This window comes from Stegostoma tigrinum, chromosome 9 (assembly GCF_030684315.1).
Source record: "Stegostoma tigrinum isolate sSteTig4 chromosome 9, sSteTig4.hap1, whole genome shotgun sequence".
NCBI lineage: Eukaryota > Metazoa > Chordata > Chondrichthyes > Orectolobiformes > Stegostomatidae > Stegostoma > Stegostoma tigrinum.
The window spans coordinates 4,935,411-5,079,589 of record NC_081362.1 but is presented as its reverse complement, the minus strand read 5'-3'; the positions used below and the strand labels follow the sequence as shown (position 1 = coordinate 5,079,589).

Sequence of the window (144,179 nt, the reverse complement as noted above, 5' to 3'; positions counted from 1 at the left end):
TGCGCACAGATTGTAATTGGAAAATATAAATGTTTAGCCCTCTAAGTAACGCAAAACACATGCCTGTTTCACCAAAGACAAAAGATTTCTGCTTCAGCAGTTAGAAAAGAAGAACACTTCCTGGCCATTGGTGGGCAATCTTGATGGAATAGGAAGTTGCAAAGTCTGTTCTTGCACATGCAATCAAGTCACCAGTCATGTGTGGTTTTCTCAGGGGTATTGGCTGACACAGCTTGCTCAGGAGTAAAAAGTTCTTAAGCTACTTTCCGTCATTCTTCCAGCAGAACAATCTTCTTTATTGAATCAAACATAAGCTAAGTAAGCTTATTTCATTCGAGGTTTCCTCAGCTGAAAAATCCAAAGACAAACTCAAAGCTGGGCACGCTGTTCCAAACAGAACAGCTGTGAAACCCAGTTGTAAAACAGTCAGGTGTTTTCCCTGAAGAGAATTCAAGTGACGAACTTGGTTGTGGTTTCAAAAAAAAGTTCCAATGTGGCTTTTCAGTGATCTTTTTAAAAATATATAAATCTATCTCCACAATCCTTCAAACTCAAGACAACAACATGATTAAATATGAGGCATCGGTCAACAACAGTTATTATTGTTATGTACAAAGCACTACAGGCTTTTTTTACACAGCAATCTCCCATAACCAGCAAAACAAAATGTCAAGAAAATCGGTTTTTGTAAAGTTGATTAAGAGATAAATATTGGCCAGTGGAGCAAGGAGAGTTGTCCAGTCATGGGCAGTTACAAACTGCAATTTTAGCAGGATACAGTGGCCACAGATTTCAAGATGCTTTTACTGTATTGAAGGCATTATTTATCAATGAGTTGTTGCTGTTCACATGCTGTCCTCAACAACAGAGGGTTCCAACTGGAGCCTGGAGCTGAATACAGAGTAACTGGGGAGAAACTGTCTTGCATTCACAGGAAGGTCATTAACTGCAGGACACAGGCCCGAGCTCATTGGTACAAGAGCCAGTTCGGAGACTTTTGTACAATGTAAATTATTATGATCTAGAATGTGATGTCTGAAAGGGTAGAGCAAGCAAATTCAATAGTAGTTCATGAAGGGAACCAGATAAATATGTGAAGGAGGGCAATTTGCAGAATTATGGGGAAAGAGTGGAGCAGTGGGACAAATGAGTATTTCTTTTAGTCGTCAGCATGAATTGAATTGGATTCACTTTATTGTCGTACGTACTCACATGAAATGTTTACCAGTCGCCACTTATATTGCTATCTTAGGTGCAAAGGTACGTAGGTACAGCTTCTTGAATACAAATTCTTTGGGAAAAAGGAAGAAAGATAAAGAAAAAGTCCTGCCTTACAGAGCTTCAAAAGCACAAAATAAAACTTTAAAAAATGAGAAATTCAGAAATAACAGTCTTTCCACAATCATATTAAAAAACATTCTTTTGCCAATTAACTTGGGCCTGTGTCTCTGGTCACTGACCCTCCAGTGAGTACAAGACAATTACTCCCTAGTGACTGTGTGATGAGCTGCTGCCTGCTGTTGAAACCCTTTGTTGTTGAAGGCATTAGGAGGCTGAATGGCCTCCCGCTGTACTATAACATTCCATCTGCTACTTTGTCATTTGCTGCTGGCTGAGGTACGGATGTCTCCCTTCTTTCCATTTCACTGCCGAGTTGGAAGAAGTCGAGAGTTTTTATTTATTTGTGGGATGTGGATTTCGTTGGCTGGTTAGCATTTATTGCCCGCCCCTAATTGCCCTTCAGAAGTTGGTGGTGATCTGCCTGCTGGAACCGCTGCAGTCCACCTGCTGTGGGTTTACTCGCAATGCCATTAGTGAGGGAATTCCTGGATTTTGACCCAACATCAGTGAAGGAAGGGCAATATATTTCCAAGTCAGGATGTTGAGTGGCTTGGAGGGGAGCTTGAAGGTGCTGGTGTTCCCACGCGTCCTTCTAGATGATAAATACATGAGGGAGAGAGGAATAGATGGACTTTTTGATGGGGAGGTGGATGGAAGGTTGCTTGTCTGGAGAATAAACACTGGCAAGAACCTGGTGGGATGTGTAACCAGTTACTATTCTGTAAAGACTTTGCTCTATTGATTCAGGAATCTGCAAGAGGACATGGTAGGTGTGATAATTGCAGCTGTGTATCACCATGAATAAGTGAATCTGGGACTGCAGTGCAGAGGGGCACCATGAATGACTCGGAATATTCAATCTGCTCTGTGACATACTTCCTTCCAGTCTTGATTCAAAATAAATACCATTTTTTTGAAAGGTACTTTCCTCCTCCACCTCAGTTTCTGTATTCAAAGCTCATTCAGTCCTTTCAGTAGTGAGTTTTCTAATAATTACCAAGCATAATAAATACTGACTCTGTGACATCCCAAATTAATCTCACTCAAATAAAAATCCAGTTTTGATTCTTCCAGTGATTTCCCACTGAGGCTTCGACGTGGGAGGAGAGTGGGTGAACAAAAGGCTCACTTTTTTTTCATTCAAATTGTTTCTCAATCTCAATTTAGCAGACTCTGGGGCAGTCAAAGCTCAGAATTGGCACAGCCTAATGAGATGGACTGAATATGAATCAGGTCCGAGTCTGAAGTATTAGAATATTCTAAAAAATCAACTCATTTTAGACACAGGATGCCATGCACAAGAATCGATGGAAACTCATTTCCAATCTTCCACAAATCATCGAAGTTGCAACAATGATTTCACACAACCTAAAACCTTCACTAAAACGATTGGCATATTGGACATAGCTGTGGCAGTATTGATGATGTGTGAAAACCAATTTCCCTAATACTACGTTGGATTTAATGTGTTATATCATTTTAAAGCTCTTTTTTTCTGAATAACACTTAATTTAAGTCAGTAAATCTGGTAGAATTCACAATTTCAATCTGTTTCCTTGGTTGGAATGACTTGGAATAAATTGATTTGATCTCAATGAAAACCATCATGAACATTTAAAACACAGAAACAGTGCAAATGCTGGAGAAACTCAGCAGGTCTGGCAGCATCAATGGAGAGAGAGAAACAGAGTTAACATTTCAAGTCCAATGAACCTTCCTCAGAACACATCGGTAACATTTGTTTGTTTTTTTTCAAAACGCGATTATTGTATTTCTTTTGTGAATTCTCAAGGTAAATAAATTGCTAGTCGCCAAGGTATTTTCTTTCAGTATTAGATTTTGATTTTGTTCAGGTTGTTCCCTCAAAATGGCTCTCAATGCTTTAAAAATTCAGCACCTTGACATTGAGGGGAAGTTTGAAACTGAAATGAAGTAAACAGTTGAAAACCAATGGCAAGCGTAACCAGCCTTCCCTTGGGCGAAAAAAAAACTACCTCTGTCAGAACAAATAACTGCAGAGATGCTGGAATTGGAACTGAGAACAACATATGCTGGAGATCACAACAGGTCAGGCAGCATCCATGGAGAGAGAGAGAGAGCGAACGTTTCGAAATGTTAGTTTTCTGTGTCTCCAATAATGCTGTCTGACCCGTTATGATCTTCCGCATTTGTTTTCACTAACATTTGTCCTTGGGTTGCTACTGGATCCCTGAGCTTCTGATGGTGTGCTGCACCAGTAATAGCTATGACCTCTGTTATGTGATCTCCAACTAGTATCACCGGTAGGTGGTTGAGATCTCCTATCCCTGGATCCTCAGTTGGCACTAAGATCTTCATTGTAAGAAGTAATGGTGATATCCTGCTGTCTATGTAAGTAGCACACAAGGGACCAAGCTATAGAGGGACAGGCTTGGGGAGGAGGGGCTGAATAGTCTCCTTTGTCCTTATGGTTCAGTTAGGAACTTGACAAGAATCCTGGCAAACCTTTAGCTAAATGGGGGGAAAAATATTTACCAGAGAACAAATCTCATAACAAAATAATTTGTGGATGGAACAGCCTGTTTATTATTAATGAACAAAGCAGGAAGCTAAGTTATCTGGTAAACTGGAGGACATTATTCAAACAACAGAAAATAAGGAAATAGGTTGTGAGCTTGTAAATGGTGATTCATTGACACCGTGCAGACAGAGGAAAGTTCTCCCGGTGATAGACCACACCTAATGCTGCTAGGTGCATGACAAAGGTACGGTCCACATCAAAGGATATTATTAAACTGGAGAGGGTTCAGAAAAGATTTACCAGGATGTTGCCAGAACTGGGCAGGGGGTTGTGAGGTATGAAAAATTGACTGGAAAGGCTGGGACGTTTTTCACTGGAGCATAGGAGGTTGGACGGTGACCTTATAGAGATTTATAAGATCATGAGGGGTATAGATTAGGTGAATGACAAAGGGCATTTCCCTAGGGTGGGGGTGTTCAAAACCAGGGAGCATATTTTTAAGGTGAGAGAGGAAAGATTTAAAAAGGAATTTAGGGGCAGTGTTTTTACGCAGAGTGGTTCATGCGTGGCATGAACTTCCAGAGGAAGTGATGGATGCAGGTACAGTTACAGTGTTTAAAAGACATTTGGATAAGTACATGAATAGGAAAGGTTTGCAAGCAGGTGGGACTAGTTTAGTTTGGGCACATGTTCGGTGTGAACTATTTGGACCAAAGGGTCTGTTTCCATGCTGAAAGACTCTTCTGATGTTCAGAAATGCAACTCTGCAGTTCCTGGTCTTGAAATATTTTGCTGTTCATCCTCCTGGTGCACTGAAGCAACCTGCCAAGTAAATCTGTAGTAAAGAAACAGGCTATCCTGCCTGGCTGATCCATCTATGGTTATGTTCCACACAATCCCCATGCCATTGGCCTCCATCAACATCTCTTTCCATTCCTTGTGTCTTGATGTAGCTTCCCCAGAAATGGTTTTCTCCAATGTATTGTAGCTACAAAAACAATGAACCAAGAGTCTTTGAAGCAATGGAAGAGTGAACACATTGAAAAGTAATTACCACTGTATCCAATCACATAGAAACAGACCATCTGGCCCCTCAGAAACCATAGACTCCTGTACATCTCCAGCAGAGTGGATATGTTGCTGGACTCAGAATCCAGGGTGACAGACTAATGCTCCGGGATCAAATCCCACCGTGGCAGCTGGGTAAGTTTAAATTCAATTAATTAACAAATCTAAAATAAACTGCCAGTGACAGTGATGGGCACCAGACAACCTGATTGTTGTCAAAACTCATTAATTTGATTTGCATCTTTCAGAGAAAGGAAATCTGCTGCTGTATCCTTGTCTGACCTACATGTGACTCCAGACCCACATCATTGTAGATGGAAGGAGGGGACTACATGCTCTGAGATAATTGGAACTGCAGATGCTGGAGAATCCTAGATAACAAGGTGTTGAGCTGGATGAACACAGCAGGACAAGCAGCATCAGAGGAGCAGGAAAGCTCAGAAATCTCTAAGTGAGTCGCTTAGCCTGAGGGCAATTAAGGTTGCCTTTCTGAAAAAGGGTCCATCCCCGCAATGTCAGCTTTCCTGCTCCTCTGATGCTGCCTGGCCTGCTGTGTTCTCCAGACTCCAGCATCGGCAGTTCCTACTATCTCTGGGCAATGATTGCTGTTCTCGGCTACAACAACCACAGCTCACGAAAGATTAAAGAAAGACCCTTCTGCAGAGTGCCATGGTACAAGTTTGTTGCTGTTTTTAACAAATATTAACATGGCAATAACCTACTATTAACTTGATGCAAACTGACATTGAGCCACATTTCTATACTGCGCTGCCACGAAATACTACTTGCAACCCAGGGCATTGAGGTGTCAGTATACTAAAGATCCTGGGCTGCCCTTCTCTGTTGAGCTGGCCTGAGAAAAATGCAGCTACATTGCTGCTTTGTGGTTGCCACGTCGTTAATCTAAAGACTTAAGTCTTTACTCACATCGCACTGTTAAATTACTCCATCCTCACACTGCACTTCACTGAGAATTTATCTTCCACCTTCTGCAAAATCTTTCAAAAGACCAATCAGCCAGCAAAGACAGCCATCAGCAACTCATTATAAAAGTGTGCATGACCTCTGTGACCTTCTAAGGAGCCCTGAAATTAATCAGTCCTCACTGCCCTTGGTCATCACTCACACCTGAAACCCTGTATTGACTGAAACCTGTAACAGTGGAAGTGATCTGTTATATCCCGTGTTGTTAAATTGACTATCAACTTATAGTCTAATAGAAGTGATTCTGCTTTTTTTCACATGAAGCTATGTGCACCGCATCTCAAAATGCACTGTACTGTCCTGTTGGTTACAGCATCCTGATTTCCATGAGCACTCACCTGGTGATCGAGTTTAAGGTCTGATGGAACACTTGTCTTTCATTGGGCTTGGAAAAGAAATTTCTTCTGTTCACTGACCTTCCCAGTTGCCCATTTACTTGACCGAGTTGGCATTTACCAATTTGACACAAAAGGAAAGCTGGCATTTGCAACCCCAAAAAGGGCATCTCCAAGTCTATTTCAGCCAATGGTTCAAAGGGTGTGTCCAAATCATCTGACCAGGGAGATCCAGAACAAGGGGGTTCCAGCCTTAAACTTAAGAGATAAGCCATGTAGGAGCCCAACCAAAAAGAATGTTTTGAAAAAAATAGGTATTGGAAATCTGGGCCTCTGCTGTTTAGGACAAAACAGCAATATTGTACCAATGAGGCATGAACGGTGTACATCAACCCTACTGCCACTTTTAATGAACTCATGGCACTGGCCACACTGTCGTCATCAGAACCTGTGGCATGCTATCAGGCATGGAGAAAGGAACAGGAGTAGGCCATTCAGCCACTCAAGCATGTTCAACCATTCAATGGGATCGTGGCTGATCTGTGTCCTAACTCCATACAGGAGATAGCAAGAATTGCAGATGCTGGAGTCACTGACAGCATAGGGTGGAGCTGGAGGAACACAGCAGGCCAGGCAGCGTAAGAGGAGCAAGAAAGTGGATGTTTTGAATCTGGACCCTTCTTCAGAAATGGGGGAGGAGGACGGGAGCTCTGAATTAAATAGAGAGAGGAGGGGTGGGGCTGGGGAAGGTACGTGGGTTGGTGATAGGTGAGTATGGGGAGGCAGTGGTGGGGATTGGTCAGTGAGATGGGAGGAACAGGTGAGAGAGATGATGGACAGGTTGTGTCAGGTCAAGGAGGCAGGGATGAGAGGGAGAGTTGGTCATAGGATGATGCCAGGGGTGGGAGATTTTAAAGCTGGTGAATTCCATGTTTAGGCCATCAGGCTGCAGGCTCCTGAGGTGAGTATGAGGTGCTGTGTGTCCAGTTTCCAAGTGGCATCATTGTGACACTGGTGGAGGCCCAGGATGGACATGTCACCCGGGGAGGGGGAGTTGAAATGGTTCATGACTGGAAGGTGTTGTTTGTTGTGAGCAGAGCGCAGGTGTTCTACAAAGCAGTCTCCAAGCCTCTGCTTGATCTCACCAACATAGAGGAGGCCACATCGGGAGCAGCGGATGCAATAGACCACGTTGACAGATGTGCAGGTGAACCTCTGTCTGATGTGAAAGGTTTGCTTTGAGCCTAATGTGGGTGGGGAGGGGGGGGAGGTGTAGGGGCAGGTGTAGCACTTCCTGTGGTTGCAGGGAGAAGTGCCAGGGTGTTGGGGATATTGGGGAGTGTGGAGCAGACAAGGGAGTTTCAGAGAGAGTGGTCCCTATGAAAGGCAGGTAGGGATGGGGACGGAGGTATATCTTTGGTTGTGGGTCAGATTATAGGTGGAGGAAGTGGCGGAGAATCAAATGTCAGGTACTGAGGTTCGTGGGGTGATACGTGAGGATGAGGGGGATTCTGTCATTATTTTTGTTGGAGGAAGGGGATGTGAGGGCACATGTGCAGGAAACGCAAGAGATGTGGTTTAGAGCACTTTCAACCACTGAAGAGGGGGTGCTGTTGTGGTCCTTGAAATAAGAGGACATCTGGGATGTTCAGGAGTGCAAAGCCCCATCTTGGGAGCAGACACAGTGAAGGTGGAGGAATTGGGAGTAGGGGATTGCATTCTTGCAGGAAGGTGGGTGAGAGGAGGTGTGGTGTAGGTAGCTGTGGGAGTTGGTGGGCTTGAAATAGATGTCAGTTTTGAAGTGGTCACCAGAGATGGAGACAGAGAGGTCAAGGAAGGAGAAGGAGGTATCAGAGATGATCCAGGTGAATTTGAGGTTGGGGTGAAAGGTGTTAGTAAAATTAATGAACTGTTCAAGCTCCTCATGGGAGCATAAGACAGTTCTGATACAGTCACTGATGTAGTAGAGGAAGAGGTGGGGTATAGTGCCAGTGTAGGAAGTGGGAGGAGTTGAAGAAGTTGTTAAGGGTGAGGACAAGTTCGGTTAAGTGGATGAGGACATTGGTCGAAGGAGACTGATTGGGCCTGTGGGAGAGGAAGAAGCAGAGGATTTTTAGGCCGTCTGCATGGGGAATGCAAGTGTACAGGGATAGGATGTCCACAGTGAAGATGAGGTGTTGGGGTCAGGGAATTGGAAGTCTTGGAGGTGGAGGGTGTGGGTGGTGTTGCGCATGTAGATGGGGAGTTCCTGGACCCAGGAGGAGAAAACAGAGTCAAGGTAAGCGGAATTAATTTCAAAGGGGCAGGAACAAGCAGAGACAATGGGCTGGCCGGGACAGTCAGGTTTGTGGATTTTGAGAAGGAGATAAAAACAGGCAGTGCGGGGTTGAGGAACATTGAGGTATGAGGCTGTGGGTGGGAGGTCACTTGAGATGATGAGGCTATGAATGGCCCGAGAGATGATGTTTTGATGGTCGGGGTGGGGTCATGATCGAGGGGGCAGTAGGAGCAGGTGTCAGGGAGTTGGTGCTGGCCCTTGGTGATGTAAACGTCAGTGTGCCATACTACTACTGCGCCTCCCTTACCTGCAGGTTTGATAGGGAGGTTAGGGTTGGAGCAGAGGGAATGGAGGGCTGCATGTTCCACCGGGGAGAGGTTGAGAGGGTAGACAGGCTCTGGGCCTAATGCAACCAGGACTCCCAGGCTCCGGGCCTAACGCAACCAGGAGACCCCAGCTCCAGGCCTAATGCAACCAGGACTCCCAGGCTCCGGGCCTAATGCAACTAGGACTCCCAGGCTCCGGGCCTAATGCAACCAGGAGATCCAGATTACCTCCACTTCACCAAAAGACTCCGCTCTGGCTGCTTCCATCCATGATGTTACCCTCATCTTCTACCACCGATAGGAAGAAGATAAAGAAGAAGACAGAAGGGGTGAGGGAAGAAGGGAAGAAGCAGCTGCCTGGAGTAGATGGGCCCAGAATCCCGAACATTGCCATCTGGGGCATTAGGTAAACTTAAGGAGCAGACTAATGAATTTTTAATGAGTAGTTGGTTGAAGGAGAGTAGGCAGGAAAGTGATGAGTCCAAGATGAGATGGGATCAGCTGTGATTGTATTAAATGGCAGAGTAGGCTCGAGGGGCAAATGGCCTACTCCTGCTCCTAGCTCTTATGCTTTGTGTGTGTCCTTGCACATGGAAAATGGTCAGTGCGTAAAATCTTAGAGTGAGATGAACCTCTGAGGTGCATCTCCTCTCGCAGACTCAATTTCACGTGTAAGTAGGTTTTGTGCCAAAATGATAATAACAGAGACAACAAAGTCCCTCAAAGAAATGTAACTGTTACATCTGGCAGCATCTGTGGAGAAATCTGAGGAAGGGTCACTGGACCCAAAACATTAACTCTGATTTCTCTCCACAGAAGCTGCCAGACCCGCTGAACTTTTCCAGCAACTTCTGATTTCGTTTCTGATTTATGGTATTTGCACTTCTTTAGGTTTTTAACAGTTAGTTATATCTGTTGGGTGTGAATGTTCAACTTGACAGATGTCTTCCAAACAGGAAGAACTCTGTTAAACAGTTCCGCAACGATCCCGCTGCAGCTCTAGCAGTTAGTCAGTCTCAGGCGAGTCCCAAAGATTTAGAATTTGACTAGTCATACACTGAAATCTTGTGTAACTTGTGCATGGAGTTTTGGAAGCTCAAACAATGCTGCACCAGTATTAAATTTTGTTGAGGTAATTCTATCTCAGATTTGGAGCTTAATTTTAGTCTGATGTTTAAAGTGGCTTGCTTTGATTGAGTCCATTAAAAGTGACTTCAGCTTTCGCAGTTACACACACGGTGTGTGTGTGTGTGTGTGTGTGTGTGTGTAATTGGCATCTTTAGTGCTCATTTTGGTTGCATAGTACATAATTGGATTTTGAACATCAGAAAAATCTGACAGATTCGGTTACCCAAGCCACTTAAAGCCCTCAAGCTTGCCTAATTTATGAGGAGTTATTCCAAGCACAGTAGAAAATTTATCAGTGGATGGAATTCTGATTTGATTGTCTGACATACTGCTAAACAGGGACTCAGGCTGCACAGATTGGTTTATCACAGTCCCACGAGGCTTATTTAATCATTCAACCCAGCTTTGAAAAGTAAACATGAAAAGCGAGGACTGCCTAAAAGAAATAAGAACTCGTCCATCAGACTGCATTCCAGTCAATGATTCAATGAAATATTTTAGGAGCAAATTGCAAATCACTTGGATTTTTAAAAGTCATTCCATCTGAAAAATGAAGGGTGAGGGTTTGGGCTTACAAATCTGTGGCTCATTATAGAAAAAGGATAAGGCCATTCAGCCCGTCGAGACTTCAATGCAATCACAGCCGACTTTTATTCTAACTCCATTTATCCATCTTGGCTGGGGTGGTGCAGTGGTAATGTCCCTACCTCTAAGCCACAAGGCCCCACCGGCTCCAGAGGTGTGCAATAACATCTCTGAACAGAAAATATTTTCACCTTTTAAGAAGGTAGGTCACTGAATTAGGCCATTCAGCCCAACTGGTTAAGCCTATGTTTATGACCTGGCCCACCTTCATCTAACCCAAGAAACACATCCCTTATTCATTATCCTACGTCTGCTGCCTCTTGGGTGGCCTCCACACCTGTGCCCTGGGTCACACAGCGTGGAGAAAGGCTCTTTGGTCCATCATGTCTGTGCTGGTCATCAAGGATCCATCTATTCTAATTCCATTTCCCAGCACTTGGCACGTAGCCTTATATGCTGTGATGGTTTAAGTGTCCATCTGAATTTTTCCTCTATGTGTTGAGGGTTCCTGCCTCTACCACCCTTTCAGGCAGTGGGTCCTCATGATTTAACCATTTTTGTGTCCAGCAGAATTTGCTGTATAGAAATATTTTTGAAGTGCACAGGTGTGGATATTGCATGAGGACAGGATCATGTTCCATTATTATATTTTTGCTGGGTGATGAGAAATATAGATTATGTTTGATTTATTGAGGGGACTGCTAGTTCTTGTGAAAGTTTATCTCAAGGTGATTCAACTTTTTCATGAACTGTGGTGCCTGAAAGAAAGGCCATTGTAGGTCAGATCTGCTATGTTCTTTTTGTATATTTTGCATCAGATTAATTAGAATGGTGACGGGTGAAGGATCTTGCAAAAAATAAGGGAACTGATTTTTTTTTGTAACCTGCTATTTCTTATATCTTAAAATTTAATAAGCCCCTTTCATAGAATTCCTTACAACCCACTTAGGTTTGAACCTAAAATAACAGAACCATGCTAAAGTTGTGTTTTGGGAACAATTGCCATTTCATTTATAAAGACTTGATTTGATTTATTGTTGTCACATGGACCTAACACAAGTTTTGTTTTGCGCGCAGTGCAGGCAGATGGGATATATAGATCATAAGGTGTTTAAACAGAGTGGGGTGTACAAAGTTATGCCTGCACAGAGGTGCAAAAAAAAGGTCAACATTAGATTTGAAATTAGAGAGGTCCATTCAGTAGTCTAATAACAGCAGGGAAGAAGCTGTTCTTGAACCTATTGGTACATGTTTATTTTATTTTCAATTTATTCACAGCATGTGGGTGCAGCTGGCTGGACTAGCATTTATTGTCCATCCCCAGTTGCCCTTGAGAAAGTGGTGGTGAGCTACCTTCTTGAACCACTTCAGTCCAAGTGCTATAAGCAGACCCATTGTGCTTCTCATAATAACATAATTCCTGCAGAAAGTAGCACTGCAGACTCAGACCACAAACTCTGCTCCCCGTGTGCTCTCTGTTAAGGAATGATTTTGCACCTATTGTCTCGGCTTGCCTGATTTTAGTCTACACCACATCTACCTGACTGAATATGTAAACTTGCAGTATTTTGGTTGTGTTTTGGGCAGAACTGAAGATTAAGAAATAGATTGAGTCCTCACGTGTCTCGCTGCACTGTTGTCTTGAATCCTACATAACCTGAAAAACTTAGCACAAAGTAAATTGCGATATTTCTGCAATTAGTTATTTGGTCAGACAGTACTTGCAGACTGTTGAAAAAAGACAAGACCTTTAGTCTAGTGCAAGATGTAAAGCTTTGACAAAATGTGCTTTTATTTTACAGTGACACTCTTCTATAATTGTTCATGAGTTCGAACACAAGTAGGAAATTAAGAATTTGAAAGCATGACTCGCTTCCTATTGTGTTCCATTAGATTTCCCTGAGGGAAGATAAATGCAACAGCTCACAGCAACTAAAGCAGCACTTCTGAGTTCTGAGGAAGGGAGTGGTAGCTTTGGCAAACAGTAAGTGGAGAGATTGTTGCTAGCAATGCTAATTTTTAAACATTCAATTGAAAGCAGCAGAAACCATTACTTCAGCATCAAAGATCTTTATTGAGGTTTATAAAATCTTGAGAAGCATGTTTAGGGTGAATTGTCAAGGTCTTTTCCCTACAGGAGGGGAGTCCAAAACTAGATGGCATAGATTTAAGGCTCGAGGGGAAAGATTTAAAAGGGACCTATGGGGCAACTTTTTCCACACAGAGTGGTGCATATATGGAATGAGGTGCCAGAGGAAGTGATGGAGGAGGGCATAGCTACAACATTGAAAAGGCATCTGGATGGGTACATGAAGAGGAAGGTTTTAGAGGGATATGGGTGAAATGCTGGCAAATGGGACTAGATTTATTTAGGATTACTGGTCAGTCCAGACAAGGTGGACCAAAGAGTCTGTTTCTCTGCTTTATAACCTGCTCAGACATATACAGTTAGCAAAACAGGATATACAGGAAGCGGCAGGTCTTATGGCATTGGTGGGCAGAGAAGGTGAGTTAACCTTTCCAGACTATTACATTCTAACCAAACTGGGAAATGTTGCGTCTAGAAAGGGAATTGGAGAGAACAAAATTGAGAGCTCGTGGTGAGGTTGAATAGGGGAATGACTAAATGACCGAAGGGCTCATGACAAAACGCAACTAGTTTGGCAATGGGACAAATAAAGTTGGGCATTGGGATGTTTAAATTGAAAGAGGGGAACCATCACTTATGAACATGTCTGAAGATATGGAAGCAGAGTTTGTGGTCTGAAATTGTAGATTCCATTATTGGGCCCAAAAGGTTGTAAAGTCTTCTCACCTTCAGAATGACAATAGCTTCCACCCAACCTTCGCCTTCTCCACACCACAGAAACACAGAAAATAGGAGTAGGCTATTCAGTCCTTTGAGCCTGGTCCACCATTCAGTACGATCACTGCTTATCATCCAAATCAGTCCCCTGTTGCTGCTTTCTTCTCCATACTCTTTGAATCTTCTGAGGAGTTAGATTGATTCCTTTAGCACAAAGAACTGTGTGTTTTGGCCTCAACCACTTTCTGTGGCAATGGATTCTACACACTCATCACTGTCTGGGTGAAGAAATTTCTCCTCTTGATGCATCATCTTTATTGCCCTCACTAGCTCAGAACTGAGCAATATACAGGACTTGGGTGTGACCAGAATCCTAGGGTAGTTCTTGAGGAATTTTTCTCACATTAGAACCTGTTGACATTTTAAGTGGGATGTTTTGTTCATTGCTTAAGAGGTGATGGTATACTCCTACAGTGTCGTAATCATTTACTGAAATTTCCAAACCCAAGAAAGGCATTTCTGGTTCAGGAACTGATACATAATCATAATGAATTTATTCAGTTTGACTAAGGAGTCATTCACAAAGAGGTGGGAGATCTCCGACATGTTGTACAATCCATTTACAGCAATTGCATTTGTAAGATACGAGACCTTTAGCAAATCATACTTTTCAGAACAGTTATAGACTTCTTACAAAAATGAGTGATCTAGAATATGGCCATGGTTATTGTGAGATGGTGGTAATATCTCTACCCCTTGGTCAGAATGTCTTGGCTCAAGTCCCAAGTGCCCCAGATCATGGAACTTAATTTGTTTAAATGTGAGGTATTGCATTTTGGTAAAACAAACAAGAACAAGACTCATACAATTAATGATAGGGCCCCGGCTAGTGTTGTAGAATGGAGAGAGCTAGGGGTTCAGGTAATGACTCTAGAAGTATATTATAATATGTCAGAGTAAATTGGCTAAGACAACTAGAATAAGACCATACCAGCAGAGAAATCATAATAAAGTGTTCTGTTTGTTCAGGCTTTTAGGTTAGCCTTCCTAATCGTCTTTAGGGGCTGGTGCTGCCCGTTCCTTTTTATCCCCATGAGTGTCCTGTGAGAGTAAGAAAGTTACCATCAGCATGAAGTAAACTAAAAGTGAGCTCAAGCTAAAGTGGCAGAAATGGGGAGTGGTTCACACTGTCTTAATATCGACAGGACAGATCCCTGAGGTATTTTCTAAACAACCTTGTCAGAAATATTGTGGCGTATCACTGAGGCAGGTTGGACGTGAATCTGGGTCACCTGGTCCAGAGGTAGGGGCACTACCATTGTACCACAAGCAGAGGTAAGATACCTAACACTTCATCTGGAGTTTGAGATGTTGTCATTGTATGTGGCTATCAATAGCTTGCAATATCACAACTATCTCCTTGTGCTCCTGGGTTCAATTGTCAAAGGCTATGTACTTTTCCTGCCTATTTGACTAACGTATCATGTCTGTACTTTTCTGCCTATGATGCTGCTGTGACTTTAGGCAGCATATTTTGTCCTGGTTTCAGACAGAAATTCAACGAGGGGTACCAAACAGTGTCTGGTAATGTAAACAGCTTGTGAAAGCTTGGTTTTATTTTCATAAAGTTGAATATTACAAGCAGCCTGGATGGGTGTGGCCAGTTCTCACAGACCAAGATTTCTAGTTTTTTTTTTAAAAAAAGGGCTTTTAGATTCAGAAGAAGCTGCAGCAGCCTGGAAGGAGTAGAAGCTATTTTATTTCACCTGCAGAAGTTACAGCTAGAAGCTGGGGTTTCCCTTCCTTTGGGGGGGGGGGGGGGGGGGGGGCGCTGCATTTGAGAAAATATGGCATCTGATTTTGTCTTTTTGCCCAGGTATGTTTATGGGATGTTACTGTATTGGAACAGTTACTACTTAGTAGTAAAATAATTCATTATTCTGTTAAGTTTTCCAAAAGAGTTACAATACTCCAAATTCCTCTTTCTTTTGTTGTATTTTAACATGTGGTGTTTGAATAAATTGTGTTTTGCTTAACAATTGAATTGTATTTGGAACACAGTACGTTGCATTTACCTTTGAAATAAGAAAAAAAAGTTTGGATCTAAGCTACCTTCTTCAAATAATTTGAGCAGGTCTCGTCTGATATGGTCCATAACACAGCGTAATAAACTGTACTATCAAATACTCGACTGACTGGGTTTGGCATCAAAGGTCCCTGAAAACCATAACAATACACATTGTTATTGTCAATGGTTATTGCATTATGGTGATAATTTCAAATAAAATCAGAACTGCAGATGCTGTAAATCAGAAACAAAAACAGAAGTTGGAAGCAGCTCCAGGGAAGTGGGTTTGAGGGGTTGAGGTTGCAAAATGGCGGAGTGGGGATCGAGCCCTACATCTCTCTGATCTGCGTATCCCATGAATCTCCGGCAACCCTTCCTCAGAACCAGGCCCGAGTGAGCTCTGATTTTTCTTCTCGGATGTTGCCAGACCTGCTGAGCTTTTCCACCATCCTCTGTTTTTGTTCCTGATTTGTAGCATTTGCAGGAAGCAGATGAAAACCAAAGGAACTAAGTGCTTGGAATAGTGCAAGTGTAGAAATTATAGCATTGTAAAAGGCTGTGTAGAAAGCAACAGATAATTAGCAGAAATTCTATCAAGGGGTTCAAATTTATTTGGACAGTACCCAGACATGCATGCCTACCTTTTTCTGCCTATAACGATTTCTAGGTAGATTATCAGTTGCCCAGGCTGTATGGTGTACACGCCTTGTGGTCAACAAGTCCTTCATGGGTAGGAGAAAACATGCTTAAAACCAGGCCAAAAACAAAAATGGCTGGAAAAGTTCAGCAGGTCTGGCAGGATCCAAGGAGAGAAAATCAGAGTTAATGTGGTCAAGTGACCCTTCTACAGTACTCGATACATTAATTGATTTCCCTCCATAGACACTGCCAGGCCTGCTGAGCAATTTCTGTTTTTGATTCTGATTTCCAGCATCCACAGTTAATTCCGTTTTTACTTAAACCTGGACCAATACCCACTGTAATACAAGACCTCTGTAAGGTTCAAACAATTGTCTTAAATTGCACACGTGAAGCTATTTCATTAAACTGTTTCAGAGTACGTGGTAGTCAGTCATTCAAGAGCAAAATACTGTGGATGGTGGAACAGAGTACTAAAGAAGCTCTGCAGGTCTGGCAGCAACTATGGAGAGAAAATACAGTTAAATGTTTTGAATCAACATGTCTCTTCTTTAGAACTGCTAAATTCCAGCTCTGAAGTCACACTGGCCCTGAAATGTTAACTCAAGTTTATCACACAAAAGGGTGGCAAGGGTTCAAATGCATTGCCAGAGGAGATGGTTGGAAGCAAACACAATAGTAGTATTGGAGATGCACCTGGATGAACACGTGAATAGGAAGGTAACAGAGGGGTACTGATCCTGTAAGACAATTTTAATGTGGAACGGCAAAACATATTGGCACAAGCTTAGATTATTTCTGTGCTGCTTTGTTCTTTGCTCTAACTATCTCTCTAGTCACAGATGCTGCCAGACCTGCAGAGTCCTCCCAGCAATTTCTGTTTTTATTTGTGTCAGTAACGCATTCGCTCACATAACAGACACTGGTTAGTAGGAAGTAAACAAGCAAGTAAGAAAAATTAAATTACTGCATTTCACCTTTTAATCCTTTGGTGCAAACATTCTCACAATGGTTATCATTTCAAAAAGCGCTGGAGCCCAATGGGGAACAGTCTATTGAGATTTACAGCTTTTATCATAAGGAGCGAAAAATCTCATGAGAGAGTCTGTGCATTAAAGTAGATCACTTACACTTTAATTTTCATTTCAACTCTTCAAAGTAATTTCTTTGCATTGGAAGAAATTATAAGCAATTAATACATTATAAGAAATATTTTCAATTCTTCCTGACATTTTCTTGCTTTCATTGTATTGCCAATTAATCGTCAAGCCCTATTTTGAGACTGACCACGTACCCATTCATGTTGAACAGGTGACCCCTATCAATGATACTTTAAACATTTGATGATAAAGTAAAAACAAGCATGCTCAGGGATCTGCTCAGCCCAAATTTCCCTTCAACCAATCTCGTGAATTTTTGTTTCTACAACCAACACCAGATCCAAGCTTCCTTTGGATGATGAATTATAAACACGTTAAACTCCTGCTGACAACCTTTCAGCAAACAAAAGGCCTGCACTTGTAATAACGCCAACAATTCTGAATTTACTAGGGTTGGTGGAGTTGTGGATAGTGACGAAGGATGCTGTAGGTTGCAGAGAGACATAGATAAACTGCAGAGCTGGGCTGAGAGGTGGCAAATGGAGTTTAATGCAGACAAGTGTGAGGTGATGCACTTTGGTAGGAGTAACCGGAAGGCAAAGTACAGGGCTAATGATAAGATTCTTAGCAGTGTAGATGAGCAGAGAGATCTCGGTGTCCATGTACACAGATCCTTGAAAGTTGCCACCCAGGTTGACAGGGCTGTTAAGGCGGCGTACAGTGTTTTAGCTTTTTATTAATAGAGGGATCAAGTTCCGGAACCAAGAGGTTATGGTGAAGCTGTACAAAACTCTGGTGCGGCCGCACTTGGAGTATTGTGTACAGCTCTGGTCGCCGCATTATAAGAAGGATGTGGAAGCTTTCAAAAGGGTGCAGAGGAGATTTACTAGGATGTTGCCTGGTATGGAGGGAAGGTCTTACGAGGAAAGGCTGAGGGACTTGAGGCTGTTTTCATTAGAGAGAAGAAGGTTGAGAGGTGACTTAATTGAAACATATAAAATAATCAGAGGGTTAGATACGGTGGATAGGGAGAGCCTTTTTTCTAGGATGGTGACGGCAAGCATGAGGGGGAATAGCTTTAAATTGAGGGGTGAAAGATATAGGACAGATGTCAGAGGTAGTTTCTTTACTCAGAGAGTAGTAAGGGAATGGAAGGCTTTGCCTGCAATGGTAGTAGATTCGCCAACTTTAGGTACATTTAAGTCGTCATTGGACAAGCAGATGGACGTGCATGGAATAGTGTAGGTTAGATGGGCTTGAGATCGGTATGACAGGTCGGCACAACATCGAGGGCCGAAGGGCCTGTACTCTGCTGTAATGTTCTATGTTCTATAGGATGTGCACCATTGAAATTTCTTTAGCTGGCTTTGGAATGAATATGTCTTAACATCGTCATTAAGGGAATTGAGAAATCGAGTCATACGAACGGTTTTCAATGAAAATCATTAAAGCTACCAAAAAAGAACTGAGAACATGTAACCTGCAGCCGTAATGTACAGCTTGCCTTAATGTTTTGGACCGAGGACAAAAACATGTTGCTACAGTTTGCATTGATTTTATGCTGATCGGATTTTCCTGGGAAGGAACCAAGGGATCGGTTAAAGTGTGTTTGCTTTAATGCAAGGAGTATCAGGAATAAAAGTGATGAACTTAGAGCATGGATCAGTACCTGGTGCTATGATGTTGTGGCCATAACAGAGACATGGGTTTCTCATGGGCAGGAATGGTTGCTGGATCTTCCAGGGTTTAGAACATTTAAAAAGAATAGGGAGCGGGGAAAAAAGAGGGGGTGTAGCACTACTAATCAGAGAGGGTATCACAGCTACAGAAGCTTCCTTTGTCGAGGAAGATCTGCCTACTGAGTCAGTATGGGTGGAAATTAGGAACAGCAAAGGAGTAGTCACCTCGTTAGGGGTTTACTACAGACCCCCCAATAGCAGCAGGGAGATTGAAGAAATCATAGGTCGACAGATTTTGGAAAAGTGTGGACGCAGTAGGGTTGTTGTAATGGGTGACTTTAACTTTCCTAATATTGATTGGAACCTCCTTCGAGCAGAAGATTTGAATGGAGCTGTTTTTGTAAGGTGTGTGCAGGAGGGTTTCCTAACGCAGTACGTTGACAGGCCGACGAGGGGAGAGGCCATTCTAGACTTGGTGCTCGGAAACGAGCCGGGGCAGGTATCAGATCTTGTGGTGGGAGAGCATTTTGGTGATAGTGACCATAACTGCCTCACATTCTACATAGCTATGGAGAAGGAGAGGATTAGGCAAAATGGGAGGATATTTAGTTGGGGAAGAGGAAACTATGATGCGATTAGACATGAGTTAGGAAGCATGGACTGGGAGCAGTTGTTCCATGGTAAGGGAACTATAGACATGTGGAGACGGTTTAAGGAACAGTTGTTGGGAGTGATGAGTAAATATGTCCCTCTGAGACAGGCAAGAAGGGGTAAGATTAAGGAACCTTGGATGACGAGAGCGGTGGAGCTTCTAGTGAAAAGGAAGAAGGTAGCTTACATAAGGTGGAGGAAGCTAGGGTCAAGTTCAGCTAGAGAGGATTACATGCAGGCAAGGAAGGAGCTCAAAAATGGTCTGAGGAGAGCCAGGAGGGGGCACGAGAAAGGCTTGGCAGAAGGAATCCGGGAAAACACAAAGGCATTTTACACTTACGTGAGGAATAAGAGAATGATCAAAGAAAGAGTAGGGCCGATCAGGGATAGCATAGGGAACTTGTGTGTGGAGCCTGAGGAGGTAGGGGAAGCCCTAAATGAGTTTTTTGCTTCTGTCTTTATGAAAGAAACGAACTTTGTAGTGAATGAAACCTTTGAAGAGCAGGTGTGCATGCTGGAATGGATAGATAGACGAAGCTGATGTGCTGAAAATTTTGTCAAACATTAAGATTGACAAGTCGCCAGGCCCGAATCAGATTTGTCCTCGGCTGCTTTGGGAAGCGAGAAATGCAATTGCTTCACCACTTGCGAAGATCTTTGCATCCTCGCTCTCCACTGGAGTCGTACCTGAGGACTGGAGAGAGGCAAATGTAATTCCTCTCTTCAAGAAAGGAAATAGGGAAATCCCCAGCAATTATAGACCGGTAAGTCTCACGTCTGTCGTCTGCAAGGTGTTAGAAAGGATTCTGAGGGATAAGATTTATGACCATCTGGAAGAGCATGGCTTGATCAAATACAGTCAACACGGCTTTGTGAGGGGTAGGTCATGCCTTACAAACCTTATCGAGTTTTTTGAGGACGTGACTAGAAAAGTTGATGAGGGTCGAGCTGTGGATGTGGTGTATATGGACTTCAGTAAGGCATTTGATAAGGTTCCCCATGGTAGGCTCATTCAGAAGGTCAGGAGGAATGGGATACAGGGGAACTTAGCTGCTTGGATACAGAATTGGCTGGCCAACAGAAGACAGCGAGTGGTAGTAGAAGGAAAATATTCTGCCTGGAAGTCAGTGGTGAGTGGAGTTCCACAGGGCTCTGTCCTTGGGCCTCTACTGTTTGTAATTTTTATTAATGACTTGGACGAGGGGATTGAAGGATGGGTCAGCAAGTTTGCAGATGACACAAAGGTCGGAGGTGTCGTTGACAGTGTAGAGGGCTGTTGTAGGCTGCAGCGGGACATTGACAGGATGCAGAGATGGGCTGAGAGGTGGCAGATGGAGTTCAACCTGGATAAATGCAAGGTGATGCATTTTGGAAGGTCGAATTTGAAAGCTGAGTACAGGATTAAGGATAGGATTCTTGGCAGCGTGGAGGAACAGAGGGATCTTGGTGTGCAGATACATAGATCCCTTAAAATGGCCACCCAAGTGGACAGGGTTGTTAAGAAAGCATATGGTGATTTGGCTTTCATTAACAGGGGGATTGAGTTTAAGAGTCGTGAGATCTTGTTGCAGCTCTATAAAACTTTGGTTAGACCGCACTTGGAATACTGCGTCCAGTTCTGGGCGCCCTATTATAGGAAAGATGTGGATGCTTTGGAGAGGGTTCAGAGGAGGTTTACCAGGATGCTGCCTGGACTGGAGGGCTTATCTTATGAAGAGAGGTTGACTGAGCTCGGTCTCTTTTCGTTGGAGAAAAGGAGGAGGAGAGGGGACCTAATTGAGGTATACAAGATAATGAGAGGCATAGATAGAGTTGATAGCCAGAGACTATTTCCCAGGGCAGAAATGGCTAGCACGAGGGGTCATAGTTTTAAGCTGGTTGGTGGAAAGTATAGAGGGGATGTCAGAGGCAGGTTCTTTACGCAGAGAGTTGAGAGAGCATGGAATGCGTTGCCAGCAGCAGTTGTGGAAGCAAGGTCATTGGGGTCATTTAAGAGACTGCTGGACATGTATATGGTCACAGAAATTTGAGGGTGCATACATGAGGATCAATGGTCGGCACAACATTGTGGGCTGAAGGGCCTGTTCTGTGCTGTACTGTTCTATGTTCTAACTACTTCTGCAGCTGGAGCATTGAAATGTGCAAGTTCCACACCTGCCCTACACATCCAGATTTATTCGAATACACTGTTTCAGCATTGATTCACTCTTACCTGTCAATCAGAAAGCTGCAGGCTCAACTGCCACTCCAGGAAGTTGAATGCATGACCTAGGTTTACACTTCAGGGTAGTGCTGAGGCAGTGCTGCATTGTCAGAGGTGCTCCATTTCAAGTGAGAAGATTAAATGGAGGTTCAATTAACTCTCTCAGATGGACATAAAACATCCCAGTACCATATTAGAAGAGGATGAGAGTTGCTTTCAGGAGGATCCAATGACAATTTTCTCAACCAATAATCACCAGGGCTACATTGTCTGGTCATTTAGCCTCATTGCTGTTTGTTGGGTATTGTTGTCTGCCACATTTACAGCAATTCAAAAGAACTTTTATCTGTGAAGCACTTTGACAGTCAAGGTTGTGAAAAGTATGATACAAATGCAAGATGGCTTTGCTTTGATGCTGATCAGAGATAATGAAGCAGGGTCTAGGCCCGAAGCATCGGCTTTTGTGCTCCTGAGATGCTGCTTGGCCTGCTGTGTTCGTCCAGCTTCGCGCTTTGTTGTCTTTGCTTTAATGCTGGTTTAGTTGCAAGTTGACTATTTTCTTATTCATTCACACAGACTTTGTTGGGCATTGCTAATGTCACTGAAAAGATTCCTGAAATGTTGCAATCATGTTTAAGGTACTCCTACAGTAATAGCAATTTAATGACTTCCAGGAATTGGACCCAATGATTTTAAAGTCATGTCGGCATATACTTTGGACAGGAACTTGGAGGCAGTCATTTTCCCTCATGACTGCTGCACATGTTCTTCTAGGTGGAAAAGCTCTCAAGTTTGGAAGGTGCTGCCAAAGAAAAGACTTGGCAACTTGCTACCAATCATCTCAGACAGCATCCACTGCAGCAATGTTGTAATCAGGTAGAAAGTCAATGCACAAGGTGGTCAGAGCACAGCAGTCAAGTGGTCCTTTAGCTCTCCAATGAATATCTCAAATGTTGGTTCGACTTTTGAAAGGCATAACAATTTAAGAATTAAAAAAATGTTCTTCCAACCTGCATCTGAGGTAACATTCTGTATTGCTGTCCTCAATGCACAAACTATCATTCCCACGTTCCATGTAATAACTTGCAGGAACTATAGTTTAATATATTAACGAACAAGTTCCCACTGGAGATGGCTAGTTTTTATACTCAAGATCATTATCAAATTGGGAAGTAATTGGAAGCAATGAGGCAAGATGACAAAACATCTGTGGGAAAAACATTTATTCCCACAAGTTCTCACACAGCTTCAAAGGTGTGAGAAGAGGGGGTAAACTTGTTTGGTGCCCTTGGTAGGTGAGTTATTTGATACATTTGGGGCTGACACCAACAATCTGTGCAGCAATACTTCTATTGATCCCCTGTAAATCTTATTTTCAAACATCTGAAATGTTGTTCCTTCATAAATGAAGCTTTTAGTTTTATGCAAAGAAGGTGCAGAATGGCAGCAGCTGTTCAGCTTAACTTTTTATTTGAGGTCAGTGAGTTTACAAATTGCAGTTTTAAACACTAAAAAACAACACACGGAAAGTGCTTTCACCGCAGTTATAAATTATAAATGGTTATACTATTAGGTGCAGAACAGGCTGAGATTTGCATTATTTATGCTTATATACACAGGTTACAAATAAATCATCTCGATAATATAGGACACTCAAATTCCCCACAGTCATTAAAAAAATACTTTTAAAAACTTTACTCTTATTTCCATGTACAATATTTATATTGTTTTCTTCTTTCTGTTCAGTCTACTTGGTAGCCAAGTACAAATATTAGAACCAGCCCACTATCAGGAACATAACTGGTTTAATAAACTTTGATTGTCACCAACTATACTATAAATGTAAAATTTGTAAACCAGAAGCTGTTTAGTGTAGCTCGCTTCATATATGAAAGTTACTGAGAAGTAGTAGTGACCATTATTCATTAATCCAGGTTTATACAAACTAAGTAATCTATACAACGGAAATCACAAATCCCATTACAGTAAACATTCTGCATCCATAACCTGGTAAGAAGGAGTACTATAACAATTCTAGATTGCAGACAGCTAGTAGAAACAATCAGTTTACCTGAAAAAATGAAGGAAGACGACTTTTCCTATTTAACACAATAGTGTAAAAAGCCTTTGGTGCGGCTAGGATTTACTTTTATTGCACGTTACACAGATCAAATTTCAAAGTTTTAAAAAGTCCATCTTGGACTAATGTTATCCAAGTTTTCCCCACACAAAAGGAGCTGCATTTCCAAGCCGGAAGTAAGGTGAAATTGTGCTTTGGTAGATGGTAATGTGTTGAGTAATTACAATGCGTCTTTCTAACCATCCAGTCACCATGTACCAACTTTGGCTCTCTCCCATGCTCCTTACTAAGCAGCGATTAGTGATATTCCACAGAATAACTCATGTGTGGAAATTTTAATGAATTGAGATGATGACCTGTAATTCTTTGATTAATTAAAGCTCATAATGGGAAGCAATTATTTTTGGAACAAATAAAAAAAATGAAAAGTTAACATACACATCTATTCAGCTTTCAGCAGTGAAAATAAAAATCTAAATGGCACACTGAAGAGAAAGATTACATGTAGCAACTTTTTTTGTATATTATAGGCTACAGAAATGAAAGTGTAACTAAATGATGTAAAACTTTGGTATCCTGCCTCCAATGTGTCTACATTAGGAAAGTATCAATTGTGGTAGTGCTTTTGCTACATAAGCGTCACCAGCATCGTTTCAGAATTTAAGTGATATGAAAAATTAAAAACTATTTCCAAGTTAGTATTTTTGGAAGTTCAGTAACATCTATGAATAATCATTTAACTGGAAACTTTGACAATCACTGCTTCATTTAACCAACAGCTATCTCACCAAATACATGACAATATTAATTGAACAAAGATACAAAGAATGCATGAGGATGCTTGTAATAACAACACATGTGCCCAACAGAACTTCATTCTACAATGAACGGGTGATTTGACACCAATTCCTAATGTTGCATTGTAATACAAAACATAAATGTATAAGATGAGAATCTGTTATTAAAAAATGGTGTAATGTAAACCTCTATCTCTGGTCTTAGCTCACTTTTGCTCATTTTGCATATGGAGTCAGCTCAGATTTTTTATGACCTCTCATGCTAACACCAAATCACAGCTCATCCCGAAGGGCGAGTGGAGTGTTACATCACTACAAAGGTCAGCATTCTTAGCACGTGTCAAAGGTTGAGCACAAAGCATCTCGCAACATTTCACACTGGAGGCACAACATCAATGCAAGTTCTTGACTGCAGTAAGTAATTTAAATACTGAAAGTAGAAACAAGCCAAAAATTCTGACCTCTTGCTCCCTGACGTGCTGTCCAATTTTGCTTTCTCATGACTTGGAAACAGATTACAAGTCAATCATTTTGCTATGCTGCTGACACAATTCTACTTAATTTCTGCATGAATTACAGAGCTCTCCTTCAAGTTTTGCAAAATTCGAGCCTTTTCACAAGCAAAAATACAATAAAATTTGGCAAGGACATGAAATGTGTGCATTTGTACCTACAAAGTTTTTAGTTGAAGACCTAGCTTTTACAATGAATGACTATCTCATTGCTAAGCTAGCTATTAAATCAGTAGGGGTGTATTTTTTGTTAAAATAATACCACTTTGTGTATAGCTGAAATGCACAGCAACTTTTACATTTTGTTTACTATTACTTTGCATCAGGTGGTGATGCAGAATGAGATACTGTATCAGACAGCTTGTTATATGCAATGTCTGAGATCCTGTTTCAGAGATGTTGTGACATGCCTCCGGAGAAGGTGGGACTTAAACCTGGGCCTCCTGGCTCAGGAGGTAGGGACCCTGCCAATATCTTCTTTCATTTTCCACAGTCAGAAGTCACGGACACCAGATTATAATGCAACAGGTTTATCTGAAATCACAAGCTTTAAAAGCACTGTACTTTTGTCGTCTGACAAAGGAGCGGTGCTCCAAAAGCTTGTAATTTCAAATAACGCTGTTGGGCTATAGCCTGGTGTCATCTGACTTCTGACTGTTCCCCCAGTCCGTCACCTCCTCATCATTATCTACAGTGGAACAGGCATAAAGGTACTGAGCATAACGGGCAGCCTATTCAATTCCACCTATTCTCTGCCACAGTCCAGTACAAAGTTCCCACACTCCACTTTTTATGTTGCCCATTGTCAGCTCCAAATCTCATTGTAAATTTCAGAAGACCAAGTGATTTTAAGGAAGACATCCTTATGGAAGTGCAACAATTATCTTTAAATGAGCATCAATTAAAATATGCTGGAAACCCTCAGATGTTTGTTTACAGGTGAATAAAAAACATTATGTGTGGCATCGACTCAAAATATTCCTATATGATTTCCGAAAACATTGGATACATTTTCTAGCAGTGATCTGCCGTAGCTATAACTTCTGTATACAGACAGCCAATTTCTTTGCCTGTTAGGTGACCATTGCGGTCCACATAGACAGCCTCAAATTGATGAGAATTGCTACCTTTGTTCAACTTAAACTTTGTAGTTTTTAGTGAGTATTGGCCACTGTAAGCAGCATTGTGATAAACAGACTAGGTTAAATAATTATACACTATTAGGCTCTCTAAGTAGTCAGGGCTACTGTACAGTGGTTATACTGTACATGTGCAGCATTACTGTGCTTATTAAACACTTCCACTAAATCAATACGGCGATTCTCGAATAGGCCTATAATCTATTAAAATATTCCAACAGCACCTCCATGTTCAAGATAAATTAAAAATGTAAAGGTCAACACTAATCATTTTTTTGGTAAGAGTACTCTTTAAGTGAGCTGACGACCAGAGCAAGTATTTGGTTAATGGTTCATGTTGGAATAGCTTTGGTGATGTCTATGAAAAAGGACACATAATCAGTGGGGATGCATGTTTTGTTAAAACAATGCCACCGTGTGCGTCAGTGATATGAACTGGGTTTTATTTTAAAAACAGGTTCTACTTTCGTTTAATAGTCTGCAAAATTAGAAAAGCCGGGGAGGGGTGGAGATGATCCAGAATCATGTTTGAGATCCTGTTTCATTGTCTTCAATTGATTAGATGCTGAACATAAGAGGCAGCCAATTCAATGCCATCTGTTCTCTGCCATAGCCATTTTAACCATAGCTACGAATCCAGATAAACAACTTGGCGTGCACCAAGCAGCACTGCAATTATCAGTCATTCCTATTGGCTTAGTGAAATGTAAGCTTTTACTTCTAAGAATTGGAGAATTTTATTCAATGGACTATAAAAGAAAATTATTTTTAAATGCTAAGAGCTTATTCATTGTACTTAAATAACATCCATATAGCAAATGATGGTACTTTACAATGTAAACACAAGATACCTTTCATAAGGAAACTGCTGGACAGGAGATGATTTGCTTCTTTGCTTATAAAATCCAGTCTGGTGTTGAGAAGGCACAGCTTTTGGTCCTGATATTTTTAAAAAGGGGTAAAATCTTTCAGATATCTTACACAACTACCCAGTACCATGACTGCTGAAGTCAAAAACCCCTTTTTTGAAGAAGGGTGTAAACTCACACAGACTGTGCTTTGACAGTGTAAAGTCTTTGCTGTGTGGGTTTATTGGTGAAGTTGGACATTTTAGCATCAACGTGAGGAAGTTCCTGAGGTATCTCTAAAAGAGAAACAGAGTAAACAGATTGTGAGTTATTTTGTAGATTCAGAGAGTTTTCATCAAGTCAACAGAAACAAGTAGTTTCCTCTGAGGAGGGTCAATAACCAAAAGGCTAACTGGCAAAGAAATCAGGGATCTGATGAGGAGTAACTTGTTTATGCAGTAAGTAGTAAGCAGCATCTGGAAAGGGGGTGAGAGATATGGTGAACAGATTCAGTAACAACGTTCAAAACTTAATTGGATATATATCCTGAAGGGCAACATTTATAGGCTCACTATGAAAGAGAGGAGTTGGAACAATTAAATTCCAAATAGTTGGCAAAGGTGATATTGATCTGAATGTCTGGGCTGTGTTATATTGTGGGTTCACTAAATGGATCATTTCCAACTTAGTGACACAGGAACAAGAAGTGACCATTTAATACCTTTAGCTTGTTCTGCCATTTTTCAACTAGATCATGGTAAATCTGAGATTTAACTTCATATTCTCCCATATCCATAGATAGCAATACTCGAATTTTTGTTGACTAAAAGCTGATAAAGAGACAGACTGTTGATGCTTTTTGCCTTACGCTCATCAGGACAAACAAAAGAAAGTAAAATTTTGAACGGAACAAAGACTATGCTGCAAGAGAATAAGTGGTGTTAATTGGTTGACAAGTCTACTCTGACTGGTCAAGACATTGCTAAGGAGAATGCACCAGGCAACTACTGTTCCCTCATGCTTTGGTTCAATTCAAAAAAGGCACACAATACCTGAACATGTTCCTTTTTCCTGCAGAAGAAGGGTTCCAAAGTCTGAATAAGTAGCTTCTAGCAAATGAGAGTCAGATTGCAAACCAGGCTGATAATCTTAAATTGGTTGTTAATGTAAAACCGAAGACTGTTCAGTAAACCTTGTCAAATCTTTGAAATCATAACTAAAATGTTAGATATTATGCTCTGAGCTTTACAAGCTCAGAGTGTTTGGATATAGTCAGTACACCACTACTACAAACAGCTAAACCAATGTGTTATTTGTAATGATCCACCAGACAGTGGGACATATAGCCGATGCACTTATCACCACACTGGCACAGAAATTCACACACTATATTACTTCGTTATGTGGTAGACAGAATTTTTCTGGACTTGAAGGCAGCATCCTGTTACCAGAAATACCACTAGATGTTACTGGAGAGTGATAGTTTGAAATTACTAGCTTCATGTGATGCTCAAATGTTTTGAGATGCCAGACTCCTCTTCTAGGTTGAAATTTGAGGTACACTTTGCACTTTTTGAAATCTGAAAGTGTCAGCCTCAGTCTCATTTGTAAATGGGTGCATTACAAAACAGCTGCGAACTAAAGGGTTCTGAAGCTGTACTAGACTCAAAACATTAACTGTTTCTCCCTCCACAGATGCTGCCAGACTGAGTTTTTCCAGCATTTTCTGTTTTTATTTTAGATTTCCCACATCTACAGTATTTTGCTTTTGTACAAGTGGTCATCTAATCAGCATTGCCATCATGTTAAAAGATGACATTGCCCAAAACATCAGTTTTCCTGCTCCTCTGATGCTGCTTGGCCTGCTGTGTTCATCCAGCTCTACAACTTGTTTTCTCAGATTCTCCAGCATCGGCAGTTCCTACTATCTCTGGTACTGCATTTTTTGTTCACTGCTGAATAGGGTAATATTAACTAAAAAGAAAAAGTTGTTTTGCATTACATTTGAATTAAACCTAAACAATACCTCCAAGTGGGATCGTCTCTCAGCAATCACTCTTTCATCCCGGTTACCAAACAGCTTTTTGGGAGGGAATTCTAGACCGCCAATCTGGAAAATGTAAGGAACAATGTCAGCATCATTTGCCAAAAGTTAAGAAAACATTGAACCTCTTACTAAGGCAACAATTGCAGACATCTGGTGCAGGGTACATCATTCCCATCCTATCATTCGGGGTGCATGTGCATTTTTTTTTGCAGATAGTTTTGGTCGCTGAGCCCAGGCTCATCCACTCCCTTTGGTTTTCTTCCTCCTTTGCCTCCCTTCTTTTTACTTTTGCATTCCTCTTTGCTTTATTTGAAGCCTCCAGTGCAGCAATGCCAGGATGAGCTGGACACAGCAAGACCCCTGGTGGCCCCAGCCTGGGTTCTCTCAGCGAGTAAGGAATAGGTCACAGGCTGACTCTCCAGCCCAGACTCTCAGTCCAGGCAAAGGCTCCAGGTCTGCAGCTAGGTCTGGGCACCCAAAGGATGAGAAAGGCAGTCTTGGCCTAGCTTGGTGATCTCCTGGTGTAGCTGTCTTGGTCTAGCATGGCGGTATTCTTCAGAGGAGACTTCCATCCTGGTATTCTGCAGCCCCGTGTCATGGTCTCATCCTGGCTGCATCTTCAGGGTATTCCATCATTCCTTAAATCAGCTTTCCCTGAGCCCAGGAGCCGTTAACCAAACTGTGATGAACTTTGTCTTAATTATTACTTCTTTATTATTAGTATGACTTCTGTTATTGGTGTAGGCTCTGTGGTGGGCCACCTTACAAAACATTTCACTGTATTTTTAGTGTAAAAGTACATGACACATTTCCATTCTATTTTACTCTGAAGGCAATACATAAGCTGCACACAGGCCAAAAAAATGACTGAAAATGTTTGATTTTATGAACTGTACTTCAGTAAATGCTTGACTGGATCGGACAGCGTTTCCAATAAAGGTGAATAAGAACAAACCTTAGGACTTTTCAAATCACAGACCACATAATCAAAATAAGTGACAATAGAATCCACTGAAAAATGGAGAAACTCAAACTTAGTTAATGGCTAAATACTACTGTAACAAACTATTTAGCTAATACTGTCTTCTTTTTGTACTTTAAAACTACAGAATGAGGTTTTATGCTCACACTCCCCATATTTATAATCCTTACAGCAAACAGATTTGCTGTTAGCTTCCAATGGATTTTCACATTTGCCAGCTTTACCAAGTAGTAACTTTGAATGACTACATCAAGGCGCTATCCTTAGTTATCAGAGAACTTCGCAAACACACTACTGGCAATGAATAAAATCTGTTACAATCATTCTTCCTCTTTGATGGGAACTACACAGAGATGATTCCTCCAGAATTTTTAGATAGTAACATACCGTGCAGCTTCAACTAGTGACACACCTTCGTGCATCTAGCTGTGGTAGCTCACAAAGCTAAGCAGCAGCTTCCATCTCTGGACTACATAGAACTGCAGTCCGTCTAAGGCAGTAGTTTGTCACTAAGCCTGTAACCGTAATCAAACATGACTGCTTCTGCACTCTTTTCCCGTGGCAGCACTGAATATATTCGATTTGCATCCAGATGAAAAAGCTATTAGCTATCTACACTTCAACATTCTTTCATTTTAGAAGTACATTGACAATTTACAGCATAACTACTTTCAGTGTGAGATTTCCAATAGTTTTCTGAACTTTAGGAGACTCAGGAACTGACCATCCACTGTGAATTTAAGAATAATCAGTTCTAAAGGACAGTGACTGAACCCAGTCTGCTTTCTCTCCACAGATGCTACTCGACTTGCTGAGTTTCCCCAGCAATTTCTGTTTTTGCTGTAAGGCTTGTAAATCTGTGGAGTGTGTGAGCATAAAACCTCATTCTGTAGTTTTAAAGTACAAAAAGAAGACAGTATTAGCTAAATAATTTGTTACAGTAATATTCAGCCATTAACTAAGTTTGAGTTTCTCCATTTTTCAGTGGATTCTATTGTCACTTATTTTGACTATGTGGTCTGTGATTTGAAAAGTCCTAAGGTTTGTTCTTATTCACCTTTATTGGAAACGCTGTCCGATCCAGTCAAGCATTTACTAAAGTACAGTTTATAAAATCAAACATTTTCAGTCATTTTTTGGCCTGTGTGCAGCTTATGTAGTGCCTTCAGAGTAAAATAGAATGGAAATGTGTCATGTACTTTTACACTAAAAATACAGTGAAATGTTTTGTAAGGTGGCCCACCACAGAGCCTACACCAATAACAGAAGTCATACTAATAATAAAGAAGTAATAATTAAGACAAAGTTCATTACAGTTTGGTTAACAGCTCCCGGGCTCAGGGAAAGCTGATTTAAGGAATGATGGAATACCCTGAAGAGGCAGCCAGGATGAGACCATGACACGGGGCTGCAGAATATCAGGCTGGAAGTCTCCACTGAAGAATACTGCCAATCTGAAGACAAAGACTGCCATGCTAGACCAAGACAGTTACACCAGGAGATCACCAAGCTAGGCCAGGACCGCCTTTCTCATCCTTCGGGTGCCCAGACCTTTCTGTTTTTGCTTCAGATCTTTGCCATGTGCACTTGTTTGTTTTATTTCAGCAAACTTGGGATATGCTGCCATTGTGACTAAACAGAAACATATTACACCACTGCCTTGGTAACACAATGCAGGCATCCATTCAATGTTCACCAAGCTGGGCCCATTGTCAAGCAAATTTCAAGCACTCATGTGATCTCTTTCCTTTTAACTTAAGATGAAAGGCAGCTTGAAAACAGATTTTAAGATTAACAAAGTCACAGCCCATTTTGATTCCCCAAGTGAGGCCACACGCTCAAGAAAATGCAATAGCCTAATTAATAGCCTAGACTTCAGCTTAATCAATCCAGGTGCACAAAGGCCACTAAGGAGATAACAGTAAAATCAAGGAAGGACATCTGTCCTCCCTGAAGGGACCTGGAACAATGAGGAAGGTTGTTTGCTCAATTTGGTTTGTAACACTGGATTGATGAGGGCAAGGAAAAGGGATGAAAAGTACAGATCCCATCAATGGGGAAAAATCCTGGGGTACACTCAAAGCTTCGTATATACTTTGATAACATCCTTTGTGGACAAATCAGACAAAAATTACAAAATATAACTGAGGTTACTGAAACATGATTAAGTGTTCTGCCCACATTTACTGCAAGCACTTGTGGTGGTCATACTTGGCACATTACTTAAGTTTCACACTGCCAGGCTCATAGCTTTAGTGACTGAACACTTATTTTATCCTTGTGAGGAAATGAAGCCCACAGAGTAAACAATATTGTGGGGATGCTTTAGCTGGATTAGGAAATCAATGCAGAGAATCCTCCAGAGACAAGGACTGAGAGATACAAGGAAAAACAATTAAGAAAGAAATACACTACATTGTTTTTCCACTGTGGTGGTCTGTGCCAAAGACATTTTAGTCATTATTGTTTGCAGTGTTCATAATGGCCAGATTCTTCCCAAAGGGACGAGAAAGAAAAGAAAGCAATCAGCAGAGCTATGCTGATCCACTCAGTCACCACAATAGAATATGATGTGTTTGGCCCACGGTTCATAAAGAATGATACATTGCAATTGACAAGTTGTCTACAGCTGTTGTAAACACCCACATCACTTGGTCAGAGTAATTCCATAAAAGAATGACTAAATAGATGCACATGTTGCTGGCATTGTACATCAAAGAATGATGATAGATTCTCCTGTCTCTTCAGTGAATGACTGTTCAGTAAAAAAAAAGGGGAGGAAAAACAAGACTTTACAGTCTAAATTTTTTGTTGTCTCTTGTAATGGCATTAGGCCAACTCTCAACTGCTCAAACGATTGTAAATATTGCAAAAGATGTCAACGTTGGGAAGGCCAGCGCTTTGCACATTGCTCGTTTGTCCTGAAGAGCATGGACTCTTCCGTTTGAGTGTCAAATTCACTGATGGCACAGCCTTTACCAGTTGAGTCTGCCCAAGGTTGTTTGTTCCCCTGACGTACTGGGGCCCAGCATGCAACCTCAGACTACCTTTTAGGTCGTCTTTCTACCCAAGTTTGGGATGTCCCGCAGTTTGGGTTTCTGTGCTCAGCTGGCCGGAGGGTACTGCCTTTAGTGTTCAAGCGTCCTTCTTAACAACCACATGACTGGCCCAGTAAAGCCAAGCTCCGAGTAAAGGCATGCCCTTAATGCCAGGTATGTAACACTGCATGAATGAAGGCAGAGAGAGATCCCATGGTCAATCAAACCAGACCTCTATTAACAATGGGCAGGTCAACATGGCCAAAGACTTCACTTTTACCACACCCCCAAAACATTCAGCATTCCATATACCTTTCACTCAGGGCTTTGCAATTTGTTTAAATTTATAAAATAGCTATCATTATAGGCCAACTGCATTATTTCTCAATGTATCTCATTTTCTGACTGGCATGTTGATTGTACGTTTCCTACAGAATTATTCTTTAAACATGATACAGCATACTTAGAGTAATGTCTGAGCTGGACTGACAACCTGTTATTCACATTTGCAGATTACTATCCTTGCTTTGTTCTAGATGGTAACAGAAATTTAGCAGTGAAATGCTGGAGTGCATTTTTCTGAACTATTAGCAGAACTCCTGTGGTGATGACATGAATACTTTGGAGACCACAGCACAGATGTGATGTTGCAATTCTTTTAAGGCCATTATTGTAGCAGTCACTGTGGTAATCCACGCAATTGCAGATGCTTGCCAACTGATATCAATTAGAAGTAAGTTTGCCATTCATTTTAAGTTACTGCTCATAAGAATCCAGGGTAAAACATCTACAAGTTTCTTCCACCTTAAGATATGTTCTTGTAAATATGAAAAAAAAATGCAATATTTGTGACATGACACCCAGGGCTGGATTCAAAGCAGCCCATCACAGCAGGAGACATGGCAACTAAGGCCACTTAATAGCAGGAGAGGCTGCGTAGCTATTTTCTAATCAACCTGCTCAAAGATGTTATCTGGAGCAGGGGACTTGAACCAGAGACTCCTGGTTCAAAGGCACAGATCCTACACTGTGTCACAAGCTCTCAGAGAGGTCATATATCAGTCTGCCTCTAAGGAGTCCCTGTGGGAAAATCGTCCATTCACCATGGGATGTTATTAACAAGCTAACTGACAGCAACGATCCACAGCCCTACGGAACTCAGTGACAGCTCAGAAATGAAGTGCGGCTTTTTCATGTCTCCTCTGTTCAGCGAGCCTGATCATGCATATCTGAACCCTGTTTTGAGGTGGGAAGGGTTTGCTGTTTCAAATGCATTTAAAGTTGGATTGCAGGCCTCAGCATTTTGGTGACAAGGTGGCCAGTGAAAGCCACTCCTTTGCCCAGACCTCTGACTCTCATCTCATGTTCACTCATCCAAGTCCCAGGATCCATGACACCACCAATCTCAGTTTAGCTGTCAATGTCTAACCGACCAGGAGCTCTGTGGCTGGGAGTAGAAGGACTTGCATCCCTGGTCAGTGAGTCCAGAACTAGAAGACAGTGTTCCAGATGAACAGACTAGGCATTTAAGACCAAGATGAAGAGGGTGGTGTTACTCTACCCCAAGGAGGCAGAAGTTCAGTCATTGAGCATGGTCAAGACATGGCAATACAATTCTTGATATTAATGAAAAAAGGGATTTGCAGAAAGCATGGAAAAGTTGTAAATCAGGTAGATGATCAGCCTTTATCTGAATGAAATAATGATGAAACAGGCTTGTGCTGAAGGGCCTATTGTCATTTTCAAGTATCTCCACTTGTAGGGGAGCACTTGATCAATCACATGAGGCTAAAGATTTCCAGAATTGTATTTTCCAACAGTCAGAAATTTTGCAGTCAAAGCAAATTAGTGAAGGAAGGACAGAACCCTCACCCCAGCACTGAATCACATTGCAGGCGATAACTATTTGATAAGGGAAACCATGAAGCAAGTGGTGTCTACAAGTTACTGCATTGAAGCAGTTCAGTTGATATCAATGCTGTGGGAAGCCTTGATTGTGCATCACCTCCTGACTGCTGCAAGAAGAAATATAAAAGCTAGCAAAGTCTTGGAATGGGAAAAGAAACCCTTCACTACTTTGAAATCATGTGACAGAAGAAAGGGGAAGGAAAAGAATTGGAATCTGCTTCAGAAATTTTGTGGATTCCGATGAAATTTCCGTACAGAACGCTCATGTGATCTTGCTTGGCAAGGTGAAAAAGAATGAACTCAGGCAAATTGATGTGCAGATGCAGCAATTAGAGGAAACAACACTTCAAAGAAGCATAGAAAATTGCTTTTGACAGTTCAAATACACTTTTTTCTGAAAAGCAACCAAGTTAGCATTGTCATTAAATAAAATGTAGTTTAGATGATTAGATTAAATAGTGTAGGTTAGATGGGCTTGAGATCGGTATGACAGGTCGGCACAACATCGAGGGCCGAAGGGCCTGTACTGTGCTGTAATGTTCCATGTTCTAAAGTTTGAAAAACATTTGTTTGAACTGAAAATCAAATGATGATCAAGAGTTGCTGCTGCATAACTTGGTTGAATCTGTTGACAAATTACACACGTGAAACAGAATTCTGAATTTGAATTGTGGTTTTTTTTGGTAAACATTGCAAGACAAACCTCAATATTGTTGCTGCCACTTCATATAGAGTCATACAGCACAGAGACAGATCTTTGGTTCAATTCATTTGTGCCAACTAGACATTCCAATCTGATCTTATTTCATGTGCCAGCATTTGGCCCATCTATTCCTATATCCATCTAGATGCCTTTTAAATGTAATTGTACCCATCTCCACCACATCTTCTGGCAGCTTGTTCCATAGACACACCCCAATCTGCGGGAGAAAATTACCTCTCAGACCCTTTAAAAATTTTTCTTCTCTCACCTTAAACCTATTCCCTCTAGTTTTGGGCACCGTCCATCCCCCCCAATGAAAAAGACCATAGCTATTCACCCTATCCATGCCCCTCATGATTTTATAAGCTTCAATAAAGTCATTCCTCAGTCTCCAACACTGGAGCAGAAAATAGCCCCAGCTTATTCAGCCTTTCCCTATAATTCAAACCCTCCAGTGCTGGCAATATCCTCAAATTTATTCTGCACCCTTTCAAGTTAAACATCTTTTCTGTAGAAGGACGACCAAAATTATATTCAGTATTCTAAGAGTAGCCTCATCAACGTTCCATACAGCTACAACACAACATTCCAACTCCAAGACTCAATGCACTGACCAATGAAGGCAAGTGTAACAGAAACCTTCGCCACCCTGTCTAGCTGCGACTCCACTTTCAAGGAACTATGAACCTGCATTCCAGGTCTCTGTCTGGCAATATTCCCCTGGGCCCTACCATTAGTCATAAGAGTTCTACCAAAATATAATACCTCACATTTTCCAAAATTAAATTTCAACCACCACTCCTCGGCCCATTGGCCCTTCTGATCAATGTCTCATACTCTAAATAAATAGTCCTCACTGTCCACTAAACCCCAATTTTGGTATCAAACTTACTAATCATATTGCCTACATCCACATTCAAACAATTTATACTAATGATGAAAAGCAGTGGACCCAAAATGGATCCTTGTATACAATCACAGACTACATTTTGCTTGATAGAAATAAAATCTAGAAAAGGGAACATTGTCAGTAACATTTTCACGTATGGGAAGCGTTTCCAAAGGTTAACTGAAGATTGTTCTGAAGAGGGCAGCACGGTGGCTCGGTGGTTAGCACCACTGCCTCACAGCGCCAGGAGCCTGGGTTTGATCCCACCCTTGGGCGACTGCCTGTGCGGAGTGGCCATGCTAAATTGCTCAGTGATCTGGGATGTGTTAATTAGAGGGATGGGACGCTCTGAGGGTCGCTGTGGACTTGGGCCAAAGAGCCTGGATTCTTGATGATCGATGACATTTTTGTAACTAATATTTTAATAGGAGCCTTTGATAAATTGATAATGCTCAGCTATTTAGTAATTCATGCAAAGTTCTCAGAATGTCTCACAGAAGAAACACACAGATTTTAATTGCATTTTCTGGCTTTGAGAGCAGAGGCAAAACAAAAAGGATGTCAATATTAAGTTACCTTATGTTAATGCCCTGGGTAAAACCTCAATGCAAGCATTTTGTGTTTTCTATCTTTCAAATACAAAATTAAGCCAGTAGGTAGAAAGTATGTACGATATAGAATATTCTCCCCATTTGAATCAAGAAGCAAAATAAACAGTGTACTCAAATATACTAAGAACAAGCAACCCAGTGAAATTATTCCCAATTTATCTAATATCCTGGTCTTTATTTCAAACAGATGCTTCCTCTACCTCCTCCACCACAACCCAGTCTATATAGGAAAGTTTACTTTTAAATTGAAAGAATTAAACACTTGCACATTTCTAATAAAAATATTCCTCCAATTTATTTAGAATTAATGCATCACCCTTCCATAAGGACATATCTATTTTTTAATGTTATCATGCCTTAGTTTCATTTTATAAATATTATCATTTAAGGTTTCGGTTTGCCCTGAAGTCATTTCAAAGCATACATGGACATTTCATCTGAATCTTCAATTTTAAAGAATGTTTTTAAGATGAAAGATTGGAAATGGAGGTTGAGAGAAGTTTGCATATGAAGCAGTTACCTAAACTCCCCTATTTGTGGTAATCCATTTAAATCCGGTCAGCTGAAATCAATTTTGTAAAGAAATATTTCAAAGCAAATGCAGTGTGTAACATATCACAATTCATTATCAGCAAACCAATCAGCAAAGAGGTTTATTCTAACTGAACATGAAAGGAACTCCCCGAAAAGCACCTTTTCTTACTGAATGCAAATATGAGCTTCTTTGATTTAGACTGTAAGCACATGCAAAGCACAGCCATCATGTGAAGTACATGTACACAATGCCAAGAATCTGTTGTGAACAACTTCTTTCATGGGATATGGTTGCCAATTGCAAAGGCCAGCATTTGTTGTCCATCCATAATAGCGGTTTAACTGAGTGGCTTGCATGGTCTTTTTGGAGAGGGTAGTTAATAGCCTGGAGTCTCACGTGCGGCAGGCCTGGCAAGGATGGTAGATTTCCTTCGCTAAAAACGATACCTACGAACCAGATGGGTTTTTACAACCACTGATGATTGTTTCACGGTCACCATTAGGTGAGACTAGCTTTACATTCCAAACTCTTAAGTCATTTCTAACTTCACCATCTGCCACAGTGAGATTGGAACACATGCCCCCAGACCATTTTTCTGATATTCTGGAATACTGGTTCAGCAACATTACCATTATGCCAAAAATGCTGGTCAGATTACATTCATTCCAGATACATCAACTCTGGGTGACTTGGAATCACAGGTGTCACAGAACAAAAGGCAAAGGGAGTGGTGACGTACGTAGGGAAGAGATGTCACAATATTAACTCTGGCCACAGATAGTGACAGACCAGAGGTCCTTCTTGCTGTTTTGGCACCAGTTGCTTCAACTCAGCAAATGGGATGCATCTCCTACTACTTAACTACTTCCTCCTTATTGCCTTAACGGTGAGTTGCCTCTAAGTGCAGTGAAGATGTTGGTTGTAGGCTAAGCTTCACTGTTGTCAGAAAATAGGTACTTTCCACAGTTTGCATGGAAGACTCCAAACACACACCGAGCATGTTTATTGCATTTAGGGTTACGGCAGCCAGTACAGAATTGGTGTGGAAGGTTCAGGCCAATAACTGGAGGACCTAGTTCCCTAACACAAGAATGACATCAGTTGTGAATCATAAGTCACAAGACTTGTATTGATCAATACCATTCCTCTTTTATACTCACAAACTTAAGACAGCTTGGTCAAAAAACACTGCTGCAGAACCTGTATTTCCAATTCATAATCCTGTTCTGCGAGATGTTTACTTTGTTAAAACAGGCAATATCAAGTGTGATAAATTCCCTGTGAGCAAAAATTACGAGCAGTATTAGTCATTCTCTGCTCAAGGTGAAGAAGATTTAAACTCACTCTGTTGGTGGAGGAACCTTATCAAAAGGAAGAAAATGCCAGGTTCAATGTCAGGGAAGTGTCATCAGAGGAAATATCACATTTGGACATTTGTGGAGGAAACAGAAAACAGGCTCCTCAGTGCGTGCAGGCAGAGTCAGCCAATGCTTTGATTCCCAGTTGGTATCCATAATAGTATACGCAAGAGGGAAGTGGGGGGTGGTGTATGTGAAACAGAGGGAGGCGGACATGGGGAGAGAGAGAGACAGCAAGACAGAGAAAAATCAGGATCAACTGAAACAGTCGCATGGTTGGACAGCTCAATATTATTTTTAAATAACAGTAGCAGCCACTTGGCAAAACACCACCAATAAACCCTGGAAGCGTACCAGCAAAGAGGAAGAAATAATCAAGAAAAAGAAAGTGGCCTTGATTTTAAATAAAATTGAAACGAAAACAAAACAAAAAAATTAATTCAACAAAACACAAATGTACTGAATCTTTGCAGAACACCTCCGCTCAGTTCGCAACAAACAACTGCACCTCCCAGTCGCAAACCATTTCCACTCCCCCTCCCATTCTCTAGATGACATGTCCATCATGGGCCTCCTGCACTGCCACAATGATGCCATCCGAAGGTTGCAGGAACAGCAACTCATATTCCGCCTGGGAACCCTGCAGCCTAACGGTATCAATGTGGACTTCACCAGTTTCAAAATCTCCCCTTCCCCTACTGCATCCCTAAACCAGCCCAGTTCATCCCCTCCCCCCACTGCACCACACAACCAGCCCAGCTCTCCCCCCCCCACCCACTGCATCCCAAAACCAGTCCAACCTGTCTCTGCCTCCCTAACCGGTTCTTCCTCTCACCCATCCCTTCCTCCCACCCCAAGCCGCACCCCCATCTACCTACTAACCTCATCCCACCTCCTCGACCTGTCCGTCTTCCCTGGACTGACCTATCCCCTCCCTACCTCCCCACCTATACTCTCTCCACCTATCTTCTTTACTCTCCATCTTCGGTCCGCCTCCCCCTCTCTCCCTATTTATTCCAGTTCCCTCTCCCCATCCCCCTCTCTGATGAAGGGTCCAGGCCCGAAACGTCAGCTTTTGTGCTCCTGAGATGCTGCTTGGCCTGCTGTGTTCATCCAGCCTCACATTTTATTATCTTGTTTTCTTGTGCTTTGTTTCAATTGTCAGAGAAGATGAACTCTGAAGATCTGGATGAAAAATTTAAATTTATACTTGAATACAGGGAGATTGTTCAGTATGCTCACAGATGACATGAAAGGAAGCGATGCACTTGAGCAGGACAACCAAGGCAAAGGAATACATGATGAACAGAATGGCCCAGGGAAATACCAAGGATCAGAGTGACCTTGGTAAACATGTCCATCAGTCCTTTAGTTGGCAGGAAAGATAAAGTGGTCAAGTCATCATATGAGATACTTGCCTTTATCAGCCAAGGCACAGAGTTTAAGAGGTTATGAAGGAACTGAAAAAAAGTTGGTTAGACCACATCGAGGATTGGTACAGTTGTGCAATGCACCTTATAGGAATGATGTGATCGCACTGGAGACAGTGCAGGGGAGATTTACCAGGGCTGGAGAGTTTCAGTTATAAAGAGAGATTGGATCGACTGAGGTTATGTTCCTTGGAGAAAGAGAAGACCAATGGATGGGGCAGGGTGGGGGGTGCTCATGATTGAGATATATAAAGTTGAGGGGGGAGAAAAGCATAGACAGGAAGAAACGTTTCCTCTATGTAGAGAGCATAGATGTAAAACAAGTGGAGGTGGTTTAAAGTGGGATGACGAAAAATGTCTTGCTATGTGGAACTTACTACCTGTAAAAAGGATGGTAGAGGCAGAAGCCCTAAATATTTCTTATATGTTATGAGATGTACATTTGCAATGGCAAGGCATACAAGGCTACACAGGTGAAGTGCCCAATCAAAAAGCAGAATATTTCAGATGCTGTAAATCTGAAACAAAAGAAAGCACTGGAAAGGAATCAGGAGGTCTGGCAGCATCCATGGAGAGACAAATACAGATAATGTTTCAGGTCTGTGATCTTTCATCAAAGATGCATGCAAGGCATAGGCAGAACAGAACAAAATGAATGTCCATAAGTGGAAGACCTTAGAGAATGTGCAACAGAAAAATGAGATTCCCGGGACCCAGGGCAATGGAGAGGAGGCAAAACAAAAAAAGAACAAAAAGATGCACCTAGAGTAGATGCTGATGTCCAGATTTTTTAAAGCCATCAGCCAAGTCATGTAAACAGTAATGGAACTGCAGCAAAAGGATTTTCTTACTGATTTAAGCACACGCAGTCCCCAGGTCGGAAATGGGTTCTGTTCTAGAGTCCACTTGCAAGTCAATTTGTATGCAAGTCAGAACACAATGCAGAGCAATGTAAAGAAGCCGTGCACAAGTACAGGAAACATTTGGATGTCAGGTCTTTAAAATTACAACCTGCATGAGATCACATTTGCAAGTATGAGTGTTCCTGAGTCAGACGTTTATAAATTGGAGATCCCTTGTGGTTTAAAAAAGTCACCAAATATAATTGTTTATTTATAAATCATAAAACATTTTCAGAAAACTGCCAGGAGATATTAGAATAAACAAGATTCTGATGGTGCTTGACAGGGTAGATGCTGAGTGGATGTTTCCCTTCATGGGGGCAGTCTACAACCAGGGGGCACATTTTAAGAATGAAGAGGTCCTCATTTAACACTGAGACAGGGTGAAATTTCTTCTCTCAAAGGGTCATTAAATCTTTAGAATTAACAGCATTATGGAGAACAGGTAGTAAACTGGAGTTTAGGTCACAATCCCATCAGTCATCTTATTCGGGCAGCAACATGGCACAGTGGTTCACATTGCTGCCTCTCAGCACTGGGGACCCAGGTTCGATTTTCGCCTCAGGTGTCTGTGCAAACTACACACAGACATTCTCCCCGTGTCTGCGTGGGTTTCTTCGGGTGCTCTGGTTTCCTCCCACAGTCCAAAGATGTGCAGGTTAGGTGGACTGGCCATGATAAATTGCCCATAATGTTCAGGGATGAGTAGCTTAGGTGGGTTATGGGGGATGGGTCTGGGTGGGATGCACCGAGGTTCAGTGTGGACTTGTTAGGCCAAAGGGCCTGTTTCCACACTGTAAGGATTCTATTGAGCATAAGATTTTGCAACAGGAGTCAGCCATTCATCCCTTTGAACTTGCCCTGCCAATCAATAAAATAGTAGATGATAACCTTTGATTTCCTCATCGATCACAAATATATTCTACAGCCTAGAATAAATGCAAAAATACAACTTCCTTAATCTATAGTTTTCTTTTCTAAAAGTAACCACCTACTAGACAGGAAAAAAAAGTTTCATTTCAGTCTTTAAAGGGGATCTCCTATTCTTAAATGTGGCCTAGTTATGATTTCCCCCACAATAGGAGCATTGGCCCATATCCACTCTGTTTCCTCCTCAGGTTCTTATACATTTCAAGGAGATTGCCTTTCATTCTTCTAAAACTTCAGTGGGTATTGGCCTAAACCATTCAGCCTTTCTTCACAAGGTAAGTCCTTTATCCCAAGAATGAGGAAAGTGAGCTTTGTCTGAAATGCTTCTAATGCAATTATGTCCTTTACAAAAAAGGACCTGGAACCTTTTCATTGGAGAAAAGGAGGAGGAGAGGGGACCTAACTGAGGTTTACAAGATAATGAGAGGCATAGATAGAGTTGATAGCCAGAGACTATTTCCCAGGGCAGAAATGGCTGACACGAGGGGTCATAGTTTTAAGCTGGTTGGAGGAAAGTATAGAGGGGATGTCAGAGGCGGGTTCTTTACGCAGAGAGTTGTGAGAGCACGGAATGCGGTGCCAGCAGCAGTTGTGGAAGCAAGGTCATTGGGTTCATTTAAGAGACTGCTGGACATGCATATGGTCACAGAAATTTGAGGGTGCTTACATGAGGATCAATGGTTGGCACAACATCGTGGGCTGAAGGGCCTGTTCTGTGCTGTACTGTTCTATGTTCTATGTACCGTACAAAATACTCCAGATGCAATCTCACCAAGGCCTAATAAAGGTGCAGTGAAGATCTCCTCCTTTTAGGTTTAATTTCCCTTGCAAAAACAACCTTCCATTTATCTGAATTACTTGAGAGATGGGAGATGGTGATGTAGATGTAGTGGTAATCTCAGTGAACCTGGATCCAGAAGCGCAGATTAATGGATTACAGATGGTGCAATTTGAATCATAACATTAGTGAATCATTTGGGTTTTCACAATGAGAGATAACAAGATGTAGAGCTGGATGAACACAACAGGCCAAGCAGCATCGTAGGAGCAGGAAGGCTGACGTTTTGGGCCTAGACCCTTCTAATGCCCTTTAGCGAAGGAATTCTGCTATCCTTACCTAGTCCAGACCACTGTGACTCCAGGATCATAGGAACATGTGACCAACTCTCAATTGTCCCTCCCCCAAAAAGAAAAACCACCAGAATGTTTCCTGTCTAATCTGTTTTCACTCTTTGCTGGTCTCTTCCCCTTGTTATCCAATAATCACCACTACCTCCAAGAATCTAGCTGCTTTCTGAGGCACTAATCTGGTTTCTTGTCCATCAGCAATTTGAATTCTCTCCAATTAAATTCCTTTCTTCCTACATAGTTTTAACTCTCTTTCCTGACCAATGTCCTATAAATGTCCCTTTATCCAACACTAACAACTGACAAGCCATTACCATTGCTATATACTGTACTGTCAACATCCTGAGGTTACCACTGACCATAAACTGAGCTGGACGAGCCATTCAAAGAACAAAACTGTAAAAACATGCCAGAGACCTGGGATTTTGCAACAAATAACTGACAGTCTGACCCCTATAAAGTCCAAGTAAGGAGTGTGATGGAATACTCTCCACTTATCTGGATGAGTGCACCCTAACACCAAAGAAGCTCATCACCATCCAGGGCAAAGCAGCCTGCTTGTTTGGCGTAACAAAGTGTGCAGCTGGATGAACACAGCAGGCCAAGCAGCATCTTAGGAGCACAAAAGCTGACGTTTTGGGCCTAGATCCTTCATCAGAAAAGGGTGGATGGGGAGAGGGTTCTGAAATAAATAGGGAGACAGGGGGAGGCGGATCAAAGATAGACAAAAGGAGAAGATAGGGGGAGAGGAGACAGACAAGTTAAAGGGGTGGGGATGGAGCCTGTAGAGGTGAGTGTAGGTGGGGAGGTAGGGAGGGGATAGGTCAGTCCGGGGTGGACAGACAGGTCAAGGGAGCAGGATGAGGTTAGTAGGTAGGAAATGGAGGTGCGGCTTGAGGTGGGAGGAGGGGATAGGTGAGAGGAAAAACAGGTTAGGGAGGTGGAGACGAGCTTGGGTGGTTTTGGGATGCAATGGGGGGTGAGGGGAGATTTTGAAGCTTGTGAAATTCACATAGGAACCTGGCAGCCCAATGGTATGAAAGCGGAATATGAGTTGTTGTTCCTGCAACCTTCGGACAGCATTGTTGTGGCACTGCAGGAGGGCCAGGACGGACATGTCGCCTAAGGAATGTAAGGGGGAGTTGAAATGGTTTGTGACTGGGAGGAGCAGTTGTTATTGCTTGTCTGGCATCAATGTTCACCGCCTCCACGAGTAATGCACATTGACAGTTTGCACCATCGCCAAGATGTACCACAACAACTCACCAAGGCTAAGCCTAGGTGGCCAAGGGCAGCAAATATATGGGAACGTCTGCAAGTTCCCAACTAAGTCACACAACACCCTGACTTGAATGACATTACTATTCCTTAACAGCACAGGGTGAAAATCCTGAAACTCCATCCCTACCTGCATTATAGGTGTACCTCTACTACAAGGAATATAGCAGTTCAAGAACACTCTTCTTTTCCCAAACTACAGCACAAAAAATGCAATTCTCCCACCCCTGAAGAATTCACATCAAATTCTAAATGAACACTTCTTTCCACAGATACTGTCAGACCTAAAGTTCTCCACCTACCAATGCCACCCCCACTCCTCAAAACAGGCTATTCAGCCCAACAAGTCCACACTGATTCTGCAAAAAGCATCACACCCAGATTCACCCTGTACCCTATCCTTGTCATCCTGCATTTCCCACAGCTAATCTACCTAACTTACACATTCCGGGACACTTTGGGCAATTTAGCATGACCAATCCAATCAACATGCACATCTTTGGACTGTGGGAGGAAACCAGTGCACCAGGAAACTCTCACAGACACAGGGAAAGTGTTCAAACTCTACACAGACAGTAGACAGAGGGTGGAATCAAACCCAGTCCCTGGCACTGTAAGGTAACAGTGCTAACCACTGAGCTACTGTGCTGCCCATTTCTCTAGCATTTTGTTTCTCTTTCAGATTGCTAGAACCTACAGTATTTTGCTTTTATTATAGCCTAAAAGACATCTCACTACCACCACCCTCTAAAGGGCATAGGGGATGGGCAATAAATGCTGGCCCAGCTTGAGATGTCCACACCCAATGAATTAAAAGAAAAACCCTGCTGTATCATTCTTTTTCATGCTACCAGTCTCTAAAACTGCACCCACTGTACCTCTTCCTTTTACTCTCCATCTTCAGTACCACTTCAGCCAACTGTTTTCCACACCTTAATGACTTGATTTGGGAAGTGAACACCTTCACTGTTCATAGAAGTTGATATATTGAGGAGCTGAACAGCCTTTCTCTGTGGTGTAATGCAAGAACATTTCTCAGATGGATAAAAGTGGCGTTTTCCATCTTTTTGTAAATAAACAATGCACAAACTTTATAGCCTATTCTTCAATTCTGTTTTTGCCAAAGGGCCTTTCTCTCAAAGAAGAAATGATAGTGATGCAAGACGTTCTTGATGATTCCAATATCTGGCCTAACATCTTGAACTGCCATTTGAAAATAAATACCTTCAGGCTCTCCTGATAAACTGCCACTAAACTTCAGGTCAGAATGCGCTCTGAGCTGGAGCAAACAGTCTATATAAGGGAATAAAAATGTATGCTTAAAACATTATATGTCATGTCAGTTTGCTACTCATTTTAAGCTCCTGGGAAGATATATTGAGCAAGATTGCGAATAATGCAACTGATCACAAGACCTGATGGATTAAAAACTCCTTTCAAAATGGAATTCCATTAAAGTTAAAAGTTGGTGATCAGTATATGACCTCAGATAAAAAGTTCTTCACTTCGAGGCACAACTAATATTTCCTGGCCAGAATATGGATGATTGTCTAGGCAGTGCACATTCACACACTGCTCGAAGTGACAGGGACTGATTTTGCATGCTCAAAATTCGTATGTTACTATTTTGCACTCATCGCATTTTCCTGAAGAAATCTCCCTGCCTGTAATCACAATGTTTATAGACTTTTTAAAAGAGACGCTTAGCCTATTTGCTTTAATGTGCATTTAAACAGGGCTGTGTAACTGAGTAAATCAACTTTGCTGTAAAATAGTCTACAAGTCTCACATCACCTCCATCTCATTAAGTGGCGCACCATTATCAGTGGCCACTCTGCATTTTCAAAATCATGGTTGTGAAACAGATTCAAACTATGACCACAGATGTTTTCCCACAAATATGTAAGGAATCATCTTGGGAGACTGTTCTCCCCCCCCCCCCCCCCCCCCCCCCCGCCCCCAACCCCCCACATTTTATTGACTCTAATACATTGTCCAATGTTTTATACCTCAGCAGCATTACAAGGTCCCAAAAAACATTAAACGCAAGTTTGTGCAAAATGGCATATTTTCCCAGAATAAGTGAAGACTGCATTTCTCAGAAATATGATTTATCCCATAATTAACTGCACCCCCACAATAATTAGCATTAACAGTTGTTTTGAGATGGTCAGTGGCTGAGAACATATCTTTAGGACACCATTTGTCCAATACAAAATTAGGATTTTAATGATGCTGGACAAGTAACCCAGAACTCTGGGTTAATTTTGAAGGAATTGGTGGGATTTGAACCATGACAGATATTGAAATTTGATTTCAATGAAAAGTCTGAAACTTAAAGAAAAGCTAATCCAATGACAACCAAACAACTGCAGTTATTTTTAAAAAAAATCTGGTTCACTAATGTCCTTCAGGGAAAGAAATCTGCTGCCCTGACCTGGTCTGTCCTACATGTGAGTTCAGAACCACAGCAACAAGGGTGACTTTTCGAAACGGGCAATAAATGCTGACCTAGCCAGCAGTATGTGGTTTTGAAGAATGGTCACTGGACCAAAAACATTAACTCTGCTTTCTCTCCACAGATGCTGCCAGACCTACTGAGTTTTTCCAACAATTTCCAATTTTGGATTTCAAGAATTTTTTTTGTCCAGTGAATATAATCCTGACCAATCCAGTCTCTGCTCGTATCAGTCTTGCCATCCAAAAATCAGTCTGGTAAACTTTTATTGCACTCCCTACATAGTCAGAACATCTTTCCTCAGATGGGGAGACTAAAACTTCACTCAAAATTCCAGGTATGGTCTTGCCAAGGCCCTGTGCACTTGCAGCAAGACAACCCTGTTCCAGCACTCAAACCCTCTGAAGACCAACATACCATTTGTCTTCTTCTGTATTTGCATGCTTACTATCAGTGACTAGTGTAAAAAGATGCCCAGGTCTCATTGTACTTTCCACTTTCCCACTATCACCATTCAGACAATAATCTGCCTTCTTGTTTTTGATACCAAAGTGGATAACCTAATTTTTCTTCATTATACTTCATCTGCCCACTCACTCAATTTGTCCAAATTGTAGTGAAGCATCTATGTATCCTCCTCACAGTTCACCCTCTAACCCAGCTTTGTGTCACCTGCAAGAAATTGCATTTAGTTCCCGCACTGAAATCATTAATATACTTCATGAATAATTGGGGACTGAGCACTGATCTCTGCAGTACCCCATAAGTCATGGGTTGCCACTCAGAAAATGACCCATTTATTCCTACTGTTTCCTGGCTGCCAGCCTGCTCTCTATCCACGTCAGCACACTATCTCTAATCCAATTTTACATGCTAATTTCATGTTCACTGAACACCAGTGAGAACAACTCCTCATTTAATAAATTTATTTAGTTTTAAACTGCAAGTTTTTGAACATGAATATGAACATGAATTGCCATATAAAATGATAACTGACCTTCACCTTATGCAAATAATGGGAATGGACGTCTAAACATATTAAGATAGGAACAGGTGTAGGCCCATCAGCCAGTCATGACTGATCTGTGGCCTAACTCCATACTCCTGCCTTTGGCTCATATCCTTTAGTACCTTAGACTGCTTCACAAAAAAATTCTCTGTTTTAAAATTACCAACTGATCCAGCATATACGGCTGTTTGTGGAAGACAGCTTCAAATATCTAGTGTAGGAGTGCTTCCCAAAATCTCTCCCGAGCGGTCTGGTCCCAATTCTCAGATTATCTCTCTCTTAGTTCCCCAATTCCCAGTTATTATTTTTACAGCCTTTGATCAGATCATCCCTTAACTTACTAAATTCTAGAGAAAATAGGCCTAATTTGTATAATCTCTCTGTGTAACTTAACCATTAAAGTTCAGGTATTATTCTTGTAAACCTATGTTATACTCCTTCTATTGGAGAGAGATTTTAAAAAGTGGAGTCCAAATGCTGTAGTCAGCAGCATAAATTGATCTTTAGTCAGAGCTCCTTACTGTACAACCTGGAAGAGGTCACTGGAGACAGACTCTGAGACATTCCCCCTATCCCAATGAAGTGCAGGATATTTATACATTCTGTGTGGCAATGATAATACGCAACATCGGCACTTGCTACCACCACTCTGCCTCTATCTACTTACACACTTCACTATAATACGCCATTTGGTTCTTGGTGTTTATACCATTCATTCTTCAATCTCCCCCTGCTTGAGGGGGGATGGAGCTTGTCCCTACCTACAACCATTTGCTAAAAATTTCTCAATGTTAGCTTGTTAGTTGCACTTATAATTGCAGCATACCTACATGTATATTATGTCATGGCAATTACTTAAAACGCCTTTGATTGTGGCGAGATTAGACTTTGCCTTCTACACTTTACTAAACAACAAGTTTTCTCTTCCCACTATGATTTCTTTGAGGTACTTCATTGTCTTATCTGGTTTCCATGAACACGAAGTCTATGATTCAGACTGTGAAAACTGCAGTCTCAAAAAATAATTCTCTGCATCCAAAGGTAACTTCAATATCCTCTAAGGCCAATACACCCTTCCTAAGTGTAGCGTATAGATCTGTTCACAATCCTCCAAGTGGGGTCCAACAAGGGTTTTGTATAACTGCAATATAATTTCATCACCATGCACTCCACTCCTATAGATCTAAAGACCAGCATTCTATTACTTTTCTTGATTATTTCCTCCATCTGTTTGTGATATTTTAAGGATCTTTGCACCTGAACAACAACCTCCCCCTCCCAAGTCTCTCTGGACATCCACTGTGTTTAACTTCACACCATCTAAAAGTATACATCAATCAGAAACATCAACAAGGCAAATTTCCCTAAACTCAAACCAGAATACAATTCATTTCAACACTTTATCGACAAATATTTAGTGAAACATTGCCAAAAAATATAGATCAGTTATGTCTCCAGATTAAACAATTAAAATGTCATTAAAATCATCCTGGTCACATCAGACATTGGCTTACAAAGCTTATACTGCATGAAGCAACACCACTCTGCTCTCCTTTTATATTCCAGTCAAACTCCTGTGCCACCACAAATTAAAATCAAAGAATATGGGTACTCTCGTCTATACACGACATTCTATTGCTGATTTTCTTGGGATTTTCCCTTTGACAGTTTCCCTCCAACTTCATCTGTTGTTTCTTTTCTCGCTGTATCTTTCCATCCTGTTTAATGGATAATTACCGAATCAACACATTCCATTGGTTGTAAAACAGAGTGATCTCCTGAGGCCCTGAAAAGGCTGTGCATATATACAAGTCTTCTCTTCAAATGCACCAACTTCACAAAGATGACTGGATAGTTTAGGCACAAATTGCTACTTAAACAGAACAAAGCAAATTATCCAGCAGCTTGGGGTCATTCATGATTCATTGTATATTGTTGGACATTTTCACATTGCAATTGCTGTTAAATTTACCATTTTGTCATCAGGGGAATTTGTTCCACATATATAGAAAAATTTCCATTGAGTTATTTTTGGTCATGTATTTAAACATGAGTTGTTTCCACACTCATATTTAGTTACAATGGAGCAACTTGCATCGCTGTATGAAGTTCCTTTTTTGTTTCGTTGCTCATCAACACTAGGGAAAGGAATTTATTCTGTCAGACTCACAGGCCTAAATATTTGTAAAGACAAGCAGCCAATTTGGTAAAGACAGGCAGCCCCTTGTTTGTAATAAAAAAATCCAGATATCCTTTGCTAAACATGAAAGGCACTATTTTTGCAAAGTGCGGGGCTACTGTGCACATACATGGCTCACAGAGGCAATAGCACATGATATTTTAGGCTGATCTAAATGGAACTTCAAAAACATTATGTGTGCAGGCCTGGTAGGAGGTTTAAAACTGCCCTAGTTCTTTAAACAGGCAGGATACCCTTTCAAATATGGTCACAGGACACCATTAAGAAAGATCAGATGTCCTCTGGAATTGTTAAAAGTAGACATGAATGCAAAAATTCATTGGAACAGTCAACAGGACATGTCAAGGCATTTAAACTTTCTGCCCTCTAAATAGTGAAAAGCTTGCCTGCAAGGTTTAAAACGAAAATAGTGGTTGCTATTTCACTGACTACTGACACAGACTGGTGAGTTATTACAGGACTAGAGTTGAATGATGGACTTCACAACCTTTCACCACAGTTTGGTATGTGTCAGCTCACATTTTGATCGACAACCCTAAGAGGTCATAAACTCTAAAGAACATAGAACAGTACAGGCCCTTCGGCCCACAACATTGTGCTGACCTATTATCGTAGCTCTCTCAACCTTTCCTCTGCCCTCCAGTCCAGGCAGTATCCTGATAAATCTTCTCTGCCCCCTCTCTGAAGCTTCCACATCCTTCCTGTAATGAGGCAACCAGAACAGAACACAATATTCCAAGTGTGGTTTAACCAGGGTTTTATAAAGTTACCGCATAACCTCGCGGCTCAAATTCATTTCCCCTGCCAATGAAAGCCAACACACCATACACCCGCTTAACAACCCTATCAACTTGGTTGGCAACTTTGAGGGATCTATGGTCGTGGACCCCAAGATCCCTCCCTAAAGCTGAACTATAATTTATTTTAGAAACATTGAAATTCAGAGGAAGTTAAATGTAGTGCATGCATTGTTAATCACTGGGTTTTCTTTTATTAAATTAGGAATTTGTCAACAGACATTTAAACCTATTTCATCTTCACAAGAATCTTGAGGTCGGCTCCTTGGTGGATACTGGAACAGTGGATGTAAGGACAAAGAAGAGTGTATGGGAGAATGGGTAGACAAAAGTTAGTACAGGGGCTAAAAAAAGGTCCCAACGATGGGTGGAGGGTCTTAGGTTGGTATTGAATATAATAGCTGCCAAGGGAACGTGTGGGAAGCCTGAGGTGACAGATTGGCATGATGGAGCATGTGACATTAAGAGGAAGTAAGAAGTGAGGGTTGGATAAAGTGCAGAGTGCCAAAGTAGATGTTTCATTAGCCCGTCTCCCCACTTGTTCCAAGGGGCTTTCTTCCAGATCAGCTTTTCAGAGTCTTCATTTGTGACTGGGCTCTGTGCTCCCAACTTTGAGCAAAAAAAAAACAGGCTTCAGAAAAGTATATCCAAATTGAGTTCAAAGCCTCTATCATACATCTGAAATGTGCTCAGAACTTCAGAATAGTGCACAACTGCATCTGACTGGCAAAATTTTCATTTTTTTGCATCAATCCCACTTTGGCTTCTGCCTACAAGTACCACATAGCAAAATGCCAATTATCAGAAACTGCAATGAGAAACCAAATAAAACTTACTTCAAGCAACAACAGCTAATAATAATAAAAATGTCAAAGGCACCAAATCCTCCTATTCTAGAAACACTATGATAGAAAGACTGAGAACATGTTAACCGGAAGAAAACTCATACATATTCTACTTATGTTCTGCATGTGACATCATGGAAACTTAAAATATTGAGATAATAAATCTTCACAGAAACAATGAATTACATTTATAACATTGTGAAGTGCCTGCAGAGATGGAGGTTTACATGCAAGTCTTGAATAGTCATATTTTGCCTGAAACATAAGAAAACAAACAAGCTAACATGACATTTGATCCAATGCTGGAGTACTTGAATTATTAAAACAAAATATAATTAAAATCAGTTATTGGATTTTTATGTATTCCATTAAAAATATCAGTGATAGGGATCTGAAAACAAACACCAGCAGTTTTAAATTGCTTCTATTGCTGTCATTCCATGGCTAGGAGATGCAAGGTTTAATAATAATGCTGGAGATTAGTAGACTCAAAGGCCATACGCACAAGCTGTCATGTGTGTAACCGTCAAGGACAAAGCCTCAATGTCCTGCAAATCAGCTGGGTGCCAGCTGGAACAACCACACCTGCAGGCAAACTGTAGCACAGGGACAGCACTTCACTCAACTATTATGCTTACAGTTCCTTGATGTCTCTCAGGCAGTTCTGAGGTACGTTGATCAGATCTGATACATACCTTGCAGTTTCAGAATTATACAGCACAGACAGCATTCTTTCAGCCTACTGTGTTTGCACCAGTTTTTTTTCCAAAGAGGAATCTTTGAAATAAGGGCCCCAATTCTCCACTCTTCTGCATATCGATTTTTTCTTCTTAAGAGCATTTATCCAATTTTCCATTCAGGGCTACCACTGCATCATTCCAGTGAACAGTCATCACTCACCTGAAATGTTAACTCTACTTCTCTCACCACATGCCATGGCGCCAGACCTGAGTATTTCTAGTATAAAATAAAACAGAACCACAGGTGCTGTGCTCTAACAGCAGCGGTTTAATGGTCTCGAAACATGAATATTTCCAGCATTTGGCTTATTTTTCAGAATTCACATATCTGCAACCTTTTGCTTTTATATAGGCATCTCGTCCCTCCTTATTGAAAAGCACAGTGTCCACCCTGTCCTCACTTTGTTAAGCAGTACATCCATGTCCATTGGCACCAAATGTGGGTTGGGACCGGTGGTCCATTAACACTTGCCCACAGATTGTTACCCACCCAAGGCTGCATTTGAATTTGCATTTGCCCAGACATTTTTCTGCCTTCTTTTCTTCCTGTTAATAAACCTGAAAAAGAAATGCTTGCCCCGTTTGTCACCACTTACCATGTTCACTCATCCCTCTCATTTTGAGCTGAACAGAATTTGTGCATTCGAATGGCTGCCAATTGTACACCAAATCTGTGTACGGAATATAATAATTCAAACAAGCTGACCCTGCAAAGTGCACAGAGGATCGCCTAAGCATTCATTGCAAACACTTCATTTGTTTTGCAAAATTGGATTTTTTTAAAAAAAGATCAAAGAGCATACCCTCAACATTATAAAATAATGCCAATTCAATCAATTAATTAATGAACACAACGCAGTGGGTTAATTAGTGCTGACCGCCTGAATCCCACACAAAACCCATATGGATCACACTTCTCATCTGAGGAATGTTAACACAATAAAAGGAGTAATTTAAATACAAAAAAGGCAGAGACAACGGTTGCAAATAACTAACAATATGGAGCTGTAGGAATTGTAGTTGTAAGGCCACCAGCAAATTTTGCAAGTAGATGATGAAACACATGGGAAATCAATTTAGGCGTAAAGTCATTCAGGTATTGAAATGTTTACTGAAAAAATGGTATATCACTATTGAATCAGGGTAGGATATTAGAAAATAAAAACAAGCACTGCGGATGCTGAAGATAAACAAAACAGAAAAAGGTGCTGGAGAAACTCAGCAGGGCTGGCAGCATCTGTGGAGAGAGAAACAGTTAACGTTTCGGGTACGGTGGCCCTTCACCAGAACAGATATTAGAAATTCTACTAAATATATCGCAACTGGCATTTAATGGATGAGGTTATAAAGTATTGTCTAATATTGTACAAATATTGCACAAAGGTGAGATTTCATTTTGTTCCTTACTTTTCTGCCAAACCAGCATACTTGTGATGCATAATGAATCACCCAAAACAAACTAACTTTTTGTTAAATTCATATTTTCAACTATGATTTTGGGATAGGTCTGAATAGGAACATAGGAACAGGATTAGGCCATCGAGCCTGCTCAGCCATTTAATATGAACTAGCACTTTAATGCCTTTTACCCAGGCTAGCCCTATAATTGTTTATGCCATTGACCGTCCAAAATTTAATCAACCTCTACTTTGAGTATATTTAAAGTCCAAGCTTCCACAGTCATCAGGGGTAGGAAATTCCACTGACTCTCATTCCTCCTTACCCCACCACCGCAAACAAATTTCTCCTTTCCTGAATAGAGTCCCTTTATTTTTAGATTGCACTCCCTGGTTCAAGGCTCCCCAATCAAGTGAAACACCTTAGTTGACTCTATCCTGTTTATATATTTTGTAGTGTTCAAAAGAGACTGCCTCTCATTCTTCGAAGCTCTGGAGAAAACAGGCCCAAATTGCCCATTCTCTTTCCCCATAGTTCTGGGATAGCAGGACTGTCCTAAGCCTGGTTAAACTTCACTGCATTCCCTCAACAGCAACAATAACTGTTGATGTAAGGAGACCAAAACTGTACAGTGCTCAGTGTGTACTCTAACCAAACTTCAATAAAATTGAGGTTAGACTTCTCTACAGCCACACTCAAATTTTCTGGAAGGTTAACATTACATTCATCTTCCAACTGGCAAGCACACACTTGTATGTTAGCCTGCAGTAACTTATTGGCAAGGTCATCCAAACTCCTTTGCACATCTACATTTTACAACTCAACATTTAAGAAATACTCTGCCCTTCTGTTTCTTCTACCAAAGTGGATATTCTCATTTTTCCACATTATATTCTACCTGCCATTTTCTTGCCCACCTACTAAGCATGTCAAAATCCTCTTGAATACATTTTTACATCTTCCTCACAACACAATCTTGCTGAGATTTGAATTATCTACAAATTTTGAACTATTAAACTTGATCCCCACATCCAAATCATTGATATATAAACAGCTGGGGCCCAGTCCAGATCCTGGTGGGACCCTGCAAGTCTCAGCCTGCCAATGTGAGAATAGCCCGTTTATTTCTCCTATTTTCAGGGTGCAAGGTAGTCCACAATTCATATGGAACAGGTCACCACCATCAATGAAAATCACTAGAACTACTGCATTATGACACAGCTGGCTGCTTTCTTTCTTTCTTGGAATGCATTTTTCTTCAATTGTATCATCCTGAATGCTACAAAACTAATACAATGCCAAAAGTAACACGTCAGCATGGTGTAACAGATGTGCTCTTTCTTTTTGCAGCTTGAATACAATGTTGGGAGAGAACAGCAGGAGCTGTAATTTGGAACTGACATTTCTGGCCCTGACCTGGAATCACCTAATCCTAACTGTGGCTTCCATTGCCAAGAAATAATATCAGTCACGAACTTTGGTAAAACACTTTACAGCCAAGTTGCGTTTGGAGTGGTAAAGGTTACCATAGGGCCGAGGTGCTAAGTGGTGATCAGGAGCATTTAGTGACAGTCGAAAGAGTAACATTGTTGACAACTGTTATCAGCCTTTTACGGCAATGGACAGTGAAATACAGCATAGCCTGATACTTCAGGAAAAGCAGCTAGTATTGGTTAATACCGAAATTTTCTGAACCGGAATTCATTTAATCTGATACAATGAAGGCTCAAAAAAGCTGCTCACCACCATCTTCAAGGACAATTAAGGACTGGAAATAAATACTGGCCAGCCAGCAATGCCCACATTCCACATGTGAATATATTTTAAAAATCTGGTAAACACCGTATTAATCTGAATATGCCTTTGTTCCTCTCTCCACTTTCCTTAGTGCATTATATAAGTGTCTTTATTAACTTACCTTGTTACATGAAAGCAAGCTAATTGAATTAATATCCAAACAACCTGAATGAAAACAGGTACTATTGCAAATTCAGAAAAGTTAAGAAATAGAAATGAATTTCCTTGGGAGTGATCTTGCTCGGTCACTGCAAGTTACCCCGTCCAGCCATGAACTTCATAGTCAACACGATAAAGAACTAATTTGTTACGGTGAACTTGGCATCTGCATAAACTCATACATATGCAGGTTCATCAACTTACAATGAGGTTTTCTGTGCTGCATACAAGGTTTGAAAAGCAAACCTCACTTCAAGATACCCAGTTTTAAGTAAGTTGGGCTTAATGCAGTGTTGAGAAATGGAGGTGGTATTTGGGTTTACAGATTTGCTCTTAATTGTCTACAATAGTCTTTATGACTTTACATTAACATAGTTTCACAGGGGCTTATGGTGGTGGGGGAGGGGGGGGGGGAGAATGTGCTGACAGGAAGAAAGGAAGAGGGAAACCTCACAGCCTCTTTTAGGAAAATATATATGGATGAGTACACAACATTCAAGGCTATGACCAGATGCTGTACAGTGGAAATACAGTGTACATAGGTCAGCTCAAACTCATTGGGCAGAAGGGCCTCTTCTATGCTGTGTAGCTCTATTCAGAGGCTTCACTCATCGGCGTATCTGTGGAATTCTCCACCTCAGAAGCTTGTGGCAGTGAAGAAATTCCGTTTCATCTCAGCTGAAATGGTCAGCCACATAGCTCAAAACCAGGACTCCTTGTTCATTTTTTTTGATATAGTAAATTCTCTTGCTGTTACACAATTATTTGCTTGCTTTGCAATCTGCATGATCAAGTTTGAACTGTATCTGTATCTACAGTTGCTTCTTAATACCATGTTGCCAGCTTTGAGGGGGATTGACAGAAACGCAGCATACACTATCATACATTGATGTGCAAAGACATGAAGAGCTGAACAATCACTTTCAATAGTGTGTCATCCTATGATTCCACTAAGAGGACTTTGGCTTCAACTATAAACAGGTAGTAAGCACTTTGACTAGATTTTGAGGCTATAGTCAGGGCTACCTATAAATAAAAAACATTTTTGCCAAAAGTCAGGGCTAAGTCTTACGTGATACCAACCTTTACTGGAGTACATGTGGTGAGTATTTACTATTTTACAACAATGGTAATAGTACATTTCAAGCACAGAACAAATGCAGCAAGGTTTAACCTTGCTGCATTTTGAATGAAAAAGCTCATGCGAAGCAACAGCAAATGACACTAAATTAAGCAGTAACAACAAATCCTTAAAAGTACTACACTCTACCTATTATGATAATTATGTCAAATAATTCGGGAGCATCATGAGATTTAAGATTAGACACTGGAGCCAAAGTTGTTAACGTGACCTAGAAGACATTCTTCTCTGATACGAAGCAGAATCAATGACAGAAATCCTAACAAATAGCCACATTAGAGCCATTTTCAACACTTCTGCAAAAGCAGGTCCAGTTTAATTCATATAAAACTGAATATTGCAACTTCTAAAACATGAGTAGCCATGAAGAGAATGAAATGACGCCAGCAGTTTACTGAAAAACTGTGCTATTCCAAATATGAAGAAAAGTACAGGTCTCGAAATGGTCTTCCTCAAAAAGGCAGTGGAAGCAGTGTCCTGGAAGATTTTTAAGGCAGAGGTCGAAAGGTCGTTGAAAGCAGAACATTGACGGTCAAAGGGCTAAAATGATAAGCAATATAGTAAGAGGCATAACAATAAATGTTATGATTCCAGCTGATGTTCTTATTGGATGTGTCAAATCCCAGTCTGAAATTTGGAATTGATAAATAGAAAAATGATCTAATGAGGTGCTCTTTCATAGAAACTCAGCAGTAAACTAAATTTGGCTTTAACAATAAAACAAAATTACTGTGTAGAAGTAGTGATAAGAAAGAATAAACCAAGTTATTTACATAGCAATTTGAAGGATGCTGGAGACACATTAGTTCATCTATCCCAACAGCATCCCATTACAGTACTCAAATACCAAACAGCATTCCCTTCATTGTCACATCTCTAGACTTATTTCACGTGCTGCGCTCATTTTCTGATCTTGAGAATTTAATGGTCTCTTGCTGGAATGTTCACACAACTGAGCTTAGACTTTCTCAGCTTCCTATAAAACCTTCAGTATTCTGAATGACCAAATGACCAAATCATTTTTGGTCTGGAACTTTCAAAAACAAAATCTTTACACCGAGGCAAAATATTTTCTCAGTCTTCTGAACTAACATCTACCAGAACCTTTCCATAAGCTGTGTGCCTTTCTTCCCAAAGAAAGAAAACCCCCTGATCCTTCTAACTGAAAGCAAGCTAATACTTACACTGTTCACTCAAAATGCTTGCAATATAAGCAAATTCCAATCACTACTCCAGGAAATGTCTCCCCAAACTGGTTTTTAAACAAAAAAGCCAGTCTCCAGAAATTCTGACAATGAAACCTGCCCATACACAAAAGATCAAAACCACATGCAACTAGTTCAAAATGCAAACTCCAAAATAAATTTAGGATATATAAATACCATACACCTTACACCACAATATTAATGATATTTAAGATTACTGAGAATCTGGGAACAGCTGAAGTGGTGGGGTAGGCGGGGGGACAGCGGTTAGTGAAGTAGGCTTGAAAGGAAACATGTGGGAAAATAGTGCAGAATCCAGCAGCTTAATAAGAATACTCTAAACATTGCCTTCTAGTGACAGCTCAGCTCAACTTCAGGAACAGGCAATTTATCTATCCCACATATTTCCATGACGGGAGATGCTGATTGACATGACAGTTTCCCTTATTTTCTGTTTCAGATTTGCAAAGTTTGTAGTCTTACAATAACTTCAGCAAAACTAACTTCTACTGGAAAAACACAGAATGTATACCCAGGTTCTATCAGTTTCCCATCCAACCCTAGTCTATCTGCAAACATCACATTTTCCAGCAATGGAAGGGCTTCACAAAATAACTGAAAAGTGGACTTCATATTCAGCCAAAAGACTGAAATCTGGCACAAACTGATCAAAATTGCAAAAGCAGGTGAGGCCTTGGCTTCACTACTGTTTAACTGCTGAAGTGTGAAGCACATGTCTCATTGTCAAGTCTGGACTTATTACCAAATTTTATAAAAATAGTTTACCTCTGGGTATTTTGCCTTCATTGTTTTGTGCAGTTCTCTGAAACGGCTGTATCGTCGAAATACTGTCCAAGTGTCCTCCAGGATGGTTACCTAAGAGGAAGCAATGTTATTTATTCTTGCAGAATAGCAAATTTAACGTCACTTAGCTGATTGCACAGTTGGGAGTAGTAATAAAAAAAGTTCCATTTTCACATAAGTTGCAATCTGAACACTGAAAAGCTTGTTTTATACAGCCTCAAATTTATTTGGCCTTCCCATATTTATACATTTTCCCCATGTGGAATGCATTGTATGAATAACAGTGCAAAAGACAAAATAAATTAACTTTCGAAATTGGCCAAAGTCCAAGCACAATTTTACTCTTCTCCATCCAACTAAAAATATTGATTTTCTGGGATTTGGTTCCATTATTGCTGGCTGCTCTCCAGTTTTTCAATAAAGTGGCTGCTCTGCATGTGCAAAACATAATGTGCCAGAAAACTATTCAAAACGCAGAGAATTACAATTAAGACCATTTCCATTTCTGCTTTAGAGTTGGTTCTCAACTCTTTGCTCAGGTATAAAGATTGAGTTACAGATTAGTCAGTTTTAGTTAAAGTTTGCACTTTCCATAAACGGACAAAGTTCCTTCCCTATTAACTTTGAAAGGAGAGGTGGATCCACAACACTAGTTTCAGGCTCTCGTGGCAGGTAGAAAGCTATTGACAAAAATGCTGGAGAAATTCAGGTATAGCAGCATTTACGGAGACAGAAAAAGTAGGACTCTTCTTTAGAACTGTGTTTCAGACGCACAATCGCTGCAATATTTTGCTTTTATTGGAAAAGCTACATCTCCTGTTCAACATGTTATTTATTTCCAGATGTCAGAAGAGACCGATTACGAGGAGCTAATACTGAGGCTGACATGTTTTACCCTCTCTAGTCCAGAGCACTGAAATAGGCCTCAATAGTTGGCCAAAGTCAGGTCAAGCCACTCCTCAATATCAAAACTACAGCCTTTTGGTTTTTACAACTCATTTCATATTGTGCACTCATCCAGGAAAGAATTGGGAATTATGTTTTATCTTTTAAATAATAAACCACTTCTCAGCAGAATACTAAAGTGTATTTCACTGATTCCAAGTAAGCACTGCAAGAAAGATACACCAATTGTAATGGTCAAAACATGAAACTGCAGTGCACTTATTTGCACAAGAGGTAGAATTATGCAACTACCTGATTTACTATGTACCAAGTCTGGTACATCATTTGAACCAGCACACTCTTCATTTAGATTCTTAAAATTTCAGCAATGAAAAGAGGTGGAGACAGAAAATAACGAGACTTAAAGACAGACATACCATTAGCTGACAGTTTTTACTGTGCAGTACTGAAAGAACCAGGAAGAGCAATTTGAAAAGGTCAGTCAAGACAAAAAAGTGAAGAAATCTGTCTATTTTCTCAATTGTTTAAAAAAATAACTAGGAACTGAACAGGAGTAAAAATTTGGAATTTCGGGCATACAAGTCATCTAAAAAGGTACTGAATAAGCTCTTTAAGTACTTATAAAGGTTATGAGAATGTTGATCTTTATCTCAAGGAAGTTGAAATAATGAAGAGAAAATGAAACTTCAATCGTGCGGAGCTAATAGTCAGAGCTTACCAAAAGGAGGACCATCAGAAGTGACCAGGGACTACTACATAAACTGATATGGTTTGTTAATGCCTTCCAGGTGAGGAAACTTGCTCTTACATGGTCTCACTTGTACGCAGCTCCAGTCCCATTCGAACAATGTTGGCTCTTAACTGCCCTCTCAGATGCCTGAACAAGCTACAAAATTGTATCTCAACAGATAGAATCCACATTGTGACTCAAGGAGGAGCCTTCCAGCTACTGGCAGGAGAGCCACATAGCAAGGCAAATCCAAGGAAAATGTGTAGAGAGAGCAGCAGCAACCTCTATCATGGCCTTTGACCATATCAATCAGGAAGGATTATGGAACATCTTCCTCAAATTTGACTGTCCATTTAAAGTGATCTCCCATCTGCCACATGAGAGCATGCAAACCTTCACCCAAGCCAACGGATCCACTAACGTCCCAATATGTGCACAAACTATGATCAAGCAAGCTATAACATCTCTTTGGCAGTCCTTCACCCCATACTGATAGAACCTCCCCCTGAAGAGGAGCTTCTCTGCGGGTCGGGTGAGAAACTGCTCAAATTGCATAACCTGCTCAGAACCAAGACTGGCCCAACCTCAACAGGTGAGCTGCTATATGGAAATAACATTGGTGTGTGCGCACGCTAAGAGGCCAAGCTCCAAACTGTGCATTCAGGGAATGGACTGTAGGTTCATAAGTGTCATCTACAAGCCTGCTCCTGCTGTGTCAAATGCCCCTACCCCCAACCCTAACTATCATGATTTATGACAAACTGATAGACGCTACTGATCAATTCCCATATCTTGGGAGCCTCCTCTCAGTCTGTGCAGGCAAAAGCAACAAAAACTTACATCACCTCAATGTAACATAGCCTTTAGCAGTTTGAAGAAAAGACAACATTTGATGAGAAAGACCTTAAAACTCAACACTAAGCACATGGACCACAGGGCAGCAGCATTATCAACCCTCCTGTATGTGTCACATGGAAAATGTACAGTTGCCACAAAATCCTGAAAATCCACTGGCAGCATAGGCGCTCCAAAATCAGAGTCATTGAAACACTGGTTAAGGTCAAACATGTGCACTAGATGATCACATGTCTGACAAAAGATTTCCAAAAATAAGCTCTGTACTCCAAGATCTGCCAATGGCAAGTAGCACCTGGAAGGCAAAGAAAACTTTTCAAGGACATCCTCAAAGCCTCACTGAAAAATGCAATATCCCCATCAACATGTGGGATTGAGCCCACAAAAAAACACTTTCCAATTTGGAGAATGCGCATCTAAAAACAAATCAACCATTTTTAATGTCTCCAATTGGCTCACCTGTCAGTTAAACAATAGAAGGAGCATGCAAAAACCTGAGCACCCCATTCAGCTGCTTCAGGAATCACCACCTGCAGCAGGGCTTGTGAATTCAGTAATGGACTGTTTAGTCACCCAAGGGCCTATAACACTGGAGTGGAACTAAGTCATCAGCGATCACAAGGGACTGCTCAAGCAAAAGAAAATGTATCATCTCCCAATATACGGAGGAATAAAAGCACACAATTTTGGACAGACCCAAATACAGAAGTATCAAGCAATTTCAACACTTATCTAGTGAAGTGAGCCGAAAATCTATTAACGACTTTTTAAAGGGTCAGTCTATTCCCATCTTCTCAGGACAAGAGATGGGTAAAAAACTGCAGCTTCAACAGTGACATCAATAGAAGAAACAGAATTGGAAGCAAGCTTACTTCTGTTCTTAATTCTGAGCACAGGTCTACACATGTCAACTATTTCAGATTAGTATTACACAGAAGTGAACAATTAATCATCTTTCATAAGGTTTTCTCAGTCTGAGTAAATCAGCTGATCTACTAGTTTCAAAATTGAGTATTGCTCAAAAAAAGTACAAAGTATGTACATGTTCTAGCCACAAAGAGCATGATCCTTTGTATTAATATGTAGCTTCAAGTACATGAAGGTGTTCCACACTGCAAGCCTGACTGACCATCCTAAATTGGTTGTCAGTACGAAGTCCCATTCTTTGCTCAGAAAAGAACGTGCACACAAACTGCACCTGATCCAGTTCAGCAAAATATGTGAACACTGTTCAGTAGTTTGTTTCTCAAGGCAATACCCAGACCACAGTCAGCCTGCATGGTTTAGAGTTTAAACAAATCTTGGCAGTTAACTGTCAATCGCCACTAATGGGTACATTCTCCATTGCAATGCTGCTAACACAATCCACCTGTCAAACAGTCATCACTTGCCTGTCATGTAGGACAAGTGTTCATTTTCCCTTTGAATTGGTATTTTTGCAAATTGCCCCAATGAGTGCAAGACAAAGGAGCTTCAAATGTTCTTTACTGATATGTTGGCGGCAATGCACCATCTCCACAGAACAATAATATATTTACATCATAGTTTTGGAAGCAAAAATATACTTGTATTTAACCACTCTCCTGATCGACCTACTGATTAAGTTATCCTTAACTTTTCCTGTGATCTATCCCTGTTGAATTAGGACTGAGTTATGCAGAAGCTGTAACACATTTCCATGATAAGCACTCCTAAAATCATCCTCTCGTGAGGTGCATGACTGTTTTGCTCTCTACTTTCCTTTCTTGCAGCCATCACTTCTAATCAAGCCTGGAACCCCTCAAACCCTTTGCTGAAAGTCTCTGCACTTTCAGTTCGAGGAGACAGATGAAAATGTCAGATGTTGGAGACTGTGTCACTACCTTGAAGTGTGACAGTGGCAGTGGTATTTTATGCCTACCATCAAAGGCTCTCTATGAACATAAAATCACCTTCAGAGTACTTTTAATGTTAATCACATTCATCATAAATCACAGGTTAATAACGACCAAACATCAGAATAGATACTCTGATATTCAAAAAGACTTGCCAAACTTATGGTAAAACTGAATAATCGGTGTGTGTTCATAAAAGTACAATTGCTGTTCGAAAATTAATTTTCACTCTTGGCGATTTTAGACACTTTAGAAATGAAAAACATGTAATTGCCATATTTACATTAGAAGCAAGGTTTAAAAACACTCACCTTCACTTCGTACTCATAGTGTTCATCTTTTCCTTGTCCACGCAAGACATAACGGGGAATACTAATTTTAATAGGATCCTTTAGATTCTCTGGATCAGCCTCCAACATTCTAGAAAACAAGCGCTACCAAAGCAAGAGAAATTTTATGTCAGTAAGAAAATAATGAACTAATGCTACAAACATGGCAGTTAAGAAATACTAAGCATCAAAATAAATAATACAGGGCTGAGCATTAAAACAGGAGGAATGGCACAATTCAGTAATATGTAAGATGACCACCTTGACAAAGAAATATTAAGTTCTTGTTATAACAAAAGTACTTACAAAAATTTGACTGCAATTTATAAGTGCAAGGATAACTCAAGATTCACACACATACAATGCAGAAACCGACCTTTGGGTCCAACTAATCCATGCCACCAAATATTCTAAATTAGTCCAATCCCATTTGCCAACATTTGACTCATATCCCTCTAAACCCTACCTATTCACGTATCCATCCAGACGCCTTTTAAATGTTGTAATTGTACCTACATCGATAACTTTCTTTGGCAGCTTGATCCGTGCATGCACCATGCGTGAAGATGTTGCCCCTTTAGGTCTCTTTTGTATTGTTTCCCTTTTAACTTAAACCTATGCTGTCTAGTTTTGGACTGCTCTATTCTGGGGAAAAGGCCTTGCCTACTCACCCTATCCAAGCCCCTCAGGTTTTTATAAGCCTCTATAAAAGTCACCCTTCAGCCTTTGACACTCCAGGGAAAATAGCTCCAGCTTATTCAACCCCTCCCTATTGCTCAAATCCGCCAACCCTGGCAACATCCTTGCAAATCTTTTCACGCCCTCTCAAGTTTAGCAACTTTCCTGTAGCAGGGAGATCAGAATTGAACACTGTATTCCAAACTAAAAGCATTCTTTTTGTATATAATTCCTGATTCTAAATTTCTTGGAAAACAGAGCACAACAGTGAAGTAGTTTGAAAATAGCAGCATTCTCTTAAAACGTTCAAGTTTAACCATAACTGACAAACTAGTACACAAAGTAACAGCTGCCAACAGAACTGATGTATGGCATAAGTAATTTATTTTAAACTCTTTTTAATTTAAGAGCTACAGCAAAGTTCTGTCCCTTGGTTCTCAGTGATTGATTGCATTTTCAAATGCCAGTGGCTGTAGGCAGCCTAATTGCACTAGTGCACAGCACTCGAGCTAGAAAACATTAACAAACATCTAGAGATCCTTAAAAAGTTCCTCATTTCAGTCGGTAAATCTAAATTAAGAACAAAGCAAAACAGATAATGAGGGGGTGCGAGAAGGGAAACAAGTGTGGATCACACAAGTCAGGAACTGGTAAATGTTATATTTTAAGTTTGAATAACTTATTCCAAACCACTTCTTGTGAATACCAACTTCCGAAAGTGTTCTCCTCACCCTTTGTGGCTCTCTTATATCAATATGCACCTGCTTGGTTCAAAAAAAAATTTCTTGTCTAACATCTCTGCCTTTCAACATTTAATGACTTTACTAGCAACTCTGCTGTTTGCTTATATAATGTGGTTGCAGAAGATTTTTAAACATTTTTAATGCTAGTTCGCTGTTACCCTTGAAGCCTTCCTAATTTTCCTTTATGAAATTATTCTTATACATTCTTTACATTTGCTTTGATTTTTGCTCATTATCTGCACTAGCGTTGTTCCGTTTCAAGTTTGGCCCAATTTCCTATTTACCCATAGTACCTGGCTTTGACCCTTTTCCTATTTTAAGGGAAGTTGTGCCCATGAATATTTTACTGGCAATCCAAGATGCTCAAGTTTTTGTTTGATTTACGAGTTCAACCACTCTGGATCTGAGAAAGAAAAACCAGGCTGCTTGTTTTTAAATTTTGAGAGACTAGAAGCCATGCAGAAGTAGAGACTTGGGTGCCCACACAAGGAACTGAAAGCTAGTGTACAGATGCAAAACTAACCAAAAGTAATAATGGAATATCAGCCATTAAATCAATGAGAGTTTGAATTCATAACGGAAATAAACTTTCCGTTATCTAGAACCTTGTTCAGATCTCATCTGGAATGGAGCACTACATTCAGTTTTCAGAAAGATGAGACTAGGGCACGGTTTCTATTTGTTTGAATTTGGAAAATCTGATAGTTGTGTCTGAACTGATAAAGAAATTCAATGCGCATTTGCAAATAAATAATGTCTTCTTGTGAGGCAATTAAAAACAATTGTGCATAATCCAAAAAGCAGGCATTTCAAAAGCATTCTTTCCACAAAGACAGTTCAACAATTCATTTTTTCCAAGTCCTGTGGAGTGCAACTTTCAAATTGAAAGTAAGGTGATTTCTGGTCAATGAGGATATTAAAAATGATGGCTGAACTACATTAAGGCACATAATTTGTATGATTTAAACTTAGCAGAACAGGCTCACAAGGCAAAATAGTTGTCTCCCAATCCTAGGATTTCCTCGAATTAAAAACATTAAATTTGTCTGGAAATAGCTGTGGGTTTCTGTTGCAGAGAGGGAGCACTTATTAAATGCTTGATATTAATTCTCAGCGGAGAGCAAGACAAAACAGAATGCGAGCAGGTCATGGATTTGTTTTCAGTTGGCATTGTATGCCAGCACTGCTCATGCGTCTTTCCTTCCAAGATGGGCCTTCAACCTGCCGTAGTGGAAGGACTCCAGAAATATTTGTACAGTGAAAACATCAAAGCCGGCAATGATCTTTAGGAAACAGTGCTCATCTTTGCACATTCGTTCATGGAAACTAAAGGCACTCACTCGTTACTGGAAATCTCAAATCTAATATCTAACTTTGATGAAAAAAGTTACTGTCACAATGGCACAGGACTGGCTGACTGACATGATAAATACAAAGGTAGGCTGTGCAAAAAAGAAATATTGATCTGTGCACTGGAAATTTGGATTCAGGGTTAGTTTTGCTGCAAAATCCTCACAAAACTCAGTTCCCTCATTAACAATGACATTTCTGCATACCTGCATTGATTGAAGACGCATTTTAATTCACTGACCAGCCTGATAGATTCAGGCTGCCAATCGCAGCACACTCAAGTCATCAGTCCCACCAATTTAACTAAGGTCTTGGCACCTAAAGATATATGCTCATTAGTTTGACATTCAAACGATGAGCAAGATCTAACAGAGGACCATTATGAGTCACGTCAGAGGGACAATGTTCTTTACTGATGGATTTCCAATTCCAACATGCCCATCTCTTGTCAATATAAATGGCATGCATTTAAAACACAATCGAGAGTGTATACTGCAATTAAACTGGTCTCTTCGAAAATTATTTAATTATTAAATGCTTTTTTTGAAAAAATTAAACATCCTGGGATTGAGGCCTAAGAAATGCACTTATTTACGCAAGTGACCATTAATTGCTTTTCATCTTTTACCATTTTAAAATTAAGAAATAATAAAAACATAATATGACCTAGCTAAATAAAATTCATCAATGCTAGAAAGGTGGCAGGGGTTAGAGACAAATTGGAGTTTGCCTATTACTTTGGCTGCAACATAGTTGGAACTGTTCCTTTGCAGAACAATGGATATTTTGAGGTTTGGTAAAGCTAGGGCAAAAGTTTTGATTTGGGAAGGAATCCTGCATAAGCCATTCTGGGCCAGACGTCTAGGACTGTGGGCATTGTTTGGGGGGTGGGTTCATATTTGTGGAAAATTGAAAGGACATCTAAGTCTGGATCACTGGTGGATACGTCGTCTGTGCGTTAGCAAAGAAAATGCAAGAGCCCTTACAGGACGGGCATGGGAAATATCCTAATTTCAGCAAAGTTGGCTCGCAGCTTTGTAAAAAATCTCTGCCAACATTAAATTTGATATTTCACATTTAGTTCCTGACCAATGTCATTTTTTTCCATTGCTGATAGTAATGAGAACGTACATGTTACCAAATCGTGGGTCATAAAATAAGACTTTTCTTTTGCGTGGGAGCTGGCAATGCTGCCCAACCTGCTTAACACCAGGGTAGATAAACCACCCGATCACTTCCTCAACCATTAACCCTGGCAAGTGCAAGATGATGCACTCTGGAGAAAGTAACAAGACTCACTTAATGACAGGACCCCAGGAAGCTCAGAGAAAGGAGGACCTTGGGGTGTCTGTCCATAAATCACTGTAGATAGCGAGACAAGTTAATAGGGTAATTAAGGCCACGTGTAGAACATTTGCTTTTATCAGTCATGGCTTAGATTAATTACAAAGAGGAGAATTATATTGGAGCTGTATATGGCTTTGGTTACGTCGCAGCTGTAGTATTGTGTGCAGTTCTAGTCTCTGCGATAGGAGGAGGATATGATTGCGCTGGAGGGGGTGCAGAGGAAATTCACTCAGATGTTGCCTGGGATGGAGGAGTTTGGCTCTGGAGAGGGGCTGGATAAGCTTCTTTGGACGTCTCTGGTAGTTTCTTTGGAGCAGAGGGGGGGATCCCAATAGAAGTGTACAGGATTGAGGGGCATGAACGGGTGAATAGAAAACAGCTGTTCCCCTTAGACGGAGGGTCAATAACAAGAGGGCATAATTTTAAAGTGAAAAACAAGAGGTTTAGAAGGAATCTAAGGAAAGCATTTTTTTCCCACCCATAGGGTGGTGGGAATCTGGAATGCAGAGTCTGGGAGGGTAGTTGAGGCGAGTAATCTCTCAACCTTTAAAACAATACTTGGATGAGCACTTGAAATGTTACAGCATTCAATGTAATGGGCCAACTGCTGAATGTTTAGACTAACGGGTAGATTTAGTTTAGCTTTGGAGGAATTGACTAGATGCGCCAAAGGGCTTTTTTCCTCTCTATTATATGATTCTAGATTCTAAACTAGGGGGTGAAAAGGCAGTAGGGGAGTGGGAAACATGTAGGCAGCAGAGCAGGTCAGCTGCTGATTTTAGTGCTCCTGTCTTCAAACCCACCAGTGAGACAAGAGTAAAATCCAGCACCACATCTATCACCTTTAAAATGAGCTTTGTGAAATGGCAAGAATAAATTAATTATAATAATGTGACAAGTGTATAATTGATTAGTTTTGCTCACTGTATACACAAAATAATGCTCAAGTTTTCAATACACAAGTTTTTGCATTCCATTTCCGTTAAACCAAAATGTACTGTTGAGCCAACAATGAAAAATATCACTGTACTCACTCATCACTTCTAGTCTATGAAGTTAGGAGATTAGGACTCAACCTGTAATGCACCTATACATTCAGACACCTGACACCCAGTTATGGGACAAAAATCAAGCATGGGAAATAAACGTACACGAATAGATGCAATAAAACATTTTTAAGGAGAGTTTTAAAAGTGTAATCTTAATAAGAAAGCTTCAGCCTTGCCAGCATTCACACATACTTCAGTCACTTTTCATGCAGTTTTGCTGAATACTTCATATCTATTGTTGCAGACAATGCCATACAAACAAAGTTAACAGATTTACCATTGATATAGACATACACCCACTCAAATTGCTGATATTGGATAATCCCTGTTAGTTGCAAATCAAAATGCAAATTAAACTGCTGGATCCAATTAGTAAAGGCTTGAAAAGACTTCCTTCCTCTTAAAATAGTACACAGTGAAAAAAGAAAGGAGTAGCAATTCAAGAGAGAAAACAATGAAAAACTACCTTGTACTTCATTTTGCGTTGGTTCACATTATTTCGGAGATTTTCATTTTCCTGAAAAAGAACCCAAAGTATTATTTCAATTCTTTCTTAAATAGCAGTTGTTTTTACAAAGCCCATTATAATGTTAAACAAGAGCAGCAGCTCTGTCGAAAAGTTCTGTCACTATTATTGCTGCAGTTCAATAGCCATCATTATCTAATGATCTGCTGTCTCATTTAAGAATCCAACTCAGGGGCACAATTCATGAAGCTTGTTACAAGGACAAAGAGCACATTATAGACTAGCATATGAGTTTTGCAGACAAGTCTTCAGCTGTGCAGCAAATAAAATTCAAACTGTTCTTTTGGAACGGATTTTTAATTTTCCATCAGCACTAACATTAAATGCAAAACATGCAAATCTGTCACCAAATTATTAAAAGTATCAGACTATAACGTCAACACAGCATTAATTTCTCTACATCTGATAGCAACCTTAAAGCATGCAGCTTACATAACTGTTAGTAACAAGTCAGCATTTTTGGTCCACCTGTTTAATTTCTAGATACAGAAGCGGACATTAGTTCTCAAACTTGTTTTAAACATTTAGGTTAAAACTTCTAGATACTCTAATAAAATGAAAAACAATTAAAATTGGTAGTTATCATAAACAGCTCTCATAATATCATTCATATATAGCTGAATATAGAAGTTGTACATTCATGCACTTTTGCATGCCTTTGTTCTATCTCTCCGGATCAGTTCAGGACATAGAATTAATGTTGAACAAATTTTTTGGGCTATTTTCCCTTAAAATGTAACTTCCTTTTTAAATCTCTCTCTTTCATTCCCTCCAAAATACCCAAGTGTCCAGAAAAGCAGCAAGTGGAATTCGATTTCCAAGTAGCCCACAACAATATTTGACTTCAAGCGAATTAAATATTCCCAATCATCATCCTTTAAAGAAATGAAGGACTCAGTGCTGCCACAAATCTTCCTGTCAAGTTAATAATTCAGTTAACTACTGGAATTTAGGCAGTTTATGACAAATATCACACAAATTGCTTGCTGCAAAGCAGTGATGTGAAAATTGCATATAATGGCTTGGCCTTCAATTTTAAAAACAATTTACATTTTTCTGTTCACCTTGAGTCAGAGACCTAAAACCTCATTTAAATTGTGCGCAACTGCAACAACAGATTCAGCTTTCACCAAGAGGGACCGGAGTACAGTTTTGTCATGGCATATACCTTTAGGAGGTTGAAGAGCCATGGCTCACATAGAAATATTGCAACAGATTCTAATGGGCTCACCATGCTGGTTTAGGTACTCATTAATCAGAATGTAAACAGAAAGCAAACACTAAAATTACCATTTTTTCTATTATTTAAAGACAATAGGAAAATTACAAGGAATCAAACAATATTGATAACAATTTTATCAAATAGTGCATGACTGATTTCAAATCATTTCAGCTTTCCATTTATCAATTTTAAATTATTACACAATTGATTTAAAGCAAGTTTAAATGTTTTAATTTAGTATGAATTACTAAGGACTGCAAATCAGACAAAAACTTGGAACAACTTAGGGGGTTAGAAGCATCTGTGGAAAAAAGGAGGCTTAAAGTTTGAGTTTAGTGACCTTTCTTCAGAATGCCGTTCTGAAGGTGTTCATTGGAGTTGAAACATTAACTCTACACTCTCTTCACAGATGCTGCCAAACCTGCTGAGCTTCTGTAGCAACTTTGTTTTTTGTTTAAAATAAGTAACACTGGATTATTAGACATTGTACTTCCACTGAGCTCTGGGCAGCGTCATCTGTCCAGTGGTTGTAAGAGTACTACAGATGTTGGAAACTGAAAATAAAATCAAAGTGCTGGAGAAGCTCTGCAGGTCTAATGGCATCTGTGAAGACAGAAACAGAGTTCCTCTGCTGTTCTTTACAAACAGAATTTGTGAAATACGTTTGAACAGCCTGTGTGGGTTGCGCGGCAGCAGCTGCTGGAATAATCCATGCAACTGAACCACCATTCTGCATCTCCATAAGTGACTGAAAGGATACGTAAACTTTCAATGTTTCAAACCAAGAGAACTGTGACATAGGTTGATAATTTTTTGAATATAAAGGGAATTAAGGATGATGGAGACAATGCAGATCAGTAGGTTCAGGTAAAAGATTAGTCATAACCTTATTAAATGGCTTAGCAAATTCAATGGGCCAAATGGCCTATTTCAGATCCAACTTATAATTTTTCTTGAGGAGCTAGGGCTTCTGTCACAAAGCAGGAAACATTTCCTGTAATAAAGAAAGCCATACCACATTCTGCACAGAAAATATTCTGCACCAAAGAAAAACCACAGGTAACTAATATCAGTGGAAGTGAAGTGGTAAACAATCTGAAAGAGGGTCCAGACCTGAAACGTCAGTTTTCCTGCTCCTCTGATGCTACCTGGCCTGCTGTGTTCATCCAGCTTTACACCTTGTTATCTTACGACAATCCTAGATTGCTTGGTTGGACACATTGCCAGTTGTATATGTTATTTGGGTATGCAATAATATTTAAGAACTGAGCATTAATTGTGAATTCATTTGCCCTCATAGAAGCGCTTATCAGTGAGCCTCCGGTGAAGCGCTGGTATTATGTTCGGCTTTGTATTTGTGTTTAGGTTTCCTTGGGTTGGTGATGTCATTTCCTGTGTTGATATCATTTCCGGCGTTGGTGACCTAAACACAAATAGAAAGCGGGACATAACACCAGCACTTCACCGGAGGCTCACTGATGTTACCTAGAATGGTGACGAAACGTCTGAAAACGAACCTTCCAGTTCAGCGAGCAAACTTACATCCAGAACCTCAACCTGAGCTACAAATCTTCTCAAAAATTGTTAACAGGTTTATCATGTATAGCTTCTGGCTCTAAATATACACATTTAGTGATCAATTTTTATTTTGCATCCTGAAATCCATAAGGAATCTTGCTTTCTCACCAAGTCTCTTCACCGATTTTCTTGCCATTTCTCTTAAGAGATGTTCACTTCTCACTGAAGGACTACTCCAGAGACCAATCAACTTGCTGTAACTTTCAAAAGTCATTATTTTATTGTCACCAGATGACAACTTGCACAGTGCCAGCAAGAATGAAGAGTGAAAGTGGTAAATATCCCTCTTCTTAATCTATTTGGATGCAACGAGCAATGGCTGTGCTCCTAATAATGACACTGCCGAGATCAGAATCCCAAAAGAAATTTGATCCCAGAATCTGCTATGCGCTGTTTAAACTCACTTAAATCAACAGCAAATTCTTACTGGCACTTTTAGAAATCAAATACTGTATCATCTATCTGCTATAATAAAACAAAAGAACTGCAGATGCTGTAGATATGAAAGAAAAAAAAATTGCTGGAGAAACTCAGGTCTTGCAGCATCTGTAGAGAGAAAGCAGAGTTAACATGGAGTCCAATGACCTTCTTCACAACACTGGGTTACTGGACTTGAAATATTAATTCAAATTCAGCAGGTGTGGCAGCATTTGTGAGGAGAAAACAGCTGCCATTGAGTCCAGTGACCCAGTGTTCCGAAGGTGGTCACTGGACTCAATATTGTGTTTTCCCTCTGCGGATGCTGCCAGACCTGCTGAATTTCACCAGCAATTTCTTCTCTTGTTTATTTCATTTATCTACTGCTTTTCTTCCAATATCATAAGAGGTGAATGTTCAGGATACCAACTCACTGAAGTGCCATTTTACACATGATTTAACGTTCAACCACAGAAATTGAGACATGCAAAAACAGACTCATGCTTTATGCTAGAGGCTTGCAAATTTAAGCTTATTGCTGCTAAAAGTGGCTGCATTTTAAAAAGTGCATTGCAACAGTCTGCTCTGTGACTAAAGTTGACAACATCACACCCACCTGTTCTGTGGAAAGAGGGGGGTCAACCATATTTGTTTCATGTTCATTTTGTAATTTTACTTTTTCTGCTAGTCGTCGTTGAACCTCTTGTTCAATATATGCATTTATCCTGAAGAGGTAAAGAAAGGGTGAGTATGAAGCATTTGTAATCTCAACAGAAGAACAAAAACTCAGAACAGCAGGAGGTCATTCAGTCCTCAAGAATGCTATGCCATTCAAAAAGATCATGACTGATGTACTTCAAATCCTCAACTCCATTGTTCTCCACCATCATCCTTAACTTCTCTATGAGACAAGCATCTATCTGCCTCTGCCTTGAAGCATTCAAGCTCACCGGAGAAGAGACCCACAAAGACTCAATTTCCAGAAAACAAATCTTCCTCATACCCGTCCTAAATTGCAGACATCCTCACCCTTTTTTCTTTAAAAAGGGATGTCCTTGTAGCTGTAACCTCATCCCCCCCCCGGTGGGGGGGGGGGGGGGGGGGGGGGGGGTTTCCTTCAAACAACCATACTGTCAAGTTCTCAAAGAACCGTTATGTCCCAACAACATTACCTCTCACTCTTCTAGACTCTCGTTTATTCAGGGACAGCCTGTCCAATCATTCCACATCAAGCTAAAACTCCATCCCAGGCATCCACTATAGTATGCTAAGGTACCATGGGGTATAATGAGGAAAGGGGTCCTGATTTAATATGGTTAGGTAGCAAGCAATGTCATGAGATATGCTGAAGGAAGGAAAGGTATTTACTTGGCTCTGAAGAATGAAATGCCAGTTCCTGAGATACTGTCAATTTTATGTAACTCATGGATGGTAAGTGGAACGTGCACCGGTATTTTGTGGGCCAATGCATTTAAATAGAATGATTGAGTCTTTGATAAGTGCTGCTCTGGGAAATAAGCGCCCAATAAACTGCAGGGGTCTTTGCACCAAAAAGCATGGAGAAGGGTCACAAGTAGTAGTGTAGAAGTTCTCTCCATGCATAAAAATAAAGGATTTTTTTGTGTTTGCTTGCCAAGGTGGTACATCCGTGTAAGATGATATGTTGTTACTATGGTCTGAGCCACCAGATTAGAGTGTGCTGTTTGCCACCAACTCAATAATATTGCATAACCAGCAAGTTTTGAGAAGAGTTGAGAAGATATTGCATAACCAGTTTGTAGAACAATACCCTTGATAGCAAAGATGTTGAGGAACTTTGGCAGTGTCACTAAGTATGTGCCTATATCCTGGTTTAATGCCTAGCCCACAACCAATGTGTTTTATCCCTAGTAGCAGTTTCATACAGCCGGGCAGTTTGCTAAAAGTCAATCTCGTTGGAGCCTGGAGCAGTCTGTACAGATAATGTTGACAGGTTTTCTTTTCTATAAAAGCAGACTGCTGAAAAGGTTTTTTTTTAAAAAATGTTTCATGGTCATACTTACCAACAGCAAGCTTTTAAAATTACAAAAAATGGAAGTGAAAATCGCAAACTACAACAATGGGATCTGAACTCATCTACACACCTTTTGCCTGCAGGAGTATATCTTTGTGCAGGTACAGCTTAAGGCCCAGACAAATAGTATGCGCTCTCAATTACAGGAACATTGTGAGATGTAATTTATGGGATACTTGGAATACAGTGGTTAGCATCCCTGCCTTTGAAACAGGAGCTCCAGGTTTGAGTTCCAGTTCAGAACTTGATGGCTGCAGAAGTCGCACTAATGACAGCCGAGAAAGGTCGAGTATTAACTTGCAAAGCCTTCCAAATATCAACCAAGGTAGGTGGGAAACTGGAAGGGTATCCAATCAATCATGTTTAATGCAGAGTAGCACTCCTCAAGTGACTTACTGCAGGAAAAACTGACAGAAGCAGACCTGAGCCCATTTGTTGCCTGCAGTAGAGAAAGTCCAAGTAATATGCGAAGCAAAAGCATTCTTAAATCAAGGTGAAGTTGTATTACTTGAGCATCAGGGTCTCCATTGAGAGGTTTCAAGTAAATTTGAATAATGTTGCTTTTGAGGAATTACACAGGGTACCATTGGAGTTAAATTACTCTCCAAACTGTAACTTACATTCAATGTACAAGCATCTATCATTTCTATTGAAAATTTGATCACCAATGTTTTCACATTTTAAATCTTGTTCATAAAGTATCTTCTCTTAAGGGAGATTTCCTAACAAGTAAGCTTCTTTCGGATTTAAAAACAAAGGTCAGCATAAAAGTGGTTGCAAAAGATTTGAAGTTAAAGTATATAGATTGACAGCCAGGAACTATGAGGTAATGGTCTCAAATCACATACACTTGCACCATTCTTGAACAGAATTAAAACGATTTAGAGCACAAAGGTCAGTCACCCCTACACTTGCAGGCTTTTGCACATGAACCTACCAGTCTAATTCCACACTTGTCAGAAGCCTTTAATGTAAACTAACTGGGTACTGAATTGTATTCAGCTGGTGGGTATTTATTCACTCATGAGAATACCACAGTTGATTTGGAGATGGAAATAAAAGCCTCAGTTGTGCATAAGAGCAGTTCTGGATACCAAAAAGAAATCACTGATGGGACATGGGTCTCACTGGCTCAGCCAACATTTATTACTGATTCCCAGTTCCTGCTGAAAAGATAATGGTGAGTTGCTTTCTTAAACTGCTGCAGTCCACGTGCTGTTGGGTAGACCACCAATGCTGTTAGTGAGATAATTCCAGGATTTTGATCTCATAATAATGAATCAACAGGGGATTCATTTATATTCCTTGTTAATGGGAGCAGACAAACATTTTGAAATCTCTGCCTCTGCACAGAACAAGCTCAGATGTGTTAAGACAAAAGTTTTACTGTAAGGTTTTAAGAGTAGATTTGTAACTCAGGTTGTGGGTGTTGTTGTTGGTTGCCTCCCTGAGCCAGTTCATTGTTCCACAGACGTTTCATTACCCTGCTGGGTAACATCAGCGCAGCCTCCGATGAAGCGCCAGTGTGTTTTCCTGCCTGTTACTTAAACCCTGGGGTCCGTTGAGCTGGGTTGCCTCACTTCTGGTTTTCCTTTACAATGGAGTGTAAATGGGTTCTAGCTCAGTGCTTATTAATGATTTATTCCAATTAACACAGATGCTAGACCTCAGATCTCAGTGTATATGAGATCTGAGGTCTAGCATCTGTGTTAATTGGAATAAATCATCAATAAACACAGAGCTAGAACCCATTTACGCTCCATTGTAAAGGAAAACCAGAAGTGAGGCAACCCAGCTCAACAGACCCCAGGGTTTAAGTAACAGGCGGGAAAACGCACTGGCGCTTCATCCGAGGCTGCGCTGACGATGTTATCCAGCAGGGTAATGAAACGTCTGTGGAACAACAAACCGGCTCGGCGAGCCAACCAACCACAAAGTTCTATTATTCTTCACTGCTACTTGGAATGTAACATTCATTTTTTTTAATTTTCAAGCAACTGTTGCCTTTTTAATTTGCATTTCTACCTTTAACAGAAAGGCATTTGCACATAAAGTCGTTCATGCGGACAAACACCATACCTAGTTATCCGTTTTTATGGCGATGTTGAAGAATAAATGCTTCGGACATTACAGTGACCATACCCATCAAAATACATTGTTGGCTGTAAAGTGTTTTGAGGTCATGAAAGAGGTCAATACAAGTATGGATCTTTTCAATCTGAACACTGGGAAATCTCCTGCTCTGTTTTGCGCACTGCTGTGGGACTTTTAAAATGGCACTTTCGACAGTTCTATAGTGACTACAAATGATTCTATAATTGTTAACATCAGCCTCTCATTACCATTCTAGACAGTAATTTTCCCTTCGAGCCACAGTGTCTCTGCATCCTGTTTAGTGCTGTCTTCTTTTAAGTTAACTGCCTCTGTGCTTGACTTTGCTTTCTCTGTTCCTAGTCCTACATTGAACCTGTTCATAGTATGGTCACTGTTTTCCAAATGGCTCCCAAATTACAAAATGATGATGTCATGACGCAAGACAAGATTAAACTGATAGTGATAACTAAACAATTGTTTTAACTGGTAAAGGAAGCAAATGGGTATTAAAGTATCATTGAAATATTACATATTTTACAACTAACCAAACAACACTGCTACACAATAATCATATTCATATAAGCCACACATTGATTGTGGTTACAACTACATTAAAGTATAAAATATGCAATATTATCAAAACTGTACAGCTCACTGAATTCAAGTATCTAAGAAAGCTTGAGAACAAATTTTCCAAGCTGTACTAATGTTTTCTGATCTACTTTAATGAAACATAGATGGAAACAGTATAATGAATTATAATTAGTCGTTCCATCTGATTCAATACTCAATGTAAAAACAGAACATTTTAAAATAGACATCAGGAAACAAACCTCTCATCAGCTATTGGAGTCATTGTTGCTGGAGATCTTTGAGGACTAGCAGGGCAACTGGTGTAGGAGGATTTCTCTTCACCAGCTCCACAGAACCTTAGGGCCACATCATTTTCACAAATTTTTCTCTTGAGTTGCTGAATTTCTTCTTCTAGCCTACAGCAGAAATTACACATAAAAAATACACACAGGACTGTGTGAAACAATGCAGCTTTGAGCCACATGAAACTCCAGATTAACAGAAAAAAAAAGCACAAATAGACGGGGTAATAACAGATACAATAATGACAAAGAACTCCTCAAACTAATGGAAATATTCTCAGTTAGTAAACTCTAGGTTTAGCTGAGGCATTGGACACTGCTTCCTTCATTTTAGCCTATGGACTCAAAACAAATGAGACAAAAGACATAGCAGTTTTGCAAGCCTGACAAGATCTGGCCGTAAGTGAGTTTATCCGATCTCAATCCAGATCTTCTAGTTGCCCTCAGATTAACAATTTTACCTGAAAAACAAAGGATGACTGATGTGTGTAATGATTTGATCCTAACCGGCTTTAAAGGCAATAAAGATGTAAGAGCAGAAGTAGACCATTCAGCCCAACAAGTCTGCTATGCCATTCAATGATAACGGCTGATTTGATCATTTTCAACTCCACTCTCCTTGTCTTTTCTCCATGATCCTCAATTCCCTTACTGACTAAAAATCTGTTTCCATCAGCCCTGAACACACTCTAAAATGACCCAGCTGATACAGGCCTCTGCAATAAAGAATTCCGAAGATTCACTACTCTCAACAGAAATTCCACCATGTCAGTTTTAAAAAGGGTGACCTTATAATCTGAAATTGTGTCATCAGGTCTCTATATCAACTTCAGTAATTTGAGAGCCTGAACACCACCTTACATGTCCCTTACCCACCTCTTTTCATGACAGGGACTGCTTTCAGCAAACAATCCATTTTTACCTACACATGCTACTTTTCCTAGCTATCAGCTCAAAGAGATCAATGGATTTAAAATGTTAACTCTACTTTCTCGTCACAGATAATGTCAGACCTGCTGAGTTCCTCCAACAATTTCTGCTTTTAAAACAAAGAAGGGAAATTGTTCAATCCTAAGCATTTCACAAGATAATTATTAAACGGTTCCCTTTTCACATCCAAGTAGAGGGTTAACACTTTGTTCCATTCAATTTGGGAGAAGACTTTGGTCAAGAAAAACATTGAGAACCATGTTTTCACATGAAACAAAAAACAATTTGATCTGGCTAATTACTTTGTAGGACTGCTCAGAGGACAGAACCTTTGAAGTTGCAGACTTATAAATTTGACATTCACCATCTTAAGAAAAGTGAGCAAGAGGGCCTGGACAGACAATGAGGATAAGTTCGAAACCATGACACCATATCCTAACTTTGTTAAAATTGAGCTTTTGCACAGACTATAAGAAACTAATTTTCATTCATGTAATACATGCAAAAATAAAAACTAAATTTTTCTGGCTCACAGTTGGGCTTTATCTTGGCAAACTGCTTTTCAGTTTTCATAAAGGATAACATGTGGTGCCTTGTAGATCCATATATCCTGTCATAACTAAACCAGATATTTGCCATTTTAAAACAAAAGTGCTTTTGGATTGAAAGGGATACACAATACTTTCACCAATAAGAATTTAGTCTCCAGACTATGTTCAGAACCAAGGAAGGAATATTAGTGATTACACATAATAAGAAAAATTAAGTTAATTATCCCAAGTTTAGATCCACAAGCTTCCATTTTTATGTTACTAACGCACTTTCGATTGAGGGAAGTCTTCTATGCATTTCAAACACAACCATTTCAACATGGCAAACGGCAGATTGATAGGACTGCTTTTCTGAAATGAAGGTAATTTTTTTTTAAGAAACAGGACGTCAGTATTTCTGGTTTGGCCAGCACTTATTGCCATACTGTTGTGGGCGTGGACTCAGGTATAGGCAAGTCCAGGTAATAAATGGTAGTTTCCTTCCCTGAAAGGACATTTGAGCCAAATGGGTTTGGGTACATTGTTTTATTCTTTGGGTATTGATAGACATTTGTTCTAGATTACTTAATGCTGTGGTTCAAGATTGAAATAAATCTATCAGCTTTCCAAAAGGTCAAAACTTTATGAATTCACAAAACAGGATGCATGCCCAAATCCTGACACGCATTCCTGACTTGGGAAGAACTTCAAAATGTTGAAGGCCTCCTACCCTATATCTTTAGGATGCATCCACAAAAGAATTTGCTAATGGCATTTCTCTGTTGATAACAAACATGAAACTCCATCACATTAAATCTTTAAATCGATTGAAGGGATGCAACATTTTAATGAACAAAGCCCATTCAGAGATGACAACAGTTATCAAAACAGAAAGAAAACTTGAAGCTTTTGAAAATTGAAAATCTGGATTGAAAGAGAGAGTGTATTTGGAGCCTTGTGATGGATTTTTCCCGACTGCCCAGAGATTTGTCATTGGATATATTTGGGTCTGCACATTACTGCTATTTATTTATAGCTTCACTTTGTATTCCCCCACATAGGTGGGGGCCTCTCAAAGTTATAAGATCACAGGCACAAAAGACCCACGTGAATCTCAACTCGTCTTCACTCAATACCCACACACAGACACTTGCCAGCTGGATTCACCCAGCAATTAGGCAGAAAGCCTGGCTGAATTTCAACGTGTGGCATGAATGGCAAAAGCAACACTGGGGCTGCTATTCCAGCTAAGATCAGCAAAACAATGCACAGATTAGGGACCTCACATTACATATTCTTATTACTAGAGATTTTGAGAGTTTTGGCTTTGGTTTAAAAAAAAAAGCAGCTCTACCACCTTTCTCGGTCTTGTTCCAAGGCTTTATGTTCTGCCTCCAGGCTGTCTCGAAGATCTGTTTCTTCATAGTCATTTAGCGTTGCTAGCTTTTGTCTCTGTTCCTCAATCTCTAAGTCAATGGCAGAATGACGCTGAAGAGCAGAGTGTCTCTTCTCTATTTTAGCTACTGCCTGCTCCAATGCTTCCCTCTGTTGCTTTTCTCTTGATTCAATAATCTCTTTCTCAATCATACGAACCTTTTCCTCTTGTCGAGCAATATTAGCAGTAAATTCGTACGTTTGTTGGAGCTGCTGAAGTTGATCAGTGCTGGCTCTGTACTGTGCTAGCTGCTCCTTTTTTTCTTCAATTTCTTTCTCAGTCTCATATAGTACAACATCCAAACTAGGCATACCTCGGTCAAGAATTTCCGCAGCTCTCTGCTTTTCCTCCAACAGCGCAGGCAAATGGTTTTCCATCAAATAATCTAGCTGCCGTGCTTTATTCACCATTCGTTGTTCAACCTCTTTCTGTTTCTCCGCTGCTTCGACCAACTCAATTGAACCTAAAGCACGGCTTCCACCACTGTCCAGACTGCCATTTACGGGTTTCTGGTGTGCACACCTTAACTGCTCAAGAGCTTCACCGTCAAGAGTAATTTCCTTTTCCAGAAGGCTTTTTTGATAGCAGACACTGTGTTCCAAAGTTGTGAACTTTTCCAATTGTATTTTTTTCAGATCCATGTATCTTTCCTTTGCTCTCTGGACATCTTCAGATTCCTCACTTTCATCAGGTCTCGCATCTTCTTCAACAGATCTAGGTTCGTCACCTCCAGCAGGTCTAGCTTCTTTGGCTTTGAGGAGAACTTCCCTAATTTCCTCGAGGATATTCTTTTCTTCATCCATGCTCTGTACATCACCTCGTTTGAGCATTTGGACAGTTTCCTGTTTCTCTCTGACTTGCTCTCCGAGACGAGTGACAAGAATCAGTTGATGCTTTGATTCTTCTTCAAGTCTTCTCTTCTCTAATTCTAGCTTCTGGCTATGCTCATCCTTTTCTCTTTTGAGTTTCTCTAGTTCTCTGAGAATTTCCAGTTTACCTGCATTCTCCTGCTCGTGAAGTTCCTGCAATATCTGTAATTCCTTTTGGACTCTTAGGTAAATTTCTTCTTCCTGCTTTTTCTTTTGTAGCTCAATTTCTTCTTGTTCTCTTTGCCGCTCTTCCTCAAATTTCTCTTTCTCAGCCTTTAAGTCTTTAAGTCTGCTTTCAATATCCAGGTTTCGACGTTTCAGATTTTCTTCTTGCTTCCGGATGCGAAGTTTGACAATTTCAGTTTCTTTGCGTTGTGTCTCCACTTCCTGCTGCAACCTCTCTAGTTCTGACTTTTCTGACTGTTGTTTCTCTTCCATTTCTTCTATCAGTCTCCTAAAATAAGTACATTGAAACAAAAACATGTTTTTAAAACAGTGAAGTTTTACTAAATTCAACATTTTACACTGTAACCAATAAAATAAAGTGGCTCAGTAACTTGGTATTTATACTAATCACAATATAAAACAAGATTTTCTAATTTAATTTCTGTAAATCCTTTTACAGACATCAGAATGCTTCTTTCAGATGTTCTTTTCCCTATCCTCAATTGTCCTTGAGGTGGTGGCAGGGAATTGCCTTCTTAAACTCCTGTAGTCTGTATATTGTGTAGGTAAACCCACAGTACTGTTCAGGACAGTTAGGATTTTAATGTGGTTCCAATGAAACAACAGGGATATAATTCCAAATTAGGATGGTGTGGGACCACCGGCAAGTAGTGATGCTTCCATGCAGGAAACACTATACAATCACTGAACAGCTACAGCAAAGGGGGTGGTCATTCAGCAGTGTTCATGTCATTCTTTGCATCAGCAACCTAACACAGCCCACTGATCCACAGTTTACTAGGATTTCCAGTTACATAGTTGTCTAAGGGAAATCATTTGACCAAAGATTATGTTCATGCTAATTCACCATAATACAATTTTCTAAGTGTCCTGTAATAGTGGATTCTAGCATTATCCCCATGGCAGATATTAGGCTAACTGGCTTATAGTTTCCTGCATTATGACCCCCTTCCCCAGTTCTTTCTTGAACAGTGGTACCGTATTTTAGTTTCCCAATCCTTTGGGGCTTTTCCAGAATCTAGGAGAATTGTGGGTTATTACAAACTATTTCCTCCAAGCTGCATGCTGTACTTATCGGCATGCCAATGAATAGCTTCCATTTCTGGAATGCACTGCACAGATCTCAGAGGATCACGCATCAGCGAGAGAAAATAATTCCAGGGAACATTGATTACAATCAATATGTCCAATATCTCTGCATCCACCACTTTTAAAATCCAAAAATGCAGGTCATCAGGTCCAGAAGACTCATTAGCCTTAAATCTCAATAACGTGTCTGTTACTTTTTCTTTAGTGATAAATGATTTATTTTTCCAATATTCTTGGGATGTTTTTTTGCTATGAAGACAGTCACAAAATACTTGTTTGAAGGACCTGCCATTTCTTTATTTTCCATTATTTTTTCATGAATCTCACCCTCTAAAGCGCCAGCACACACTTTAGCTACTCTTTTCCACGTACTTGTGGGAGCTTTTACTGTCCGGTTTCATGACTTTTATTGTTTTCTTTCATTCTCAAATCTCTCCCTATTTCCCCCCCTTTCCTGGTTTCTAAAATTTTCAATCTTTTGGTCTACCACACAATCTACATGTCTTGCAAATCTTTCTTTTCGAAACGGTTGTGTCTTTACGCAGGCTGTGCATTCAGGTCTTAGTCTCTCCTACTACTGGAAACATCTTCTCCATATCCAGGCGGTTTATTGAAGCTTACAAAATACTTCGAACTGAGACCAGGAGGAACTTCTTTCAGTCAGACTGTGATGAATCAATGGAACTCATTGCCGCAGAGGGCTGTGGAAGCCAAATCATAGAGGGTATTTAAGATGGAGATAGATAGGCTTTTGGTTAGCAAGAGGGTCGAGCAGCATCGGGAGAAGGCAGGAGAATGGGTTGAGAAACATATCAGCCATGTTTGAACAAGAACAGAATTGATGGGTCAAACGGCCTAATACTGCTCCTCTATGGTCTTTAAACTACCCACCATTCTTTACTTCGCAGATGGTGCATCCTTCTCAGTGTGCTTTTGTAAACCACTCAATTACAAAAGTGGTCCATCATTTTTGCAGGGCAATTAGGGAGAAGCCACAAATACAGTTGTGTCAGCATCACCCATATCCTGAAAACAAATTTGTTTTACCCCTTGACTGTCTGTAGTAGCTTATCAACAACTTCAGTCTTTCATGAAGTAGCTCAATGTTTTGACATGTCTTGAGGGAAACTTGAGCTGAAGTGAACAATACATTAACATTTCAGGATGTGAGTTTGCTCGCTGAGCTGGAAGGTTAGTTTTCAGACGTTTCATCACAATTCTAGGTAACATCAGTGAGCCTCCAACGAAGCGCTGGTGTTATGTCCCGCTTTCTATTTATCTGGTTAGGTTTCCTTGGGTTGGTGATGTCATTTCCTGTTCTTTTTCTCAGGGGATGGTAGATTGGCTCCAAATCAATGTGCTTGTTGATGGAGTTCCGGTTGGAATGCCATGCTTCTAGGAATTCTTGTGCGTGTCTCTGTTTGGCTTGTCCTAGGATGGATGTGTTGTCCCAATCAAAGTGGTGTCCTTCCTCATCTGTATGTAAGGATACGAGTGATAGTGGGTTCACAGCTAATGAACTTAAAAGACCCTACACAGACAACAAACAAAACGAACGTCATCTACAAAATACCTTGCAAGAACTGTGACAAACACTACATTGGACAAACTGGCAGAAAGCTAGCCACCAGGATACATGAACATCAACTAGCCACAAAACGACATGACCCACTATCACTCGTATCCTTACATACAGATGAGGAAGGACACCACTGATTGGGACAACACATCCATCCTAGGTCAAGCCAAACAGAGACACGCACAAGAATTCCTAGAAGCATGGCATTCCAACTGGAACTCCATCAACAAACACATTGGCTCCAAATCAATCTACCATCCCCTGAGAAAAAGAACAGGAAATGACATCATCAACCCAAGGAAACCTAACCAGATAAATAGAAAGCGGGACACAACACCAGCGCTTCGTCGGAGGCTCACTGATCACGTTACCTAGAATGGTGACGAAACGTCTGAAAACTAACCTTCCAGCTCAGCAAGCAAACTCATATCCAGAACCTCAACCTGAGCTACAAATATTCTCAAAACTCGCTATTAACATTTCAGTTAATATGATTTAGATTTTGAAAGAAACGACAACCAATTAATGACGCACATTTTGAAATCGTTATATTGCTAAGACATCAGAATGTGATAAGAATGTGCCAGCACATGGGAGACCATAGAGGGCAGTTTATCACAACAGGCTGTAAGGTCTTCCTTCCGTGCTGTAGCAACTCTAAGATGCAGATTCTTACCTCTTGTTTTCTAGTTTTTCCAGCTCTTCTCTCTGTTGTCTCTCAAATTCTAGCCTAGTAAAAGTTCAGAAAGATTAATAGAGGTACTCACGTATCAACATACTGCAAATAAAAGGATAAATAAGAATACTTCATTCGGATGGTGCAAAAAAAACACAATGTACAAAATAAGGTTTACTTTTGGTAGACAGACATTGTCTAAAATACCTACATAAATCTTCCCCAACAGAAAATACACAGTCCATTGGAGTTATCTGCCAGAAGGGTCTCAGTTTCCACCTACATACCCACACCTACATTTTATTTTCCCATCACCATTACCAAGTCTGGAACAATAGTTTTACATGACATTGATCTGTGCAGAATTGTAGAAAGTTTTAAACTCTATGTTTGGAAAACAGAATCAGTTTGGTTCAGTTCACACCCAGTTCCATTCCTAAGCCTGTAGGTGCCCTCTTTGATCATGAGCTGTATTTCCTACTTCAAATCTAATCCACCTAGACTGCTTTTCCCAACCTATGGGATGCTGTCATTTATTCCCAAATCCAAAATTCCTTCAGTGCTCAAAGCTTACTTTTTCCCTTTGTTACCTCAAAAAGCATTCTTGCTTCCTCTCACCCAAATTCTCAAATTAGTGGCTTTGTGCTCTTGAATCTGAAGTTTTTCACCCAGGCTGCCTCCAGCACAAAGGACCATTTTAGATCCAGCAGATCGTAACTGGCACTGACCTTCAACAGTTCTGAGATAACAGGCTTCAAAATTCTTGCTCTCATTCACAAATACCTCACCACCTCATCCCACCCTATTGGGAAAATTTTATCCAGTTACACAAGCAAGCCCCTTATGGCCCTTTGCTCCAACGCAGATTTCCCTATTCACCACACCCATCAGAGACTGATTGTTCAGTCTTTGCATCCACGCTATTCAGACACTTTTCCAAATCAGTGTCACTTACCTACCTCTTGCCTTAAAAAGCTAGCGCTTAGATTATTTTGTTTTTTTCTGCTTCTCGATTACTTTGTTTCCTCACCAACGTCTGTCTGAGCTATCCTTGAAAAGCACCTTGAGAACTTTTTGCAGGAGAAATGCAAATTGTTCCTTATAATACAGTCTTCTAGTAATATTTTAAGTAGTGTTCCAATGCTGTTTCGATAATTACAGGTGTGAACTATATTTCATACCCAAATTAGTGCATTTGACAGCATAATGGAAAGAAATCTGCAGAACATGTCCAGTGTATTTTTAGTAAACTAATTTCATGCAGACATCACAATCAATAAGTACAAATGGCATATCTCTACCTTAGGCAAATGGGTCCCTTTATTGTGAAAAGGCTGCCATGGGAAGTGCAGTGAAAGCAAGAGAGATTAATTAAGAAGAAATCAAATTTATCAGATTCCATTTATAAAATAACTCATATCTGGTATCCAACTGAATGTAAAGGACTCTTTCTGCCAAAGTTACAAAAATATATAATGAAGTAAGACCTTAATTAACATTAACCTGACCTTTAAGATGGGGAAAAAATTGTGGTTTATAAAAGGTAAGGGCATTTGATGAGCAACAGCACATTGAGGTTTGCATATTGGATTTCATGGGTCAACACTGGTCCATTATTGTAGTACATCAATCACAGGAACTGAGGCTTTAACACAGAATGCTCTTATATTATGAAAGTACAAAGTCTCAATCTCTGGCCTGTCTCTGTTACCAGGTTCTTTTCTGCCAAGTAAGGATACGAAATCTGATGCAATCCAATCTCTTTTATCCCATTTGTCCCTCTCCAATAAATTCTGGGTTTTGCCTTCTATCCTTGTCACACACTCAATTCTTTGACAGATGATCTAGCTACCTGCGCCTTGACTACGATCTGCGGTTGAACTGGACTTTTTGTGGTTCACTCTGACACTGAGCTGGGCTCCTAATTGCGAGAAAACAAAGTGTGGAGCTGGATGAACACAGCAGGCCAAGCAGCATCTTCGGAGCACAGAAGCTGACATTTCAGGCCTGGACCTTTGTGGTTCTAAGATACTGCTTGGCTTGCTGTGTTCATCCAGCTGCACGCTTTATCTCGGATTCTCTAGCATCTGCAGTTCCCATTATCACTGCTCCTAACTCCATTTGCTCTCCATCACTAAAATCTTTTCCTCTGTCATACTGCACAACTCCACTCCAACCTCTTATCTGGAATTGAAACTTCCAGGTATTTTCAAATGCTTTCCCAATTGGTCTCCCACCTAATAAGCTCAATCAAGTTAACACTTCAGAATTGTTGTTTACCTCCCAAATTTGTACCAAGAAACACTCATGACCCCTCATTATGATGAAACCCATTGGTTCTTAGAATCGCAACTGCTAAATTTTAAAATTCTCACTTTTGTTCAAATTTCTCCATGACCTTGTGCATCTCTATTCTGTGCTGTACTTCTGCTCCCAAACCTTGCATGATATCTGCAATTCTCTAACTGTGGACTCTTGAGCATCACTGCCCCTCCACCACATTGGCAGTGTTCTCAGATACCAACACACCAAGCTCTGCAATTTGCCTCTGGCTTTACTTCTTGCTCAGTCCTCCTTTAGAATGCTCCTTAAAATCTACCTTTCATTTGGTCATCCAACCTAATAGCTCCTTACGTGGCTCAGTTTCACGTTCTACAACTCCTGCAAAGGGTCTTGGGTAGTCTTTATTACAAAACAATAACAGTGCATTGTTGTCATTGCAAATAATTAATGGGGGACAGAAATCTGCAAGATCTTACTATATTGATATCTGGAATGGTGGACAAAACAGAAGACAGCAAAATCTAACGCTACTCAGCAGGAACAAAATGAAAGCCGCTCTTGTATTAACAGCATATCTGCTTCTTCATCTTACCCTGGATTGTAAAGCATGATGGCTGAAAGATTTTCACAGGATTTAGAAAGGTCCGTCATAGACAAACTGAAGGTAGACAGCAGTCCACTCTAAAAATGCAAAACAGGTAAAATTGCAATGGCACACACAGGTAAAGTTGGTGATCTTTAACTCAATATCAACAATGCCAATAAAAATCAACAGGACTTGAGTAGAGTCACAGAGGTCTATATGACCCAAAAAAGGCCTTTCAGTCCATCAAGTCTGCATCATTTAGAAACAACTACCTAACTATTGATCCATTGTTTTGTATACTTGGTATCACAAATGTACTTACTTCATTAATTTTAAGAGGGCTTCAGTCTCTACCACCCTTACAGTCAGTTTCACATTCCCATCACACTGAGTAAAGATTTTTTTGCCCTCATATCCCCTCTAAGCCTCCTGTTCCTTTCTTAAATATGTGCCCCTGATTAATAATCCCTCCACTAAAGGGAAAAAGCCTGTCTACACTGTCTAAGCCCCTCACATCTCAAATCATGGCTACTAAAATGAAAATCACAGCACATGATGAAAGCACAGATTTCCTGGAAACACAGTATTTCAATTGGCACAACACCACAGCATAAGTTAATTTTCTGAAGAAGGGGCCCAACCCAAAACGTCAACTTTCCTGCTCCTCTGATGCTGCCTGGCTTGCTGTGTTTCTCCAGCTCCACACTGTTATGCCTGGTTCCAGCATCTGCAGTTCTTACCATCTCTCAACAGAAATTAAGTTTGTTTCAAAATATGTGATATCCATTTCTACACACAAAATGCCATCACACTAAGCACACATTCTACAGGCTTGAATTAACAGCAAATGTGTTTTTAACCACAAATATACAAAACAGGTGCATTTTAATCAGGCAAGACCCTTCTGCATCTCGGATCTAAATCTCGTAAATTTAACAATAATATACACGCGCCCATTAGAATAGCATGCATCACTTTGTTCTCATGTAGCTGTTCCTGAACTTAGGCAGCATTACCTAGAAATTCCACATTCATTTAAGAAATGAAATGCCTTAGCAAGTTCAACTGTGTGTGTTGGTGGAGTATTCCTTTGTTGGCAGGTTTTAAAATGGATCTCTCTCCAGACTTCTAGCAGCCATCCTTCCCATTAGCAGCCTTTCTCCCTCATACTACTTATAAGCCCGTGCTCTCCCATTTCTCCTACAGCTGCCTACATTCCTCAATCTCCCTTTATAGTTTCCTTCAATAACACCCTCCCCAACCTCATCCTTGCCTCAACCCTCTCGTAGCCCATCCCCTCGCCCAACAAAACTCCCTTCCCTAACAAAGAATTAACTGCACCCCCCTCCACCTCTTCTTTTCACTGTCGCCACATAATTTTCTCAACATTTGGTGCGCCTTCTGTTGCAGGCTATTCCTCTCACAAGTTTGCTAATGATAGGCGTACTAGCGAGGCTATGAGCAGCGACCTCAAGAGGAAACTAGCCAGTGGTTGGATGATCACTGCTTCAACAAATCTTCCTATTGTACATATGAAGGAGACTTTTCTCCAACTGACTGCCCAAATGATTCAGTCTTCCTGGTGGCTTCAAAAGGGAGAATTGGTCCATCACCCAAGTGTTGTTTGAGCCCTGGTCACAATTACTCACTTAGGGAAGGAAACCAACCATCTGCACACAGTCTGACCTATGTGCTTCCAGAACCACAGTAACATTGTTGACTCAAGTGCCCTCTGCAATAGTCCAGCAAGTCACCACGCTCCAGGACAATCAAGGATAGGGGGGAAAAAAAACTGATCTTGCGACCGACACCCACATCCCATGAAGGAATAAATTTTAAAACAACTTATTCCAGCTATTTTGGTAGTCTGAAATTCTCTCAACTGAAGTTTATAGAGTCAGAGTCTTAAAGCACTGAAACAGACCCTTCAGTCCAACCAGTCCATGCCGAACACAATCCCAAACTGAACGAATCCATCTGCTTGCTCCTGGCCCATCTCCCTCAAAACATTTCTTATTCGTGCTGTTATCCAAACGTCCTTTAAATGAAATACATCCTCATTGCATAAAATAGACATCTTACTGAATTCTACCCCCTTAGTCCTATTCTAGGCATGCTTGCTAAAGCAGCAATCATTCCCAGCCAAAATATTTGCTTTCCTTTACACTTCCTGATGATTTAGTTAAGATCTCTTAAATACAGCTTAAATTTAAAATTTGTATCAACTAACCAAAAGCGTAAGATTTAGACAGTATATCTAAAATAGTGACTCAGATGACCTGAAGTTCAAAAAAGTGTTTAAAATGGTTCTATTACCTCATGAAACATTTATTTTTTGAATCTATGTAAAAATTTAAGATTCAAACCAGACAACATACCTTCCTTTTTTCCCTGAGTTTAGCAGCTTCCTTAGGATGATTAAACCTGAACATGTTGGTTCTTCCCAGGAGTATGACAGCTCCTTTAAGAAAGGGAAGACAGAAGTTCAATTCCTTTGTTTCTCAGGATTTACCAAAATACTTTGAAAAGAAATTCTGCTGGTGAGCATAGCTGGGTTAAGTGTAATTTTACTAACTGACCTTGGACATCACAAAATTAACAAAAACCAAAAGGGTTTTATTTTTAAACACAAAACCACAGCACCTGTCCTTTTCCTCAAGTTGTGTAAAGGGAAACCAACAGCTTTCAGATGAAGTATCACAAACAGAAAATAATTTATTTGTTGGCAAGAACAGACAATTCAAAAATCAACCTCTCTACTCTCAATACTCAAGTCACTTATTTGGTGGCAGAAGCATTGACACTTAAATGCAAGTGCAAGACGGACACACTGCAATATAATAGAACTGTTTAATGTGCAGTGTGCATTCTTGTTTTAAAAAGGAACAGATTTAAGGATAAAGAATATTGAATGCAGAATGTGGAAGACTCCATCACATGCAGTTCATGTCTTACAATAATCAACAGATATCAAAATATACTCAAATGGATATAGAAGAATTTGCAATTGCAAATATACAGATTTTTACAAGAGCTAGGAAGTAATCCCAAATCCTTGTCAGCAAGTCTTTTGAATATGAGACAGTAAAATTGTTGAAAAATATTTTTAAAAGTTATTTTCTGATCTTACATCAAAACACAGGCACTTTCAAAACACTGAAGGATTTGAAAATGTTTCATAACACTGTTATAAGCAGTTTCGCATTTCAGCATTTAAAGTTGGTGTACACTATAGCATCCTTACGAAAAAGGAGTACTTGTAGCTTTCCATTTTTGTCACAAATTTGCCAATCAAGTTGTCAAATATTCGGATTGTGTCAATGCAATTAGGCCATACAAATGTTGTACAGAAATCTGAAGTCTATTTTAGTGTAGTATTTAAGGAAACTCTGTTTTTAAGATGTAGCAATGCATATCATCAATTCTCTAGATTAAAGCGCACTTATGAGATCGCCAAGGAACCTAAAGGCTCCTGGGGAAGAAGCAAAAATATTCAACCTTTCTGGGTTAACTTCCAACCCACTTAATGACAGTGAAATTCAAAAAAGAAATCCACCAACTTTTGATAAAATAATTCATTTGATATGGTTGAAGTGTGTGTTTAATTTGTGTCAGCATGCACATGCTGGTTCAGAACTATTCACAGCATGACTTTAAATCAGGTTAACATGTATCCAGCAGAGCCAACATAAAAAAAGAACTTAACACTGAGGATAACCTTGGCCATTCTGACAAATAATCTAGTCAATTAAAACTGTTTTAAAAGACGATCACTGTGATTTGCTGTCACAATTGTGAACAGGATAATTTTTTGTGTGGATTTACAATTAATAATCATGCAAAAATCTTGGTGTTTCACTGATTGTTCAGTGACTGAATTTCAGATGAAGAAACTTTACAGCTTAGAAGTGAAACATTTATTTTCATTACAAACCTATTAATGGAAAGACATGTGCTTTCAAAGAGTGGCACTGCCTCTAAGAACATCTGGCCAATCAGATGGTGAGTGATGGTTGTCACAGAACAGCCCACTACAAGGAACAACATGGCATTGGATTCAAAGCTGAATTCAAAGCCCCATTGAGGGGTTTGGAAACCACATTTATGGGGCACACACGTTGGGTGCGTGGGTGGGGGTTAGAAATTATGACTGTTGGGGTTGCAGTCCTCGGCTGCCTTTCAGTGGGCAATAACTCCTCTCGGATGCCCAAGGGTAAGCGAGCCACCTGGTAACTACCACACAACTGGTAAAATACCAGAGGGATCAAGACCATCCTATTCAACGCCCCTCATCTCCACAAAGTTTATTTTATATCTTCAGTTTTTTGGAAGTGATTCCAATTTTACTGCTGACAGCATCAATGGGGAAGCACCTTCAATTTTACCACCCAATGTTAGTACTGAGGTACTCCTCCCAGAAAATGGTAAAAATACACCTCACAGCCAAAGAGTGTGACCCCTCCAACTCCTCCTTCTGAAATCCATGAAAGGGGTGCCCTCTATCTGCATTCTGTCTGGCTGAATAGATTTTATTTTTGATCTGTTAGTTAGTTACATAACATATCCAGATTAAAACATAGCAAGAGGCTAGGAATTCTGCAGTAACTCATTTTCTCAGCTCTCCAATGCTTGCCCACTATTTACAAGGCACAAGCGCATGATGGAATGCTCTCCACTTGTCTGGACAGGTTCACCTACAACAACACTTGAGACTCAATATTCAGGACAAAGCACTTCATTTCATTGGCAGCCCCTTGAACCATCTTCAACATTCACTCTTTTCTTCATCATTACAACATGACTACAGTGTGCACCATCCACTCAGGCAGCAGCTCACCAAAAACTCTTTCAAAACCTCTATCACGAGAAAGACAACATATAATGGAACTGCATTATCCCTCTGAACTTGCACATCATCCGGATTTGGAATAATATATCCATTCCTTCACTGTTAGTGGGTTGGTCAAAATTATGCAAGTGCCTTCCTAACAGTCTGGTGAGTATCCTTATACTCCAAACACTGCAACTCACCACCACCTTCTCCAGAGCCATCAGGGATGGACAATAAGCGGCCTGACCAGGGACACCTGCATCCTAAGACTAAATGAGAGTGTGTAACCACACTATCAGCAGAGGTATCAGATGGCAAATGGTACCCAAGTCAGAAGAGGTAACAACAGCATAAGGGGAAGAGGATCTCTGTACTTTCATGAGCCAAAGTCAACATCTATCCAAGAATAGGAGATCAGAGCACAATGAAAACTTAAGCATTATAGGTGGAAGAGTAAAATCACGGGAACCTTCAGAGCAGCCATGGAGACTTAGTCAGAAGCAGTCCTGCAACAATTACAGTCAGTAAAAGGGATGTCAGCCATTACACAAACTGATTAGACTGTATGATTTTACTTAGCTCCCTTAAGAATACTACAGTGGAAGCTCCTAAGGGATTGCAACAGTGTGGCACTGATATGCATCACTGGACCCCCAATGGTTGATGCCACAGACAAGAGTTCCTTTGCATGGGATCTGAAGGGTAGAAAAGTAGTAAAATCCACAATAGCCTCAGCAATTATTAAACAAAGGCAGCATATTTATCTTCTCGTGCTATGGTGCAAACTGCAAGAATATCTGGTGTAATGTCAATTCCTTGGAGGAAATAGAGAACTTTAACATTACTAAATAGGAACAAGACATCAGAGCTTTCTATCTGGCATTTATCAGGACTAGGGCTCAAGAAACCAAGTTAGAAAATAAGCATCATTTTGTACAGCAGACAAAGAAGCTACTGACCGAATGGACCAAGGTTGGCAGAGTACTGCTGGAACTGTGAATTGTCAATCTTAATCAGCTGAATAAACAGACCCTACAGCCAGACTGACTAGCCAGAGTATTACCATGGGGAACACAGCAGTAATCTGCAGTGTCCAGACCCATTTCCTTCAGGGTTATAGTACAGTGAACCCAAATGAAATATTTCATGACCGTGTAAAAGATACATAGATCAATGTTCACACAAACCGATGCATATCCCATATAGAAAAGCAGAATATTGCAGATGCTGGATATCTGAGATAAAGAGCGAGATTAAAAAAAAACTTGAAGTTGGGCAGCATCTGGGTACAAAAGGAATCAGGAGTTAATGCTTCAAGTCTGTGACATTTCATCAGAATTGTCATAATTTGGACCTGGATTCTGAACCAGGGAGAGATCAGGAAAGGAGAAGAAGAGAGTCTGTGACAGGTTTAAGGACAGGAGTGGCCACGTGACAGGACAGTTCATTCTCCCTGGACGAAATGGAATATAGATGGGACAAAGCAAGAATTAAACAAACAAAGATATGCCAAAAGCAAGTATACCACAAACTGAGAGTGGAAAAACACCATAAGCAAAGAAAAAAGCAACCTGACAGGGTTTATATATGGAATTGCAGAACTCAGCGATAAATCTAGAAGGCTGTAAAAGTTCCTACCGTGCAAATTTGACCAGATGTAGCAGCACATCCTTCCTATAGAAAGGTGGTAATGTCAGCAGCAGAAAAAAATGATTTTAATCATAATTCTGCTCTAATATTGACAATATTGTAATTGTAAGGGTATCGGCTACAATGCTACACAAAGCTGGTACAACATACATACAAAATAAGGACTACAGATAGCGGGGATGGCAGGATTTGAAACCAATAGAAAGAAACTCCGAGCAGATTCTAAGTAAGACAGTTGCCTGTCGGCACCCTGCTGAAGCACTGGGTTTATCTGTTAGAAATATTAGATCACGTAAACATTGTTACATTTAATAATCATGCACTTTTCTGCCACTGCCGTGCTTTCTGATGGTGTTGCGCAGTAAAATTAAGGTCCTCCCAAAAGAATATATCGAGGAACCAAATCTTAGAGGAAAATGTTGGATTAAAACCAAACAAAATAAAATAAAAAACCCCTAGTACAAACATTGCATTGTGATTCAAAGAATTTATGTCCCCTAGGACTGCAGCATAACTTAGGATGATATTGAAGTGCAGTATTGGGGCAATGCTGAAATTTTTGAAACTATAGCCTTCAGGTGACATTAAAGTCTGTACGTGACATTAAAGTACTACACTAGTGACTGAAATGAATGTTAAAAATCCCACAGTACCACTCAAAAACAAGAAAGGCCTCTTCCAATATCCTGGGGGGAAAAAAAAACAAGTACAAGAAAAACAGAGGTAGCAGCTTGTTTCAATTATAGTTACAGAATATAGTCACATTTAACACGCGCAATCCACATAAGCTACACATCTTTGGACTTTAATATTGTCACCAACAACCTTTCACCCTTTCTTATCAAGGATCTTTCTCTGCTGAAACAAAATTCTGCTTCCACCTCTTTAAAAAAAATGCCAGACTCTAAACCCTCAGATAAAATTGATTACATCTATTTTAAATAGGTGATCCCTTACTTATGAAATTTGACCAGAGCTCCAAATTCTCCTACAAAAGGGAATATCCTTTAAAAATGCACCCTTTCGAGACCTCTCCAAATTTGCATGGATGGATCAAGTTGGCTCTTAATCTGCAGATACAAGCCTAGCCCATCCAACTTTTCCTCTAAGGTAACCTTCAAGGTTACCTGCCCACTCTAAGTATTACTTCAGTAAATCTTCTCTAAACTGCTTTCAACATATTTATACACTTCTTTAACTAGGACTGCCAACAAACCAATACTGTGCACAGTAGTCCAGATGTGTCCTCAATCTTAAAACTTAATCATAACCTCTCCATTTTGAATTCAAATTCCCTCACAATAAACAATAACTTATTTCTCTCATTTAATAGAACAGTAAGCAAGAGGAGATGATGTAATAAAGCATTTTTAAAAAAAGCTTACGCTTCTGAAATCAGGGAGTGTCAAGACAAGCAGGAGAGTTGACAAGAGAGAGACAGAAGTACCTCGGTAATGTTGCCGGGCTCGTAATCCAGAGGCATTAGCTAATGCTTTAGGGACAATGGCTTAAACCTCACCACTGACAGGTGTGGGAATTTAGTTAATGAAGTCTGGAAAATAAAGCCAGTTTCAATCATGGGGAGCATGACAACTATTGTTGACAGTCCCAAAACCTATTGTCCTAATGAGCTTTAGTTATTTGGTCTGGCCTTTTTGTGACTCCAGATCATCAGCAATGTTGTTAACTCTCTTCTACTCTCTGAAATATCCCGGCCAGCCACTCAGTTCAAGCCAATCAAGGATGGCCTTGCCAATGACATCCACATCTCCTGAAAAGAAATAAGTACAAAAAGTGATTGAGAGAAAGGGTCTAAGCCCGAAACGTAAACTTTCCTGATCCTCTGATGCTGCTTGGCCTGCTGTGTTCATCTAGCTCTACACCTTGTTATCTCAAGTATAAAAAGTGATAGAGGATGGGTTAGGAAGTTCCTGAACATGGTACCAAAGTCAGTTTAAAAAAATTATTATGATAGGCCTGTTTGAAGAAGGTGCTTACAGGCCATAGACAACTGGAGGAAAGCAGGATGCAGAAAGGCTATATAATAAAATGTGAGGCTGGATGAACACAGCAGGCCAAGCAGCATCTCAGGAGCACAAAAGCTGACGTTTCGGGCCTAGACCCTTCATCAGAGAGGGGGATGGGGGGAGGGAACTGGAATAAATAGGGAGAGAGGGGGAGGCGGACCGAAGATGGAGAGTAAAGAAGATAGGTGGAGAGGGTGTAGGTGGGGAGGTAGGGAGGGGATAGGTCAGTCCAGGGAAGACGGACAGGTCAAGGAGGTGGGATGAGGTTAGTAGGTAGCTGGGGGTGCGGCTTGGGGTGGGAGGAAGGGATGGGTGAGAGGAAGAACCGGTTAGGGAGGCAGAGACAGGTTGGACTGGTTTTGGGATGCAGTGGGTGGGGGGGAAGAGCTGGGCTGGTTGTGTGGTGCAGTGGGGGGAGGGGATGAACTGGGCTGGTTTAGGGATGCAGTGGGGGAAGGGGAGATTTTGAAACTGGTGAAGTCCACATTGATACCATATGGCTGCAGGGTTCCCAGGCGGAATATGAGTTGCTGTTCCTGCAACCTTCGGGTGGCATCATTGTGGCAGTGCAGGAGGCCCATGATGGACATGTCATCAAGAGAATGGGAGGGGGAGTGGAAATGGTTTGCGACTGGGAGGTGCAGTTGTTTGTTGCGAACTGAGCGGAGGTGTTCTGCAAAGCGGTCCCCAAGCCTCCGCTTGGTTTCCCCAATGTAGAGGAGGCCGCACCGGGTACAGAGTACCTAAACCAGCCCAGTTCATCCCCTCCCCCCACTGCACCACACAACCAGCCCAGCTCTTCCCCCCCACCCACTGCATCCCAAAACCAGTCCAACCTGTCTCTGCCTCCCTAGCCGGTTCTTCCTCTCACCCATCCCTTCCTCCCACCCCAAGCCGCACCCCCAGCTACCTACTAACCTCATCCCACCTCCTTGACCTGTCCGTCTTCCCTGGACTGACCTATCCCCTCCCTACCTCCCCACCTACACCCTCTCCACCTATCTTCTTTACTCTCCATCTTCGGTCCGCCTCCCCCTCTCTCCCTATTTATTCCAGTTCCCTCCCCCCATCCCCCTCTCTGATGAAGGGTCTAGGCCCGAAACGTCAGCTTTTGTGCTCCTGAGATGCTGCTTGGCCTGCTGTGTTCATCCAGCCTCACATTTTATTATCTTGGAATCTCCAGCATCTGCAGTTCCCATTATCTCTGATACTATTTGCGTGGATAACAGTTTTAGAGGTATGGTGGCAGGGGAACATGATAGAAGGGGAAAATAACATCTTAAAATTTGAATTGACATATTTTATTACAAAATGTACAGGATGCTCGCCTTTAGTCAGTCACAGCATCAATTATAACAACACGGAGATTATGTTGGAGCTGTACAGGCCTTTGGTTAAGCCACAGCTGAGTACTGTGTGGTTCCAGTCACCACACTATATGAAGAATGCGACTTCCTCCAGTGCAGTCGCAAAGGAAATTCACCAACATGTTTGTCTGGGATGGAGCATTCAGCTACGAAGGCTGGATAAGCTCGGGTTGATGTCTTTGGAGGAGCGAAGGCTAAGGAGGGGAGCAGACTGGGTGTATAAGATAATGAGGGCCATTGACAGGCTAAATAGAAAGCAGCTGTACTCCATAGTCAAAAGGTAAACAATGAGGAGGCATAATTTTAAAGTGAAAGGAGGTTTAGAGGATTTTGAGGAAAAAATACTTTCATCCTGCACCTGGGACACACTGCCTGGAAGGGTAGCTGAGGCAGGAAACCTCAAAATACTTAGATTAGCACTCAACTAGTGTAGCTCACACTGTATTTTTGGTGCAACAGATGCAATGAGCTGAAGAACCTTTTTTGTACAGTATGATGCACCCACACGTGGCAAATTCACGTAACTTAACAGCTCTAGATTTTGAGTCCTTAGCCTCACGAACGTACAACTGAAGACATGATCTGGCCGGAGCATTAAACAATTTCTCCATGATTTTCTCTGGCAGGCAGGTTGCTGCCTAGATTGAGAGGAGATAGCGGTACAGTAGTAATCCCAAAATAATACTGTAAAGTAATCAAGCCAAAAGAAAATGCTTTGGGCACAAGAGTTCAAATTACACCACAGCAGCTGTTGGAATTTAAATTCAATTGATGAATCTTGAATATAAATGCTGTACATCAGCGATGGTGATCATGATAATCACTGACTGCTGTACACAGCATCTGATCCAGAGAATGAAATTTGCTGTTTCTACCCAGTCTGGCCAACACATGGCCCAAACTCTCAGTAATGTGGTTGATCCCTAAATACACTCATAGTGTAGCAAGCTGGTCAGTTCAAGGGCAATTAGACAACAAACAGGCACTCAGCCACATTAGGGGCATTTAAACAGGCCTATGATAAGCATATGGATGATGATGGGATAGTGTAGGGGAATAGGCTTAGATTAGTTCACAGATCGGCGCAACATCGAGGGCCGAAGGGCTGTTCTGTGCTGTACTGTTCTACGTTCTAAACGTTTGTCTTGACACCCTCGCCGTTGATTAATGCTTTGCTTGTTGTAGTTATTATGTAAGCATTTGTTTTAAAACAAGATTACCTTGGTTTAGTTGAGTAGCTTCTTCAATGTGATTTCCATTGACTGAGCACTGTGCACCATTCAGTGGTATTACAGTTACTTTGTTATTGACGTTTTCAAAGATACAGTGTTCACTTTCTAGATCAAGACCATGGAGAACTGCAAGATAAAATGATAACTACAAAGATTATGTCTCACTAACATTTACTTCCACAGATAGTTCTCATCACTTTCAGAGTAAATACTACGGCGGTCCAAGACATCTGTTTATTCTGTATAGTACATTACTTTTAACGCAAGTACACAAGATCATATAATCATAAGGTCGTATTATCAATGAAATGGCCATAAATTAGTCAAATTTAGACAGAATGAGTCCCAAATTTACAATATAAATTTGAAAAACAATCTTATTGACATCATAGCGTGTTGTAACCAGGATAAACAGTGAAAGTCTTTCAAAACACTTCAGGAGAATAACATTTAACATGCATGAGAGACTTAAAACAAAAAATGTAAATAGAACATAGAACATAGAACAGTACAGCACAGAACAGGCCCTTCAGCCCACAATGTTGTGCCGACCATTGATCCTCATGTATGCACCCTCAAATTTCTGTGACCATATACATGTCCAGCAGTCTCTTAAATGACCCCAATGACCTTGCTTCCACAACTGCTGCTGGCAACGCATTCCATGCTCTCACAACTTTCTGCGTAAAGAACCTGCCTCTGACATCCCCTCTATACTTTCCACCAACCAGCTTAAAACTATGACCCCTCGTGCTAGCCATTTCTGCCCTGGGAAATAGTCTCTGGCTATCAACTCTATCTATGCCTCTCATTATCTTGTATACCTCAATTAGGTCCCCTCTCCTCCTCCTTTTCTCCAATGAAAAGAGACCGAGCTCAGTCAACCTCTCTTCATAAGATAAGCCCTCCAGTCCAGGCAGCATCCTGGTAAACCTCCTCTGAACCCTCTCCAAAGCATCCACATCTTTCCTATAATAGGGCGCCCAGAACTGGACGCAGTATTCCAAGTGCGGTCTAACCAAAGTTTTATAGAGCTGCAACAAGATCTCACGACTCTTAAACTCAATCCCCCTGTTAATGAAAGCCAAAACACCATATGCTTTCTTAACAACCCTGTCCACTTGGGTGGCCATTTTAAGGGATCTATGTATCTGCACACCAAGATCCCTCTGTTCCTCCACGCTGCCAAGAATCCTATCCTTAATCCTGTACTCAGCTTTCAAATTCGACCTTCCAAAATGCATCACCTCGCATTTATCCAGGTTGAACTCCATCTGCCACCTCTCAGCCCATCTCTGCATCCTGTCAATGTCCCGCTGCAGCCTACAACAGCCCTCTACACTGTCAACGACACCTCCGACCTTTGTGTCGTCTGCAAACTTGCTGACCCATCCTTCAATTCCCTCGTCCAAGTCATTAATAAAAATTACAAACAGTAGAGGCCCAAGGACAGAGCCCTGTGGAACTCCACTCACCACTGACTTCCAGGCAGAATATTTTCCTTCTACTACCACTCGCTGTCTTCTGTTGGCCAGCCAATTCTGTATCCAAGCAGCTAAGTTCCCCTGTATCCCATTCCTCCTGACCTTCTGAATGAGCCTACCATGGGGAACCTTATCAAATGCCTTACTGAAGTCCATATACACCACATCCACAGCTCGACCCTCATCAACCTTTCTAGTCACATCCTCAAAAAACTAAAACATTCATGAATCTCTGAAATTTCAATCAAGTCATCCCTTAGTTTTTTAACTTCCAGTGGAAGCAATGCCAGTCTGAGCAACCACCCCAAATACAACAAGCCATTCAGTGCACACAGCTATCTAATAAACCTCTTCCGAACAACTTCCACATGCTTATATCCTTCCTCGAACTGGGAGACCAAGACTGCACACATTTGTTGAGATATGATCTCACCAATATCTTTTTTATTGAAGTATAGTTAACATACTTACCTATATGTTTAGCTCCTCCACAACGAAGGATAGCATTCGATTTGCTGCCCGAATTACTTGGAGTACCTGCACATTCCTCTTCTGTGACTCATGTATGGGAGCACTTTGATCCCTCTGCTTTTCAGAATTGAGATGGTCATTGCCTAGCCATTGTGTGACATGAATATTCAGAAGTTGCAAGATACAGCTCAAGAGATATATGTAGTTTGAGGTCCTTTCAATGAGTTTGTTGGATCAGATATTTAAACTAAATTTCACTGTGTGGTCCACTGGATGGATGAAATATTCCTACAAACAATTGGTATTCGTACTGCACGTTTAACGAAGTAAAATGTCCCACTGGAAAAAGTGAATAGCAAACCAAAAGAGTAAGGTTAGGAATTACTGAAGGTTAGTTCAAATAGATGGGTTGCAAAAAAAGGGGCTCGGAGCAAGAGAAATAGGTGAAAATAAACAGTAGTTTATGTAGAGATGTCCAGAGTATGGATTGACAAGTGGCGGCTAAAGACAAAATCGCCAATGGTGAAGTGATGGTGGAATCACAAGAATGAAGTTAGAGAAATATAGAATTTCAAGAACTAAGGGATCAAGGTCTTCTGGTCCAGGAGTCACTAAGTAGGTAGTGTTCAGGTACAGCAAGTAATTAAGAAAGCTAATGGAATGGCATATTTTATTACACTAGAACTGAATACAAAAGTACACACTTACAAAAGTAAGGATTTTATGCTACAGATATACAGGGCATTAATGAGATCGCACCTCAAAATGTTGAGTGCGGCTTTGGTCTTTCTGACTAAAGCAGTGACGCAAATATATTGAAAGGTTGCTTGCTAGACTGATACCTGAATGAGGAAAAGGTTAGACAGATGGGACCTGTTTTCACTGGAGCTTAGGGCAGTGAAGGATGACTCGATTGAATTATGAAAGATCCTAGACAAGACAGGATATGGAAATTATGTTTTCCTTGCTGGAAACCCAGAACTAGGTTTCAAATTAGGATCACTCTTTTAGGAGCAAGATAGTGGGATTTTCTTCCTGTACCAGAGGGTTGTGCAACTTTGGAACACTCTTCCCAGGCTAGTGGAGGCAGGGTCATTCAATATTAAAGCAAAGGCAGTTAGATTTCTGTTAGACAGGGAATCAAAGGATATTGGGATAAATTAAGACAATGGAATGCAAGACATACACATTGGCCATAATCTCATTGAATGGAGGAGCAGGCTTGAGGTGGCAAATGGCCTTTTTAAACATTTATTCATACGATGAGGGTGTCACTAGCCAGTATTGATGGTCCATCCCTAATTTTCACCAAGGGCAGTTACAAGTCAAACACATTGAAATGGCTTAATAAAAACTGAAAGAACTGCGAATACTGTAAATCAGGAACAAAAACAAAGTTATTGGAAAAGCCCAGCAGGTCTGGCAGCATCTGTGAAGGAAGAAATAGAGTTAATGTTTCGGGTCTGGTGACCCTTTCTCACAGTGTTGACATTAGTATGGCTTTGTAGTCATGCAAGACCAAGATACTGGATTTTCTTCCCTAGAGGACATTAGCAAACCACCCTTTTCTTTAATGATAACTGACCACGGTCTCATTGTCGCCACTAGACCAGCATTTTTAAAATCTTAAATCTTTTCCATCGAATTGAAATTCCATTGCCCACCATGTTGGGATTCAAAACTGTGCCCCACAGCATTAGCCTGGGATTCTGGAGAGAGTGATGGAGAAGCAAAGTTCTTTAAAAATTGCATTGGATACCAGTGTCTTGGTGATATGATTTGAAGACTGATCATTGGTCAGGACACCAGATGCCTGTACTTCTTCGAAATAATGGTGATCAAGTCATTTATGTCCAACTGAGGGGGCAAACAGGTCTCAGTTTAACATCTCCTGCCACAGACACTGCGTAGCTCTCCCTCCTGTGTACTGCACTGAGTTATGGCCAGCAGATCGATACAGTTGAACAACAGTTGACTGCCGAATGAACAAGGAGGCCTTAGAGAAGTTACTGTTACCTGCTGATATAAAACTGCAATAATGCCAGTGTGTTGTTGCGTGCACAAAAGCAAGCCATTTTCTGAAATAGGTCATTCTTTCTTCACGTGACAGCGTTTATTTGAAACTTGGGACAAACTGGCTGCCAAAGCAGGACACAGCATAGCACGGGCACCGTGAAGCAAAGGTTTAGGGAGAGATGGTCTGCATTTGGGGCGCTGTGAGGAATCCTCCACTGAAGGAAAAGGGCAGCATAGTGGCCGTTAGCACCGTTGCCTCCCGGCGCCAGGGACCTAGGCTCAATTCCACCCTCAGATGACTGTCTGTGTGGAGTCTGCACATTCTCCCCGTGTCTGCGTGGGTTTTGGCCACGCTAAGTTGCCCATAGTGTGCAGGGATGTTTAGGTTAGGTGGGCTCGGCATAGGGAATGGATCTAGGTGGGATGCTTTTCGAAGGGGCGGTGTAGACTTATAGGGCCGAATGGCCTGCTTCCACACTGTAGGGATTCTACAAACAAAAAACATTGGATGCAGACAACTAAAGGCATGACCAACAACAGAATTGGAGGAAAGGCAAGCGATCCGAGATGGTAGAATTGGAGAGATTATAGAAATAGGGGGTGTTGAGCTAAGAATGAGGACAATGTTACACAGAAATTTGCAAACAAGAATAATTTTAAATTGAAGTTCTGCCACACCAGCAGTCACTGCAGGTTGTTCGCAGTGGTGTTAGGCAAGTCTATATGACACAAGTTAGGACATAGACAGTAGCGCTTTCTGATTCATCTGACTGATGTAAATTGGAAGAATTGAGACTGGTCTGAACAGTTAAGTGCAAAGGTAACAAAATCTCCCGATATGTTGGAATGCCAGTCATTAAGGGAAACAGATGAACTAACCAATGTCTTGCTGTGTAGTGGCATCCTCTCGTCCAACATAGGTCTTGCCCTCCTATTAAAAGAAAGATCAGTCACAGCTAAAAACACAAACAACATAACAATCAAGTTCATAACTTTAGTAAGGCATCAAGTCATTCTGATGTCCTCGACCCAGTATAACCAAAAACTTGATTAGAAGTTTGGAATATAAAACTAATAATGATAATGTCAATTTACAATAACTATTTTGATTCACAGTTAAAACAGATAAAATTGATCTAACCTGAAACTCTCGTTTTTTGAAGTTTTACACACTATCCAAAGACATTTGTTTTGTCTGTAGTAGTTTTTCAACAAACACTTGTGAAAAAAAACCAGAACAATTGTTTAAAAGGGACACAAAGTCAAAGTTTTTTTTAAAATATTGCACTCACCTGGATTGCAGTGCAAGAAACCAAACTCAGAAAGAATCAATTTGTACAGCATGAGTAAAGAAAATTGATTGACTGAACTACGGTTGATATGTAGATACTGCAGGAGCTATTGATTAGCAATCTTAGCTGTTTAAACTCCAACAAGGCAGGAAAGCTCTGAAGTGTCACAGTATTGCATGCATAAAGCATAGCATTTTTAAAATTACATGTATTATACATTTTTAAAGTTCCAAAGATGCGTATTTTTTCACTGGCACATTTACAATGTTAGCAGAAAACCCCATTTCATCATTCTCAGTATTATTACATGAAAATGTTTCGGTATTTGTATTTCAAAATCTATAGAACTCATGGTTATTTATTTTGCCTCGAGAAATTCCTGCTACTTTTCTGTCGTTAATATACTGTTTTGAGCAAATCCGCATTCTGGGAAAAATACATTTGCTCTTGGACTTTGAGTACAAACTCATCTGTCATACCAGGTAATCCGGGAAGTTGTTCAGGCAACATTTGACTTACAAATTATTTTGCTGTGTTGTACTTTTAAAAGGTTGTATCTGACTTATGATCAAAATAACACTGCCTGGATGGCACAAGACATTCTTACCTTAAGATGGTACAAAATAATTCCAGTACTAAGCAAGTCATCGTCAATACCAATCAAATGAGGTAATTCTGAATCCAAAACCACACCGATTCCTTCTTTTCGGAGGGCTAGGGTTTCTTCCTAAAAGAAGAATGAAGATTAAATGCTCGAACCTAGACAGTTATTACTTGTAAAACAAAGAGTGCATGTATGTTAATAAGAGGACAAATCACAAATAATTTTATTAACAAGACCATAAGACACAGGAGTGGAAGTAAGGCCATTCGGCCCATCACGTCCACTCCGCCATTTAAATCATGGCTGATGGGCATTTTAACTCCACTTCCCTGCACTCTCCCCGTAGCCCTTAAGACTAAAGACTAGTTACGTCTACACCATATCACATCCAATGATCAACAAAATCATAAAAGTGACATTCCTGCGTCAAATTTGCAGCGACTCAGTCACATTTATCTAAATAAATCCAGCTGGATTCAAATTTCATATTCATAAAATAACAATACATCAGAACTTAACTGAGATGGAACATGACAAGCAAAGCATAGCAAGCAGGAAAGTAAACTATCATATCAGCAACTTTAAACATTTGACATTGTTACAAGGCAATAAATTGTACTGAGATCAGTACAATTTAACTTGATGAAGGGAGGACTTGTAACAGTGCCTGCCTCTGAAAACTTAAGTGTATGTGAGGGCTCAGGATTTCAAGATCATGTAGGTTTCCAGAATATCACAAGAAGAGAGCAAAGTGAGCATGACAAAACTAATAATGTTAGAACAAATCTTCCTGGGGAAAAATAAATCTAGGTTAATGTCACACCATTAAGGTATCAATTAAGATAGCAAATTTAGGGATCAAGGGATACAGAGAATTACCAGAATATGGCCATAAGAAATAAGAGGAGAAAGCTGTTCCGCCCCTTGAGCCTGCTCAGTCATTCAATAAGATAATAGCTGATCCGACATTCCTTACGTCCACTTTCTTGCAGTTTCCCTATAACCCTTTATTTCTCTCACGATTGATAATTTCTCTGTCTTTCCGGTTCTAGACTCTCCTGTGAGGGAAAGCATCCTCTTGAGCATTTACTCTGTCATGCCCCTTAACAATTCTGTTTTTTTTCAATCAGGTCACTTCTCATTGTTCTAAAAAGCAGTGAGCAGAGTCACAGTCTGTTTAGTCTTTGCTCACTAGACATTGCCTCCTCACCTCAAGTGTTTACTGAACTGCCTTCAATATCTTGCCTTACTTAAGGGGACCAAAACTGCTCAAAGTACGCCTGATATGATCTCATCAGTATCTGGTATAGTTGCAATAAGACTTCCTCACTGCTACATTCCAACATTCCATTAGCCTTCCTGATTACCTGTTGCCCGTGTGTTAGCTTTCTGTGTATGTACACAGGCATCCCCAAATCTCTTTGGGTTGCAGCTTTTTGCAGTCTTTCTCCATTTAAAGAATCTGTTCTTTTGTTCTCCCTTTCAAAATGATCGACTTCACATTTTCCCCTTATATTACATTTGCCAACTTCTTGTCCACTCACTTAACCAATTCATCTCTCTAAATCATTTGTACCCCTCTTGCAACATGCCATCCTACCTATTTTTGTCTGCAAATTTGGTTACAGTAGATTCACTTCCTTCTTCCAAGTCATCAATATATATTGTAAACAGTTGATCATTGATTTACAGCGCACTTTGCTTTGTACGAAGAGAATGTCACGTAGGCTTTGAGATTTTGCTGGATTAGCACATTGGTTGCCAATTGGGCTCTCCATAGAAAGTTGGGGCTGGGAGTAACATTGTCCTAACATTAAGGGCATTTACAATCACTAAATCAATGTCAAATGAATCTCTCTGCAGTTATCAATTTGCATTTACAGTTAGCTACAGCACAAATTACATTTGAGCTGAAGGGTGTAGGGTGAAGTCAAAGTATGCTTGATGTGTGATGGCCCATTTTGGCAAGATCTAGCTTATTAAAATTGAATAATTGTAAGAAAAAAACTTCCTATTAAGTTTTCATTTTATAATTCATTACAGTATATAGGAATCTAAACATTTGGGGTTTTTTGAAGAAATAAATTTTTTGAAGAACAAAATATTGATTGAAAAATTGTAAGAGTATTCACTAATCCACATGTAAATGTGGAACAGTGGCTGATGTAGGCCATTCAGCCGTTCAAGTCTGCTCTTCCATTCTAGATTATTGATGATCATCTTCATCAATGTCATATTCTCATGGCATCCCTTTATCTTGATGTCATTATTAACTAGGAATCCCTCGTTGCCTCAGACAAAGGTTCACCATACTCACTGAAGAGGTTCCTCCTCAGAGTCCTAAATGGCTTGCCTTTGAGACTGTTACCCCACCCACCCCGCCCAGCTCTAGAACCCACAAGCAGATGAAACATCCTTTTCTACATCAATTCTGTCATTAATGCTTAAACTTCTATGAGGAATTTCTAAACATCAGAAAACAAAGACCTAGTATTCTCATAAGTCTCACTATCCATTCAAGCACATTACCACCGATGTCACGCACTTTAAATTTTATTTACTCTTCTTGCCTGTACAATTTTATCAAATATCTTCTGAAAATCCAAATACACCATGATCACTGGCTCCCCCTTATCACACTGCTAGTAACTACCTCAGGTTTGTCAAATATAATACGATTAATTAATCTTTTCTCATTGCATAATTATGTATCCAAAAGAGTCTTCCCCCGGTTGGTTCTGCAACATATTCTTTCAATACTAAAGTGATATTACAAAGTAATAAGAAAAATATCAATTTATGGATTTGACTGACAAACAAGACAACTGTCTACAAGTTGAATATTTTCATGATAAGCGGCTATTTTTAATCATCAAAACTAAATCTTCAACAGAACATTCCAAAGTGGTTGCAGACATTAAGTTTGTGTGCGCACACAAGATTTTGCGTCACTGGGTTTGTTTCATCTTTATCATATTTGCTTTTAAGCAAGACAGTTCGGAACCAAATACAGAACTCCAAGGAAAAACAATCATAGATCTCCAGTCATCGACCACTTGCAGAAACTTCCTTCAAAAGCATTTCCAGCCCAGAATAAGCCAGCGGGTGAAGACTGCAAATCTCAAGGACAAGCAAAGCAGAATCACTGGGAAAATGGTCAAAAGCACAAGTGAGGAGGGGGAGCTGTAAGAGCAGATGGACTTTAGATTGATGCTGTCAGTGAACTCTAGCAAATTAATTAAAGTTTAAATTATAAATTTAAACTAAGCGGGACAATGTTGCATACGTAAATTGTGCTGGCAAGAGGTGTGAAATCAAAACACAGATTTTCTAAAAAGGTCCAGATTGTAACTCTTGCAATTGTCAACTTTAACACATATTAGACATTTAATTGTTTCCTGCCTAACAGTCTCTTTAGGGATTATAGGGAGTGATACCTTAAGGCCGTAAGAAATAGAACAGGTGTGGGCTGTTCAGCCCCTCCAGCCTACTCCACCATGCGATAGGATCATGGCTGATCTGACACGTATGTCCAGTTTCCTGTCTTTTCCCCATAATCCTCTATTCCCTGAATAATCAACAAATCAGTCTCTGTAGTGAATATACACAAGGACTTTGCTCCCACAACTCTTTGTGGCAACGAGTTCCAACCCCAAGAAGAAATTATTTCTCATCTGTCTTAAATTGGCACCCCTATTTACGAGAAGAAGGTTGTGGCATTTATTTTTCACTGTATTTCAAACATTCAACACCTACAGCATTCAACCGGCACACCAATCAAACTTTGTCCAGACATTCACATATAATCATCCATCAATGTGAATTCAGTAAATAAAATGAGACAGCTGAATGAATGAAATAGATGAAATTCAAGTATGTCAGACATTGACATACACAAGGTTTGCACATCTTGGCAATGTCAAACCAAATGAGAGTACCACTTCATCATGAAAACTGAGATAGCAAGTAATCTGCATCAAACAAAAAGCAATAATTGATCTCTTACTTCCAATGAAACAATCTGCAGCTTGAGGTGGATTCTGATCCCATGCACATTTCAAACTATGTTTAGGGGGGGAAAAAACCAAACTGAAGAGTCAAACCACTGGTTTACTAAGGATATATGTGTTACTTGTATTAAAAAAGCCTGCTCGGTTGAAGATATGATCCCACTTTGACAAATGTTGCACAATAAGAGTAGAGTGGACAAAACCTCAAACTAGTGAGCTGCTGATGAACCACTACAATAACTGATGATATTTCTTATGCCTATTAATGGACTGCGATCAGATATGGTTACAGCATCTCAACACTCTTTACATGTGGGATTTTTTTAAAAACACTTCATATTAAGAAAATGAGATCAATGGGAGAAAAATGTAGGAAAACACATTTTCATTAAATGCCTTTTACCTTTACCAATACTTTAGGCTATATTGCCCTCGTTCATCACAGGAAGCTATTAGAGATTCTGTTTGAAGGTTAGATTAGAAAAACTCGAAAATTTCCGGAAATAGCTTATCACATAAAAGTAGATGCTGTGATTCTAAAACCACACAGGCATCGCTAATACTTTGACATGTAGTTCAATTTAACAAACTCCATCTAAAAATCCGTCGTTACATGTTTTAAAAAAAGTCACTGAAGTAGCATAGGAAATTACATACTAAAATGTATATTTTCTGATCTTCTAACTGCAGCTTGCAACCAAAACATTCACAATGTTTTTCCAGAAAGTTTTATACAAATTTATATTAAAATTATCCCCAGGATTAAAGTTGTTTTACATTCAATAATTCAACATCCAAATTAAAAATGTCATTTAAAATCAGTGGATGATGAGATTTGTAAAACAGATAATTAACTATTAAACACATTTCTAAACTTGTGGCATTCAGCGATCATGAGGCAACTTTCCCTCTAAGCCCTATCAAACTGAAAATTCCCATGCTAGCCTTGCATAAGTCAACCATGTGAAAATATTTGAAGGGGTTACATTCTTAAATTTACCAAAAATGCAAAACAAAAAGGGTACATTGTTGCAAGAAGTCAGATTTTTCTTAATATCAGCATATTTTGTGACATATAACACATTGGATAACGGAATGTGTAAAATTAAATATTTGCTGCCCTTCACAAACTAGGTCTCATGTGGTGTCGGAATTTCTAACAAAAAGTTACCAGCCTCAGTTTCTCTCTGTGATTGCAGCTAGACTGGATAACTATCTCCAACAACTTTAATCTCGGTTTTCTAGCATCTGCAGGGTATTGCATTCATCTCCCATCAGGTCAAATGTTTCTTTCGAAGCGGAAACAAATTCACAATTCACGTCTGTTTCACTGATTAACAGCCCTTGAAGTGCTATGGGAAGAGTGGGTGTTCATGATGAGAAACAAATTGAGGAATAAAGAGGTGGTGGTTTTTAACCTACATAATTGACAACCATTCAGAGGTCTACATAAAATGAGCCTTACCCCATTACACAATAAGATCAGTGGCAAAGAAGCTGCCTCCGCAAGCCATTAGGCAAGGCTTTTTTCATTATAAGCACAATATAAATTCAGATTACTTTAAATACACTATCAGATGGGCACTGCTGCATTAACATGAAAGTATATCCCCCCAACCCCCAAAGCTACAAGCAACAGAATTGGGCAAATTTCTGAGTCAACAGGAAGGGCTCCGTCCAGTAGTGTGAAAAAGAAAGGACTGGACCATTGGTTCTGAATCACAAGTTCAATACATAAGCAGTGTGTTACAAATGAATTATGAAAAAGGGCAAACTAGATGAGTTTTCATTATTGTGAGAAAATGAAAAAGTTAAAAAATCAATGGGCTATATTTGAAAAAGCTATTTATAAACAAATGGTGGAATAGGCTTAGAATTTAGTTATTATATACACATTATTCCTGACAGGAAGTGGTGAAGTCAAGTGAGCAAGAAACAACAAAGCCACTCGTAATCCTTCAGGCTTCAGAATAGTTCTGAAGGGTCACTGGACTCTTAAAGTTAACTCTGCTTTCTCTCCACAGATGCTTGTAACCCTGCTGAGTTTCTCCAGCAATTTCTATTTTTGTTTCAAATACTTTTGAACTGTACTTGCAATTCAGCTACGAGAAATAGCTAGCAACAAATCCTGCAATGAACCATGGAATAATGACCAGATAAAAAGTTTCCAATTATGCTAACTGAGGGATAAATATTGGCTAAGACACCAAAGTGAACTCACCACTTCAAGATTAATGCCATGGAATCAACCAGAGATGACTGACAAGGCCTCAACTTTAACATCTCATCTGAAAGATTGCACCTCTGCCAGTTGAACTGGAAACAGATGCTTGTTTTGCATGGAATGTTGCTCAATAAAACTGAGCATCCATCCTGATTCCAACAAATTACAAAAGCTATTAAAAATTATTTAGTTCACAGCACTGGCTCCCACAATTCATCTGATGCTCACCTTATCAGCTTCAAATCTGCCATTAAACTTCAGAATGCATACTTCTCAATCACTACTGTACTTGCAATGATTTACTAAATAAAATAATACCTGGTGAGTGGACTTCAAGATCCTTATCTCTACCTTTGGCTCCAACCGTTACTTCACCTAGGCTTATCTCAGCTATCTGTCCCAACATGTAGTCTCCACTTCTTAGCTTTCTCTGTTCAATGGTACTCGCCCCTTGCACTTCATAGTGCGCTCTCTAAATTACTTGGTTTTGTCATCCTTTGAAAATCTTTGGCCTGACTGTGCCAACGATGCACACTCTTTTCAATATCCCTCCAAACGAAGTTGACCTTTAGAAATGCAAGTAAAATCTCTTACATTTACACAAATCCTTTCACAATGCCAGGTTTTCACAAGGTCCTCGTTATGTATATTCTACAGGGCACATAAAGCAATCTGGCTCAACCTAAAGTCTTGTATCCCTCACAGTCCTCCAATCACCCTTACCCAACTATCAGTGCACACCTTTATTACCTCAGCACACCCTCTCACGATCCTGTTCCCTGCCTCCAACATACTTTTAATGTCTCCCTTTAGACAGTTCTATAATATTTGACTCAACTGCTCCCTGCAGCATCAGTTTCCACATTATCACCACTCTCGAGCTAGCTTCTTCTGGTTTCTTGACTCTGTTCTATTACCCTTTTGCACTTTGTAATGTATGATCTGCCCATACTGCACGCAAGCCAATCAAAACTTTTCACTGTTACTGGTACATGTGACAATAATAAATCAAATATAAAAGTTCTCACTGTCTACTCCAGCAAAACCTTTTATATGCATCTTTAAAAGTTACAACAGCATCTCAAAGCCTTCTCCAGAGGAAAGCAAACCAGACTGTCAATCCTTCTCAAAACATACTCACCTCTCAGTTCTGGGTATCAAACATTTAAATCTTCTCTCATCTTCACTGTCTTTATATCCATTTGGTAATATGAGGAACAGACCTCACTGTACTCTGATCTAACCAAGGTTCTATACAAATTTTTTGTAATATCTCTGTTTTGTCAAATTGTACTGTTATGATGTGGGAAATGTGGTAGCTAATTTCCTACATGGCACAAATCTTCCCCAAACTGAAATGAGAAAAAGGCCAGACAACCAAAAAACAAAAGTAGTCTAAGGGATAAACATTGACCAGGGCATCAAGGAGCACTTCCCTGGCTCTTCCTTCTTCAACATTCACCAAAGAGGACATATGGATACTCAGTTCATTACAGCAATCAGAAAAATAACAAGCTGGAAATGCTGAAAATCCATCATTCTGGGTATGGTTTTTATTCCTAACCGTAGAAATTCTGATAAAAGATCACCTCGACCTGAAACACTAAACTTTGTTTCTCTCCCCACAGATGCTGCCAGACCCACTGTCTAGTTCCAGAAACTTCTGTTTCTATTTCAGATATTCAGTATTTACAGTATTTTGCTTCTACATAAAATACAAGCTGATTAAAAACTACTGATAAAAGATTCTCCAGACACTTTCTTCTAAGCTAATCAAAAATTCACAAGGAAACAATTTATTAAATTAATACTTGAATGAAAATCAGAAACAGTTAGCATGCAACCGGAGTTTAAACATTTCACATCCAAAGCCATAATTTTTATTAATGCATGAAACACATCTTATTTGCAGTCATTGACTGGGCAACTAATTAATGATGCTTCAATTTTCTCTCTACAAATAATTACCATTTCAAATTAACAATACAGTACATATTGGGGATATTGTAAATCGCATCATAGTATCTTCTCACCATCCTTCTCCCACAAAAAGTGTCACATCTGCCTTGGCTCAGTGGAAGAGAACATGTGATTGAGAAGGTAGTGAATTCAGAACCAATTCAAGAGTCTCACATATGTGACCTAAGTTGACAATACACTGCAGTACCAAGGGAATACTCAACTGTTGGGAGGCATCCATCTTTCAATGAGACTTTAAACTGAGGGTCTACTTACCTTCTGAGGTGGATGTAAAAGATCCCACAGCATAATTCAAAATGGCTAATATTTTTCCCTCTACCAGCACGACTTAAAAAACAAATCAGCACCTTAATAATTTCATTGCTACTGTGGGAGCAGGAGCAGCAGGTTGCCCTGCATTATAACAGTAACTACATTGTAAAAGCATTTCATTGACCAGAAAATAAATTTGAATGTATTTACTTCTGATGACAAACTTTCAGCCACTCCAACAATGCACAGAACTTTGCAGTGGGAGATAGTTTGGAATGTAGAGAATGGAAAGGTTATTAGGATTCAGTTAAAAGCAAAGTTGGGAATGGCCATCGTAATGAATGTACTTTGTGCACGACTTTCCAGCAAGAAGGTTCTGATGGAGAGGATGTATGGATTGTATGAAGAACAGCACTTGGAAAAGTAATTCAATAAGTCTTACCTATGCAAAGGGTGGAGCCAAGATGATGGTTATGGATTCGAAGAAATTAGTGCAGTAACATTTATGCTTTGTAATTAGAGCAGGACATGTTTCACTCTAAATACACTACAAAAAAATAACATTTGCTTGCGCTGTATTGATTGATAGTCTAGATGGCTTCTTGGATACCATCCCTTGTCATTCAATTTTGTGTGCAATTAATGGATACTTGGGATTTAATTTTTTTTCTGTAATTTGTTCGTGGGGCATGAACAGGCCTGGCCAGGGCAGCTTTCTACTACCCAGCCCTATTGTCTGAAGGTGGCAGTGAGCTGCTTTTCTGAACTGTTGTATTTCTTGGAGAGTAGGCACACCCACAGTGCAGTTCAGAAGAGAGTTCCAGGACTGTGACTCTGAAATATCAACACAGCTCCGAGTGGGGATACTTTTTGGCTTGGATCCCTTTGCTCTTCCAGTTAATCGAGGTTATGGGTTTGGAAGGAGCTGTCAAAGGAGCCCTGGCAAGCTAAATGCAGTACAACTTATATAAGGTATACATTGCTTCCACTGTACATTTGTGGTGAAGGGAGTCAATGTTAAAGGATGAGGTGCCAATCAAGCAGGTTGCATCACACTCCAGACTTGTGCCTTATAGATGCTGAATAGGCACGAGGGAAATAGAAGGAAAGTTGCTCCCTACTGAATTTCTAGCCTCCAACTTCACAGGATTGACCAGAAATTGAACTGGACCAATGGTAAACCCCATGATGGCAAGAGTTGGGGATTCAGCACTGAATATGAAGAGCGAATGGATAGATTTTTTCCCTCACTGGAGATGGCATTTGTTTAGAATTCGTGTGGTGTGAATGTTACATTATGAGTTAGGGGCTGGTAATAATAAAATAACCAATACTTACATTTGGTAGTGTGGTTTGGAAAACTTTCATCAGAATTAACTGCCATTTTTGTCTTTAAAACGTTATTCACAGGATGTAAGCGTCATTGGCAGGCCAGCATTTATTGCACGTTTCTACTTGGCCTTGAGAAGGTGGTGGTGGTGAAGGTGGCCTTCCTGCTGCCATCCTTGTGCTGTAGGTAAACCCACAACGTCCTTAAAGGAGGGAATTCCAGGTTTTTGACCCAGTTATAGTGTAGGAATAGGGATAGATTTCCAAGTCAGGGTGGCACTGTACTGTTCAAAACTGGCAATTTAGTTCTCACTGGGGGTCTTCCAAATTATTTAAAAAAAATAGAATTCAAAAGAAGACTAGCATCTCAATGCAATGCAACTTAAAATATTATTGAAAACACAGCATGCCTACTTCATTTGCACCAGTCCAGAATTGATAAAATAAGCAGATTGAGAATGACATTTAATGCAGTCACCCAGAGACAACTTCTAAGGTAAGGTGATAACAAAGTGTGAAGCTGGATGAATACAGCAGGCCAAGCAGCGTCTCAGGAGCACAAAAGCTGACGTTTCGGGCTTAGACCCTTCTTCAGAGAGGTGTCTTTGAAGGGTCTAGGCCTGAAACGTCAGCTTTTGTGCTCCTGAGATGCTGCTTGGCCTGCTGTGTTCATCCAGCTTTACACTTTGTTATCTTGGATTCTCCAGCATCTGCAGTTCCCATTATTTCTAAGGTAGGGTGGGCCAGTTTGGCAAAGGAAGGTTTGGGTCGGGGCCCACCTGATTCCTCACTTCTTTATGTTCTATGCAGGAAGATCTGTGGGTGGCCTTCCTGCCCAAATGCTAACTGAAGCCTTTAAGTGGAAAACTACTGCCCACTGAAAAGCCTCATCCTACCACCGGTAGCATCCAGCCAGTATTAATCCCAACGGGGGGGGTGGTGGTGGCAGGGCCGGTAGTGGCAGTGGCCATGGCTTAGTGGTATTATCACTGGACTGTTGGCCCAGAGACCCAAACAACATTTTGGGGACCCAGGTTCACATCCCACCATGACAGATGGTAGAATTTGAATTCAATAATTATCTAGAATTAAGGATCTAATGATGACCATGAATCCAGTGTCAATTGTCGTAAAAACCCACCTGGTTCACTAATGTCCTTTAGAGAAGGAAACTGCTGTCCTTACCCTGGTCTGACCTACATGTGACTCCAGGCCCACAACAATGTGGTTGACTCTAAAATGCCCTCTGGGCAGTAAGTGTTGCCTAGTTACGACACCCTCATCCATGAATGAAAAACGAAGAAAAGAAAGCAGAGGACTTACCATGTGGGGAGACTGAGAAGCATATCCCACTATGAGGTCAGAAGAGGGTGTGGCCCTCATTCAAAAGACACACTGTGTCCAACTGAGTGGTCTAGCATTAGTGAGGAAAGGAAGTGCCACCCTTTGACCTTTCCTCCACATCCCATCAGCACAACAGCCTCTATGGTGTTTCTCAAATTTCTTTACATATTAACGTAGTAAGACCTGGTGAAGCTGCAAGTGAATTAACAGTAGAGGAAACCAATCTTTGAGTGACCACTCCCTGACCAGTTGGCAGGGGTGGGGTGGGGGAAGAGGAGATTTCCAACCTACGGGGTGAGATGTCCTGTAGGTAAATGCTCCCCTCTGGGCTCCTGCTGCTAATTAAGGGCTCAACGTCTTTGGGGCACCTCAATATTGTGCCTCTCACAGCCCTTACCAAATTCAGTCCTAGGTATATTACAAATGAGTTTCTGCTAAATCCCAATTGGTCTGGTATTTAGTTTCACCCATGTTTAGGTGCAGTCCTCACAGTTCAGAGCAAAATATCAACATTTTTTTAAAGTTACTATTCAGTGATTAAATCAGATGTAAATTTTAAATCACAGTACATAAGCTTCATAATGAAAGGTACCATTCACGCAATTATTTAATCAAGTATATGCCCAAGCAATACCCAATACTTTTAGGGGGGAACCCACCTTAAGGATATTTTGTGTTTCATTCCATTTGTTTGTCCACTCTTTGGTTAGTTCCTCCACCTGCCAGACAAGAGAAAAAGGTGTTTCAGACCCAAGTAAATAAATTTTTCTGCATTAAATCTACTTCTCAGAGGCACAGCAGTTAAATTTTTGAAAGAAGTTATGTAATAAAACGAATATCTTGAGTGGTTATATGGCCTACAAGTGACATTATGATCATATAAACTCAAACTATTCTGCCCAATATACAAAACGGCAACCTTTCGTACTTATCAGGACAATCTTAATTAAGCAGTTAAAATTGAACTAGGTGAATGACTAGATCACTATGCCAGCATCTTCCCCCATAAAAGATAGATAAAGTTGTGGCTCCTGAGCACTTAAATAAAACAGTGTTATTTATGTTTTGAAACATGCACTTCCCTGAAGTTCTCGTTACTATTATACACATGCTGGTCGATTTATATTTGTAAATTCATTAACCAAGAATAGTTTCTTTCATTGGCATGCTTTCTATAACTATTGAGAATTTTTACTGCCAAATTGTATTTTCTCATGCTGATTAAACAAATCTAAAACATAGCATTCAAAGACTTGCAATGAGACATTCCTAACTGAGAACCAGAGGGCACAACCTCATAGTGAAGAGGAGTGTGGAGCTGGATGAACACAACAGGCCAAGCAGCATCTTAGGAGCACAAAAGCTGACGTTTCGGGCCTACAAGGGTCTAGGCCCGAAACGTCAGCTTTTGTGCTCTTAAGATGCTGCTTGGCCCGCCGTGTTCATCCAGCTCCACACTTCGTTATCTTGGATTCTCCAGCCTCTGCAGTTCCCATTATTTCAGAGTGAAGGGGTGTCCCTTTAGAACAGGAAGAGGAGTTTCTTCAACCAGAGGGCACAGAATCTCTGGAACTCATTGCCACAGCTGTCTGTGGTAGTCAAGTCATCTGAGATGTCTTTAAGACAGAGATAGATAGCATCTTAACAGTAAGGTCATCAAGGTTTACAGGGTGAAGGCAGGAGAACGGGGTAGAGAAACAATCAGCTACAATCTAACAGTGGAGCAGACTCAATGGGCCGAACAGCCTAATTCTGCTCCTGTACCTTATGGTCTTATGGCCTAAGGGCCTTAGATGGAAATGAGCTAATAATAAAAAATTAATAATAATAATGACAACAATTGATGAGCTAATGAAAACTGTATGCAGATAGTTAACTAAGTTCAATCCTGAATCAACTGAGACCCACAATGCTTTTTTGACAGGTTTTCCACCCCATTACCGAAATTTGTACATTTAAAGTTTACATTCCCACAGAAAACAAACTCATTTGATAATAGAATGCTTTTCTCCCCAACTTGTCTTTGCATCTTTCTACTTCATTGGAAGCTTTCACATGAAGGATTCAGCTTACAAATGACAGGACTTAACAAGACAATAGGTGACAGTGTGATTCCATACTGGTGAAAATTAAACCTCGTAAAAGAATGTGCAGTACACATTTCCCAGAATACTACTTTCACAGTTTCTAACTCCTCTCTGGCTTTGTTACTACACGTACTTTAAAATCTGATACATGGCTTTCTTAAAGTTTAAAACTATGTTGGTTATGCTTTTCTAATTAAAAAAAAAGTCCTGTGCATGAAATAAGATCATAAAGAGTGAGCCTACTGTAGCTTCTGTTTAGTACTTTAGAAAAAAGGGATATTACACCACATTTATAGGTGTTATTTATGGCTTTCATTAGGTAAAGACATGAAGACTATAAAATCAAAACAGAATATAAAAAAGGACAGAATGCATTATTTTAATATGGGACGAAATTATTATCCATATCACTGCGTAAATTATCCAAAATCCTCTAAATCTGCTTCAAATACAGATCATCTTTCTTCAGGTCTCTTGTTTACATTTCATGATCAAACAATTTCATATACAGTTGGATTAAATGGCTCAAATGCAAATACAGCAATTCCAAGCATTTGTAGTTTATTTCATCAGTGAATTAAAATACTTTTCCAATAGCAAAAGGAATATGTGCAACCATAACAGCACTTACTCTAGCTTCATTTTGTTGAAGCTTCTCCTCCATACTTAAAGCTGTTGGAGAATCCAACAATGCAATCTGAAAGGAAAGCATATTTTGTTGTTAGTAATCACGTTTGTTACAAAATTAGGCAACATGGTAGGGAAATATTTCAGCCCTGCAGTGGAAAGATCTCAGCATAACATGTACAGTTTTGGAGGTGTGGATTGCACAATTTTTGTTTTTTTTTGATTTGTGGTTCAAATGAGAATGGCTGGAAGGTACACATTTTCGCGCATTTCACAATCAGGAACCAGAAGCACACTAAAGCAACCACTACATAGCCTCAACATTTTCTTACTTCAGATATCAGAATCAAGCCATCTACTACATTAACAGATTGTTTTCACACTCCTACATCAGTCAGTAGGTAATGCAAATTAGTGCTAAATTATGGCAATTTAGGTGCTGTGGATTCACATCCAATTTACAACCAGCAAACAAACTATTCTAAATAATAAGAATCAATGTCAAGGTCCCAAAAATGAACATTATTCTAGTCTATTTTTTGATTCCTTTACTCATTCATGGATGTGGGCGACACTGGCTAGGTCAGCATTTATTGCCCATTCCTAATTGGCCAGCAGGCAGTTAACAACCACATTGCTCAGAGTCTGGAGTCACACACATGTCAGGCCAGTTAACGACAGCAGTTTCCTTCTCTAAAAGGCATTAGTGAACAAGATGGGTTTTCATTGATCAATATACTAATAGAGTCATAATTCCAGCTCTTTATGAATTCGAATTCCACCATCTGCCATGACAGGATTCAAAACATTACCTGGATCTCTGGATTAATAGTCTAGCAACACCACTATCGCTTCCCCATAAATTTTTAAATTTGCTTGCAACAATTCAAAGTTAAATTTTAAATAACAGTGGAGAAAGACCCCCTCCATTTTTCAGGAAATTAATCTGAGATCTTTAATTAATCCAGGCACTTTTGTTGCTTTAATATCATGTAGTAGAGAACAAATAAAAATACAAGTCACAAATCAGTTTTGCCAAAGATGGCCATATTTCAGGACAGCAGTTTCTATAGACTAGATCTTGAAGATTAGAAAAACAGAACATTTCTTAAACAGGGAACAACTGCAGAATTCCAAGGTACAGAGGGAGTTGGGTGTTCTACTGCATAGTCACAATAAGTTAGTATATGGGTACAGCAAGTGATTAAGCCTGCTAATAGAATTGTATAGGAACTGAATGCAAAAAGCAGAGATAACAAGGTGTGGAGCTGGATGAACACAGCAGGCCAAGCAGCATCTTAGGAGCAGGAAGGCTGACATTTTGGGCCTAGACCCGTCATCAGAAAGTCTAGACCCGAAACATCAGCCTTCCTCCTCCTAAGATGCTGCTTGGCCTGCTGTGTTCATCCAGCTCCACACCTCGTTATCTCAGATTCTTCAGTTTCTGCAGTTCCTACTATCCCTGAACAAAAAAATTAAGCACGTTATGCTTCAGAACTACAGGGGATTGGTGAGATCACATCTTGGACACACTGTGTAAGTTTGATCACCTTATTTAAGGAAAGGAAGCAGATGCATTAGATGCGGTTCATAGGACATTGACTAGATTGAAACTGGGAATGAGCAGATTGATTTATGGAGGATGGATTGGACAGGCTGGAATTGCTTCAACTGGAGTTTAGAAGAGGGGGCAAGACTTGTTTGATGTGCACAAAATCCTCAAAAGTCTTACAAAGGTGGACGCCTGTACAAATCAAGACAAAACAGTTTTTAAAATTAGGAGTCACTCTTTCAGGGAAGAGGAGCAGCAAAACTTTTTTTGCTAAGGTTTGAGACACTTGAAACTCTCTACTCAGAAGGCAGTGAATGAAGGGGTCATTAAATTTTTAATGCAGAAGAGATCCATTGATTTTTTTTGCTTAACAAGAATCTGATGTAAAATTCTAAATACAAATATATTACGCATGATTTTACTGGATGGTTCAAATAGTCTACACCTGCCCTGTTCGCATATCTATATGTTAGTTTGTTTAACCAACTGTCCAATACAGGCATGTTCTGCAGCAACTACAGTACTCATCTTCTTGCAATCTAAAAATATTGTTTCCTTACTCCTTCAATTGCAGTTCACTAAGATTAACTAGGTACTCTGGATAGTTTTGATTGCATTGACACCAAAATTAACAGAGAATTTCATATAGCAGACATTTTAACAAAAGTTTTAATGTCTTGAATAAAGAAAATTTTGTATTTGATAGGAATATTTCATGCTGAACACAAGCTTCTTTTACAAGAAAGGAACTGGACTTGAAACATCTCTCACTCTCTCACTCTCACACACACACACACACACTCCACAGAATGGGGCCAAGCCCATTGAATTTCTCCAGCACCCTTTCTTATTTTAGGTAGATTAAGTACAGTTCAGCACCACAGGCTTGCTGCACATTTCTGGACTCAATGATGGCAGCTACAGTTCCAAACAAGGTTTTTCTTAAATTTCACCTACATGTCCAGCTACAGCCATAAAAAGAAAAACTTGACTGCCACCTAGAGTGAAACAATAAAATTGGCGCTGTTTTTAAAAACAAATTATTAATCATGATCCAGAGAAAAGTTTCTTAATTAGGTTTATAATTCTACAAAGCTAAAATCAGCTTCATTAATTTCTTCCGGAAGGATCATTACTGCAGCCCCATTATCCCTGCTACAATCCACACAAGAAAATGGCAACTTCTTTAAGCCAAGCTCGATGAGTATAAATGATAGCCATTAGTTGTACAACGCAATTAGTCCTGGAGGTTACTATAATGTAATAAAGCAATTAAAAATGGTAACCAGGAGCCCTTTTCCCTCCAAAAATAACAATGAATTATCAAGTCATCAAAAGATTAAAAACTAACCTGATTCCCCTGAGCAAGTAAAGCCTTCAGTCGTGCAATTTCAGCACGTAGCTCACGAATAAGTTTGACATTAGAATCTTCATTAATGGTAGGTTTGTTAATGATGTTTTTGGCTCTATTTGCATAGCGAAGCGTGCTCAATGTTTCTCCATAATTGACATCTGCAGGTGAAATGGCTACCAGAAAAAAACAAAAAAAGTAAAGTGCGGAATGAACTCTTGCATTCAAAGCATTTTTACATAAGAAATACTTGAAGCAAAACAAAATTTATCATACAACATACATTGGACTGATATACCATTAAGTGTGGGCTGACATAACAGAAAGGTGGATTTCACAATCAGTGGCAAAACAATAGTGGTTGCCACTGACCTCAAATGATGTCTAAATGAGCTCTGGTAGTGTGAATTTATCTTTTGCTGACTTTGATTCTGGCTTCAGCATACGGGAATCTCCAAGCATCCATTAACAGTGATTCTATTAAGCAGGGTCAGCAGGCTGAGGGAGCCTGTCAGTGCACCCTTTAGAGGAGCAGTCTCTCAAAGACGGCTACTTCTCTATTCCCATATTTCATGGTGCATCTACAGACACCATCACTGGCAGTCAGTTTCACAAATGTATCGTTGGCAAAGGGGGACAATGAAGTGTTCTCACCGACAATATATAAATACGCACACCACTGATTATTTTTTATTAATTTCAGCAGACAAGTATTGATTGTGTCACATGCGTGGGATAAAAGGTAAAAGCTGAAAAGTCAAAAGTTTTAAAACTCCACACAGTTAAGAAAATATGAAAATTGATAAACATGACATGCCACTCAAAATTGGTTCATCCAGGCCAGACAGGTTGCTCATAGTTATTAGTGGCTGAATTCAAGATTACTACCTAGTTACACCTCATGCAACATTTTTCAAGCTATTAGTTTCACTGTAAACTAGAAGTTCACATTTACGCAAATGCTTTGAAGAGATTTCCATCTGTGGAGACATCAACTTCCAATTTTTTTTTAAAAACCAGAATGACAATGTTAGCTAGAAGTAAATCCAGTAAATACATACGTTTTAAAGGATGCATCAGTAGCTTATTAGCTTAGCAAATGCAATGCATCCCTCTGCATTTAACATTTGGTTTCATTTCACTTTACAAAGGATTATTCGTAGAAACTACAAGCAGAAAGAAAGCAACATTTGGGCCATACAAGTGCTAGATAATAACAACTTCTATTATGAGATATTTTTACACAGTTGGCAAGAACACTCTTGCTCCTTCATGATGTACGCAAGTGATGTCAACACAAGAACAAACCATTAAACTTCCATATTGTGGAGGTGCCAGTGTTGAACTAGGATGGACAAGGTCAAAGTCACAGGATACCAGGGTTTAGTCCAACAGGTTTATTTCAAATCTCAAGCTTTCGAAGCACTGCCCCTTCATCAGCTGAAGTGAAGAGATGTACTCGGGCACTGAATTTATAAATCAGAGATCAATAGATCACATAAATGGTATGAGTGGAGTGGAAGAGTGAATGGTGGGGAATCACTGAAACAACTACACAATGATATCAATACATTTCATCCCACCAGACTTAACATTGATTCTGAAGAGTAGTCTGTCTCGTTCTTGCAGCTCCATCAAGGATGGAAACCTCAGTACCTCACTGTACTGCAAGCCTAACAGATAACTTCACAATCTGCACTTCTCTAGCTTCCACTTTAAACATGTTAACGAAGCCAGCACCTAAAGACAAGCCCTACACAAACACAGGATCTGCTCAGACGAGAAGGAATTGGGCAGTCTTCAAAAAAGATGCTGCAAGACAATCATAAGAACAGGATACGATACGCAACTCATTGATCGCCAGTTCTGACATGCCACAGTGAAAAACCGTACGACTTCCTTAGAAGACAGACACAGGATTTGATCTCTTCGAGTACCCTTTGTTTTCCAGAATGTACTCGAAATGGAGTAACTATGCCACGTTCTTCGCAGCCTTCAGTATGTCATTGGTGATAAACATCTCGCCAAGATCATCCTTTCACCCCTGCGTCTCGCCTTCAAACAACCAACAAACCTTAAACAGATCACCATTTGCAGCAAACTAACCAGCCTTAAGGACTATAAATCGACCAGAACACGACGTTACATTGCCACAGCAACCTCCACATGACATAGGAGGCAATGGCCTAGTGGTATTAATTGCTAGACTATTAATCCAGAGGCCCAGATAGCCTTCTGGGAACTCAAGTTCAAATCCCGCCACAGCAGATGGTGGAATCTGAATTCAATAAATATCTGGAATTACGAGTCTAATTAAGAATCCATCACTGATTGCTGGAAAACCCCATCTGGTTCACTAATCCCCTTTAGGGAGGGGAAATGCCATCCTTACCTGGTCTAGCCTAAATGAGACTCCAGACCCACAGTAACGTGGTTGACTCCCAACCGCCTTCTGGGCAGCAACAAATGCTGATTACCAGTGATGGCCTAATCCCGTGAATGAATAAAAGAAAAAATGCCAGATTGTCGCCATGGATACTACCACAAGTAGGAACACCACCCATCACATACGTGACAGATACTTATGCAACTTGGGCAACATTGTCTACCTCACACGCTACAGGCAAGGATGCCCCAAAGTATGGCATATTGGCAAGAGCATGCAGACTCTATGACAATAACTGAGTGGACACCATGCAACAAAATCGCTAGACAAGAACATTTCCTCACTTCAGCAGTTAAGGAAATTCAGCCTCCGATCTTCAGGTAAACATCCCAGGTAGCCTTTGAGATACACAACAATGCAGGATCGCCAAGCAGTAACTGATAACCAAGTTCCGTGCCCATGAAGATGGCCTCAACCGGGATCTTGGGTTGATGCCATGCTGTGAGACCCCCACAATGCCTTAATTGGTTTGTACAGTTTTGGATTACTTGTTACTTTGGTTAAACCCTTGGCACACGACTCCTATACCATCATGTCATTCCAGTCATTTGGTTTGTGTCCAGCACCATTTTAGTTTTAATGTTTTATAATAATCTTCTGCCTTAATTAAATCAAATAAGTAATCCCTTCACTTGTTATTCAGCTGTTGACATTTTACTCTCACTCTTGATCTCCTGCAGAGACCTATTATTCAGCCTGTTGACACTGCACTCACACTGGCTGTATGATCTTTTCGTTTCTCAGATCTCTCTCAGTGCCTGAGTGCCTCCTTACTTCACCAGACAAAGAGGCAGCACTCTGAAAGCTGTTGGACTCTAACCTGGTGTCATGCAACTTCTGACCTGATTAACTTTCCGGACACCAACAAAATGAGCTTGAGGGAAATGAAGGATATTGTGGTTTAGATCTATTATGCTACAGCAAGGGAAATGTGCATTAACACTCTCAGATACAAAGTATTCCAACATCTGTACATATAAGTATTGCTATTAAGGTATTAAACGTCTCAAAGTTCTTCAAAGCAACCTTATCAAGCACTGTGTCATATTAAGCTGCTGAGGCAATAATAGGACACATGATAAAAGTTTGGTCAGAAAAGTAGATTTTGAAGAATGTTTGACTTGGAGAGCAAGAGAAAACATAATATTGGGGTAGATATGTCGCTGAGTGAAACCATGTGCATATGAAGTCATCCTGAGGTTTTACAATCACTACTTAGTGCAGACTTGGAGAACTGTGAGAAATTCTAGTTGACACACTCCTGGGCATTAGAGAAAGGGGTATTGGACAGTCTTCTAAATGGCTAACCCCAAATAAACAGTGGACCAGGGTGGAAGATCAGAGAAACTAAAGTTGCATCTGAAAGATTCTAAAAAAGCTGTCTTACAGATTCTTTGATTATACCTTAGAAAAAAAGTCCATAGCATTTCACAATGTCAAAAGCAATATATAATAGAAATTGATGTTATTAAGTGGTATAATTAAGATGATCTCTGGAAAATATTTCAAGATTAGACAAATTAGTAGGCCTTGGGTCCAGTGAAGGGTATTTTCTTTTTTAGAATTCATTCATGTGATGAGGGCATCACTGGCTGGGCTGACACTTATTATCCAAATGGGATGTAAAGAAATTACAGCTGCTGTTGAATATTAAGCACTTGCTTTTTTCTTGGTTGCTTAACCATTCATGACACTTTGGGAACTATATTTTAAAGATGATGTTCAAAGCTGGCAGAATAAGACTCCAAACTAAAAGATGACACTTTTGCCAATTTAGAAATAAAATCACTCAGCACAAAGGACACCCTTTATACTTCTGTAAAATACACAATGTTTTCTAGAGTTTCCGTTCGATATTTCTCCATTTATACCCTTGTTTTGATTACCACCTCACCCACCTGGAGGGGTATCATTTGAGCTAGACCTGTTCCAGGTTAGACATGTATCAAAACTGGGTTTACAAACAAACCAAAGTATCAATATCTGGAACCAATCTAAATTCTTCCCTGAGGGTGCTTATATTGAGTAAAATGGGCATGGCGGGGCTCACGGCCAACAGTTATATTATTTGGCGTCACACAAATAGGGAGAACTTTTATTTTTAAAGCATGCGGTGTTTAGAATAGTTAAATTAATAAGCTTAACAATAAAATTAAAATGTTACTTGAAACCACAAGCTTGACAAAAACTAAAATCTTACTGGCAATCATAATGGTTTTTGAGTTTCCACCAAGGCTGTCTTTCAGTAACCAAGTCAAAACTGAGTCTCTGTAAGGCACAAATACTTGTTTCTTCTTTGCTTGAGAATTTATCCTATCCTGAGACAAATCAGCTGTGAAAATTGAAAGCAGTACAAATTCAAACACATGGCAGTCAGTTATTTTTAACAATTACCAAGTATTTTCAAGATTATAAATGTTTCAAGAAACATTTGAATTAAATATCTTACCCAAAGCAGAAATAACATTTCCCAAGGTGACTAAAGATTTGTTAATATTTCCTCCTTCTTTTAATCTTACACCAGTGGCACCTGTAGCATCTGCTCTTTCACTTCCTGCAAGATCGACCAAGTGGATCTTGCTAATGGTTTCACAAGGCATTTCAGCATCAAATTTGGCCTAGGATTTCAATTAAGGAAGTAAATCAGCACCCATCACTGACTCTCTTTAAGACACACAGTAAAAGATACAAGCGTGGAGGAAATACAGTGAAAATTAAAACTGTTTTCCCTCAGCACACATCACACTGGAAACTCAGTCCTTTGGACATCTCAGTTAAGTCAACCATTTTGGGAAATTACCAAGATATGGGAAGTTTGTTCAGAACACTAGTTAAATGATAAATGGTTAAACTGCTACCAGAAATGAGAGTTGGGCAAAATATGAAAAAAGCTTGTTAGCATGCTTCCCTCAAGATTTAATTACTTGACATAAACAGGTACGTGAAATGGACTGACGAGGGATATGAAGTTTACTGAATCTGAAATTTGCTGGAGGTTTCAGCAAGTGCACAAAGGAAAAAAAATTGAAAAGTACTTGTAATCTGACAGTTACTGGGCAGTAGAAACAGCTGCTTGACTTTTCCAGTTTATACATTCCAATATACCACTGTATTGTGATTTTTAAAAATGGGGGCAGACCAATAGATTGCCAATTATTCAAAATGCTCCAGTTGTAAATACAAACTATATATTTTTAGCCTCTGCTCTTTATTCTGCTTTAATTACATTGCCATTTCAACCAGTCAAGAGATCATGGGCACCCCAAACAAGTTCAAGTGGCGGACAACATAATGAAAGGGTATTTATTAATCCAAATCTGTGACATCAAGCAAATCTTGCAGGAACGTGTCAAAGGAAAACCCCCCACAACTACAGCTACAACTGCAACTGCTACAACTACAACCTGGCACTATAATGCACAAAATTGAAACTAGTGATGAAAAAAAAACTAAAAATCCAGCTTGTATGCTTTAAGGCAGCCTGCAGGTCTTTCCAGACAAAGGATTTTAATGATTTTTGTGATTACGTTATTTCTTCATGAGAAATATTAAGTAAAACATTTTCTTAATATAAAGAATCAGAGGAAAGATACCCATCTCATTGGTAATAACTTGTATAGAGTGCTAAAACAGAAAGCGTACTAGGGTATCTCAGAAACTTAACTCCTGCACAAGCTAAGGACAGAACATTTTAAAAATTTCTACAGCATGGAGCACTAGGGCAGTTGCACAGTTACATGGTTAATCACATCACTTGGGCCTAATATCCTTTACTTTTGAAACAAAAGATGAAGGAACAAAATACAGACTTCATGGCAATTTTGAAAATGTTTAACCAAATGAACCTCTGTAATTTTAAACAGCACTGCAGGACACAAGATCGAAACAATAGACTATAAAGATCTAAAAGATGACTCCAACCAAAAACTGCTGGGAGGTCAGCTTCACAACTTACCAATGGTTATGAGAACAAAATTTGGCTGTAAGTCACCCTTCACTAAAATGTACGAAGAGCAACCAAGTGAGTTCAGCTTACAATTTGCCCTTAAGGCAATTCCAGCAAATGTCGTATGTGCAATACTAATCACCAATAGAGCATGATAGAAATGCTTTTGCCTTCTAACTTCATTAACGAAACCTACAGTACGTAGCTCTCGTTAACGTCTCAAGAGTAACAACTGAGTTATTCCTTACAGCTGATAAGATACTTGATAAAACTGAAGCCATTAAAAAGGTTCTTTTCAGACGACTCACTTGAGTGAAATTGATAGTGAAAATGGCATGGGAACGACTGCTGACATCATTCATTCCTGTGGCAGCAGTTGTTCGATTGATGTTTCCAGCTTCCATGAGTTCCTCCACATCGCTGTAATTCTGCGCCAAGTGCTTTGATAAATCTTAATGCATAAAACAAAGATGATTATAAAATAAATGCAGCATAAGAGATTCATAAGTCAATGCCTAACAAAACCCAACTGTCTTATCAATTCAGCTCCTTGTACAGAACGGAACAGGTTATGTGCATTACAGCGAATTGCTGAAGGTGACTGTAAAGGTAGCCACTGGGCCCACTTTTTTAAAAAAAACTACTAAATTCCTCTCGATCCATAGCCCTTTAAGTCTTTTTTTCCTGAGCATATACCCAAAAATTAAAATTGAATCTATTCCTGCCACCCTATCAAGGTGTGCATTCATTTTCACAGGAACTCACTGCTTTAAAGTTTCCTCATCTCCCTAGGGTTTTTTTTGGTCAATTACCTTAGATGTCGGCTCATTGCCTGGGGAAAACAGCTTCATCTTATTTATTCACACTATTTTTGTGCTGGGGTTGCATACACCAGCAATAATATTCAGTGCCTCGCTTTTAAACTATTTCCAAACAAATTACTGGGATTTATTCCCATGGAGCATCTCACCGAATCAAGTGTTGTCAGAATTGGTACTTTGTGCCATAAAATACACAATGTATTTTATGTTGCAAAAAAAATTTTTAAAAATCCTCATACAACCCTCAAGACAAATCTGGCAGTGTTTGAAATTGCAAGTGCAAAAGAACTTTTAAAAAAAAAGTAACATTCAAAAAACATTTTGGCTACTTGGTCAGAACCAAAAAGCTACACAGATCACTTCTGATGGGCAAAGTGGAAAGCAGCAGAAAGACGGGCCACCCTAAGTGCAGTTAATTGGATGATGAAGGTCACAGTGTGGCTGCAGACAAGCCACAGTGCATGAGAGATGTTTGCCCTAGGCAAACGAGTGCAGCTTACCTGTCATATCTCCCAGCAGGAGTGGTTACAAGTTGCAACTGAATTTGTTTGCAGTCACAGGGTTTAATTTCTATTTAAAATACCCACTGAAGTCAGTGTTAATTACTTTAAGTTTGGTTCACAGATTGATTTTTTTTATATTTCTGTTAAGGTCAGCTAAGAATTAGTCATTTTGACAAGAGACAGAATGTTTGTATTTGCAATTTCTGGAGATTCTGTGCATCCCAAATGATTGCTTGTACTTACTGACTTTTAAAAAAAATGTGACAGGAAAAGTGCATTTCCTATATGATTACTGAAGGCAATGCAACAGTGTAATGTATTCCTTAACAAGGAGAGGGGTGCTCAACAGGAAATGCACAATCTATTCTTCCAATGGCATGGTAAAACTGCATCCTTTCAAGACCAAAAGAAGTAAAATCCATGAACATTGTAACTTGAGTGTGAGCTCCAGTGTGTTAGATGAAATGATCTTTGGTCAAAAACAAAATCAACTGGACAAGAGTGCTGATCAGTTTCAGGCTGCATATCAAAACAAAGTTCTCCTTTTCTGCAAAAGTTTTGCAACAGTTTTCATGAAGTTTCCTTTCTAAAACTTTTTGAGCTGAATGGTACAATCCAGCAGGTTTTGAAATCACTTGGAAACACAAACTAAATTATTATTTGAGCCCAGATATTGAGATCCTTTGACTGCTATTACCAGAAAGAATCATAGAGATACTGAGAGATTACCTAAAATGCACAAACTGAGTCTGCAGCATGCTGTTAACTTTTAAAAAAATAATTGCTCTGTTAAGAATATTAAATACAAGGCCAGGGCCTTCAGAGGTTCAAAGCTTTGATTAAAAGCACCAAGAGAAGGACAGAAAAGACAAAACTTTATAGATGCATTTAATTACATTATTTGTGAATATGATGTAACTCAATCACATGCTTTTATGTTATTAATTGCAGTATTTAAAATGAAGGAAAATGGACTATTAAAGTATTTTGAATAATTTAGTTGCTCAATTTTATGTTCTATGGGTGTTGAATTTTATTTGTTAATTTAAGACTTGTTACCTAAAAGCAGGGCAATATTCAGGCTTGCACTAACAAGTCACAGGGAACATTCATACAAATGCCAAGATCTTTAACATACACAAGTTCCCCTAAGCTTCAACAACATATCTACCGGTCAAGACAAAGTGAGCATCACTGACCAGGGAGTTCTCATGACCAGATATATCAACACTATAACTACAAACGTAGGTCAGATTAGGTACTTAGCAAGAGCTAACTCAGTTCATGGTCCGCAAAATCCCCTCCACAAAATACAGGTGTAAACCAGAAATACAGCCAACTGCTCAGCAGTCATGCAAATAGTTGCAGCCACAACTTGTAATTACACTATATTTAGACACACATTTTTGCTGAGTAGATACAGTAAAAAGAAAACAGGGGACGAAACAAAAAAGATATCAAATAGTCTGGCACATGATAAATCCTGTAAATATTACAGTGAAAGGCAAATATAAACTTAAGCCTTACAAGGAAGCAACTTGTATGGAAAAGGTCATGTATGGGCTTGTCTGTCTCCAAAACAAGTATCAACAGCCAACATTGTTTTTTTTTCCTCCTTAATTGCAACTGCAACTTCTATTCCTGAGGCAGAAAAGCCCATGGTCCTTATAAGCATTGCTCCTTATGTTATCTCATTGCACTTCATGTTCATCTGGAGGAAGTGCCAACTGACACTCAAAATTAATGTGTAATCAACACACTATATTGTATGCCACAATAAAAAAGACAAAACTGATTCTTCCATAATCAATTTAGATTGGCAACTTTGTAAGCTGTGTCCCCATCAGAGCCAAAACATGCCAAACCTAGGGCTAATATGCTTCAAGTTTGATTTTTCTGACAGATATGTTCTTACCCTCTACATATGGACCTTCCTTTGGATGTTCCCTCACTCTTAAATTGTACGTTTTGGTAGACTTCCGCCTGAGCAAATCCCTGACTCGCTCATTATAAATCTCCAGGTAGCTGTTTTGTGAGAGGAAAACAAAACTAATTTTACAATACTTTACGGTACAAATATAATTTAGAACATCCCAAATGTCATGACAAGCAGAGAGTCCTTTCAGACCCATTCCTGTCTCCCAATGGTTCTCTTGCAGATTGTATGTTTCCCAGATACACAAAACAACAATTCAATACTGGCACTGATTGGAAATGAAAGCCTAGCATGAGACTAGTAGATAAGGATATCTTGAGGGTGAAAGGAATGAGTTTGAGAAATAATGAATTTCTGTTTATAAAGCCTTTCGCAACATTAGGACATACATCAGTCTACACTTTAAAGTCAATGTTACCTTCTGAAGCACAACCACTATTAATAATGGAAGCTGCATTGCAAATTGATATAGTCATCAAAAGCTTGCACAAATAGCTGTCATGACCCACTTGAGTAAACACGCTGATACTTAGGCCCCACTATTATTTTCAGGATTCCCACAAAAGTTAAAAGGTCTAATCGAATTGCTCCTAGACACCAATTTTCCTGTCCAATGAACTCAGATTCACCTGGTTTCAGTCATGACAATTTGCTCCATTACATCTAATTCTTGAAGTCACCTGTTCAATTCCTCTGCAATCTTCCTTTAGTTGAATACAGGAGTTTTCTGGGTGGAATCATGTTTCCTTAGCTTTGATTTTTTTTTCAAGCATTTTTTCCCAACCATGGAACTTTCATTGTTTTGCTTTAAAATAGGTGGACCACAGACCAAGTTTCTTTTTGAATGCATTTAAAACACTCAGGTGTTCAGTGTCTTCGATGTTTCCCTGCAATTCACAGTTCAGCTTGTTCAGTTTTGATGTTGTGTCTGTAAGGAACTTGAAGTCGAGCAACCATGCATTGCCTGGCAGCTTACTGCACATTTCTTTCCTCAGTTTAAAAAGAGGAGTATCAACTTCAGGCATCAAATCTAAAGATCTTTGCAAGAATGCCCCTCAACGTAACCACCTCACATTAGCATGGAGGGTCAGCTCATTGCCCACAGCAGAATTTATTCAATAAGCATTTAAACAAGCAGTGCCGAGGGGCTGAAGATTGTAATCTCAATTCAATCTTAACTTTTATTACGAGAAATGTCCACAACTTTACTCACTTTCTGGAGGATTATAATGGTGAGAATTGACCAAAACAACAAAATCCAGGATAATTCTGCAAAGCGCAAAAAAGCCTGTATTTGTGCACAGCTATACTTGGCACCAATCAGATGAAAACCAAATTTCTTGACTGGAACGTTTTCCTCAACCACGCAACTTTTGAATTTGTCACAGATATCCTCATCTAGTCCTCTCTTTAAAGAGGGGCAAAAGGGTGAGATCCTCTTAAGATACTATGCCCTTGAAAACAATGTGCACAAAAAATCAAATTAGCTGGGCTGCATTCATCATGTTGGTAGGTTAATCAAATTGCAGTGAGAAGTATTCAGAGTCCTTCAGGTTCTGCTGTTGTTGCAGAAGGAGGTCATTGACTGAAAATTTCACTCATCTCGCTACTGTGGAAACACCAAGTGACATGCTCTGGATTGCCAATGCTTGCTTCTTCATTTTTAAACTCTTTGAATAGAGTCAGCTGTCAGAGTCATGGATTGTTGAAATACTTTGCCATCTGTAAATAACTGTTTTGGCAGAAGATGGCAAACTCAAAGTAATGTTTCATTGCAGGCCTTACCTTCTGCTGGTTCTGAAAAAAAATGACCGAGCTTTCAAACTAGTCTTCAGCTCATCAATTTTCTTTATCTAAAGCATGGCTTTCCCATGAATAGCAACGTTGAATTTACTGTGCGCCATCATGCTGTTCCAAAGCAAAAATATTCCAATTTCCTACCTTACTTCTGTGCGAAATGAAGCTTCATCCCACCTAGACTTCCCAGCAATTCTGTCATACAGTCCTTGACAAATTCGAGGTATCAGGCCTGCATCATCCTAAAACAGGATATACAACAGATTTTCAATAACAAGGAGGCATTATTTTAAAGTGAAAGGCACGGGGATGAGGAAAAAAAATTCATCCAGAGAGGGGAGGCAGTGTGGAACGCACTGTCTGACAGGAAACCTCAACCATTAAAAGCAACTTACTGCGAAGAGCGCCTGAAGTGTCATAACATTCAAGGCAATAAACCAAACTCAGAAGAAAGACTAGTTTAGGTACAGTATATTTTTGGTGGTACAGACTCTGTGTGCTGAAGGGCTCTTTCTGCACTATACGATTCTATGCTTTGTCTCTGATCTCGGGGAGATGTGGATATCAAGTTTACTTTCTCAGAAACATTGAAAATAGGTGCAGGAGTAGGCAATTCAATCCTTTGAGTCTGTACTATGATTCAGTATGGTCTTGGCTGATTATGCAATTTCAGTATCCCACTCCAACTTTCTCTCCATGCCCCTCGATCACTGCAAGGGCCACAACCAGCTCATTCTCAAATAGATCTAACGAACTGATCCAAACAGCTTCTTGTGGGAGAGAATTCCACAGGTTCACAAGTGAAGAAATTCTTCTTATCTCAGTTATTCTTAGACTGTGACCCCTAGTTCTGTATTTCCCCAACATCAGGAACATTCTTCCTGCATCTAACTTGTCCAGTCCTAGCAGAATTTCACGTTTCTACCAGATCTTCTGAATCTAGTGAAAACAAGCCCAGTCGATCAGGTCTATCTTCACATCAGTGCTGCCATCCCAGGAATCAGTCTGATGAACTTTCATTAGACTCCCTCAGTAGCAAGAATTTCCTTCCTCAGAGCAGGAGACCAAACTGCACACATTACTGAAGGTGTGGCCTCACCAAGGCCCTGTATAACTGCAGCAAAGCATCACTACTCCTACACTCTCATGTTCTTGCTGAAGGCTAATACCATGAGCTTTCCTCACTGCCTGTTGCACCTGCAAGCCAACCTTCAGCAACTGTCCCGCCATGACACCCAGGTTTCATTGTACCTCACCTTCTCCTAAACTGCCAATTAGATAATTATCTGCCTTCCTGTTTTTGTTACTAAAGTGGATAATCTTGAGTTTATCCACATTAGATCACATTTCCCCATTCAGTCAGCCTGTCCAAGTCACTGTGCAGCCTCTTGGTATCCTCCTCACAGCACACACTGCCACCCAGCTTAGTGACATCTGCAAATTTGGAGATATTGCATTCAATCTCTTCACCCAATGTTCGTGTGAATAGCTGGGGTTCCAGCACTGAACCCTGCAGTATTCAATGATTGAAACAACTGAATACATCAGTACACTTACCTGTTGTTATTCGTGCGAACATTTAAACAAAATCTGGCAAAATAGCAGCTCCGTTCGGTGAAACACATTAAGCACATCCATGTGGAAAAGATGATTTCTGGGAAACTGAATGGATTCTAGGGCAGAGGAAGCTCTTAAGCTGAAATAGGCAGCATCTAAACCAAACTGGTACCAACGTTCTCATTGAGATGTAAATAATGCAGTAGAGAAGCTGAATTAGCAAGGCTGCAGCAAAAGAAAATCTAAGTTTACAGGGAGTAAAGTCAAATTGCATAAGTAACAGTCAAAATAGTCAGAGATAACAAGGTGTAGAGCTGGATGAACACAGCAAGCCAAGCAGCCTGCTCCTCTGATGCTGCTTGGCCTGCTGTGTTCATCCAGCTCTACACCTTGTTATCTCATATTCTCCAGCATCTGCAGTTCCTACTATCAGTCAAAACAGTCACCTTAGTGAGGGTATTTCAATATATACTTCTGGAAAATTTGACATAACTCAAGAAGAACAAACATAAGTCTAAGAAAACAAATAGATGGGAAAGGACCACCTAACATGTTTGAATCTCAGGGCAATCAAAATATTGACTAAAGAATGAAATTGAATTAGAGGGAGCTAATGCTGCAGCCTTGATAAAACTGTGTGTCAGCTAGGTCTTTAGAAAGCACAACAAATTTTCAGTAATGACTTTTTAAAAAATGTGTTATTAATAAAAGTGGACTTAAACCCCTAATAAAGTTACAAGTCTGTTTGAGTTGAGCCAAGAGATAATAGAAAACCAACTGCCATATTAGGAGCACAAAGCCACCAAATAAATAGTGAAAAAGCAAGCGGACAAATTGCACACACAATTTGGAAAGGTTTCAGCAACATGTTTTATTTGTATTGTTCATTCACCAAATGTCCCAAACCACCTCACAGAAGCATCATAAAACAAAATACAGCTAAGTTGCAAAGAGATCGCAAACTGGATACTTGATCAAAAAGGTGGGATTTAAAGGGGAAAACGAGGTAATGAGATGTTACATTAAAAAGGTATTCATTTTTATACGTAAAAGGGTATGTACCTGTTTTTGGTAAAGGATATTTTTGAGCAAGCCTTGAAGGACCTGTCAAACTACATTATTTGATATCAAACTGGAGAAGGTCCAATTCACCAGCTTTGGTCTGTGCCTATGCCAATGCTAATAGCCTCAATCACTGAAAAAGCTAACTGGTATACCCATCCCATATGGCTACCACAGATTTCTTACCGGGTTTCCCATCATTGTATAAGATTTGCCAGATCCAGTCTGCCCATAAGCAAATATGCACGCATTGTAGCCTTCAAAGGCAGCTTTAAGGACATCAGTACCAAGATCCTCGAAAACCTGCAAGAAAAGAATCATTATTCTCCATATGACAGGAACAGATCAATGTTCATAGTACTCGGCCTCCAGAACAAATGGTAATTTAAGCAGCATAATTCTTTCAGGAGTGCAAAAGTACTTAACCCATTATGTTAACAGCAAAAGTAAATGAACTATCGTACAACAAATCACTTTAGTCAAAAAGCTAAAGATCGAGATTCAAGCTAGGGCAAGGACAAAATTAAAGAAATAAAGAGGATTATTTCTGGTTTCTGGCTTCCTATTCCACTCTTCAGAATCGGGTATGTTTATATATAAACACAAGTGGCCATATACAAAGAAAAAGGTAAAGTCACAACAGTCCCATGGGATCCTAAGGCTGCTCCGTCATCAAAGAGAAAGGTGACTGGTGATAAGTTTAACACAATGGTCACCACACCTCAGGCAAGCAGCAACGTTGAGAACACAGGATCTTCACAGTGACCTCAGCCCATACTGGAATTGATTACATAATGTTGATATCAACCTGTATTGCAAACTAGCCATCCAAGCTAACTGATGCCTATGTATGGGAGTTTAAAATACACAACTTTGTATACATTCTTAAACAACTACACAATATCAAACCAGAGAGAGAGAGAGAGAGAGAGAGAGAGAAATAATCACATATATAGACACGTGTGTTTTTTTTAAATTAGAGTATTGGAAAACAAACATAAAATGAATAATATAAATAAGAAGAAAGGTAATACTCAGCAGGTCAGGAAATATCAGTGGGCAGCGATACAAAGTTAACATTTCAGGTCAAGCGTGCCTCAGAATTGTTCTGATAAAGGGTCACTGACCTGAAATGTTAACTCTATTATTCATTCTACAGAATGCTGTCTGACCTGCGCATTTCCAGCATTTTGTACTTAAGAATGTGCAGTATTTTGCTTTTATATTAAGTGTAAAACTCACATGTCTTCAATATTAGAGTTGGATAACAAAATGGAAAAAGAGTTAATTTCCAATACTAAATGCACTTGCGAATTTAATTCACTGTCTGGGGGTTTGAGGTAGTGGTTCATCTTGAATGTATGTCAGTATAACGATTATTACTTGAAGTTCAGGATAGGAGTGCACTAATAGATTGTAGACATGGCTTAATCTATCTATTCTAGGCTCTCTGCCAGTAATGGCCTGCAAGCCTACAACTGCGTATATTAACAACTACCCAAACAGCAGTCACTCTCACTTCATCTGGAGTTCGGGGTCTTTTGCTTGTCAACAATACTCATGACTTTCAAAATAATAAATGCACAGCCTAGCTGTCATGAGGTGAGCATCAACAATCACAACCAAATCAAATATTTGTTGATCTTTTGTGTGGGCAAGTTTAAAATACACAAAAAATTAATCCCTTACATTTTGCTCTTAGAGTAGATCACACCACAATGTACAACACGGAACAGAGTGCAGCAACTGTTGTGGTACAGCTGTAGCACAATCCTTCATTGGTATGGCAACTGGCAGAAAATTACACATGGCCAGCATACTAATTATGGACTGATGACAGAAGGTTATACTTCCTCCTTTACTTTGTTAGCTCGAAACCAAACCCCTCAATTTTTTTGTGTTTTCATTTCTTGTTTACGGATATGCGGCATCTGTTCCTACCCAACTCTTTAACCTCCTACAGTTCTCCTCCTCTGGAGGAGCCATCAGCCCTCCAACTCTAATGTCTTAAGCCTGCCACCTAATTCTTTTATCACACTAGAAATTGTATTCCACTGACACAGCCTTCCAACGAGTTCTAATATTACTCAGCTAACATGGGCACATGGCTTGCTTGTTGCCCTTTGCCAATCCCACTCAACATGAATGCCTTTACTCAGTCAAACAACAGCCCAGTTTTGTGATTATGATAGGATGATACGGTCAGTGCACCCAAGTGCAGTTAGCCATGGATATCCAGACAAAGCTGTCAGTAATTCCCTACTCCTGTAGACACTCTTTGGCAAAGAAAATAGAATTATGATCTAGCTTTCCAGAATTTTTTTTATTTCCCATGGTAAGCTACACTCACGGAATCATGGCTATTAGTTATTGGCTACTTTCAACCTGCAAAAGCAATGCTACAAAAGGATCAAAAGTTTTAGAAAGGGGCGTGAAAATCTATGTCCACTATTTCTTTTAAGATCACTGACTTAGATCAAATGCATGAAGGAAATACCCACTAATGGGCCTACCACACTCAAAGTCCATTTGAAAAAGTCATCAATAGGTCTTTACCCCAGTGTCCTAGGGCCTATTACCATCCCTTCACCAGAAAATCCCTAGAATCGGCCTCAGTGGTGATGGAAGATGGAGAAATCAGGCAGAAAACTGGCTGAAACAGAAAATGTGACCTCGATCATTAGTGTCAAGTGCCAGCAGTTGTGGGTGGTCTAGCCCTCGGCCTCTAGTGAGCAACCAAACCTGTCCCTTCCTGATCAGCTCAGGAAAACTATTTAACAAAATATTCTGTTTCCAAGTTGTCTATCAAAGATATTGTACCTAAACTGCACAACACCCCATAATCGGACTTTAACTCATCCACATCATTCATCAATGTGACATGTATCCATTCATAAATCATGGAACTGCACTTACAACAACAACATTCTTCAAAACCACAAGACATCACTAACGAACCATGCCTTGGAATGTGTAATCTCTCATAAAAGAAATTCTAACCTCTCTTATTATTCGAGGTTTTCTAAGTGCATGCTCTATCCTGTGAGCAGTTCTCTGCCCAAGCAAAGGTTTGACCTATACTGCCATGGCCTCCACCCACAATGGGCAAGGAAACGGGTCTCAAATCCACCTGGCCTCAACATGAACCACCCCCTACACTTGGATAATCAAACTACACCAGGCATCCAGTGAAATGAACCCCCAGTGCCAAGGAAACTGGATTTGCTGCAACAACATATACGTTTACATGCATTTTGTAATCCAGAGCCACAGAGATTGATGGTAGAGGCACCAGCTGTCTTTACATCAAATGCTTCAGGTCCTAGGGTGGGACTCAAGCTCGGAACTTTTGAAACAGAGACACCATCTGCTGTTCTATAATGATATCCATCCTACAAACACTGCTTACATTAAATACTTTACATTATGATCAATACCTGTAAATTTTGTGGGTTGGAGAAGATGGAGAAGTAAAGTCCATCAAAATCAAAGAAAAACATACCCTTTCCTGGGACACAAATTTGGGACTCCTGCAATCTGCAGAACAATAAGAATAGTCATAGGTAAATGTTTTTAGCCGTTCTCGTCCAGAATCTCCTGAACCTCCTTCTGGGATCTATTGGGAGAGAAAAAAAAATCACATTAGTTTTAAATTTTAATCGAATTCGAACATTTCAGCAACAACACTGCATTAAAAAGGACACATAGTTAATACCAATATGAACAATTTTGAAGTTTACTTTCAATATTCACAATGAGCCTACTGTAAGATGCTGCACAAGTCTACTCAAAATTAAAGGCAAAATAAAGCACGTGCATTTCAAAGAAAAACACTTTTCACATTTAGAATACTTGCACAGGGTACACATTTGTGGTAAACTTGTACTAAATCAGAATGCTATTTGCAGGGAGCTCTTAGTATCAAACTCATGGTCAAATGGTGAGAACCATTCTTCCAGGGTCATGGATTTAAGGACAGAAACAGCTCAGAGAAGAAAGGAGCAGGCGAGACAGAGAGAATTAGAGCTTGCTGTGGAGGTCAAATGCTATTAAGGCTGTTTACACACTGATGAAATCTAGAAACACACCAATCACATGTGGCATTGTGCATACAAAACTGGGAGCTAACGCACATTCTACTGGTTTTAATTATTAATAATTATAAAAAGCAGCACAAGTTTCCAAGACACTTATCTTTGTAAAGCCAGCATCATTACCACCATCTATCTAGATGGGGTGACACAAAAAACATTGCATGGGAAATTCCCAGGGTGACTGAAACATCTATGGTCACACTTTAGGGTAGTATACTCCCGTTCTGCTTTTCCAACAGCTACCAGGTCTTCAAATTTGAGCAAGAATTATTTCAGGACAAGATTTTCTGATGTCAAGTGTTTGAAAATCTTACGATACACCAGGTCCTACGTACGATTTGGCCAGAACCCTCTGTGACTAGAATTTACACAAGATCTTTTGATTTGAAGGCTATTACATGTAAATTGCAACCAAGCTGCTTTTGAGAGAATTGAGTGGCTCTTGTTAACAATGTATATGAAAATTTTGAGATTTAGTTTAGGAGCAAGCTGTAAAATAATTTTCCCATATTACTATAGATAACAACTCTCACCATTTATATAGCCTAGATGTAATGAATACAAAAAATTATTACCAATGTACTAAAGGTAGAGGATAAAGTTTTCCACTTTTCTTTATAAAAAAGCAACTACTCACAAGTTCCTCATTGTTGGCTTTTTTTTAAAAAAGGGAAGAGAGATGGCACTGATTCCTAAATTGATCTGGTAATCCAAGTTCCAAGAGCAGTCCATTCACTGCTCCGGAGCTCTGGTTTGCTGTAATCAAACTTGTCAGTCACTAACAATAATACAGCTCATCCGCATCAATCGACCCAATGTGTAACAATGGGCATTTGCCATTATCATTTCCAACCCCTACTCAACCCCAGGAAGGGGTAAAGCATTTTGCACAGAAAACTCTTGCACATTTTGCCCTTTGAAGAAAAAGGTAATTTCTAATAGCTGAAAAACGCCAGCTTTAAAAGCTTAAAAATAAAGGATACATAATTAGCTGCTTAAAAAAGAGCGATCAGATTAGATCACCATTTGCAATGGGGAAAATGGAGGTGATGGCTGTGAATCAACAGAAAATTATCTCAAATGATAATTTCACCAAATCGGGTTTCTACAGAAACGTAGGCATGAATATCAAGGCAACTCATAAGTAACAAGCGCATATCTGTAAACAATGTGGACAATTTACAATTGCTAGCTGCAACTCCACCACCAACAGATCTCTGCCTTTTCCAGTTAAGTTATTGAGCTACTTCAACAAGGTGATAACTTTCATACAACATAGTACAATTTATTCCATAAAATTGACTGAGAAATATCAAATGGGCTGTTTTCTATACAGCAGCACATCAAACGAAATTTTTAATACTATTCTGAAATGTTATACCTTTAAGTTTGTGATCGTTGTTTTGTTTCCGTCCATGTGTATGATACACTTGCCATCCAAATCTTTTTCCCTGCACAAAAAAAATTAATAAAATTACATTAAAAGAACTTTTAACCTGGTAGATTGAGGAAAGTTTATCATCCATTTTATAAATATTTCAAGAATTAAAATGTTCTACATGACTTTTATAGCAATATATTTCACAGTTTATGCCGCAATTTCTTGTTAAAATGGAGAGATGAAACACAAGCATATAAAGAAAAAGCTTACTTGGCAATAAGCAATGATCAAGAAATAAATTTCCAGTTACAGAAGAAACTGTTATATAGTGGTGATGTTTGCATCTTTTGCAATACAACCATAAATCGTCCTCTATCACTAACACCAGGTTTCAATTAATCAGGCTCTTTATTTCACTATTCTCACTCAGGATCCCACAGTCATAATACATTTGCCCATTACATCTGCATCACATCCCAAGCGCAGTTCTTCTCAAACTACTTGTCATCCCTTTGCTGCTCATAAACTGTCTACTGGGAAACACTACTTGGGTTCACGACCAAGTTCACAAACCTTGACTTATAAATTAACATGAGATTTCACTCCTTCAACTCACCACCTCCACCACCCCAATTGTTGACCAGTGATCAAAGTCTGCAGTAGACAAATAATTAAAATGCTGTATCTCCAGTGAAACCAAACTCACTTCTCCCCAGTAACAATAACATCAGCTGTCACGCAGACCAGTCTGTCTGTTGAAGGCAGTTAGTAGTAGATCTGTTAAGATCTGCCCTATTTCATTTCTTTGAATGGAGTACAAAAATAATTTTAGGTACAAAAAAGCAGCTCAATGAGAGCTGACGAATTGAAGATAGCTGTAATGCCTATCATCTTCACCTCAATCTGCACCAGGGGAACTCCCAAATAAATGCAAAATCCTGCAGATGCTGGAAATCAAACATAAAACACTAAGGAAACTCAGTACATACATTTTACATCTGTTTCTCTTACACCACAAATATTAACTACTTTGTCTTTTGCATTGAACCTCAACAGAATCTGTTCCCCTAGCTACTCCTCCATCACTGTCAGAAGTACAAAAGTCACTTTCCAATCTCTTCCAGTTCTAAAAGAAAAGTCATACTAGACTCAAAATGTTAACTTTGTTTCTCTCTTGACAGATGCTGCCAGACCTGGTGAACTTCTCCAGCATTCTCCGTGCTTAGGAGCAAGCTGGCTGGATCAAGGGAAATGTTGGTGTTTCACACTCCAGGATGTAACATTAAATTTATCAGTAAAAAGTAACTGCTAGCATAAAGCAAACACTTTGGACTGACTCACAAATAACTTCACTGAGTTAAAGACTGCTATAGCAACTTTCATAACCTGCGGCATCCCAATTAGATATTTTTTGAAGTTTACTCACTGTTGTAACGTGGGATACTCAGCAGCTAATTTGTTCATGGCAAGATCAGGCAAGAGATACCAAACAGGTCTATAGTAAGGTTAGTTCTGGGATTAACATTATTCAGGATACCAAGAATATCCTTGATCTTTATCACACTAGTGTCTCGAGATCTTCTATATTCAGTCTCAAAAGCAGAGGTATACTTTATAAATTCTCTTATCCATGCCTGGATTTTTAGATATAGATTTGATCCAAATTCACTTCCTCAAATGCCCCAGCTGGCTTTTGCAAGATGCTTCACGAGCATGTCTGCACCTGTGTACTGTAGTTGTCAGTTTTGGAAGCAGTTGGAGTTTTTGAAGTTATACAGTCACTATATACCCAAAGCCAAAGATTTGCAATATTCAATCAATTTCATGGCAACTCAAGCAGGAAACATGCATTCAGGACTCTCCAGGTCATGCCTCATTCAATACCAGACAAGTGGATATGCAACATCTGCACTCTCTTACCCCAGAACTCAAAGGGTTAGATTCTATTCCTTACAGCATTTGGATGTAGATAATAAAGAACAATGTAGCATTAATTTAGAATTCTAGAGTTTCTGCTGGACTATTTTCCACTATCAGCCTAAATAATTACCTTTATTGAATCATCAGTAAGAACAAATGCATACAACAGTGTAAATTTGACAAGAGTTGCAACAAGAACCCAAAAAAAGCTATTCTCAACGTTCATAAGAACATAAATATCAAAGTACATTTTTGGCAAAACAAACAGAAACCAAATCTGAGAAGTCAGTCACTCGTGCTTATTTTTTGCTCTCTGAAGCAGTATTTTAGGAAATAGGTCCCAGGCTGCTTGCTTCTTCATTGGCTGCTTTCACATTTCCCCTCACCCAGATTATCACTTTCAAAAGTATACAGGAACAAATACAAAATAGGAAAACAATGAGGGTGAGGGCAATAAAATCAGCTCTAAAAAAAATTTGCTTAACTGCTGTTTGTGTACTTGAATCACACTTAAAGATGTATGATAAGGAACTCATTTGGCACTTTGCCTCAACAAACTTTAGTGTTACTGCTTGCAGACTCTGGAAATCTAAAAATACATTAACAATACAAGCTTCGGTTCCACATCATTAAACTTGTGGTGTAAAATGGGTATCAATATTCACTTTTCTGCTTCACTTCAACACCAATTTTAGCTGTAGCTCAGGACTCAGAATGCACTTGCATTTTAAGCAGCATTATGGAGTATGCAGTTTAGAACAGACACTATTATTCAATATTAGTGTTTCACAAACAGAAGAGGAGGAAGCCAGTCAACACTTTGGCTATGATCTAGAAT

General features: G+C 40.0%; 1 protein-coding gene across 2 annotated transcripts; it reads right to left on the bottom strand.

The window, feature by feature from the left end:
• Positions 1-23,150: 23,150 nt before the first annotated feature.
• kif16ba (kinesin family member 16Ba) lies at positions 23,151-141,553 on the bottom strand. Of its 2 annotated transcripts, XM_059648322.1 has the most exons (26): positions 141,422-141,553; positions 139,449-139,562; positions 136,133-136,249; positions 133,472-133,569; positions 131,510-131,619; positions 128,579-128,721; positions 126,774-126,942; positions 126,525-126,656; positions 121,879-122,054; positions 118,980-119,045; positions 116,921-116,980; positions 105,126-105,245; positions 104,106-104,157; positions 99,244-99,381; positions 90,527-90,609; positions 88,155-88,243; positions 86,581-86,613; positions 85,280-85,333; positions 80,803-82,203; positions 77,944-78,099; positions 73,580-73,688; positions 69,687-69,737; positions 64,036-64,158; positions 59,342-59,431; positions 29,094-29,177; positions 23,151-27,363 (listed from the first exon to the last, which is right to left on the bottom strand). In XM_059648322.1, the coding sequence occupies exons 1-26, from the start codon at positions 141,455-141,457 to the stop codon at positions 27,205-27,207; spliced, it is 3,963 nt and encodes a 1,320-aa protein (XP_059504305.1). In that variant the 5' UTR covers positions 141,458-141,553; the 3' UTR covers positions 23,151-27,204. The 2 variants fall into 2 exon arrangements, with proteins under 2 accessions (XP_059504305.1, XP_059504306.1); XM_059648323.1 differs by lacking the exon at positions 86,581-86,613.
• Between the last annotated feature and the right edge of the window lie 2,626 nt (positions 141,554-144,179).

Excerpts from the sequence above, each read along its gene's own strand:
- kif16ba (XM_059648322.1), bottom strand. The coding sequence starts at position 141,457 with ATGGACGGAAACAAAACAACGATCACAAACTTAAAG. Across the intron at positions 139,563-141,421 it reads CAACGATCACAAACTTAAAG|ATCCCAGAAGGAGGTTCAGG; the intron begins GTATAACATTTC and ends CTCTCCCAATAG. Across the intron at positions 78,100-80,802 it reads TTGGAACAAGACCGAGAAAG|GCTAGAAGAAGAAATTCAGC; the intron begins GTGGTAGAGCTG and ends TTTCTGCTGTAG.